Source organism: Ochotona curzoniae, unplaced genomic scaffold (assembly GCF_017591425.1).
Source record: "Ochotona curzoniae isolate NIBS_2020 unplaced genomic scaffold, NIBS_Ocur_1.0 scaffold_4701, whole genome shotgun sequence".
Lineage (NCBI taxonomy): Eukaryota > Metazoa > Chordata > Mammalia > Lagomorpha > Ochotonidae > Ochotona > Ochotona curzoniae.
In genome coordinates, this window is record NW_024467122.1 from 6,110,369 (window position 1) to 6,232,264 (window position 121,896).

General features: G+C 51.9%; 2 protein-coding genes across 2 annotated transcripts; one reads left to right on the forward strand and one right to left on the reverse strand.

The window, feature by feature from the left end:
* Positions 1-46,959: 46,959 nt before the first annotated feature.
* LOC121149329 (protein FAM169B-like) lies at positions 46,960-103,607 on the reverse strand. The gene is made up of 10 exons (XM_040969869.1): positions 103,577-103,607; positions 90,510-90,640; positions 88,613-88,712; positions 74,453-74,538; positions 68,567-68,741; positions 56,947-57,129; positions 54,655-54,786; positions 53,134-53,189; positions 49,106-49,275; positions 46,960-47,152 (listed from the first exon to the last, which is right to left on the reverse strand). The coding sequence occupies exons 1-10, from the start codon at positions 103,605-103,607 to the stop codon at positions 46,960-46,962; spliced, it is 1,257 nt and encodes a 418-aa protein (XP_040825803.1).
* Positions 103,608-111,465: 7,858 nt separating this feature from the next.
* PGPEP1L (pyroglutamyl-peptidase I like) lies at positions 111,466-117,050 on the forward strand. The gene is made up of 6 exons (XM_040969870.1): positions 111,466-111,499; positions 113,462-113,514; positions 114,797-114,919; positions 116,136-116,362; positions 116,476-116,699; positions 117,001-117,050. The coding sequence occupies exons 1-6, from the start codon at positions 111,466-111,468 to the stop codon at positions 117,048-117,050; spliced, it is 711 nt and encodes a 236-aa protein (XP_040825804.1).
* The last annotated feature ends 4,846 nt before the right edge of the window (positions 117,051-121,896 follow it).

Here is a 121,896-nt window from a genome sequence, read left to right on the forward strand (position 1 = left end):
GGGAACTAAGCACTCGGGCCGTCCTCTGCTGCTTGCCCAGGGAACTGGATCCAAAGTGGAGCAGCCAAGATTCCAACCAGAACCCGTATAGGATGCAGACATCACAGGCGACTGCTTAACTCACAAAGCCACAACACCAGCTCCCACAAAAATTGCTTTTGGGAGCAGTTTGTTGGCTGGGTGGCAGTCCATGCTGACAAGCTGGTTAAGGAGGCCACCCCCAGCTGAAGCATGTTGAAGGCTAGTGCACCAGGAACCGGCAGCTCATCTGAGTCTCCAGAACATCCGAAGGCTTTTCCTTTAGCAGGCATGAGTGACGTCCTCCTGCAGTCTCCCCATTTTACTTTATCAAGTCTCAGCCTTAATTACACTGGAGCTTTTCTACAGCTAGTCCATTCACAGGCCCCAGGAATTCAAACACAGACATCACTGGGAGCCAGTACTCTTCCAATTGGACACTCATTGTTTCTTACATTTTGTTGTGCTTGATCTTGCCAGGCCAGTCAAGTACACTAATGCTTACCGGTTAGCACTGTCACCAGCCAGGCTTTGGGAGTTGGCATCACCCAGAAGTTTGATGCCAGAGTCTTCCAGGGCAGACAGCTGGGTCCACGGTATAGGATCTAAAGTCGCCAAGGACTTGGCACTGGCCCAATTCCATGTTGGAATTCTAGTTAACTTATATTAAGAGGCCTTGCATTTTCATTTTGCTCTGAGCCCTACAAATTGAGGAGCCAACCTTGCCTGTGAGTGACAAAGGACCCAGCTCGGGGCATATAGAAGGCTTGAGCTGTGACAGTCACAGCAGAGCCTTAGCTGATCTAAGAAGAGTTCCAGCATGAGGCTCACAGACCAGTCCTTGAAAGCTGGCTACCTTAAGGGAGGGAGATAACCATCAGAAGAATAATCTCTATACCCAAAGGCTCAACTGAGAGCTACTGGAGCAACAGGAAGGGCCCTGTGTCTTGGAGGTGGTGTCTCAGTTGCACACACAGCATCTTACAAGGATGGAGAACACTGGCCAGCACGTTACAGAAGTCCCACAATTCAGTCTTCCCCAGCCAAGAAAACTTCAGGCAGCACTTGGCATTCAATAAATCAAGAGCTTGATAATCTTGTATGATCCACAAATAATGTGATCAATGCCCAAATGGTTCTTGGCAAGGAAAGCAAAAGGGTTTCCCACCCCCATACTAGTTCAATAATTACTAAAACACATCTCTATGTAATCATGGTCAAGTTTAAGGATGGACTATTCACAGCAGCCAAGCTTTTGTGGGCCTCTACCTGGCTCAGAACCATTCCCACTAGAGGAAACTAACATGGCTTCTATCACTGTGTCAGCTTTGTAACTCTTCATGTGAATGAGAAGATCCTTCCAGATTTACTTTCTTTTACTCATGGTTAATCCTCTCACGCTCTGGTGCACATCAGTAACACCTGTTTTTCTGTGTGGCACTATATTAATCCAATCTCCTGAGGATGGACCTTGGAGATGTGTCCCATTCTGGATGCTTATAAGGCAAGCAGCTGGGAACAACCTTGTTCCTTTCTGCCAGCCGTTTGTGTGTACACCTAGGAATGGGATTGTTGTATGATAGGCCAAGCATGTGTTAGTTTTCCTGCTCAGTCCCTAATTACTTTCCAGTTTACATTCCTGCATACATTCTATTTTAAGTAAATCCTAGCTGAATACAGAGACACCCAAGAGAAGAAATCACGAAGACAAAGGAGGAAATGCACCACAAATCCACAGACACAGCCATGACGTAGGCAACCCTAGCCACGGCAGCATAGCAGCTCTGACTATGGGGAGGAGGGACTGACTGGCATGACAGGCTTATTGCGTGGCATACATCAGCTATTTGCTGATTGGAGCAGGCCATCTGGCACACACAGGCCTCAAGCACCAACTTAGTAAGAAACTTCTGGTGAAAGCTCAGGAAAATCCCAGGCAAAACCAAAAGTTGAATTTTATGAAAGGTACCGTTAGTGAGTATGCTTGGATTGGAATGATCCCCCCAAGGGGACCTAGCAGAGAGGCTTCACTGTTCTCTGCAGATGGTAGGGAGCTGGAGTTCAGGCCACAGTGGGGAGCTGGAGTTCAGGGCACTGAGCCCTGAAACCAGTTTTCCTAAGATGTGACTTCGGTTTGCTCCTTTATAATACTGGGATAGGAGAAGCCCCTTCACATTGAATGTGAAGATTTAATGAGCTAGTGCTCATGATAGAGCTTATAAATGGTCAAGAGCCCCTGACCATGTCTTGCTGAACCTACAGCTTTGTCACTATGGACATGGAAAGTCCTGCTCAACAAGGCCCAAGGTGGTCCAGAGAACCCAGGAGGGAAACAGTAGGGCAGAAACAGCAGCAGAGAGAAAAGGAATGAACACCCTGATGATGCAGGAGAAGACGGCATGGGGACAAGAACGGGAATGTCTGAGTAGCTCCTGACAACATGGCAGGGCTCTGTAATTCTTGTGTATGGCCACTTTGAGTCATGACACAATGGTGACAACACATTCACATTATGAAACGCTTGGAAATGGGCCATTTTGCCATCTTCTCATACAACATACTTTGAATAAGGTTTATAGCAAGTTTTAAAAAACCAAACCCTCTACCCTAATCAAGGTGCTAGCATAACGGGACTAAATGCAGGGTCTTCACTGTATATTGGGCAACTGAGAAAGTCCATTGCTGGGAAATAATATTGAAACGTCCACAGAGAACAACGCTAAAGAAGAACAGTCCAGGAATGCAGCCTGGATGCGTAGGCCCCTAGGCACATTTTCTTTATCTTCCCCCAAATTGGCAAGGAGTAAGCTAATTAAGCATTTTTAGAGCATGAAAATATAGACAAAATTAATCTAAACATAGGCAGGCATTCATTACTTCCTGTGCTGCTCTGCTGAGGCATAAATTTACTGTGCATCTTTTGTGACTATCTGAACTCTTACGATTTAAAAAAAAAAAAAAACGTGAAACTCAGGAATATGGAGGAGACAGAAAAAAAAAAACACCATAACCATAAATCCTGCAGCACGTGGATAAATGGAATGTTGATGTGCTGACATAAAAAGGGACCTTAATGTGGTGTTAAAGCAAATCCACCCGCCTACATAATAGGAGAGGGGTCTCAAGGTCCCACTCATGTGAAAGGATCAGCAGATTTCTGCTCCCTGATAATAACCATTATTATTATTTATTAGATACCTATGGAATAGTGGATGCCTGAGGCACCATCCATAAATGAAAGAGAAAGAACTCAAGAAAAGAAAAAAGCAGTGCTTGAAGGCCTTATGAAATAAGAGGATTCTATAGCCAATAGAGCAAAGATAGTGGTGATAGCAATGTGCTTTTTCCAAACATGTTCAATTTTATGGTGCCAATCAATAGCCACGGTAACTTCTTGTCCTTCTGAACCGAGAAGAAATAATCAATTGTGAGTGCCCACAGGACACAGGATTACCGGAAAGCCATCAAGGGCCTGCTGGAGCTTTAAAGACATGTATAAGCTCTACCTTCATTCATCAAAGTACCAAATCATAACAACAGATATTAAGAATGATTCACATATCAAAATCAGAACGGGAAACAGCTTGCTCAACCTTTTTTTTTTTAAATTAGAAAAATGTGGTAATATTTTAGCTGGGTCTAACAAACTATAACAATGTATTGACTTAATTCCGCTGAACAATGAATCAAGGAAATACATAAATTAACTCCAGTTCACCTTGTGGATAAAAATGTTCTGACAGAGTTCAAACACAGTGGATAGATGGTGGGATATACAGATGGATACGAGATATGAGAAGCAGAGAGAAGGAGATAAAGCATTTATTGCAGATAAGCTGTTTCGAACACGCTCCTCGCTCATGGATCCAGATTGTGGCAGTCTTTAGTAGGTCTCCTACCGCACCCAACTGGGCCTAAATGCTGGTAAGCTGCATTGCATGACTCTAGCTCTCCAGATGGCAAGAGCTCCCTTCAGATTCTCCTTGGTTGCCTGCATCTCGCATTCTTCTAAAAAAAAAATTTATTTTGCTTTAACTCATAGATGCAGATTGCATGGATTTGTCAACTATTTGGAAGTTGGAAACAGTGTGATGGAGAAAGTATAGGACCCCCTAGAACTTTGGCATGGGAAATTCTGCCCATAGTTCCACCTGAGGAATATGCTGTTAGGTTGGCGATGTGTGGGTTTTCCTAACTCCTCGCAGGCCCAGGCTACCGGTCAATAGCTCCCACGGCCAGAGGTCAGCTATGGAAATTGGTAGAAGCTGTGACACTGTGTTAGTCAGCTTTGTGCTCCTAGGACGTAACACCTGAGGCAGCTGATTTATACAGATGGAAGGTGTATTTAGTGAAATTCAAGGTCTGACATCAGGCGAATGCTTGGACTGACCCTGGCGAGGGCAGCAGAGAGCAATGATGAGAACATGTGACAAAAGAACCAAAGATTGAGTCTTTAGCAAGGAGAATGGAGGCGGGGAGGGTGGTCCATAATCATCTTCACCGCGTGCTAAAGACCCCCCACAAGACTCCACCTCTTCAAGTGGAGTCAACCCACACCACAGCCAACATATCTACCGAGTACAAGAATACAGCATACCAGGCAGCTCACAACCTCCCAAAGGCTTGCATTGTAATCACTCCCACATCACAGCTGAAGGAAGTGAGACAAGAACACAGAGTCTAGTAAGAGGTGGAGACAACAACTGAAACAGAATCCAAACCCACACTGCAGCCTGAGCCCACACGGCTTCCTGCAACAAGGCGGCAGGACTAACAGACATCTCAACAGTCTGGCAGCAAAAAGCAGGGGCATTACACCGGGGCTTGGGCACAACCCACGCAGCACGACCCTGCTGGCACTCCCACCACCCTCTCTAGTCCCTTGTCCACTACAATCTGCCATGGGTGCTGTGCCCCAAGGCACTTCCTGTCTCCAGGACCTGTAAAGGAGCTCAGTACCAACAACGGATCCAGTTCACACATGCATTCCCAAAGCTCATGGCTATAGATACCACTTCCTCCCACTCGCCCAGCCTCATCCACTGCTGCCACCTGGGCTGGTCCCACATTCATTCCCTGTCCTGGCCCACAGAATATCTCATGGTCCCATCCATCTGGTCCACTGTAATTCCTATCATGTCCTTGAAAACCTACCCTTTTCAACCCCTCTTGACAGACTTTGGGGTTTCAATAGGTAGGTTCTCCTGTTCCATTCCAGTTGTTTCATTTGTGCCCTTGCATTTTTTTGTCTTGGTCCAGTTGGGCTGCTCTAACAAAACACCACACATCAGGTAAACATCAGAGATTTATCCCTCAGAAGCCTCAATAGACCAAGATTGAGGTGCAGCTGATCTGGTGCCAGCTGAGGGCTCACTTGCTCATGGATGGTTATGTCCTCACTCTAGAAGGATCAAGAAATCTCCCACTTCTTTGTTACAAGAGCGTAGATTAATACATGTAAGTATACATTCACATCCGCATCATATAGACACTAAATATAAAATGTCTAATGGTGCAACAAAAAGTAAACTGCATTTGCGGTAGGTGACAGAAATGACAGAAAGCATTCAGGGTGCTGTAGAATACAACTGGGGCACTTCCTGGTGGAGTGACAGCTGATGACATCAAGGAGCATCCTTCCAAGTGAGATCAGACAGATGAGTCCTTTCTGTGGGAGCGACTACTATGCCATCACCACTTACTGCCTGGTCACTTGCCAGGTTCCCTACCAGTGAAGAAGGCACAGCTGCAAGAATTAATGCCCTGAAAATCAAGCGGAAAGAATGTGTCAAGATCGCAATAAAGAACTCGGAGAAGGCACAAGATCTGAAAGTTGCACGGCTCCTTAGAATCATTGTCACTGCACCAGGAGCTGCTCCTGTCCTCCCTACTGGCGAAGTGACTCAAGGCTGGTTTGGAGCCCAATCCACTTCAGTCAGTTTTCATGTCTGGGGAGGTCTTTCTCACTAAGCTGAGGTCTGTCTTCTGACCACCAGTGCTGGTGAGAAACCTGGGGCAACCTGGATTCAGTCTGCTTATGACAGTCCCTGGCACACAGTGAAGACGCCCAGAGGATGCAGTGAACAAATGAGAGGGCAAGGGGGATTACATCTATCCAGAATAAGATGCAGACAGAGTTCCTGCATAAGTTCTTTTAACTTACAAATTAGGCCACTAATGCCAAAGAAGGAAATCCTCTGAATATTTACATTTTAACCTCATTTGGAGTTGACATGCCTGAAGGCAAAGGATAGTCCAAAGAACCTTCAGAGTGTCTCCATCAGCAGTCTCCTGAGTGGGTCAGCATTTCTTTGGTACAGCTTCGCAGGAGTGAGAGCTGGACCTACGCCAAAGGTGAGCAGGTGAAGTCACCCAGTGCAGACACCATGTGTGGAGAGCTCAAAGGCAGGGAACCACCCCATCTCTAAGCAGCCCCGTGTCTACCGCAAACATGGCTTCCAAATGCATCCTTCCTGTGCTTGGGTACCAAACACAACCAAGTAGAAACTGTTAAGTTTGGCAGAGCAGCATGCTAAGGCATCAGGCCTCAGTGGGAGTGAGTCCACAAGGGATAATCCAGGCCTTATCTCCTCAGGAATGTCTGGAATGCTCTACAGAAACCACTCCGGCCTGTCTCAGCCCACCAGCGTGAGTACCTTGCGCTACAGGTTACTTGCTACACATCACATGCATGTACAAACCCAGGAGCTGCTACCTTCTTCCATCCCTCACGCCTAAGATGTGGAAAGGCCCAGTCTTGGATACCTTGGGAGGCCATTTCCCTCATGTGGTCAACCCAGCACGTGGAAGTGGTACCAGGCCTTCTCCCACCACGAAGCAATCTGTCAGACTCTCCCCTAATAAAACTCTTTGCCTGAACTAAAAGCCTTTCTCTCTCCCTCCATATTGCCTCTTAACCTAACAGAAACAAATATGATGTAGAATTCTTCAATATTTATATAACACATACCACCTCTTTTCTCCACCACTTTAACTAAACAAGCCATGGCTGTAGATGGCACACTGGCCAGTAGACAAATGTAACACATTCATGGGAAGGGAAGACAGAGCAAGAGATAAAAGCGGGAAAGTATGAAGGAGAAAAAATAAATTTGAGTGAAGGAATGTAAGCAGAGCCAACTGCTTAGCAATGAATGGTCAATGTAATAAGTGAATGGTCAATGTAATAAGTGTCTCATTGGAGTCAGTGAGACAGTGGTCAGATGCTAAGCTACTTTGCCTGAAGTCTAGCCAGGGAAACAGAAGCCATACCAGATCTTTAACCAGAAAGAACTTGATCTAAGAAATTGATTAAACAGAAGCATGCAGAATAAAGATGTAAACTTTCAAGAAGACCAAACATGGACCCTACAAAGGCAAGAAAAACCAGGGTCACCCAAAACAAAATACTGCCCAAGAGTACCTGGGAAGGCCCCAAGGTTCTGAAAAGGCCAGGGACTAACAGGATCCAAAGGCAGCTAGATGAAAGGTTCAGTTCTCAGCTGGAGACTGCAAAGGGCAAGCTCAACCCACAGAGCACCCACATGACCCAACTGCTCTAGCTACAGTAGAGCCTACCATGTCCCACACTTGACCTGAAGGGACTGAAGGCAGGATGGAGGCAGGTGCAACAAGGAGAGGGAAGATCAGTCCACTGCTCAGTCATCTTCAACAACCCATGGCAGACCGGCGGCAGAGATTCAGGTGTTGGGAAGCATGCAAGCCTGACATTATATGACTGTCAGAATTAAATGAACTTCTCATGATCTACTAGGTCCCAGGCCAAGATTCACCCAGGAAGGAAAACAGACAAAAATCAAAGGAGCCCAAGAAGAGAACATAAGGGAGGGTACGAGGCGGCACCAAGGTGCTTTTTCAGTTGCCCCTTCTAAATCCAGTGGATTCAGTGAAGACAGATGTGACTCCTTCCATTCAATAATAACACTATTAAGAAATGCTACTGCACAAACTCAGTCATGGCACCAACTCGGAAGGCAGAGTAATAGGGAGACAGAGCCAGCTCAAGCTGGCGGCAGCTGTCCATGGAGTTCACACCAAGGTATGCGTGTGGCTGGGTGCACCCGCAGAGTAATCTCACGTTCTCCAGGAGAGGTGTGCTCACATGGGTTATTTGGGGGAACACATAGAGGGCTGAATGACACCTCCCTGCTCTCGCAAAGGATGCCACTTCCCTTCACTACAAGGAGCCACTACCACAAAGGACTTGTGCTCCCAGAGTTGCCAGTGTTTCTGACTTTTCAAGGAAAGCAGGAATTCTAGAAGATGCTGGAGATTCTCCCCATACCAAAGAATAACTAAAAAAAAAAAAACTTCATAACACCGTGAGAGGGTGGGGCAAGCAGAGCACAGTCTACAGGGAGCCTTGCTCTGGGAGTTGGGGATGACATTCCTGGTCCCAGTCATCTCACCTCGGCCAGATCAGAACAAAGAGAGCCGGATTCCAAGCGGTAGTCTTTAATTCTGTCCAAGTAAAACAGCCATTATGTTAAGAATCTAATTTGTGCTTTGGTGGGTCGGTGTCAATTTAAGGATTGATTTTCTTTTCCTTTTTTTTTGTGTGTGTGAAAAAGGGTAGTGGGATTTTGGAAGGAACTGCATTGAATCTGTAGATAACTTTGCACAGTATCCATTTTGTAACAATATGAATTATTCCAAACTGTGAAAATGGGGTATGCTAACCAGAAGTACAAGACCAAATGCAAAAGAAGAGACAGAGGCACAAGGAATGTTACTGAAGACTTGCCTAAAAAGTAGCAAAAGCCTTTGCCAACCCCAGAGTTCACAGAGGAAGACATCGAGAAAAAGGAGGATACAGAATTCAAAACACTTGTTATACAGCTTCTTATCAACAATCAGGCAGTTACTCCCCACTAGGGCTACAGGGATAAAAGAAGAGGTGGGGAATATTAAAGTTTCAGGAGCTTAAAAGAAGGGCCACACAGATGTGGAAATCTAACCTCCAGGGAAAAGCCACTAGCCCTGGTGGACTGAACGCCATGACAGCTGATATCAGACGTCAAACATAAACACTGAGCACTGGAATCAGCTGCACCTGCTACAATCTACAGGACCTGACCTGATGAAAAAACATGGCTGCTGCAAGGATGCTAAGAGTGAAAGCCCCACAAACCCTAGCTGCCCTCTCTCCCGCAGCCTTCCGGATTGTTTCTGCAGCTCCCATGGGCAGTACCTAAAAGCCATCCAGCCCTGCAACCTAAAAAGTATACAGAGGGTGAGTTTAGGGCACAGTCAAGAATCCAATAAATAGCAGACCATATTCAGAAAGAGACGTGAAAACCTCAGTGCTAACAATTACAGCCAACTCTGAGATTCCCTCAGTCACAGCCCTCACCTCAGCCCCTTACAAACAGGAACATTCACAACTTACAGTATCTGCTCTGTGGTTTCTTTATGTGCTTACTACCAGGGCATGTGTCCTTAACCACAGGCTTCACAGTCATGCACGGGTTAACAAGGGGGACACATTCTGAGAAATGCGCTAGGCAATTCTGTCATCATGTGATCATGGAGTACATGATACAACAAGGTCTTACAGTCTCATGGGAACACCATTGTAGGGACAACCCAGTAACGGGTTTCACCCATTTTTAAACCTACAATATGGGACCAGTGTAGCGGCAGAGTACCTAGGCTACCGCCTAATATGCCAGCATTGCATATGGTGGCACCTTGAGTTCTGGCTGCTCTGCTCCAGTCTGGCCCTGGTTGACACGCCTTGGAGAGTAGCAGAAAACGGCTCAAGTTCTTGGACTCCCATCACCTATATGGACGACTTGGATGCTGTTCCTGGCTTTGGTCTGTGCCAGCCTCAAGCTTTGCAACCATTTGGGAAGTCACCCAGAGGATACAGAACCTCACTTTTTCTGTCTCTCCCACTCTCTGTAACTCTGTCTTTTAAATAAATAATTTTTTTAAATCTGCAATATATATTCTTTTATGCTGTCTCTTTTATTCAATATATATATTAGGTGAAGTTAGAGTATCATTTTGGTTATTGTATCGTACTCTATTTATGGATTTATCATTATTTACTAGCATTATCTATTATCCATTAGAGTTAAACATCTTCCAGACAACCCTTTCTTTCTGTATTCTGAAGAGTTGTTTATTTATCTGAAAAACAGATACAGAGGGAGAGAGAGGAAAGACCTTCCATGTACTGGCTCAATCTCCAAATTTTCAAAGACCAGAGCTGTGCCAAGCCAAAGCCAGAACCCTGGAATTCCATCGGGATCTTTCTGGATGTGGTAGGGACCCAAGAACTCAGCTGCTTTCAGCTCTCTCCAGACTCCTTAGCCAGCGGCTGAATTGGAAGTGGTGCAGAAAGGAATCAAACCGTGTGAGACGCCAATGTCACAACGGTGGCTCAATCCATCGCACCACATTGCTGGTCCTACAATCACTGCCTTTAATACAAAAACACCTGCTGATGAACTGGGGGAGGGAACCAGGGTCTCAGGCCCTTTCCACACACAAGAAAGTTACAGAAAACTTCTAAGCAGGTTGTTAGGGTGTTTTTCTCTATTCACATTTTCTGAACTGGATGGAGGTTTATTATTTATTATTTTACTTTTAACATAGCAAATTAAATATTCACTATGCGTTGATACAAATAACATACTTTTATTAATACAACTATGCTGCTTAAAAAAGAGGAACATTATATTTTTTAGATCCCTTCAACATCTGGCTTGACAGAAGACAGCTGGTACTGGGTCTGTTTCTGCCATCTGTGGCGCTACACTGTTGGGTTGAAGTAATCACACATGGCTTAAAAATAGGACAGGTTCTAAGCAATGTGTTGTCAGTTGATCTCCTTGGTGGATGAACATCACGGAGTTCTTACACAAACCTGAACGGTATAGCCCACTACTTCCACAGATTACACCAGTGTATCCGACTTCCAAAAGAAGTCCATGGAAAGTGGAATTAAAAGATGAGTTTATTTTTGTGCAAAACATTCAAAATCCTACACACGTCTTCTAGAAGATCGTGGGAATGCACATCATGAAAAAAACCACACATCAAAATAAAGCATGCTTTAACATGTACGTATCCCGTGAACATTTTTTAACTATCCTCCCACGTGGACTCAGTGCAGTCTTGCTGGTGTGGTCATGATGAGCCAAACACCGTGAGAGCAAATCGAGCATGAGAGAAACCTGTGCAGTCAGAAAACCTTCTGAACGTGAAGTGTGGCCGACAGCTTCCAACTTTTCCCCTCAGGACAAGAAGGAACTTTAAGACAGCAATCCTAATCATGGTGCAGCAGGTGCATAACCCACCAAGTCACTGATTAGCGAGTCCCCTGTACCATGCGTAACTGGATGTGTCACACTTTTATACAGTGGGTCTGCTCACACCAGAATCAACACACAAGTCACAGCATGTCATCACACGATAGTTCCCCTGTCATTAAAGAATTGGACTCATTCAGCTTTTCATAGGACCTCTCATGGAACCTGTCACTGACCCAAATGTCACGATGCAGCACATGACTCCCCAGACACGGAACTGGAAAAGCCGGGCAGTATACTCAGACCCTCTGTAAAGGTGGGTCCCCAGGCAACCTTGCACCATCCTTGACCAATCACTGATGTAGAGAATGGCTGGAGAAGCAGGTGCAATTTTCAACCAGGATCCCATGAAAGAAGCCCAGGTGAGTTTGGCAGTTCCAGTGTCTAAGAATGATGAACAAACCTTTTCTCCCTTTGCAAGCCTCCACCTGGCTTCCTGCAAAGACAAACCTAACAGTCCCAGGACAGGACAGGTGGGCAGGGGTGAGGGAGCCCCATTCTCCGAGGTCCAGTTTAACTCTTGCTGGGACCTCTTAGAAGATTTGGCACAAATCTCTACTGGGGATACTTCACACTTGGAACAATTTTAAAAGTGAAGTCGTTTTCTAGAAGGAGAGGGGAAAGGAGGAAGCGGAGGAGAGAACATCTCCCACTTTCTGCCCTGACAATGGGAGCTCACAAGTCAGAGAGCCAGTCAGTGCTGGGAGTGGAGGGCCAAGCAGAAAGGAATGGGGGTGGGAGCAGCGGAGGAGCCAAGACCCTGCTCCCAGGCAAAACATTCAGACACGTATGACTTCCTGCTCCAAGAGGAAGAGGAGGGAGGTGTCCTGAGGTCACATTTCCCCATCTGTGGGACTGAACTGGAAACTGTGCCAATGGAAGCCCTGGAGAACTTCACAGAGAGCCCGGGCTGTGCCTGCCCGGCGCACAGTCCTCTGTGAGAGCAGTGTGAGTCCCACCTCGGGCCCCCAAAGCTACCCGCTAGCTGGAATAAAGAAAGCCATCTGCAAGGCAGAGCTGTATCACAGTACAGAAGATAGACCCGCGCCAGCCGACAGGAGCCTGGGTTGACAATCTGGGCTGCCCGCCAACTGTGTTTGCAGACTTTGTGTTTGCCAACTAAAGTTATTGAGAATGAATAGGTCCCCAAAATATTTCCTTGGATACTTGGTGTAGAAGCTGCCAACTCTGGCCATGTCTAGTGATGTTTAGAGGAAGCAACAAGGTGAAAACATGATGACGAGAGAGAGGCATGGGACCGTAAGGTGCACTCCAAGGGGAAGCCACAGCGGGCGGAGAGTGACGGCGGGTGCTGCCGTGGCCAGGAGGGACAGCCACTGAACACTCAGCTCCTGACCTCACACCAGCAGGCCGCTGCTGGGAGCAGAAGGGGGCTCTCCCACCTCCACCTGGATAACGAGATGCTCACATTCTCAGCTTTTCTCACTTAAAATCGTCCACATAGTAGCTATTAAAAATGCTAGAAAGTAAATCCAACTAAGCAGAAACTAAAGGTGAAGTAAAATGGAGGAAGACTCTGGATAAAATCTTAAATATGTTACTAAACTTAAGAAGATTCTGTTTAAAAGCAAACTGATGGGTATTTGGTTTCTCAATAGAAATGTCAGAAGCTAACAAGTGATAAGCTGAACAAATAAAAAAGAAAGAAAGAAAAATCAACTGTTTTAGATCCAGTAGAGAAATAAGGTCCCGGAGCCCCCAAAATTGGAAATAAAAGGTAGACATAGAACATCTCAACTCATCAGAGCTAAAACCTCCCTGGGAATCAGTGCCAGGGCAGACAAGCCCGGCTGCAGCCGACAAACTCCTAGTGGTGAGGACATACCTCAGTGTGAGAAGCTCCACCACCTCCCTTACCAGGGCTCCACGCCTCTGCCAATTCCAGCCCCAGGAGTTCAACCAAGTGCTCCCCAAGAAGATGAGAGCAGAAAGGAAACCTCAGAGGGGCACACCAGGTCCCTCTGTTCTTCACAAGCCATGTCTCCTGGCAGCGCCACCCCTGCTGGGCCATGATCTCAACCCAATCTACCCGAGGAAGGCACATCTCCAGCTGCAGCTCCCTGCAGCTGTCCGTCCCACCCCACCAAAGAGGAGAGCAAGGGACGTGGGCTCGCTACAAGACTCCTGGATGTTTTCACTCCTCTATACCTCACGGCCACACCACTAAAGGACCGCATACCACAGCTCCCTTCTGCAAGTCTGTCTTACCCATCCTTCCACACAAAACTGCAAGGCCTAGAGACAGTTTAAAGAGACTGGGCATGCATCATTCCCAACCTCAGAAAGGGCAGGACACAGGAACAACGAGACCAAACTTTCCAAAGCTATGAATAATGTGTTCCGGGCCTTAACGAAAAGGTGGATCGATGCAACAACAAAGGCATACCGTAAAAAGAAGGATGGAGAATCTAGAAGTATGCAGAAGGAAAATGCCAGAAAACAAAGACACTCTCATAGAGCCCCTGTGCCAGGGTGTGTGGTAATTAGATACAGCTGAGGAGAAAAGCTCTGACCATGACGACTGAAGCTTCCAAAACAGAACAGGAAAACCAAAGACTCAGCAAGGCACAGCATATCCAAGAACCGTGGGACACTGCATGTGAAGTACTATAGCAAGAAAGGGGCAGGAGCAACAGTTGAGGCCATGACGACCGAGCGTGTACCAAGACTAAAGTCAGAACTTGCAGCCCCAGGAATCTCAGTAACTAGACGGATCATACTCAAATTGCAGAAAGTCAAAGACAAAGAAATGATCTTGAAAGAACTGGGAGTCAGGGAAAACCCTTACCTACAAAGGAGCAAGAGAGATTTGTGTTTGACCTAGCAGCAGAACATATTTAAGCAAAACAGTGTCATCAAGCACTGGGTGTTGAGAGATAAAAACCCACCCACCACTGCAATTCTGGAACCTGTGAGACCACCTGTCTCGAAAGCAATGTGGCAAGGAGGTTTTTCAAAAAGAAGAAAAATAATGTTGGCCAGAAACTCCTGGTCATGTAAAGAGAGAGAGAGAAGCATGGAAGAACAAATAAGCGAAAGTAACATTACAAATTCTATACTTTCTTACTTTTGAGTGAATAGATAACAGCTTATTGAGGATAGCAATAGCAAAGCTATTTCATTCTGTGTGCATGTATACATGTATGCTTCCAGAAGGCTACATGGGAGTGAAACAGACAACACTAATGACACAAGGTTACAGGAGCTAGCAACACTGTTCTTACAAGGCATTTGCGTTACCTGTGAGAAGTGCTATAATGTCATTTCAAAGCAGCAGAGTGCAGAACCAGCTGGCCCTGACTCTACTTCTTTGGGGGAAAAAAACATAGCCCCGCCTAGCGGGCTCCTGTTTAAATTTCTTCATCCTGAATTGTGTCCCAGGGACACTCCTGTCTACCAGCTGGCCTGAGAAATTACGACTGGACTTCCATGGTCGCAACCCTGGTGGGTTGGAAATCAGTGGAAAAAAATAAGTGTCTTCGCTGACCACGGCTGGCCTTTTTCTTGTCATATTCCCTAAACCTCGCAACAGCCATACCCACAGCAGATACCCTGGGCTGGACATTAGAGGTGATTTAAAGTACTCGTAGGATGAAAGCAGGCTCAGTCCGCGCACCATCACACCACACCGCCTTCCGTTAGCCTCTCCGGATTGAGGTAATGGGATGGGGGAAGGGCAGCATGCTGAAACCCATCCCCCACGGAGACCAAGGGCACAGTTATACACTCCTTGGCCTGTACATTCAGCACTGGAGGTTCCAAGAAGCACCTGCCAATAAAGAGAATGGGGAATGGATTTTAGACAAGTGGAGGGCAGAACTGGCCACAGTGCCTGCAAAAGACCAGCAGGACTTGGCTCGGAAGGAAAACACGATGTCCAGGGCTGGGCCTGCGGTGGCCACCTCTCAGAACTCGACCTTGTCTTAAGTCCCCAGATACCTGCAACAAGCCTGGTGTCAGGACTCATCAGCAGGACTCAGCAGAGGGCGCAGCCGCGCACTTTGCCACATAATTACTGATTCCCTTGGCAGCCTTAACGACCAAGCGAATCCTCACTTTCATCCGATTTCATGCCTGGAGCACAGGAGTTTCAGCGCTGGGTCTTCCGGTATCATTAAATATCGTTACACAGGGAGTCCCCTCTCCCAACAAGCTGATTCTTAAACAGCAATCATTTGTCTCTCAGCAGGGTGATACTGGCTGAATTTCCAAAGGTTCGGATGGCTGCACTGGGGTCGGTGGCTTCATGGCGTGCGCCCCATGCCCACCTCCGTCGGGGGTAAATCCTTCCTCCTGGATGCCCAAGGCAGCCACCTGCAGCGGGGGGAGGCTGGCCCGGCCCTGCCTTCTGGGCCCTGGATCACGCTTCACGGTGGCTTCCGGCTCCAGGAAATCCCCTAACTCATTAAAAATAATAATAATAATGGATTAATTGACCGGTTCAGAAACGAATCGCTCCAGGACCCAATAAACTTGACAAAGAGGACACTGCTTGGTGGGGGCTTGGTGAGGGCCCAGCGTGTAGCTAGCATACCCTCACAGCCCCGCAGGAATGTTTACTAGTGGCACTCCACTGCCTCACCCTGGGCTTGGGCTGCACCTGCAGTCCCCCGCCAGGTGTGGCGCCTGGCCCATCCCCAGGGGACACCAATGCAGGTGCAAAAAGGAGCTGGACCTTCGACCTCAGGGCGAAACCCTCCATAGAAACTTCTGTAGCTTGTGGGGCTGGAAGTTGCAGTGCCCCCTGCAGCCCAAGAAGGCCAGCAGAAGCTGCAAACCCAGGGGGTCCAGGGAGCTGCTCACTGTGGCCACGGGGAAGCAGGGCTCCTGCAAGGACCAGGGTGTGAGACTTCGTAAGTCACAATCCACACCAGCTCAACCCAGGTCCTATAAGGACTTCCTAACAGGAGCTGGTAGAGATGGTAATCGTGTTACTGCAATAGGGGGTTCCTGGAAAGATGGAATTGAGAGATGAGTGCATTTTAGTGCAAAACCAGTTTTGAAGGCAGGCAGTTTTTGCATAACATGCATTTTTCGTCAACTTTTCAAAGATTCCTTGTACGTTTGGGCTTCAAACTTGCATCACAAAAAACAAACTTTGCATTCTGTTATCCACAAACTTTCTGAGGGATCTTCATATGTGTATAGCATAACACCGTGTTGTCCACCATAAGCATACATAATAAAATGTATTTTTAAAAAAGAGACAAAGGAGGATAAGGATGGAGAGGGGAGGGGAGGATGCCCCTTTGTCAGCTCTGACGCGGAACTCAACCTAAGCCAAGGCCCTTCCTCTCTCAATCCCTACTGACCATCTCTCCAAATTAAGTGTGATCCGGAAATAACTTGCCATCCTGCAGGAGTGTCCTAACCCAGCCCCTCCACACTTGGCCCTCGTCCCCTCCCAACACTGCTTTGCACGGCAGTCTCCCCTCTCTAGCCTCAGCTTTGTGCCAGCCACAAGAAGCGCTCTCCGCAGCCTTCTGGAAACCCTGAGATTGACAGTGGACTGCCGCCCTGCACCTCCATGCTGCTAACTCACTGACGGGGCAGTCCAGGCCCTGACCAGTGTTTGGCAGCATTTGTGGCCTCAGCCCAGCAGAAACCAGCAGCAGCTCCATTCAGAGTAGCCGCAGGCACCGAGCACAGTGCTGCCCGTGCAGGACAAAATGACCACTTGGTGTCCATGTGATGCTTCGAGTCCCAGTATCGTGTCCCTGGTTGGTTTAAGCTCCTCATCTCTGGGAAAGGAAGACCTTTGGGGTGGCCTGAAGTGAACTGTTCCCTCTGGGTGATAGGTCTCAGGGTATGCAACAGGCTTTGAGACACAGCTTGTGACATAGTCTCAGTGTCAGTGCCTCTGCCTGTGACCTGCTTATCAGGGCACAATGGAGTGTGTTACTTTCTGCCAGAAGGCCCCCTGGCTAAAGTTCATGGTTCTTAGCTCAACCTGCAAGTTCTTGTGTGATATCTACTACCTGGGTCCTCCTATCCTCACTTCAAATCACCTGCCGTGGCCCCTTCTCTGCCAAACAACTAGCCAAGCTCACAGTGCTGCCTCGTCCTAGTCCTGCCTGCTCCACTCCTGGCACATGGTGCTCCATCCCTGGCTCACAGTGCTCCTTACCTGTCCTGCCTCCTCCATCCCTGGTCATGATGCTCCTCACCTGCCCTGCTTCCTCCACTCCTGGCTCACGGTGCTCCTCACACCTGCCCTGCCTCCTCCATCCCTGGTCATGATGCTCCTCACACCTGTCCTGCTTCCTCCACTCCTGCCTCACGGTACTCCTCACCTGCCCTGCCTCCTCCATCCCTGGGTCATGGTGCTCCTCACACCTGCCCTGCCTCCTCCATCCCTGGTCATGATGCTCCTCACCTGTCCTGCCTCCTCCATCCCTGGTCATGATGCTCCTCACCTGTCCTGCTTCCTCCACTCCTGGCTCACGGTGCTCCTCACACCTGCCCTGCCTCCTCCATCCCTGGTCATGATGCTCCTCACCTGTCCTGCCTCCTCCATCCCTGGTCATGATGCTCCTCACCTGTCCTGCTTCCTCCATCCCTGACTCATGATGCTCCTCACCTGTCCTGTCTCCTCCATCCATGGCTCACGGTGCTCCTCACACCTGTCCTACCTCTGCGCAGCCACACCTGGCCCATCCCCAGAAAAGCCAGCATGGGCAACGGGGGCTGGGGGGTGAGGGAGCTCCACTCTGCTCTGCACGCCCCCATCCCAGGACTGCTGCTGGGCCCCAGGATGTCCACATCTCTGACTCTACACTAGGGTGGTCAGACCAAGTTGCCACAAAGGTCCTATCTGCCAAACAAGCCTCTTCACATCATTTGCAAACAAAGACCCACTGATAAGTCAGATTTAGCTTCCCTTCCTCCCACCATGGTTATTTGGGCATTGTGAATGCAATACGGTTTTGATTCTCACACTTCTATAATCACATTCTAAGCATGCTACAGATGCACAAAATTGCACACTTCAGTGGGAAGTGTTTTTTTAAATAGTAAAATTGGATTTACAGCACCATTAGTGATGGTTTAAAATATTAATGTGTGTTGGATGCCAAGTTGTTTTGAAGGTTCAGCCAGACTTGCATTTGGCAGGAAGAAGTTCATACAAGCACACGTGCAGATGTTCCTGCATTAATGGCCATGCACTCAAACACGGTGGTCCCTCCAGTAGCCACCTGGTCAGCAGAGCCAATCAAGGATTTGCCTATGTTACAACTAAATCCTCCCCACCCTTCTAGGTGTTTTGGAAATACAAGCCAACCTGGGAAATTGTCAGGAGTAAGAAGTAAGAAAAGTTGAACGATATTCTTGAACTGTAAGTGCTACATGGACACCAAAGGGCTGGAAACATGCCAGCTGCACACTGCTCTCCGTGTCACTCTCCAGGTCTCCAAAGAGACTGTGAATGGTTGAATCGGCAAAATATGTTCAAACTCATTCTGTTTAGGTAGAATATCCCCAGTTTTCACATTTCACATAAGACAGGAAGAGTTTCAAAACCATCGTATATGGAAGATCAGGCTTCATGCAATATATTCTGAAAGTGCTAATATATGTGGGAATATACACAGAGACACATGTACAGATGATAAGTATAGAAATTCCTAACAAAGCCCAGATTTTCTCACCTATGGCTTTGTCCTTTGTCCCAAACACAACTCATGAGCATGTGCAAGGGGTTGGGGGACCAGTCGGAAGAACCCAGCGTGGCTCTTTTGTGTGTGCTTGTTTGTGATCCTGTTGAACCTCAGCTTTCCCCAGGGGCAGGACAGAACAAATGAGTCTGTCTTACAAGGCTGGGCTGATCCAAATGTGCACATTCTTCCTCCGAGACAGAGGGAGGGTCGCAGCCCTCCCTCCCCCCAGCTGCCTGGACCCAGGCCCCCTGCCTTCTAGAAGGCTCTACCTTGCACTCAAAAGCTCCCTCCCGGTTTACTGCAGCTCTCCATTGAGAGTGCCTTTAAAAGGCACACGTGTCTCCTGAGATAGTTCTAAATTAAGATGACATTTTATTCCAAGTGAAACTAACAATAGATGAATGTTCTGACACAGCATGATATATGAGTACAATGAGACTGAACCCAGGAACATGAGTTACTATCATGTGAGCATGTCAGAACTGCGGCAATCCTGAGAACCAATGTGAGTTTCAGCAATGATACGCAGATTTCATGCTTCTGGTGCTTAAGCACACGAAGCCCTTCAGACTGTCTTCCCCAGGACCAGCTGAAGTATTTCTAGATCCTGACCTTCTTCCTCACGAAGCCCAGCATGACCTGGTACCTTGTCTCTAATTTAAATGCCATATGCTTTACCAAAAAATCAATTTCAGTGCCTGAACCCACTGTGGTCTTTTTAATCCCTGGCACAGGTCTTTTGGAAATAGCACGTTGGTCCTTGATAGTCTCAACACAGACACCTGTTGATCTCTTCCAGGTTAAAGTTCACTTTGCTTTGTTTCCTCGCCAACCATGGGTGGGCAAACCCTGCTCTGACTCCTTGGCAGCTTACTCTGTGTGGATGAAGATGCAGAGCCATCAAGTGAGTGACACTGCACAGCCACTAATCCCAAATGTGCCTCAAACATCTTGTCCATGAAGTGCACAATACTGCCTGTAACTCGGGATCATGCAGCCCCTCTCTGCACTGGGAGCCATGGTCCAGCACCTGTACAGGACACAGCACTAATTCCATCTGTGCGATATAACATCCAATGTAGTATGCTGGCCTCACCCCTGTACCCACAAGCCTCACCTTCACCCACAGTGAATGGGGACTCTGGAATTTTCCACTCAGGTAATCCTCAATGGTTTGAGGTAGCTGAGGAGCCTTGATGACTTTTTGCTGATATCCTAACTTGGGATCTCGCTGATGACACCCTTGTGGTAGCTGAGCTGGTTACTAGTTCCTCTTTAAGTGTGTACAACTCCTTAGTATATCAAACTCAGAAACATAAAGAAGAATGATGGATACCAGGCTCTGGAGAAGACAGAATGCAGCGTGAATTCAGAAACAGGGCCTCGGCTTGCAAAATGAGAAGATATGATTGGTGGACAGAAGCAACTGTCACACAGCCAGGGGAGGGGCTTCATGCCACAGAGCCAGGCACCTACGAATGGTCAAAATGGTCAGTCAGTCAACTATATACAAGTTGACTACAAAGGAATGGACCGAGTCAGGAAAGCTGAGTGTGCTCAGGCAGGCTGCGGGCACTGCAGGTGGGTGGACGCACCCACACGGCACCGGCCAGCCACACAGCAGGTCAGTGCCTCCATTTCCCCATCTGAAAACGGCAATAATTAGAGGACAGGCCTCAACGGGCTTCCGTGAAGATTAAATAAGGTGATGTTTGAAGAGGTGCTTGGCCTACGTTTCCCACTCGATGAGTCAAAGGCCTTGGTCGGTGAGGCCACCGCCTCCTCCTAGGCATCCCCAAACATCCCTACCAGATGAGATGAGGGGGACGCCGAAAGGGGCTGAGACATGAACACAAATCACCCAGCAGAACAGATCCCCTGTTCCCAGGTCAGCATCTTCCCGTGACCCGTGGACCCCAGTTCACCCCCGCGGGCGTCAACGATTCCCCCACCTCCTGCACTTCCATCACACTTCTACCGATTTTAAGTCAAGACAATGTGTGGGCCCTTTTTGTTTCATTCCTAAATCCCACTTGCCCTGCATTGGTAGCTTAAAAAATGTGAGAGGTCAAAGAAAATATAGGCCAATGAAAATAACATTGCAGCAAAAATTAATTGCAAAGTCTGTTTAATATGACAGGGGACTCCCTAAAATCCTATTATGCCGGTCCCTGCTTCCCATCACCGTGCACACAGATTCTGTGCACAAAGGCCAGGGCAGGCTCCCTGGTGCATTGCTGCATTAATTTGACATCTCTGGCTCCAATTAACCTTACATTTCTGCTATTTTCTACAGATTGTTCTTTCAATTTGTGAAAAGGCTCTGTGTGTGTGTTTCTGTTTGTGTTGAACAGGCGTGTGCATGAAAGCCTGTTGTGGACAGTCCATCCCAGTTTCTACAGGTTCCAAGGGACACTTGCCTGCTCACAAGCGGAAGAGTTGGAGAAGGGGAAGTGTCATGCCATGGACGGGAGCCGAGGCAGGGGACAAGCCCAGTAGGACTGCCCAGAGTGGCCTCAGCTTGATGCAACGGGACCCAGACTCTGAGCCGGTAACCTGGACTCTGAGGTAAGAATAAGAAAACTGAAGCGCAGAAAGAACGCTGGACTCTGACTCAGTAGATCTAAGCTCACATCCCACCTGTCCACTGACCAGCTATTTGCTGCCAGCGTGCCATGGGGCCAATGCTGTGGAGCCATTTTCCTCCATGAAGTATTAAAGATGAGACCAACAGGCAGTGTTCTTCTCAGAAGAGGCTGTAAACTCTGCTGTTTGCCTCGCCTGTTGGTGCACACAGTTGTAGATCAGCAGCCAGCAAACTGTAACCCAGTCCTGCCCACTTGGTTTTGTAAATAAAGCTTTATTGGCATGCAGCCAGGCTGACTTGTTGGTTGTCTAACCATGACTAAGACATTGTAGAGCACTCACACGTTCTCAACAAGAAAAGTATTTTCTATCTGCCCTTTATGAGGGGATTTGAAAAGTTTATGGGAAATGGAATTAAAAGATAATTTGGGTGCAAAAAAATGTTTTTAAATCCATACATGCTGGCTCCATAATGTGCATGTTCAGTGAGCTATCTGCAGACTCGGTATGCATCAGTTATATTCTGGAAAAATGACAGGAAGCAGAGAAGTCCAGCACCATGGCACCATGGCAACCCCTCCTGCACCCTGTCTCCTGGTGGCCAAGCTCCAAAGTGGGGAAAAGGCGTCTTCCTCCCAGCCCTATCCCATCACAGCCTCCTAACAAGGCTCAGCTGATTTGAGGGGCCACACTCCATGCCCAACTGGAGAACCTGAGATATACAACTCTAAGTTTTAAAATTTTTCTTTCTGAGCTACCCTAACCCTTAAAATGCTACCCTGGAGAGAAGGCCCATTCCAGAGCCAGACTTGATTTTGGCAATTGCAGAGTAGATTCATATAAGAGCACAGGGCCTCCCTCCAGGCACTGTCTACCAGCTGGTACCCTCAAGGCCCTTCCACAGCACAGAGAACGCTGGGAAGGCCACTGGAGGGGAAGCAAAAAAAGAATCCTCTTCTCTCCGATGTCCACATTCTGGTTGGAAACACACACATACAGTAAGACCTATGCAGCAAAGCTCCATGCAGCTGTCAAATGGATGGCTCAGTACTCAATGTGGGGTCCTGGGACCAGCCCAACAGGCCGTTCTGGGAACATTTTGGATATGGAGTCACAGGCCCACCGAGCAGCCACTGCCCAGAGGTCTGTGCTTCAGCAGGAGACCCAGGCAACTGATGAGCCCATATGGGAGCTGGGTGAGCCTGTATGGGAGCTGGGTGGGCCCATATGGGTGCTGGGTGATCCCGTATGGGTACTGGGTGAGCCCATATGGGAGCTGGGTGGGCCCATATGGGTGCTGGGTGATCCCATATGGGAGCTGGGTGAGCCCGTATGGGAGCTGGGTGAGCCCGTATGGGTGCTGGGTGATCCCGTATGGGTGCTGGGTGAGCCCGTATGGGAGCTGGGTGAGCCCGTATGGGTGCTGGGTGATCCCGTATGGGTGCTGGGTGATCCCGTATGGGTGCTGGGTGAGCCCGTATGGGTGCTGGGTGATCCCGTATGGGAGCTGGGTGAGCCCATATGGGTGCTGGGTGATCCCGTATGGGTGCTGGGTGAGCCCGTATGGGTGCTGGGTGATCCCGTATGGGAGCTGGGTGAGCCCATATGGGTGCTGGGTGATCCCGTATGGGTGCTGGGTGAGCCCGTATGGGAGCTAGGTGAGCCCGTATAGGTGCTGGGTGATCCCGTATGGGTGCTGGGTGATCCCGTATATGGAAGCTGGGTGAGCCCGTATGGGTGCTGGGTGAGCCTGTATGGGTGCCCTGGAAGCAGGTGCCCAGCTGCAGACAGAAGCACTCACGAGATTTGTAATGGACCAAGGGGACAGGAGCAAGGATGGGGCATTCAGATCATAAGGCAGATCGGAGCAGACGTGTGGGAAAGAGGAGGAGGGAGGGGAGAGAACAGGGTGGGAAGGTCTTCCCTGGGAGAGTCACAGCCTAGGCAGCAGAGGGCTCGAGGCACCTGCCACATGCAGCCGTCACTGCAGTGAGCTCGCCTGCCCCCGTCCAGATGCTCTTGCTTTCTTGCTCCCTAATTTCCTTAGGTGCACCTGGTAGTCTTTTTTATTTTTCTAGGCCTCAAAGCCTGTGTGTGGGAGTGAACGGGGTCTTCAAAATGTATGCAAAGTACAAATCCTGAACAACAAAAAAGGGGCAAGGATGTAATTTTTTTTTCAGCCGATATAAACTTAGCTTTTAGTCTCATTTCTCATGAAATGTTGAAGTATGCTCATAGATTATCTTTAATTCAAATCAGTCCATTTTTACAGATTGAATTTGGATATTTTTTTTCTCTACCAAAAATTATCCCTGCCACTGACTATTTAAACATTTTTTTAACAAAACAAAACAAAAAAACTTTAGTGAAACGGTTCTATGTTGAGATGTCATGGATCACTTCCAAGGGCTTCCAGTAATGGCAGACACCATCTTTTGTCCCCAGTTAATTAAAAAAAAAAAAAACCCTCCCCAGACTTTAGGACCCATAAAAAGAAATTTTAAAGATGTGGGTTTTTTTTCACACTCCAGGCATCAGATGCTGGGTTTTAAAATACCCTGCATGGTGTGAACTTGGTTTTCAACATTGAACACAGCTTTTCCAAGTCTAAAAATCAAGTGGCTGAGGGATAAAGATGTTGGGCAGTAAAATGCACATGCGCGGAGCCTCATGTTGGCAAACCACCATACGTGTGGGCCTGTGCGGCTCTCAACGGCCAGAGGGCGCACGGGAGCCCTTCCGCGGTGACGAACCCCACCCCTGGTGGACATGCAGGCTGCAGAACATACATGGTGCACAAACACAAAATGCCAGCCGCAGTGCTGCGCGTCCTTTGTACAGCACGCATCCATCCACTCAAGCACGGGCACTGGACATCTGCACCAGAGAATCCTACAGAAGTGTGTAACAAAACAGATGTTCTTCCTGTTTTAAAGAAAATCGTCCTGAGGGGTTGGTGCTGTGGCACAGTAGGTAAAGCTGCCTCCTATAATAACCTGATACTTCCAATGGGTGCCTGTTCCGATTCTGGCTGCTCCACTTCCCATCCATATCCATGCTGATATGCCTGGAAAAGCAGTGGGAGATGTCCCACGTGCTTGAGCCCCCGCACCCATGAGGGAGACCTGGAAGAAGCTCCTGGTTCCTAGAGAGGGTTCTTTCTCTCTGTATTTCTCCCTCTCTCTCTCTCCTACTTCCAAATAAAACTTTTTAAAGTCCTGAACACCTTTAAAATCACTGATTTCAGACGATCTCAGCTGTTGCATATGAGCCACCACGAACACCTGAGAATGATTTCAATAAAAACTCCACCAAGGCCCCAGTGTGCATCTCAACCTGATGAGGAGCAAAAACACGCAAACGATTGTATGCACGCTGAACACAGGCAAACCTTTTCCCATGGCACTATCCTCTGTACAATACCACTCATGACCAAAAGGTTTCCACCGTGTTAGGTACCATAAACCATCTAGAGGTAACACTACATTTACAGGGGAATGTGTAAAGATTCTGGAAAAAAAAAAGTAAATAAATTTTGTTTACTTTCCTTGGAAAGGCAGGTTTACAGAGAGGAGAGACAGACAGAAAAATCTTCCATCTGTTGATTCATGCCCGAAATAGCCACAGTGACTGGAGTTGGGTTAGTCTGAAGACAGGAGCTTCTTCTGTGTCTCCCACACGGGTGCAGGGTCCCCAGGCTTTGGGCTGTCCTCAGCTGCTTTCCCAGGCCACAAGCAGGGAGCTGAGTTGGAAATGGAGCAGCTGGGACACAAACCAGGGCCCAAATGGGATGCTGATTCTTGCAGGCAGATTAACCAGTTGAACTATCATTCTGGCCCCTGCAAAATCTCACAAACAGGACTTGAGTGGCTGCAGTTGTTGGCATCAGCCCGGACCCCTGGACGCCATCCCCAGCAGGATTCCTGAGCACCTGCAGGACCAGAGACTGCTAGCCACCGCGAGGGGCACCCACAGGTGGCCCACATGCTGATGTCCCCTGACTCGGCTCCACACCTCCATTCATTAACCTTCCCAATGAGGCCTGTCCTTGGGGCTGTTCTGATGCTGCCACACGTAAGACTAAAAACAAGAGTTGGATGATGCGGCAGAAAGGAACCCAGGTTCACAATGGCACCAGTCCTGGACCTGCCCTGGGCTCCTCTGTGTCCTAACACTCAACCTGCCCATCACAAGATGGATGCACACAAGGAACACACTCCATCAGTTGCCTGGGGGAACAAGAGCAAGGGTCTCCATCCTTCCTGTGGCCATTCCACGCTCTCTGGCTGCAGCCAAGAAAAAGGCAGGCCAGGGCCTGACACAACTAGGGAGCCTCAGGGGGCAGACATTTCACTACAGCTCACCCTGACTCACACTCCACAGTACTCCTTCCCAGGGAGAAACAGTTTTGGCCTTTACAAACTATGAGACTCCAGGGCTTCCTTCTGGTGTTCCCAGGCACCTGCAGAGCCCAGTGTCTGTAGAAGTCAGACTCCATGTTTGTGCTTCTTGAGCTACTGAAGTTCATCATTCTCCAGCATCTAAGTATAATAGGATAGCTGTAGTTACATGAGCCTTCATCATGCTACAAAGCACTGAATGCTTTAGAATGTTCTTGAACGTCCATGTCAATCTCCTCTCTATAGATGAGGAAAACACAGGTTGATGGGGAAAACGAACTTGACCTAGGTTACAAGACTTAAGGAGGAGATGGCACTGAGTTACAAAAAGGAGACCCTGGCATGTCCCTACGTGTCCCAATTGTCCAGCCCATGAGCTGCACAAACCCAGCAAAATCATTCAATCCAGCCCAGCCAGGAGGGAACACAGGTAGAACTCGAAATTCAATAAATCTAAATCTCTAATAGCCGAATGTTCATTTTTGTGGCTCATAGATATGAAATAGCTAAGTGGTCCTCGGGAGATATAAGGCTTCTGACTCCTGCTGACCACTGAGACTACCTGCCCCCAAGAGCCTCCTATAGTACCAGCCATCCTTGCCCTGCTGTTGCCCACACTTCACACCCCGAGGATACCTGAGGCAGATGCCAGGACAGCGAACACAGCAGCGGACGAAGCAGAGGCCACGAGGACACTGTGCTCTGGCTGACTCTCTGAAAGCCCAGGTGTCCTCTGTCATCCCAGATTAACTATTACTAGCTTCCTTGTAAAAAGTGGCCAGCCTGGGGACAATAAGCTGGAATGGTCGTCTTGGGCTTAAATCCTTCGCAAGGATATTAAATATAAAATTAATAATAAAAGGAATTCCCAGAGATGATCTTGGTGAAAATCAACCATTGAATGCTATGTGATAGTTAATAGATGCATCGTGTGTTTCGGGACAACAAAGAGAGAAAAGGGGTTGCACATACTCACCATCAAAAGATGCGGTAGCAGATGTGCTAATCGTCCTGATCTATCATTTCTCAATCTGTATACAGATCAAGACATCACATTGTAACACAAAGATATCTATAATTAGGGCATGTCAGCTTTGCACACTGATGGCAGGGCCTGGCGGTTGGCACGGTAGCTAAGACTTCACCTGGGGCAGATGCAGTCTCTGCCCCGCTTCTGAATTCTACATCCAGGAGGGAGCAGGTGAAGGCTGGGTGCATGGGCCCTGCAGTACGATCCCCAGGAAGCAGCAGGTGTAGGCTCATGTGTGTGGCTCCCTGCCGCCCACATGGGAGACCCATGATGAGTTCTGGCCTCCTGGCTTTGACCTGAACCAGCCCTGGCTGTCACTACCTCTTGGGTTATGAAACAGCTAACAAAGTTCTCACTCACTGGCTCGCTCACTCTCATTCTCGCGTGCTCTCTCCATTTCTCTTTCAAATAACATGAAAATTAAAATGTTTCCTTAAATCTTTGGCAGTTTTAATTTCAAATTTAAAAATCCTTTGCACCAAGTCGGTAAACTTCCTCAGATGAGAAATCAATAACCTCTCCTGTGGTTCAAACACCCAACATTTTACCACCACACCTGCAGACACAGGGTCCTGGGGCATGGAGCTGATTCCCAAAGATCCATTTTAAAGCTTGAGTTGGCACATTTGGTTCTGTTTTAAGTTATATTCTGGTTTCAGTTGCCTATTTCTAACTTGTTCTGTGAGCATAGCTAATAAAGGAGATAATGACTTCAGTTTTACTCTAATTGCACAGTTCTTTTTAACGATGCTTACACTGCAACTGATTAACGTGTGTGCTTGCATCCATAAACAGTTGTGCATTGCAGATTTATTTCCAGTTGCCTCTGAACACTACGATAGGGAAACTTGAACCTGAAAGAGTCCTGCTGGTCTTACCATGCAGATATGGCGTTCAGGTTAGCCGCAGTGGAGCCATTAACAACTCCTCCGTGTGAGGACAATCAATGTCTGGGGACAGGGAGACTACTGCGAGCCCCCTCCCCAAAGTCCTGCACCGGGGTGCACAACACCAGCCCCTCGCCACTGGGACCATGGAGGAGAGGAGCTTCTGGGTGGAAGCTCACCATGCAAAGAACCAGAACCCCCACAGACCGGAATCCTCTCCAGGGACCACAGGTTCCCTTCCTGGCCCTGGAAGCCACCCCGTGCCCACACCCTCCCCGCAGTTAGCCCAGGTCACCTACCGACAGACAAAAGGATGCCTGGACAAGCTCCAACTTAATCAACCTTAAAGAAATCACGGATTTCCAGGAGAACAAGGATTCTCCTAAGCTGCCCTGACATCAAGAAATGGCCCACATTTCAGAGGCTTCCTCAGAGTCCCAGCACTGGAATGCCAGCTCCCTGCAAAACACGGACCGCTCACCCCTTCCGCAGGCGCACAGCCCAAGTTAGAGCTACTGACTATCTCCAATCTATCTGTGCTGCCTTCACCCAAAGGACAATGCCTCCAAGATGTGAGCCCTTGACCCTCTAGAAAATATTCAACATCTGAATTACAGCGACAGGTGCCACTAGACATTCTCCTCGGATTTTGTGTCTGTGTCTCCCCCCACCCACCCCGCCAACCTTTAATCATTAGAACATAAGCGGATAAAAACAACACTGATGAATCGTGCTCCCCAGGTCAGACGTATAGAAAAGTCTTCATTTCCCTTTGTCACGGCGAGTGTTACGAAGCACTGTACCCTGTGCATTCATTCCCACCAGATTGAATCGTCCTGGAATTAAACATGATTGTTGAGAATGAAGATCCAGGAACTATTAGCGTGATCTAACAGCTGTACAAGGGGTGAACTCAGGAGCAATGAGGCAGGGACATGGACAAAGGCAGAGACACCTGCTTGGATGGAGAATTGGAGACAATAAAATTTTACAGCCATCTTCCTTTACTGCCCTTTTGGGATTAATGCCACAGCAACTGACTGCCAAAGGGAATAGTGGGGCTCCCTGGGCGTGTCTAGAAGGCATGTCTAAGCCACCTTTTTCCCATCAGCAGTATCTATCAAGCACCTCCTTCACACAGAGCATGCTGCAGGGTTGCTGCAAGGAAGAAGAAAGGCAAGAAACCGTGGTGCCATGCTACAAAAAGGGGTGTTCTTCCCACGGCCTGGCTGAGTCCCTGCTACATGCAAAGTCACAAGCTAGACACCAAGGCCGTAGGAGAAATGAAGTCTTGCCCCAGCCCACACAGCAGGTCATGTCCTGAGGCCGAGGGAGGGGAATGCTGCAGGCAGGGATGACAGGCACGTCCTGGGCCACTATGACTTCAGTGGCCATGCCTGGGCTGGCTGTGTCTATGGCCTGGCCCCAACTGGCCCAGGTTAGTCTTCAGGCTCCCTGGGTTGAAAGTGAGCCCTGCGAGTTGAGGCAATGGTCCTCTTTCCTAAGAAGCTGAGAAGCAAGTCAAGGCAGACGTGGCAACCTACACAGCAGTCACAAGCCTAAGGGACAGAAGTCTCGTTGTACAATGTGCATGGCCACAGGGGGACGTCCAGGCCCTGAGAGATAGGGCAGGACCTCTGCTACTGCCCTGAGTCTGCATGGTTCTCCCTCAACGTAGGACTTGGAGCACACGCTCAGGGTATCCTTGAGCTTCAGCATGCAGTGGATCGCACCTGCTCCCCATCTGAGAATCTAAAGAGAAACAGGGCCCGGCAGTGTGGCCTAGCGGCTAAAGTCCTCGCCATGAATGCACCAGGATCCCATATGGGCACTGGTTCTAATCCCGGCAGCTCCACTTCCCATCCAGCTCCCTGCTAGTGGCCTGGGAAAGCAGTCGAAGACAGCCCAAGGCTTTGGGACCCTGCACTAATGTGGGAGACCCAGAAGAGGTTCCTGGTTCCCGGCTTCAGATCAGCCTAGCATTGGACGTTGCGCTCACTTGGGGAGTGAATCATCGGACAGAAGATCTTCCTCTCTGTCTCTCCTCCTCTCTGGATATCTGCCTTTCGAATAAAAAAATAAATAAGTAAATAAATCTTTAAAAAATAAATAAAGAGAAACAGACTGGAGGCCAGCAAAGGGCTAGAACCCAGAGAGGGAGCCACAAGCTGCAGCTTGTCCCAAGGACCTTATACAAGGCCACTCCACTTGGGAATATGACAGAAACATGTGGCTGCAACGCGGCATGATGTAAGCTAGGAAATGGCATAAAAGGGAGTGAAGAGACCCACTGAGCAGCTTCCAGACTCTTTAGCCCGGAAGTTCCCAAGGCCTGGATGACAGCACAGAGCATCTATCGGTGGCAGAGGCCTGCAGATGCCGGTTTGGGCTGGGGGTGAAGGGAAACAGGGGATGGCACTGAGAGCAGCCAGGAGCTTTCCCGCCATGCAACAGAGGAGATGGAAGAGGTCCAGACAGGGAAGAGCAGATGTGGGGAACACCTACATTCCTCAGAGAACTGCAGACAGTGACCCAGCTCATGTAAGCATGTGTGGACAGAGAGCGGGCCTGAGGAATGCCGGGAGCTGACAGTGCACACCTGGCAAGGGCTGCCGGGGGCAGGCAGAGTGTGGGGGTCACCCACTGCGGTACCACCACTCCTGCAGAAGCCAGGCTTTTAAAGCATGGATGCAACACCCCCACACACTGGGGAGCACAGGCTACTGCACCCCAAAGGTTCACCCGCCTAAATGGCAATCTAGCCAAAGACACCAACACAGCGATGCCTCAGAGTGACCATGGCACATGGCAAAGACCATCAAGACTCACAGCTGGGGCAGGAAACTGCCCCCAGGCCTGGCAAACGGAGCCGGCTCTGCCCAGGGTGGGGACATCCGGTGTCTGAGTCAACACCTGTCCCTGGAGAGCCACCCAAAGACCTCAGCCAACACCAGCAGCAACAGCAGCTTGGAGCCCGAGCATGCTGCACGCAAGTCCCACACTGACAACACACAGTGCTTTTGCCAGCATGAGCTCGCCCAAGAATGCTAAGGAGACCCCAAACGTCCCTCTCCCTAGGAAACACACATCCTCCAGGACATTCAGATCCAGCTCTAGTCTGGCTGCTAGGCACTTGGCAGCCGCATCCTTGAGCCAGCCACAGGATGAGGGGATTTTACAGGTGTAGTTATAGTTCCTAATCAGGCAAGCCTAAGAGAGGGAGCTGACCTTGTGTGAGCCTGGCCTGGTGGAGCCCGGGAAGCCACTGCGCTCTTGCTGGCACAAGAGTTTCGAAGCATGCAAGGAACTCAGTGTCAAAGTTCTCCGGGGCTGGTTTCCCAGGCTGAGGCAGCCAGGCAGCAAAGAGAGCTCCAGAAACGGAGAGCACCTGGCACAAAGTAGGGTTGCAACCTGGAAGGCGACCCTCCCCCAGGCGCAGGAAGGCAGCCGGGCCCACAGTGGGCTGTGCCAGGCTGTAAACAGTGACTTCTTAGAGAGCAACAGAAAGTAGTAACCAAAGACACCACCACACTTCCTCAGGGCTGTCCTGGGGGCAGGCAGCCATAGGTACGGCTCAGCCGACAGCAGCCATTCTCTGCTCTTCCCCGCTCACCACAGAGCCCCGACCACTGCTTCGTTCCAACACTGGACCAGCACTGCCGTCCAGAGACAGCCTCCCACCCTCCCACAGAGCTCACTTGCTCTGCCAGCACCGCCTCCCCACCCCACCCCCCGCCACCTTGCTGCCAGTGGTTAGTCTTGAGGTGTGCCTGTCCCAGCCTGACCCCTGCAAGGTCCACAAAGCAGGATACCAGAGCTGCCGCACAAAATACTGTAGGCAGGGCACCGACCAACCAACGCTTTCTCACACCTGCACAGACTGGAAGGCCAAGGCCACAGTCCGGGTGAAGTGAGATTCTATCTTCCCCCAGCAGTCTCTCCTCCCCATAACTCATGATCCTGCCCCAGCGTGTGCCTGTGTCCAAATACACTGTCTTTTTAGGACACACGTCATGCTAGATTGGGAAGGCTGGCCGTGTGACACCATGGACATCCGATTGCCTTGCAAAAGCCATATCTTTAAGTGCAGTCACATTCTGAACTACAAAGGGTTAGGACTTCAACTCACAAATTTTATGGGTTTCATGATCCAGTCCATAATAGGCACCATGTTCAAAGCCAAGGTGTGAGCAAACTCATCGGAGCCCCGTAAGACGTCCCCTCAAAGTTCCTGCCAGCAATTCAGGGACCAACACTCAGTAGAGCCACCGGCTCCCCATTTCCAGCTCCTGAATACCCAGACTGCACCCCCATATCATCGTCTCTTGCTGCTGGCACTCCGACGTGAGACACTACCGGTGCCCTCACCATGTACCACACAGTGATCAGCTGGTCCAGGCAGAACTCCAAAGGAGAGCAGATTCCGCCCTTCAGGCAAGGCTGGGGGCAGACATTAAGCAAATTTCAAGGGTTATTTGAAGTTAATTGAGTTTAATCAGATAATGGCTTTATAATTAGTCAGAGTGCTCTTGTTTTTACATGTGCAGACCCAAGCTTTACAGCAAAGGTCTGTGTCAGGCAAGATAGGTGCCCAGACAGCAGCCAGGGGGGACCCCGGAGGCAGGAAAGAGGCAGTGGGGTACAGGAAACACAAAGAACTCTCCTCATGCAGTCTGTGAGCTGATCCCACTGGGATTCCTGCTCAACCTCTGTAACTCTGCCCTGCTCACACTGGGTGTGCCCCAGCTGTGCTGAGATGGGGGAGGGGCACATCACCCTTGTGCCAGGAAAGTGTCTATGACCCCCAGACCCATTGTAAACACCATTAGCACTGCATCGGAAGCAACCTTGAGGCTGGAAGGGCTGTCTCTCTGCGTTGCTGTGACTTCTGTCCAAGGGCTGGTAATGCCAGTCTTGGAGGAAGGCACAGTGGGGTGGGGGTAGGGGGACAGGTGTAGTCCTCAGAGCCCACCAGAACTCTGGGTTGTAGAATTCCAATGATACAGCAACTAGCCACTCGGGGCCTCCTTGTATGCCTGAGCAGTGAGAGGAACAGGGACTCACAGGAGTCCAATGGATGCCTGGAGAGGCTGCACCGCCCACAGAGTTCACCTCCTCCCTGGGAGGGGAGGAAGGACAGGCCAAACAATGGCTGTGACGTTGTCGGATGGCATCTAAAATGTTGACATGTGTGCATCCCAAAACATCGGGTACTGTTCTGGACTGCAAAGCAGGTGCTTAGAGGAGGAAGAGCCACCCATCTATTACACACTTTCTATTGGCAGGCACTGTGCTGGCCCACTGAGTTCTCACGGCTCGTCCAGGGATCACAGCAAACAGAGGCGCTGAGAAGTCAACACGCCTGTCCAAGGTCACACACCCAGCGCCAGCAGGTGGGAACAGCTGCCTGTCCCAGCCTCGCTGGTGTGTATCACGAGGGCATAGCAATCAGCAAGGTCAAGACACTGGCAAGGACACCTGCGTCCCACTCCAACTTCCTGTTCATGCTGACCCTGAGCACTGGCAGCTGACGGACCACAGGCACCAACATGAGATACCGACTGGAAGCCTCAGACTGGTTGAGGGCCAGCCACTGCAGGCACTTGGAAAGTGGCAGATGGTAGCTCTCTATCATTGATATAGTTCTCAATAGATACACCTCAACTCCATAATGAGGAAACACGGCAGCATAGCAGAAAAGCTCAGTGGTTAGTGAAGACAACCCCTGGGCAGGTGCCTGAGCTCTCCACTCACTGTGCTCCCAAAGGGATGCCCTGTAACCAAACACCCAGAGAGGCCAAGGACCATGTCAGCTGATTCTCTTTCCTTCCCAAACCGTTTCCTGACAGAGGTTCAGTGCAACGTATGAACAGTGTTCCAGAAAAATTACTCAGAGAAACAAAAGTGTTGAGAAATATGAGAGCCTGTTACTTTACTCCAAACTCTGGAAACACTGTAAAGGCACTATACAACCCAAGTGCCCATCAACAGGTGATTGGATAGACCAAGTGTGGTACAGAGCACAGTGGAGCAGCATTCACTCTTTACCAGGAAGGAGTTTCTGCACGCTCTGGCACATGCATGCTCCTTGAAGATGGATATGGACCAGAATACAGCAGTGCCACACGGACACAGTAGTGTGGTTCCACTCAGATGGGGCACCAGGAGTGGACAGATACATGGGCAGAAAGACGAGTGGAAATGAGGACATCGTGGTTGCCAGAATCCATGTTTCAGTTTCACAAGACGCAGAGTCATCAGGGTGGAGGCCATTGGTGAGGGTGGACGATGCTAGAACCTGCCTGACGCCATGGGATGCACACTTTAAAGGACTATAGCAGCAAGTTTTACATGACTGGATTTCACTATGACAAAAAAAAATGGAGAAAAGTAGGCAGCATGCTAGCCAAGACGGCACTGCCCTTGGCACCCCAAGCAGCCACTCTGGGAGAACATCCCTTTTTACAACAAGCACGGTGAGGCTGCCAACCCCAAGGCCAACCGGTCAGCACACCCCAGCCTGCCTGAGCCCCTTACTGGCCTGTGTGAGTCCCTCCCAGTTGGGTTCCTCTGGGTAGGCTGATGCCGCACAAGGTCAAGGGCTAAGGGGCAGATAGATCCTCTCTGCCAATGCCCCTGCTGTAGCAGCTGCCCTTGGCTGTTCCTGGCCAGGCTCCACTGCGGCTGCTCACGAGTCCTCCCACTGCCCTCATGGGCAGCCCTGTGGCTGACGGACTAGGACATATTGGAGCCCTGACTCCAGGATGCATCCAGAGCCCTCGTCCCCACTCAGTGAGGGCCTCTGCAGAACCAAGAACAGGCCCTGGCTCTGCCCCAAGGATCACAAGGCCCAGGGGAAGGCGTGCAACCCGGGTGAAGCTCCCAAGCCCCTGTGTACACAGGGCTCCAACCTGCACCTGGGAAATGGGCTGGAGCCTTCAGGGACAGACACCCAGGAGACCAGAGTGAAGGTGAGGCAGGGCAGGTGGGAAGAAGCAGTGGAGAAACACCATCTCCCGTTCCCACTTCCTGAGACCCCCTTCCCTCCTGCTCCTCACTCACAGGCTGGGCGGTGCTCCCCAGAACCCTAGGAACTTCCCCTGTCCTCACAGAGGCAGGAGGCCACGACTGACCTGCCAGGAAGATGTCAGGAGGCCCAGCGCATGGGGCTGCGAGGCCCCTCCCTGTGCAAGACTTTCTGTGGCCACTCCATCCCCACCTACCCACCTGCCACTCCTCCCCGCTCAGCAGGTGCGGTGTGCCTGGCTGCTGCTTCCAACCCTCAGATGCTGTAGCTTTTCAGCCTTCCTGGACGCTAAGTCATTCCCACACACATGCATGCACACACACACACACACATCCACACACTTACGGTCACAAACATACATGTACACTCACACAGAGACACACAGACATGCACACACATCATACATGCATGTACTCATATCTCAGCCACATGCACATACCTGTGTGCTCACCCACACATGCACTCCTACATCAACATGCACACACACAGTTAGCATCTCAGTTTGATTACAAACGGCCCTCACTACTCCTGATGTTGTTCCCAGTGGTTCCAGGACCCACCACAGACACCAAAATCTGCAGATGCCCCAGGCCCTGGCATCAACTGCCATCGCACTCCCATGGAATCCATCTGGATCCTATCATGGTTTCAACCATCTCTAGATGACTTACGCAAGCACTAGTTGAGCAGTTCCTTTTACTAAGGAGTAGTGACCAGGAAATGACTGTGTGCGTTCATGCAGACACAGTTTTTCAACAGCTTCATCCTTAGTTGGTTGACTGAGGGTGCAGAGGCCACGGATAGCAGAAGGGTCTACTGCTCTTCCTCGACAGATCCTGTTACCTCCCCCACTGCTCCCACCAGTGCTGCATGCTCAAAGCAAGGAGTCCAAAGGCTTTAGCTTACAGCAACCCTACTGGAACTTGCTTAAGATACAGAACCCTCGGGCAGGTGTATGGTGTGGCAGTTAAGACACCACGTGGAACCCCACTTATCAGAGTGTTAGGATCCAAGTGCCCAAGCTCTGGCTCTACTTCCGCTGGACCAGCCCACCAAGGCCTCCATCAAGGGGCAGAGGCCCCACTGTGGACAGCAGTATGTGGTGTCTCTCTCTCAGACAATCCACAACTCAATGCCTTTCTCACACCTGGCATGCCCAGAGGCAGGACCCACAACCTGAGAGCCAGCATCATTTGGCCACACTTGAGGACCACAGCTCACACCCACAATGTCTTCCATCTCCCAATTTGGATGTTTCTGCCTCCAGCCCCCCTCACCAGCAGAGGATGCATCCCCAGACTCCTGGTGGCCAATCGCCCTAAACCACGAGACTATTGAACTCTGTCTGGACAGATACAGTTAGCATAAGGTCTCATTCATAAATTAGAAACAGTGAGATTAGCAACAGCAACTAATAAGAGATGGAACCACTCGAATACACAGCAGTAAAAGTCACCAAACCTTAGGAATTATTTCTGGAACTTTCCATATAATGCTTTCAGTTCATGGTTGACAGTGGAAAATGAAGCAGAGTGCAAAGGAGGACAGACCCACCTGGACCAAACTGGGCTTAACTATGGATACTGATCCATCCGTAACAGGATGCCCAGGACACCCCCTCACTGTTTTCAAGGCTCGTACTTTGCTGTCCACAGTCTCCACTCACCTTAACTCTTGCCCGCTGAAGAGTACAAAGATGGATGCCAGGAGCCGCTAACCATCAAACAAGTAGGTGTCATCCAGGGGCGGGGAGGGGGCAGGCAGTAGGTAGACTGAGAGATCCCCAGAACCAGCGGAAGAGCAGGGCAGCACTAAACCCTTCCCTGTAGTGACAATCTAAAAATATCTCCAAAAATAGTATGAAAGAAAGAAGGAAAGTAAGAAGGAGAGAGGGAGGGAGGAAGGCAAAGCCAGCCTCCCCCATTGCCAGCGTCCCCACTGTGGCCTCGTGGTGCTACAGGATTCTTTGAAAGTTTTGTGTTCCGAGCATCCAGTCAGTCAAACACCAACAGCAACTCAGGTCCACAGTCCGGGGGCCTGCTGATAAAACCGCTCTGCAACTATCACCTGGGGAACTTCTAACACCCGTGCCCATGGTCCTTCCTCCCTGCCCCTCATCGCACCCTGGGCCAGCCCCACGCCTGCTTCAGGGCTAGGAGAACAAGCACACAACCCGCTCTTTGGTTCCTTCAAGGGGTGGGCACTTCAGAAGTCTCAGCTTGCAGGGGCGCTGGTAGGACTTGGGGTGCTTGAGGCTGGTTTCGGGAGCACTTGTGGACCCAAGGAAAGCCACAGTGCACAAGCTGGGATTTCCACATGCAAGGCTGCCTTCCCTGTAGCTTAGTGTTACTGATTGCACACACCTCCAGGCCTGACAGGGAATCAATGGACCTGTGACCCGGATATGTGACTTGGCCTGTCGGGGCTTTAAAAACAAGAAGCGAGTGTGGCCACGCTGGCTCACACTCTTTGTACACGGGAATTACATTTCTCCCCCAGAGCAGCGAGGCTGTTTCCGCTCAGATTACCCAGTCTTCTTTGGAATCTAATCAGAGGGTTGTTTTTTTTATTTATTTCATCTTTTCCTGTTCGTTAGCTCTGCAACCAACTCCCAACCATTAAGAGCAAGGGATGGGCCAGACACAGGGCAGATCTGCTTATGCCTTAAAGTGGCATAACTGTGTCCCAGTGTTCCTGAGGCGAGGCCCTTCACCTTATAAGTGATACATGGCAAATGACAAGTGCAGGCAGGGAGAGGGAGTGGGCACCTGCCAGGGGAAAGCTGTGCACACAGAGTCCTTTGAACATGAGAGTCACAGCTGGGTAATGACATTGGCCCTTGGATAGTGGAGCCAATGAAAGAGGGGCAGGGGTTACAAATGACCCCCAGAGAAAACCTTCTCAAATTCTCTCTGCTGATTGCTGAAATCCAGCCCTGAGTGGCTACTCCCCGTCTGCACCAGGAACCACCTCCTTCGGCCCACACTTCGCTGGCCATGCTGTAATCCTCTGTGTGTGAGCTCTCTAAAGTTCATGCAGATAACACAACACAGAAAAAATACAGCAATCTGAACTAATTTTCACCAAAATAAACTTTTGTTCCATTGTCCCTTGAATTTCTGGTACCCTTGTAACATGCAGATGTCGGCCTATAGCAGACCGCTGGCTGTGTTGCTGTCCTTGAGGCTCCGGCTCAACGGGCTGGAAGCCAAGAATTGCAAGCAGTGCGAGTCGAGTCTGCACCCCAGCCCCAAAGAGACCAGCAGTCAACAGTTTCCATAAGGCCTACTGAAGGGGTGGATGGGCACATGAACTTAAACCTGAGCAACTGAATGAGTGAATTTATGAATGTTTGAATGAACACATGAAGCTGCACCATGTCAAGGTGCTGAGCGCCTCAACGCCAATTCTCATCCCCAAAGATGTTAGTCTCCTATTCATGGGATAAAGAACTATCTGATGACTAACTTCAGAGAGAGAGGAGGCTTATTTAGTTCACAGGTTCCAGGGCATCATGTGGTTGAAGGTCCTGTGGCAGGTAGCAGAGCTGGTGCACATGGCAGGCTGCACAGTGAACCAAGAAGCAGAGAAAGGGAGAGACAAACTCAGGCTAACTGGCCTTGCCACAGCTTTCTCCTCCCAGCATACCCCCAGTGACATCCAGCCTGCTGTCAGGCCTTGCCACCTGCGTCCCACAACCAGGCGAAGCTTTGGCCCTCTTAGCTCCACTGTCTTGTGCGCTTAGGGCTAGCAGTGTTTTGTGAGTGCAGCGGGCCCTCAGATTCGAACCATGGAAGACATCTCTCATCCTTTCCTTGACACCTGCAAAGAACTGGTCAGTTGAGTGGTACAAGAACAAGCTTTAACACACAGGGTGGGATCTACATTGGCTCCACTGGCAAGGTGAGTGTGGGCAGGTCCTTTAAACCTTCTGTCCCTCAGTTGTTACATCTGAGCAATGGGAATAATACGTGGCCTGCCTCGTGGAGCTACAATCCCATTTAGAGGTAGGGATGCCCAGTACCTGCCAGAAAGGATAGTTACCAATATTAACCAAGCCCTCAGTGGATGCTACAGCACCTGTTTTCAAACCAGGAAGGGTTAACTTTACAAAGTATGCCAAGGTCCTGCTGACAGATGAGGCAAGTTGCCAAGAAAGATTAGACTGTGTATTTCCTCTTTCCAACCCTGAAAAAGATGATCAACTCTGGAGTTTTCATTGAACAACCAGGAAAAATTGCCTCAAGGAATATGAACTGACAGGCAGGAAAGCTGCAGGAATTCATGGTAAGCCGGAACCTGCCCCAGCGCCAGCCCTGTGTGTCAGTCAGGACCAACAACCCCAAATCCCCAAACTCGCAAATGCTGTGGCATTGCCGACCAGCAAGGGACTCTGCTGAGCAGGAGTTCAGCAGATGCCTTCCATCTCTCTGCGCTGATCAGCAGGAGGGCGAGGCCTGTGGAGGGTCTTGTGCTGGCCACAGGGCATCCGAGGTCCTGGGGGTACATTCTGTGAGCAGTTGTGGCCTGAGCCCATTGTGTGGTAAGGAGTGCCAACCCCAGCACATGGCCAGAACAGAAAGAAGAAAAGACGATGGTTGGTAGATAGCACAGCCCAGCAGCTCACAGCACCAACGGCAGAGTCCAGAACAGCCTCAGATGGTGGCATGCGTGACCCACGGCAGTGCTAAAGGCTCCGAGTGGAAGAGACACTGGTGTAGAAGACAGCTTTCTCCTGCTCTCCGCAGACTTTGAGAAGTTTCGGATGCTCCTCAGGGCTCTCCTTACCAGCCCACTGAGTTCATGTTACAGCCGACCTCTGTGTCTGTGGGGTCCTCTTCGCAAGGGAGGCGGGCTGGCACTGTGCTGCAGAGCCAGCTGGGATATGACCGTGCCACACGGCAGCGCCAATTCAAGTCCTGGCTGCCCGCTTCAGATCCAGCTCCCTGCTAACGTACCTGGGAAAGCAGTGAGGATGGTCCAGCCTGCTTGGGTCCCTGTACCCCACGCCCCCCAAGACTTGGACTCCTGGCTCCTGGCTGCAGCCTAGGTGGTGAATCAACAGGTGAAAAACCTCTCTCTCTCTCTCTCTCTCTCTCTCTCTGTCACTATGTTTTTCAAATACATGTTTTTTAAAAAAATTAAAGATTTGGGGAATTGAACATGCAGGGGGTGAGGAGGATCAGAGGGGGCGGGACTCCGAGAACTCCCAAGGACAGGGATGCACAGGACGTGTCCAGGGGAGAGCCAGTCAGCAGGTGGAGGAGGAGGTACACTCTCCTGTGGGGAGCAGGAGATGTGTCCAGGAAGGTGAGGGGCTTGAGGACTGGGAGCGGCTACAGGGCCCCCCAGGCAAGGGGCAGTCCCTGTCCATGGTGCTGATGGTGTATGTCTACACGGGAGAACACCCACACGAGAGCCAAGGCCTAACTTCCCTGGCAACAGACAGCAACATCTACGTTAGAGGGGCCATGACTTTAAAATAGGCCAGTGCTCCCCTCAAAGGGTGGAACCCCACTCAAACACCAATGTGAACTGGCTTTCTCATGACGGGACTACACAGAAGAAATGGCGGGCGGGGGCCAAGAGTGAGCCAGGCTCTCCCTCCTCATCCCCGCCTCAGCGTCACCTGCCATGGGAGAGACCAGCAGCAACGCTACAAGGATGCTCAAGCAGCAGCACAGAGAAGCTTGTGTGATGCGAAACCAAGCTCCCCTGTCCAAGCTAAAGAACTGAGGCTTCCTACCCGTGGCCGCACAGAAGAGCCATCATGGACAGGGACCGGCCAGCCCCTGTTAGACTGCGGCCATTGCAGACTCAGCCAACACCTTCAGAGAGTTAGAGAGAGAGAGAGGCACCTCCCATCCCAGACGGCCAGGATAGCCAGAGCTGGCCAGAATCCTTCACTACTGCCTGAGTCTCCCATGTGGGTGCCAGGGGCCCAAGCGTTAGGACTACCTCTCGCTGGTTTTTCTGGATGCAGTCAGGAAAGTGGAGCAGCCAGGACTCACACAGCGTGTCTGTGTATTTGCACAAGCTATACCACAACAGCAGCCTTAAGCCGGCATCCTGACCAAACCTGCCAGAGCCTGAGGCAGAACCACACCCCTAAGAGGTCCTCAAATTCCCAGCCCCCAGAAACCAGGAGACATAACCAGCCTTTGGTGCTTATAGCCGATACACTGTGGGCCAATTGGTTCCTAAGCAACAGGTCGCGTAAAGGGACGCCCGGGAAGCAGGTAGAGGAGGAACAGAAACGAGGAAGGATGCAGGCTGTCAGGTGTCCTTGGCAATGGCTAGGGAAGGGTGCTGGTGACACAGGAAGGGGACACTCGTGTCCGAGGGACCAGGACAGCCCTGGCAGTGCAGGCCACGGCTGACCATGAGACAGGAGCCTGTGTGAAAGAGCAGGACCTGATCACTTTTGGAGACAGAAGCCCTGTGGCTCTGTCAGTGTCCTCAACAAACACTGTCCCTGTCACCTAACTCATTAGCCTTGGTATTTTAAAAACATTTTCCTTTCAAAAAATATTTCTCAAACATGGCCTGATCTCACTTGGTGGGGAAGGGCAAGGCTCTTTCAGTCTTCACTTCTGTCGCTGAAATGGCCACAGTACATCTCGGGAGACACGGAGTCTCCTTCTGTGTGGTTTTCTAGAACATGGTGATGACTACTGGGTATTTGAGACACTGGAGTGCTGAGCCCTTTTCAGTGGTCCATTCCACAAGATGCATTCCCTCCCAGCACTGTCCTGTGGTACTCCCGGGTGTGTGTTGGCCAAGCACTCAGCTTCGTTCTCTCTCTCTCTCACACACACACACACACTCACACACACAGGCAGGCACTCAGGTGCCCCCATCAGAATCCCAGCTGAGACCCACCTGCAGGAGCCATAGCAATCGACCCAGCAATGCTTGAGTTGGGCACAAGCCAAGCCTGCAGAGGGCCTGGTACAAAAGGCCAGGCTGGGAGGGGGCAGGACCAGCAGTGGGGGTGGGGGAAATACTGCGCTGTGGCAGCCCGGGGGCTCACGCCTTAACCATCACCACCACCATCACTGAAAGATTCACGCACAGACAAGCTTCAGCCACATTCATGAGAGACGGGGACCAGCGTCTGCACGCGAGCCTTGAGCGCCGTGCAGGTCCTTGGGAAGTGGAGCGAAGCAGCCACACCTGCACCCTGACGAGGCACCTCAACAAGCACCCTAGGAAGAAGCACAGCGCCCAAGCCGTATAGCAGCCACGCCACAAAGTCGCGTGTGCCAGTAAAAGGTGACACGTGCACGTAACTGCTAAAGCAGGGCAAGGTGCTGTGCGCTCCCAAAACAGCCACGTCACCACAGACAAGCCCGCGATGGCACTGCAAAGGACAGGAATGGCAGACGCGTCAGCAAGTCGCCGTGCCCAGCCTGCACCCTGAGCGGGGATTCTATGGGGCCACCACCACCCCTAGGCACTCACTGAGACCCTGGGCAGTGGAGGGAGCAGCACTGTGCCCATGCCAAGTGGCACCCGCCTGACCGCAGGCTGATGCCACTCTCGGGAAGCACACACTGAGCATCCAGGACTGAGGACCACCACAGCACGAGCAGTCGGAAAGACGCAGAAAAAAAGGAGGAGAAACCCACTCTGGGAAGGGTTTATGCTAGCTGCATTCTTCCAAAGGTGTAACTTTAAATGAATTCTACATATATTTAGATTTTCTTTCTAAATCTGGTCTTTGGGTAACCACCCTCAAAGCACCAGCTGGCGCCAGGCAGGCGTGGGACCAGATGGGACCCAAAAGCAGTCTATTCCACGGGGGGTCGGGAAACCTCTGCGGAGCCCAGGACCAGGACCAGAGCAAGCAAAGCTGGCCTACAGCTTGGAGATTGGAGGAGGTGGATGAGGCAGCCCACACCTGACCACCGACTCTCATGGCTGTTGGCAGCTGCAAAGTTGTTCTAAAAACATTCAATCAAGAAAATGAAGGAGGAGTTTAAGAGGAAGTTAAAATGCTCTCAGCTTGACTGATTGATTGATTGATTGATTGATTGATTGGTTGATTTGAGAAGCAGCAAAACAGAACAGGTCCTCCATTAAAGGGTCTACTCCCTGGACAACAGAGATGGCCAAGGTGGTCCAGACAGAAGCTAAGAACCCAAACATCCCCGTGGCTCCCCCACATGGACAGCAGGTGCCCAGGCCCTGGGGCCATGTTCTGCTGCTCTCCCAGGTGCATCAGCAGGAAGCTGGGCAGGAAGCAGAGGGCAGGCTTCCCATGCCCTCATGCAGGACCCCTATGCTGCCGCCCGCTGGCTACATGCTGCCCCCTTTCGCTGATTTTGCAAAGGTGGATTAGTTCAAGATTCAGAAAAACTACTGCAGGAGTTGGAGGGCGCTAGACCAGGAGAGCTGCAGGTCCGGTCCCAGGGCACACGTGCGGCTGGCCCCGCATCCACGTGAGAGCCGGGGATCCTCTGACCCGGCAGATGGACCCTACAGCTCCTATACCAATGCCTGGCGTGTTCCCTTCTGCTCCCTGCCAGGCCACACTGAGTCTCCGGCAAGGGGATGCCCCCACGGCTGCCTCCCCGCCAGGCGCGCGGGGTCCTGCAGGGCTCCCCAGCTGCAAGCATCGGCATGTCAGAGGTTCCGGCCGCAGGCAGGCCGTTCCCAGGACACCGGGTGGAACAGGTGCATCATCATTCCACAGGGAGCTGGCACGAGGCAGAGCGCAGGACAGTGCAACATCGCCATCTAGTGGCTGCAGCGGGCAGCGCAGGCGCCACCCTGTGCGTGACCGCTGTCCACGCGGCCTTTGGGGCTTCTTCACAGAACAGGTCGCCGCCACCGCTAGTGACATGGACCGATCTGGGGCGCTGTCCGCAGGGCCGACCCCTGTCCAGAGCCACGTGGGGATCCCCGTGCTGTGCACACCTCCTGCCCTGGGCCACACAAAGGCTCAAGACCAGGACATCAGGGCACTGTCTCCTTCATACCCTGTCCCCACATAGTGGCAGAGCATGCTTTTCCATCATTGCTGTTCAGGGAGGGTCCCCAGAGGTCGGGCACCGGCTGGAGGGCAGCTTGAGGCCCTCCCTCTTCCGAGGCTTTGTGGGGGTCAGGTTCTCCTGTGGTTCCTGGGACCTGTCGGAAGACGGAATGCATCCGTGTGGACTCCAGGCCAACTAAAGCCAAAGGGGTTCTGGCCATGGCCACAGCTGGAGCAAAGGCAACAACCCCCAGGAGTTCCCCAAGTCTGCCAGTCATCCCTCCTCTGCAGCCACTGCAGCCCCTCTGAACAGGAACAAGACAACCAGCACCCTTGGGTGCGGGGAGAAAGGGGTCCTATTCCCCGGGGACTCTGCGCTCTCACAATGAGGCCTGGATTGCCTGCCCTGCCCAGACCACAATGCAGAGGAGAGCCTGGGGGTGAGGGGAATTCAGGAAAAACGAAAGGAGCTGTGAGCAGACAACACACAGGCCGAACCAGGGCATGCATGCAGCTGGGCCCACGGTCACCATGTCCAGCTCAGCTGTCCGTGGCTGGCCAGGGTCCAACTGCCAGCTGCATGAGAGGGCGGGTCCCCAGCCTCCGGGGGAAGCCCTTCACAGGAGAAACAGCTTTCCGCCTTACCCCATGAGTGGGGCAGCACAGGCTGTCAAGGTCCCCTGACTCCATCGGAAATGCTCCCCACCCCAAATTTAGTTCATTAAAGCCACAGCCCCAGGAATGCGGCTCCGGGTTCCCTCTCTGCCCCGCCCTCTGTCACCCACAGGACTGGCCCCCAGGGACAGCCTTGTCTCCTGTGAGGTCCTCTCTCTGCCCCCTCCCAGAGACCCCTACTGACGTCCCAGCTGGTAGTCATAACAGGATGAGCCGCGGGTCCAGCCCGGTGCTGCGGCTGCTTCTTCAGGACACCGCCCGGAGGTTGTGTCCTGCCTGTGGCTCGGCTCAGGGGTCTGGACAGGAAGGGCTGGAGAGTAGGGCTGCCGTCTTTCCGCAAATGCACCTGCAGCTGCTATTGAAGACGCGCATGCGAGCTGCGTTTGCGCAGGGCGGGCCTGGGTCTGGGCAAGGCTGCCATCGTGTGGCCGCCGTGGCCCTGCTTTCCCCCCAAAACCTCGCCGGTCCAGTGGAGATGCAGCCAGCGCCGGAGCGGGAGCTCGCCAAGCCGGGTAGGATCAAGGGACTACCCGGTTCTCATGCCACCGTGCAGGGAGCAGGTGCAGGACGCATCGCGGGCCGTGCTGGCAGCTCGCGGCTGCAGGACTGTCCTCTGGCGGCAGGGAGGTCCAGGGGAGAGGCACACCCAGCCCGAGCTGCCCCAGTGTCACCTCCGGGAGGACCTCGGCCTCGCAGGGAAGGTACCCCCAGTGCACCTGCCCAGGTCCCTCGTGGACTGCACGCCCCTGCTGCCCCTGAAGCCACCGACTGGCTGAAGCCTGGCTGGCTGAGAGCTGTGGCCTGGGCAGCTGAGCCAGAGCAGCTCTCCGTGGGAGTCGCCGCTGGACCCCTGGCCTCTGCCCACGCGATCCCCCAGCCTCTGATGCTTCTCACAGCCTTCGGCTGCTCAGGAGATGTCATGACAACATGTGACAGGTTAGCCAGTCCGGCTCAGGGCACCCTGCAGGTATGGAGGGGTGTCCCACTGATGCCGAGACAAATGCACACAGATCCAGTGTCTCCGTGGGTTACTTAGCACATGCGGCACACAGCTCATGAGCTAAACTCCCCGGGTGAGCCCATCTCCTCGCTGTCCCAGCTCCAGGGGCCAGCTACATCCCTGGGATGCACAGGTCCATCCCCCGTCCTCACGGGCAGCTGACCATATCACAGCCGTGGAATATCACCTCTCTCTGCCTCCCTCCTGGAAGACCCGTGTCCCTGGTCCCCAGCCAGCTGTCCAGGAGGTCCTCCCCATCTTCAGGTGCTCAGGGTCACAGGGGATCTGGGAGGAGTGAATGCGGCTGTGGGCTGAATGGGCACCTGTAGGCATCCAGCGGGGTTCCCTCCCCAGCACAAGCCAGCTTGCTCTTCCTCCGCGACCCTCCCCGTGGGTCACCCTTACCTGGTGCCACCCTTCTTGGCCCTCAGACCCCTGAGCCCCAAGACACACCTCCCGTTTCCTTATCGCCACCCCAGTCTTGGGGATTCAGAAAATGCAGACCGACCGTGGCGGCTGGGGTCACCTCTGGGGGCAGTTAACAAACCAAGTCCAAGGGCGGCAGTGACCATGACTGACATGGCCAGCAAGCAGCAGGGACACACCCTGGCTGAAAGCCACAGCAGCCTCTGGGTCCCTAAGTCTCAGTGTCTCTAGCACTCCCCTCCACCAGCCATCTGGACCCACTGATTTGCAGCCCGGCTCAGCCATATCTCCCATGGGCCAAGGCCTCACCAGGTGGGAGGGATGGGAGCTCCCGGTCCCAGCTCTGAGCCCACCCAGGCCTCACCCACAGCCCCTCCTCTGGCCTGGCCCCACTAGATCCTGACCTGGAATTCCTCCTAATTCTGGATGTACATACCATTGCCCACTCACTGCCAACAGGACTCCAAGCCAAACAGCAGGCCAGAGAGAGACATGGAGCCCCACTCTGTACCCCAAACACCCGACAGGAGGCCCAGGCTGCGGCAATCAGCCAGGAAGCCTGGCTTCCACGGGTTTCAACTCAAGGCTGGCAGGAAGTTTCCAGGGGTTGCTCCCACTGAGCTGTGCAAGCGGTGTGAGATGGGGTAGCATTCAGGACCGTGACGTCAAGAGTCACGCTCGCTCAGGCAGGGAAGGACAGACACCCAAGTACCTCCATCAGCACAGGCCAACCACACGTGACCCTGGTGTCTGGGACGCAGAAGCCGGTCCCTTACCAGAACATGTGGCATTTGCGTGGAGCCATTCACGTCATCTCCACGTGACGCATTACAACGAACACCATGCAAACGGCTGGGAGACTTAAGGGTTAGGAAGCAGTAACAGGGAGTCTGTGGACTTGACTTCCCTGCAGGTTCACTGGATCTGTGGATCCAGCACAAAGAGGACAGGCCCGCAATAATGGCGGTGGACAGCATGCCCCTGTTCCTGCCCTGCCCTCATGGGGATCCACAGGACTGGGCTTTCTCGGTGCAAAGCAAAGGCCTCCAGGTTGGCAGCCGGGCACTTCCCGACCCAAAAGCCCTGGGCCAGCTCTTCAATCTCAAAGCTACCCCAAAGGAGAGAGTGGGACGGAGCTGTCACCCAGGGCCCACCTCCCATCAGCAGAGGCAGGGCCCCTGCATGTCAGGGTGCGCTCTGAAGGGCAGCCACCCGAAGCAGGCAACGAGAGCTCAGCCTGGGAGCAGGCTGATGCATAACCCAGGTCTGTAAGAGAAGGCGATGGCCACGCCCAAGCCACCAGACCTCCAGTGTGGGCTGGGATAGGATCCGGGAACTCTGTCCGCTTCTTGGATCTCAAGTGTCCAGGAAGGGAGCAGGCGGCAGTGTCCTACAGGAAATAGCCACACCTGGGTCCTCTGACAAGGAAAGGGTCACAGAGCAGGGCCCCACCGGGGGCGGGGAGCCACGGCCAGCACAGCCCCTCACTTCTGTTCCTGGTTCCTTCATGGGAGGCCTCCCATGGCGCCATGCTCCAGCTCCAGGCGCACCCCAGGGAAAAGTAAAGGCTTCGGGAAAAGGGCACACACTGCTTCTCAAACTTCCTAAAGCATTTGGAGTTTTTACAGAATTCCATTTTCTAATAGAAACACAGACGTATTGTATTCACTTGGGTTTTAAGGTTTATTTTTTGTTGGAAAAGCAGATTTGCTGCAGAAAGGAGAGACAGAATTTCCTCCATCCTCAGGCTCACTTTCTTAAATGCGATGGCTGGAGCTGAGCAAACCCAAAGCCAGGAGCCAGGAACCTCTTCCGGGTCTCCCATGTGGGTGCGGGGTCCCAAGGCCTTGGGCTGTCCTGTGTTCCCAGGCCACAGGCAGGGAGCTGGATGGGAAGTGGAGCAGCTGGAACACGAACCAGCTCCCAAATAGGATGCCGACAGTCACAGGTGGAGAATTAGCCAATTAAGCCTTAGCCCCATCCCTCACTTGGGTTTTTAAAGATGGCACTATGATATCAAGTATCTTGTTCTAAGCCCACAGGTATGCCACCCCTTCATCATCCCAAGGAGGCCTCAAGTGCCACCTGTGAGGCTCTGGGCAAGGCGCAGTGATGCCTGCAAGAACACAAGAGGATGGGGCCCTGGAGCTAGCAGGCCACAGAAAGGCCACCACGTCCACCTGCAGACACCACTGAAATGTGTTCCTTGTGTATTCCTCTATGCAGTGCACGTAAATTCAGGTTCCGCAGATGCACAGGAGGCGGTTCCATCAATGTTCATGTCTAGTTATTATCAGGCTAGCTGTTAGTGTTCCCAGAAAAACTCTGCATTCCCTTAAATCACGGCACCTCTACTATAACCCAGGAACCAGAGGAAAGTGCAAGCTGAGCGATTACTGTGTCAGAAGATCCCTCAGTCGGGGCCCTCCCAGCTTCCTGGAGCTCACTGCCCATCTCATGCGGCGTCTGGCAGCCAGGGTGTATCCCTCAAATCCTCGGTTGGGGCCCTCCCAGCTTCCTGGAGCTCGCAGAGCAGCCAAGCTCCCAGGATCCCGGAGCACCTGCTCACCGCCCATCCCATAGATGCCACTCCTGGCTGATGAACAGTCAGCAGCCCTACTCACAATGAAGACTGGAATCAACCCAAAGCCCACGGACCACCGTTTGCACAAACAACCAGCGCCTGCAATGGCCATCCCTCGGCAATCAGACGACAGGGGTCCTGCCGCGTCGGCAGCAGCCACGGGGCGGTGGGAATGCCATGCTGAAGGCGGCAGCAGTGATGCAGGTCTGCAGGCATGAAAACTCACTGCATTACGGCTCTGACTGCACTTCACGGCTTGCACATTACATCTCAGAACAACGGTTTAAAAAGAAAATAGGCAAGAACACAGAGAAACTGGATAATGAAAATGACCTCATAAACACCATGCCACATTCATGCCAGCAAGGGGCGTGGAGGGACAGGATGTCGCAGGGAGGCAAGGCAGGGCCCAGGGCCGGGCACAGGCGCACAGGCTCTCAGACCCCTCCAGGGCACCAGGCACAGCCCCTGCAGGACCTGGAGTGGGCTGTGTGGGCCTCCGGCAGCATGGTTCCACCATCCTCCCGGTGGCCGCCACCTCCTCCAGCTGGGCCGCGCAGGGTCTCCCCCGCGATTCTCTCAGCCTCCTCCATCTCTCCGCCATGTCGCTCCTTCCTTGCGTCATCCGGCTCTCCGTGGGTCCTCTCCTGAAATCACAAAGGTGCCCACGGGTCTTCCATCTGGACACTACAACATGGACGCCCCGGACAGTGTAAGCTAGACACTCCTGGCTCAGCCTTGAACTTCATGCTGAGACCTGGGCTTGAGAGCAGGTTCAGAGGCTCTGGCCGGCCAGAGGGAGCCACAGGCTTACAGAGTGGATGTGAGGGACAGCTCAGCCTCGAACCCAAGACACCGCCGGCTGGGCAGCCCCCCTGGCTGCCTCAGGGCCCCAAGCCCTGCCTTAGCAGCCTGTGGCCCAATGTTCAAGACACAGCCAGCCCTGCTGGTCCTGGACCGATCTCTCTCTCTCTCTCTCTCTCTCTCTCTCTCTCTCTCTCTCTCTCTCTCTCTCTTTTTAATAAAGGCATATCTACAGAAAGAAGAGACAGAAGGAAATCTTCCATCCAGTGGTTAACTCCCCAGATGGCCACAGTGGCCAGAGCTGAGCTAGTCTGAAGCCAGAAGCTTCCTCCCAGCTTTCCCTGTGGCTGCAAGGACCCAACAACGTGAGTCATTCTCCACCACATCCCAGGCCATAAGCAAAGAGCTGAATCAGAAGTGCAGCAGTTGGGACCTGAACTGGCACCCACAGGGGTTGTCAGTGCTTGCAGACAGAGATTAGCCCATTAAGCCACTGCGTAGGACTGCCCCTCAACGCTCCTCTTCTAGTTATTTCCCCACAACACAGTGTGACAGGTGTTCAAACAGGGTTTACCATGCATCAGCAACACCAGGGGTGGGTGCTCATCCACAGGTGGAGGGCACATCTCTTTGCAGGCAGACCCTGACCCCTCCTAGGCGCGCTGGCAGAGCGCGAGCATTTGGCATCCAGGGAGTGCCAGAACCAAGCAGATGCCATGGTTAGAAGCCAGTGCTCTGTGCCTGATTGCGAGGCTTTCCCAGGACACACTGTGGGCACTCTAACCCAGGAGCCTTTGCCACCTGCAGGAGATGGCAGCGTCTCCGTGGTGAGGAACCCCGTCCTGCCGGGGCCACCAGACATGCATGACAGCGTTCACCAGCCACACAGAGGGCTCAAGTCAAAAGCCAGCTGACCAGTGGGGCACTGGGCTGGCCAGACAGCCAGACAGGAAATCCTGAGCTGGCCGTGCAGGGAGGCCGGGGTTCCAGGGGAGCCCAGGGAAAGCCTGTTATGCTCAGGGACCATGAAGAGCCCTCAGGGGCCAGGCTCCCCACCTTTGGCAGGTGGCAGCAGCTCCTATATCCATGCCCTTCTATCCCCAGACAGCCCTCTTCCAACACAGGCTGCAGCCCCGCTAGGCGCGCTTGTGTAAGTGTGGGGAGGAAGGGCAGCCCTTGGACGCTGGAGACAAGGCCGCTGTCCCAGTGACCCGAGAGCACCACGTCCAGCTGGCCCTCAAGCAGCCCGCGTCTGGAAGACACCGCATGCCCACAGGACCCTGACACAGCCAGGAAGTGTCCTGGCCCCGAGCTCTGTGATCCTTTAGGGCAAAACACAGACCCAACTCCACAGCCACGTGCTGTGGGCCTCCTCTCTGCGGCAGCTACAGTCCTGCTGGGTCACTCAGAACCCAACGCCAGGCTCCATTTCCCAGCGGTCTAGGCCTGAGAGGCCACAGAGAGGAAACAGGATAAATTCCGTGCTGTCTGAAACATGCTGGCCCGTGGCAGAATTGGAAACCGTGACTTTTCAACTTTGGCTTAACACTACCAGACAGCGGCTGATTCCCAAGCAGACACACTGCTTTATTTCTGCTTAGCTACTGTACCATTCAGCTCAGAGCAGAGGCACAAGGACCACCGCCCCCAGCACGGGTACACCAGGCACAAAACTGCACCACCCCTAGGGAAACGAGAGGCTCAGAGAATGCCCCGCAGACCCACGTCACAGTGCCACGTGACCTCCAGCAGCGGGCTGGAGAAGGAGTCCTCTCAGACTCCCCGAGCGCACTGGCTTCCCCAGCCTGAAACCGTGAGGAGCACACAGGCATCCCCCATGGCAACAGGCCAACCGACAGCTCCTTAACCTTTGCTTCAATGCCCTCCAGGGCTCAGAAGGCCTGCCAGGTGTCAGCAGGGAGAGGGGTGACCCCACCGGGGTGTGTTTGAGCCAGAACTGGGACCTGTTCGCCCAGCATCTCGGGCAGACCTGGGTGCGTCTCCCATCCTGGCTTCAAATCCTGCTTGCTCACTGCTCCAGATTCACAAGGCAGGCCTCCCTCCCTCCTAGCAAGTCGGCCCCAGCTTGGAAAGGGGTGCAAAGGGGTGACTTCCGGCCCCACAGGGTGTCTTCTCCCACACCCCAAAACCACACGAGTGTGGCGTGCAGGCTCCTAGAAAAAATGGGCTTTGCATTTGAGCTCAAATAGGCATGTAACTTTTCCTTGCGGAAGAGTAAATATTATTCAGTTGTTATCTCTGTAAGCACAGTTTCAAGCATATTTACACAACTGAATAAATTAGCAAAATGCAGTTTGGCAAAATTCAATTGTAAAGTACTCAAAAATACCGCCATACTTTCATTCTCTCTGTCGTGGTAGCAACTGGCCGTGCAGCTAACTCATAAGGGATTGGAGTCTTGCAGAGCCTGACTCGACACTGCTTAACACACAGAGCCATGCCTGGCGGGGACAGACTCCCCTGGCAGCAACTGGGTACCGAGAGAAGAGATGCATGGAAACACAAATGAACAAATGGATGGGAGAATGAAGCCGAGAATCCACTGCCACTTCCCATCTTTCCTTGCATTTGTACGCATCATGGACTAAAAACATGCCAGGAGCTATTAGATGCTTTGTGAGCTTCATTCCTAGCCCATTAAGACTCAGCCAGAGGTTAGTACAGCAGCACCAGCGCCCCGAGCCAGCGAAGGATCTGCAGTAATGATCGTGGCCACTAGAGGGATCCACTCAACCCGTCAGAGCAGCCTTTGGCAGGTGCCCCAAGGGCTGGGGTTTCTGCACACTTCCCAGCACTTGGCTGTGTCACCAAACAGCACTCAATGTCACCCTGTCCAACAGGAAACTCATCAGAATACGCCTACGTGAGGCTGAAACTGAGAGCTAAGAAAGACCCCACCACCCCATCTCAAATCCTTCACATCTCTTTGTGAACAATCCTTTGGCTTTGAAAAACTCCTAAGGAAGTGGAAGAACACGCCCTATGGATGACAAATGGAGAGAGAACACAAAACCACGGTCTACGGAATGACGCAGCCGCTATAACAGGATGCAGAGACTCCCTGCCTCCTGCAGCATCTGTAACAGCCCACGTGGGCCATGCCATGCGTTCCTCCAATGCAGAGACTACGGGCACTGACAGTTGACCGGGACCAGCACGCTATGGGTCCCGTTTCAACGGTTCCTCGTGTGAGTGAGTGTGGGAGACAATTTCCCACCAACTCTTTCCCCCAAAGATGCTAAATAACCTGTCAGTGTTTCCAGGACCATTAAATGTCACAAATGTTATCAACCTCCAGGACTGAGCCAACTCAGTAAGTCCCCCTCCACAGATGAGGCTGCTTCAAAATGGATTTGAAAACATTTGCAAGGAGCAACTTTCCCTTTGAAATGTTACAAAATGCCTATGCCTTTTGGAGCAGGGGGCGCTTGGCAGGCCCCGGCCTCCAGCACAGGGCTCCATTTCCATGGCACAGGAGGCGGCAGGAACCCAGCAAGGAGCACCCCAGGACAGCCTGGAAAACAAGGCACTGGGCAACTCGAGAAGCCCTGCCCAATTAAAGACCAAGGCAGGGGGCCTGCCAAGGCACACGGAGCAGAGAAGGCTCTGGGAGCTGCCACTCATTTCCAAGACGCAGCCAGGAAACCGGGCCCTGGCAGCACTGACTGACAAGTGCTTACAGGATGAGGCCGGCTGCAGAAGCGCTCCTGGGCGAGGTACAGCCCGCCTGGGGTCCCTGGAGACAGGCAGAGCAGGTGGAATGAGGAACCTGCCAGGAGCCCCATGGGAAGGGACCAGATCCAAATTCAGAACAACTTTCCAAAAATTACCATCTCCACATCTAAGCACAACCTGCTCACAGTGACGACCCCTCTTCCTCCGAGGGACTTGAGTGTGCTTCCAGAACCTTCTCTGTCCAAGTCCACCTGTGCTGTTTTCAACTGAGAGTCGACTAGCCCCAAACTGAATGACAGTGGCTGCGTTGGCATCCCACGGCCAGCTCAGCATCTCCCGGCTCAGGACACGACCTCCAGGAACACTGCTGAGGACGCCACTCGGCCTCTCCCCAGCGGGTCCCACTCATCCTCCCTGCCCCCAGGAGCCCGCACTAGGCTGTGCAGTGCTCAGAGTCCCACATACGATCCTGTTCCAGCCAGGGAATGGCAAGGTCCAGGCACAAAGACGTGGCCTGTTTATAAAGGTTACCACACCCCAACCTGGCTCCCCTCATTCAGAGCTCAGAGGTGTCCGCTGCCTCGTTAGGATCCCAGCTGTGCCTCAGCCCTACCCCTTCACACCTGTGCTCACTCATTCTCATCTGTAAGACCCGACCAGCACACAAGGCAGCAAGCAGCGAGCAGAGCTCCACCGTCATCAGCAAGCTCCGAGGCGCTCTGGCCTGTCACGCTGGGAACATCAGTCACCATGCGGAGGGACAGCGGGCACCTACTGAGCCCCATGCAGCCACGGCAGGGCTCACCCTAGCGGAGTGAAAGAACAGCCAGTGCTGTAATTACCGGCAGTCGGGGAGGGGCCGCCACACCTGTAGCCCAGGTGGCTCTGCTGCCCCCGGCTGCGCCCCCAGGCACCCCTGCCCAGGCAGACCGTGGGAGGCTATGGGAGTCTGCATGGACAGCTCAAGTCGGAGTCCCGGATTGTGGCCCCCGACTGGCCTGGCCCAGTCCCAGCCATTGCAGATATGTGGCAATGGCCAGCTAATTGGAACTCCCATCTCTCTCAGATTCTCTCTCTCTCTCTCAGATTCTCTCTCTCTCTCTCTCTCTCTCTCTCTCTCTCTCTCTCTTTCGGGACCACTTTGCAGAATGCTATCTGGGCAATACTGCCTTTTACTAGGGGTCATCTGGAACCTTCCACAAAGGGCATAGGTGACCTACTCAAAAAAGCATCAGGCTTGCACCCAAGCATCAGCGAGATGAAGAGAATCCCTGCCAGGTGTCTCGACGACCCGCTCCGGCTGGACACGGGCTCTGGTCTCAGGAGCTCCAGGCACCAAGCTGAGGGTGACCATGCCCAGTGGGAGGGGTAGGCGGGAAAGTGGAAGTTGAGGTTGCCCCAGCAGGTAGGTCTCAGCCACAACGACAGCAGCCACACCAACCTGGGTCACACTCTGCTCCTGCGATGCCACCAGCACCTTCTGACTCAGGGCCACCCAACCCCCCAAAGGCTTCAGTCCCACTCACAGACTGGAAGTCTTGCCTGCTGAAGTTGAACTTTGAGCCAGATGTTGCTGCGCTGGCCCCAGGCCCCTGGCGCCTCCACCTCCCACAGGCGGCCTCTCTCCTCAGGACGGGCCAACAGGAACTGCCTGCAGACTGGAATAGAGGCAGGCACCAGTGAGCCAGGCCGGAAGCACCCCTGCCCCGGGGTGTTTCCCCCAGCACCAGCTCTCTGGTATCTTCAGAAAGGGTTCCTCCTGCAGCAGCGCCCCAGCTGTTTGCTCTGGCCCCGCCCCAGCCCAGCACCCTCCCCTGCTCACCTAGCACCCCCATCTTCATCTACCTGCCTGTATCAGGTATCCAGGAGACCGCTCCCCAGACACACACACACACACACACACACACCCAACCCAGGGCCGCTCTCCACACACACACACACACACACACACACACACCAGGCCACTCACCCAGACACACACACACACACCCACACCACACCACACACACACACACACACACACACACACACACACCCAACCCAGGGCCGCTCCCCAACACACACACACACACACACACACACACACCACAGGCGCACCCACACACACACACACACACACCCACAGGCCACTCCCACACACACACACACACACACACACCCAACCAGGCCGCACCCAGACACACACACACACACACACCCAACCCAGGGCCGCTCCCCAGATACACACACACCCTAACCCCAACCCAGGGCTGCTCTCCAGACACACACACACACACACACACACACACACACACACACCCAACCCAGGGCCGCTCCCCAGACACACACACACCCTAACCCCAACCCAGGGCCGCTCCCCAGATACACACACACACACACACACACACACACACACACCCAGGGCCGCTCCCCAGACACACACACACACACACACACCCAACCCAGGGCTGCTCCCCAGACACACACACACACAACCCCAACCCAGAGATGCTCCCCAGACACACACACACACACACACACACACACACACCCAGGGCCACTCCCCAGACACACACACACACACACACACACACACACACACACACACACCCAACCCAGGGCCGCTCCCCAGACACACACACACACACACACACACACACACACACACACCCAACCCAGGGCCGCTCTCCAGACACACACACACACACACACACACAACCCAGGGCCGCTCTCCAGACACACACACACACCCAACCCAGGGCTGCTCCCCAGACACAGATACACACACACCAACCCCAACCCAGAGCTGCTCCCCAGACACACACACACACACACACACACCCTAACCCCACTCCAGGGACGCCCCAGTCCCCATGTGTGGTGCATATGATCTCCCCTCCAGAGGCCTAAGGGTGTGTAGACTGGTGGCCTGGTCATGATCAGGAGCAAAGATCCAGGGGTGATGTCTATGTGGGCCCTGGGCGACCACTGATAGGAATTTGGGGTTCTGGTATCCTGAGCCAGTTTAGGAGGTGGGTGTAGGCCAGGGAACTGCCACAACAGCCCGAGGCTGAGAACTCATGGGAAAAATTCCACCACTGCAGGGCAAGCTCTGCCTCTCCGCCCAACTCGGGCTGATGCTGCTCCTGGCCACCCTGCACACTGTCCTCCTCCCTGGCACTGTCCCTGCCCTGAAGGCTCACACACACCTGAGCAACAGGTGGGCCCTGGTAGGGTGGAGGTGGGCCCAAGGCAGGGTGGGAGGGTGGGCCCAAGGCAGGGTGGGAGGGTGGGCCCAAGGTAGGGTGGGGAGAGTGGGCCCAGGAGAGACACACCAGCTCAGTACACACCTGGGGACCCCGAGCAGGCTGCTGAATGCCAGGCCACGGGCCTCTGGCAAAAGCGCAAAGAGGTCTCCAAGAAAGTGAGCCAGCCTGCGTGGTAGTGAGACCTGCACAGGACTGACTTCTCAGCACGTCCAGGGCACACCTGCACACCCGGCTCCACCCTCCACCACGCCCCTGGCTCTCACCTCCCCTTTGGCTCCTGGAGCCATCACGGGTGCCAAGAGCTGGCAGTAAAGGAGCAGTCGCTGGGAGGGTGGCCCACTCTGTCCCACTCATGACTCTGAGGTGATTAGTTGGTTTTCCATGATTTTTATTCACTTATTGTGGCCAAAGGGGAAGTCCCTGTGTTGTGTGGAAGCCTGGGACGTTTTCCCAAAAGAGTGAGATGCTGAGCCTGCGGCTGTCCTCCTGGACTCCTCAGCACAGCTGGCAGGCACAGCTGTCATCTGCCAGCTTCCCCAAATGGGTCTGCACAGCCTGAGGTGGCATTACCTTGGTACATGGCAGGAGAAATGGGGCAGCTGATGCCCAGCGCCTGCTCTTCTGGGAACGTCTCGCAGAAGTCCCGCAGCATGGCTGTCCCAAGGCCCTGGCGCCGGTGTTTCGTCCTGACGAACAGGGTGTCCAAGACCGGCAGCAGGTAGCACGTGCCGGTGCCATCGCCACACAGGCTGCCTGCAGGAAAGGCAATGCACTTGCAGTGTCCCCTGGGCTTGCTGCTAGCCTTCCAGGGAACGCCAAAGGAACCTCGCCATTGGTATCACCTGGATTCAAGGTGAGCTTTGCCCACTAAACAAACAACGCATGCACAGAAGATCACACTGGCAGCTGCTCAGATGGCTGAACAGCTTCCTTCAAGGCCCTGCCTGTAACTCCAGGCTACAGGAGAGCCCCCAGATCACCGTGCCCGAATGAGCTCAGTGGGCCTGGGGAGCAGCACGTGACCTTCTCAGGGACTCCTGGAACCATGGAGGAGCATCCAGTAACATGACAGTTCCCTCTGCCAAGGTGAGCCCTGAAGCCAGGTACATGAGCTGGGGGAAGAACCCAGCTCTTCTCTCGAGAATGGACCAGCTCACCATGTCTGATTACAGCAGAGTGCACGTGCCCCAGACCCAGCTACAGGCTGGGCTTCCTGGAACAGAGCAAAGCAGGAGAGGGCTGGCCCCGCCCATGTTCCACCGCAGCTCAGCATCACTGCAGCCCAGGTCGGCACCATCACTTCTGCAGCCACTCTCCTATTCCAGCACCTGCCCAGGAAGCCTGCATCGGCAGAGCCACTGACTGCCCTCCTCCTGTCCAAGACACATAGGAGCCCAGGCCCTGGGGCAGGAAGCAGGAAATACAGATCTTACTGGAAGAGGTGTGATCGTCCCCACCAAAGCTCAGAAAATGGGTTCTTTCCCCAAAGCAGGTGGGAGGCAGGGAGCAGTGGGGGAGAGGGAGTCCCATGAGCCAGTCCCACTATGGTGAAATGCCTGCAGAAACGGCCACAACCAGTCTCCTTCCCAGACTTGTGTCCCTTGGCCTGTGACGGTGAACCTCCTGCCATCCGGAGCTGGGGTCTCTCTCGACCCTCTTCCAACTCTGGCCTCATGACTTAGCTTGTGACGGCTGGTCAGTTCTGAGCCCAGCACCTCTGGGGCCTATTCTCCCTTAGGTCCCTGCCACCCACAGGGGCAAGCCCAGGCTGGCTGGCACCGTCCGGCTCCCCTGTAGTCCCTGCCAGGCCATGGCCACCCAGGAAGCACAGCCACCACAACTGACAGGAACGTGACCATGGACCCAGCAGACCCAACCCAGACGGCCACCCCAAGGAGCAGTGAGCAGAATGCTCAGTTATTACCTTATGCCAAAACCAGTGACTAAACAAGTAACCTGTGGTAAATGGGCAGTCTCTATTCCCTTGAGGCAAGGTCAAGTACTTAGGACTTCAACCTCCATGTAGAATTGTATAATATCTATGTAGAGATGGTAAGGACGATATCCCCCTAGTGGAGAATTCTTCTAAAAACAAGCTCTAGGGCCCAGCATGGTAGCCTAATGGCTAAAGTCCTTGCCTTGCACATGCTGGGATCCCATATGGGTGCCGGTTCACGTCCTGGCTGCCCCACTTCCCATCCAGTTCCCTGCCTGGGGCCTGAGAAAGTAATAGAGTATGGCCCAAAGCCTTGGGACCCTACACCCACGTGGGAAACCTGGAAGAAACTCCTGGCTCCTGGCTTTAGATTGGTACAGCTTCAGCCCTTGCGGCCACTTAGGAAGTGAATCAGCAGATGGAAGATCTTCCTCTCTGTCTCTCCTCCTCTTTGTATATCTGACTTTGCAAAATAATTAATAAACCTTTAAATTAAAAGAGAAAAAGAAGGTCTAAGTCAAGATGAAGATACAATTCTGTTCATCACGGCATTAAGAAGCAGCAGCTCTTCAGGAATCCATCGAACACAGGAGTTCAAAGCCTGGAGTGAGCAGAACTAAAGCATCCCACAGGGAAGTTCAGGAATCCCTGACTGAGGAAGCAATCCCACAGTCCCGGAGTGCAGGGCTCAGCACCAGCCATCCTTGGCAGGCTCACAGCAAGGTCAAGGCCGGGCCTAGCAAACTCCAAGTGGAGTTGTTGTTGTTGTTTTAAAAAACGGATAAACTGATACTAGAATTTGTATGAGAGAAACTTTTACACCATATTATATGAAAAGGATGTAAAATGACCAGGATTGCTTTGAAGAGTCTGCTCTGCAAGCCTTGTGTGGTCCAACTCCAACGCGCACTGGAAAGTCAGAGACATCGGGACAGGCTGATACCGCACAGAGGCCAACAAACCAACAGAGCTGAGTGAGACCCCAGGAAGAAGTTCTTTAAAAAAAAAAAAAATAGGGGCCGGCGTGGTGGCGCAAGTGGTTAGGTCCTCACCTTGCACGCCCGGGATCCCATATGGGTGCCGGTTCTGGTCCCGGCAGCCCCGCTTCCCTTCCAGCTCCCTGCCTGTGGCCCGGGAAGGCAGTTGAGGACGGCCCAGGGCTTTGGGACCCTGCACCCACGTGGAAGACCTGGAAGAGGCTCCTGGCTTCGGATCGGCATAGCATGGGCCGTTGCGCTCACTTGGGGAGTGAATCATCGGAGGGAAGATCTTCCTCTGTCTCTCCTCTCTGTATATCCGCCTTTCCAATGAAAAAATAATAAAAATAAATCTTTAAAAAAAAATAGAGATTTCTGTCTTTAAAAAAAAAAAAAAGACTTATTTATTTTTATTGGAAAGGCAGATATACAGAGAGGAGGAGAGACAGAGAGGAAGGTCTTCCGTCCAATGGTTCACTCCCCAAGCAGCCACAACAGCTAGACCTGAACCAATCCGAAGCCAGGAGCCAGGAGGTCTTCCAGGTATCCCACGTGGGTGCAGGCTCCCAAGGCCTTGGGCCATCCTTGACTGCTTTCCCAGGCCACAAGCAGGGAGCTGGATGGGAAGTGGAGCTGCCGGGATTAGAACCAGTGCCCATATGGGATCCCAGCGCATGCAAGGCGAGGACTTTACGCACTACACTATCATGCCAGGCCCAGAAGTTCTTAATCTAGTGTTTCCACAAAGCCGTCAAGACCATACCAGAGGGGAAAGCAGGAGGCTTTTTTCCAACAGATGCTGCTAGACACAGGCATTTAAACAAACAAGCAAAAAGAAAAAAATCAATGTAGACACAGCTCTCATACCTTTCACACACGTGAAAAATGCTTCTGCTTGGGTTAGTGCCTCAATGCAAGCAGGTAAGATGGGGTGAGATCTAGGCAGTCCTAGGTAGAATTCCAAAGCCACATTATGAAAGAAAAAAAATGGGTAACTTGAACTTCATTAGATATTTTCTGCTCTGTGAAAGCTAGATCAAAAGAATGAGGAAATAAGTCACAACCTGAGGGACAATATTTGCAGAAGACACATCCTTCAATTACTTTTTTGGTATTTAGCCCAAAGAGCTAGTCACTCAACATTAGGGGTGAAATGTGCTCTTGGGCCATGGAAATGCACTTAGGAACCCTGACGGCATCTTGCTGATTGGGAAAGCCCATCTCAACAAGCCACGTTTGAGTCTGACATCCTGGGAAAGGCAAGAGGATGGAGCGAGCTCAAAATCAGCATTACTGGGTGGGAACGGGGGAACGAACAGGCAGGACCACAGAGGAGGTTCCGGTTGGTGAGACAGTTGTGCATCATGCTACGGCAGTAGACAAATGTCACGACACACTTGTCTCCACCCCAGAACGCCCATTCCACGAGTGAGGCCTAGTGTACAGGGTGTGCTTGAGTTAACAGTGACGCGATCTGACAGCTGCACGTGTCTCCCCAGCCCCCCGGGGCTCAGCACCTACAAGAGGAACTGTATTTGGATGTAAGTTTTCAACAGAGACAGTGAAGGTAAAACTAGACTATCTAGATTGCCCCCGTGCAATGTGGCCGGTTTCCCACTAAAAAAAGGAAATTTCAGCATGCAGAGACACCAGGGATGCACAGGAAGAGAAAAAGCACAGAGGAAAGGTGGGGCGAAGGCCGCGCTGGGCAACCCAGACAGGACAGAGCGTGAAGGCAATGCCGGGCCACCCAGACAGGACAGAGCGTGAAGGCAACGCCAGGCCACCCAGCAGAGAGGCCCAGGAAGAAGCCACCCCTTCAACTCCACAGCCTTGGCCCTCCAGCCTGCAGCACCTCACGTAAATACACTAGTGCTGTTGAAGGCACCCAGTGGGTACACTTGGTCCTGGTTCTACAATGGTCCTCAGTGCATGACACCTGTAATATAGGAAATGGTGGGGCGACTGCTGGGGAGCTCTCTCCCTTCTCCTAAGTTCTGCTATAAATGTAAAATCATCCTGTGTTTTAGCAAATTTTAAGTATAGTAGTTATTTTGTAAAATGAGGTTGCATCCTTACCTCACACAACATACAAAAGTTAATTTGAGCTGGACTGCAGACATAAAACTGTAAGTATAAAACCCACAGGAGAACAATTTTTAAAAACAGAAAATAACCTCTACAACTCTGAATTAGACAAAGATTTCCTTCTATTCAACACCCAAAGCACAACTAAGAGAGAAAAAAAGATCAAGGTTCATCAAAATTCTACTTCTTTTTACTTCAAAAGATGCCATTAAGAGAAAGAAAATCCAAGACACAGACTTCAAGAAAATGTTTATTAAGTCCTATTACTAATAAAAGAGTTATTGCCAGAATAAGGAATCCTCGGAAATTGGTAAGAACAAAACTAACAACCTGAATGAAAATGGAGAGCAGACTATGACAGACATCTCTTCAAACATATTCAAATCGCTGAGAAAACAGTCAGCAATACAACAGGGGAATGCAAGGAAAACCCACAAAGAAATGCCACTTTGGGCTTTCTGGAATGACCAGACTCAAGAAAGACAGGCAAGTGTTGACAAGGAGATGGGAAAGTTGGAACTCTGCTGCTGCTAACAGAAATAAACTGGTATGTGTAATGGCAAGTGACTTTGTGAAGCAATTCGTTGGATTCTTCAAGTGTTGCACAGAAGCTTACCAATAACAATGAGCTTCTACTCCTGGGAATCTACCCAAAAGAAACGGAAGCATGGGCCCGGGCCCCTATTGGTTAAAGTCCTTGTCTTACACGCGTCATATGGGCACTGGCTCATGTCCCAGCCACCCCACTTCGCGTCCAGTTCCCTGCCTGGGGCCTGGGAAACCAGCAGAGGATGGTCCAAAGCTTTGGGACCCTGCAACTGCATGGGAGACCTGGAAGAGGCTCCAGGCTGCTGGCTTCGATGGGCTCAGCTCTGGCCATTATGGCCACTAGGGGAGTGAATCAATGGATGAAGGTCTTCCTCTCTGTCTCTCCTCCTCTTTGAATATCTGACTTTCCAATAAAAATAGATTTTTTTATAAAAAAAAAAAGAAATGGAAACATGTGTTCACATGAAACATGGAAGCAAATGTTTACAGCAGCAGCATTCACAGAAGCCAAAAGCTAGAAACCATTTATCAACTGATACACATCGAAGCAGAAAGTAGGATAATCATCCAATACAATACTACTCAACACTAAAGAAGAATGAACAATTCACATCTGTTACAACTTGTAGACCTCTCAGCACCCTGCATACTCTACAGACTCTGTCCTCACCTGCAGGGGCGATGGCCAGGACAGGCCATTTGACAGTCAGGACAGGGAAGCGGGTGGGAACAGAATGAGTGACAGGCAGACACCACTTCTCAAGGGGATGGTAAAGTTCTAAAAGTGCATCTGGCTGGTGGCTTTGCACTCTCCAAAGTGACGGAAAACCATCAAGTTCTATGCTCATTGTTGCCAACTCCTCAGAGAGCCACAGCTCCTCCTGCGGGAGCCAGTGTCAGCCTCACGGTGAGGACACGCACGTCCCACATGGGTGCAGACCCTGGGAGGCAATGAGTGATGCCCCCATCATCGGGCTCCTGTCACCCACCATGGGGACTGGAATTGACTCAGCTGGGTCCTGGCTTAGATCCCAGCCCAGCACAAGGCACTGAGTTGACTTGAAAAGATGCAATGAACTAATTTTAAAGAATATGGTAACAAATCAAGAATGGAAAGGATGACAAAGTAACTTTTCTGTGGAGAAATATCGCAGACACCTCCCTGAGTGACCAGGGTTCCCCCAGAAGCAATTAACCAGCTCACTCTGGTATTCCAACTCAACAGGGTGAGCAGAGAAGGTACTCCACTTTCCCCAGAAAAAGCACAAGCCCAGGCTAGGTAGGAGAAGGCAGCAAGCACATGTGTATCGGCATCTATGATGTCCGGGCAGTGAAAACCAAGGTGAAAAAATCAAGAAACGACAGGAAGCGGAGACCCCAGAGCCAGAAGGAAAGGTCACGTGGCACCCTGGGGAGAAAAAACCCTCCGTGAAGTGGCCACAACTACTTGCAAGGCTGACGCCAGGGAAAGACGGGCCTAGGATGTGCGGGAACTCGCTGCGCTGTCTCTACAACATACACAGAGGACGGGGGGAGCTGGAGGAAAACAACTCCTCAGCCAGCCTTCTAGAATCACACCTTCAGGCTGCTCAGATATGATCAATGCTGAAATAGCAACCACAGAACTGACACTAGCCATCAGTGACACGGGACAATTCCAGAACTTGGCACTAGTAAAAAGCTCCCACATTAAGTATCCAACTTGGAAACTGAAAAAAGAACAAAAGAAATGCAAAATAGAGGGAAGAAAAGAAATGTGGGATTCAACAAAATACAAAAACAAAGGTAGAACACAAATGATTTTGGAAAGTCCAAAGTTGCTATGGTAGGAAAGATAAAGTTTATTAGGAACTATAAAAGCAAAATTTAAAATATACTCCAAATTTTGAAAAAAAAAAAAAAAAGACACACTCCTAGACTAGCACAACTCACCAACACTGACTCAAGGGAAAACAAAACTGTTCTCTGAGCATGAATGCACACACACCGTAGCTGGAGACCCTCTCCCGTGGGCCACACCCGGCCCGAGAGCAGGCAGGGCGAATTCCGCCAAGTGCCTTCCTGAGAACAGCAGCAAGGCATGTGGCAGCAGCCTGCAGCCTGGCAAAGGCCACCAGGCCCCATAGACTCCAGAAGGTACGTGGGCAGTGACAGGTCGGCCAACCAGGTCGGCCAGGGTGGCCACTCAGGGAGCTGGACTCCGATCCCTAACGTGGCTCTTGTGCGGGAGACGTGGCTGGGGGAGCAAGGACCCTGCACACAATAGGGCCTGGCCTTCAGCATCCTGGCAAGACCGAAGCTGGACACAGAGAGAACACGGAAAAGCTACCAAGAGTAAAGCATGGAAACCAGCAGGCTGCACCTTAGCACATCCTGACACGCAGACAGGGCGGGGAGGCAGGCAGTGCCATGGTGCTGCATGTTAAGCTGCACCAGCTCCACTTCAGGCCCAGCTCCCCACTACTGTACCTGGGAAGGCAGCAGGGCACGGCCCAAGGGCCTGGGTCCCTGCCTTCTACATGGGAGACCTGGATGGAATTCCAGGCTCCTGGCTTCAGGCTGGACTAGCCCTACCCACTGCAACCATTTGGGGAGTAAACCAACATTACAGAAAATCTCCATCTCTCTCTCTCTCTGTCTCTCCCCCTCTCATTCTCTCCCTCTAACTGCCTTGTAAATAAAAAAGTGCACCCCAAGCAAAGCAAAGAAAAAGAGGAATACATGAATGAAAATATAACTGCATCCTTGGAATACCTAAGACCGCTCATACATGGTCCACAGGAGAAATGGTGCAGACAGCCAGAAAAGAATGGGACAGACTGTACCTGCTTCAAAAATGAGATTTGTCAGGATGGAAAAAGATTAGAAAGACAGTGGCGGGACAAATGCCAAGCAGTATCTGCCTCCTCAGCTGTTTTTGAGAACCAAGACTGGAAAGTTACATAAGGTGTGGGTGACAGAGCACAGAATAACCCAGTGCTGATCAAAGGTGCCCCGGCTCAGAATGAGCTGCTTTCTGCAATGTTCTGACTGTTGGTCTTGCCCTGACACTCCCAGGAGTCAGTGTGTGGAGGGAGACAGCAGTGGGTGTTGTCACAGCTCTGTTTAGGAAGGATTGCACTAGAAACCTGAATTCAGGCTCCGTAGACAAAGTGGCCAAAGAGAAGGCAGGCAGATATTTGGGACATACCTCAACCACAGGAGCTCAGTGCAGACATAGCTAGGGTGCAACCTGTGCTGTGGTGACCACTGTCTTTCAGACAGCACGCTCTCACATCTGCCCGGGGGCCACCTCCCAAAGCTAGCACCAGATGCCCTTGGCACCTGCAGCAGTGGAACACACCTGAGCATACCAGTCAACCATCTGTAGCTCAGCAGAGAAACTGCAGACACAAACACACAGATCATGGGTCAGACGCCTGTTGTTAAAACGCCCATACTACCGCAAGCAATCCTTAGGTAATCCAGGGACACTTTTTACAAAAGCACAGGAGCAAATTTTACATCTGTATGGAATCACAAAAGACCCCTGACAGTCACGGCCATCCTGAGCATCACAATACCTTGACTTCAAAATACTTGCCTGCCATGAAGCTAGAGTAATCAAAATAGTACAGGGCTAATGAACAGCAGACACAAAGGCCAAGGAAATGTTAGGGAGCCAGAAATGAACCCACACAAAGATCAACTCATATTGACAAAGATGCCCAAAACACATCATGGGAAAAGAATAGCCACTTGGATAAATGGTACTGGGAGAACTAGACCCATGAAAAGGCAGTTAATAACTATAATAGGCTCAGATATCAGCCGGCAAGAACTTCAGTTTTACAACGTGGCATCCTACAGATTCCACCAAGATAAGTCCGGGTAGCCCTCAGACTGATGGCCAGCAGATCAAGAAGTCCAGTAGTGGCATGTCAGGTGCTATTCTGTACAGTGTAGCAAAAGCTTTAACACTGCAGGGACAACAGTAAGCTGCGCATGTGCTGAGCTGGGAGCAAACTCATTGAGCTCAGTGCATTGCACTGGTCCCACATGGAAAATAATACTGATTTTGGCATCATATGGGTCAAAATAGGTCCGTGTGGCCCTCAGATCTAATGAATAACATGTTCCAGAAAGGTCAGCACCACCAACAATCTAGTTATATAGGACTTCTGGTGTCTCCCTAATCCTGGGAACTGCTCCAACCGGAAGTGGGAGAAAGGTTGTACAGACAACAGTGCAGCCTCAGCACAGTATCACAGGAGGTGGAGAGTGGTGAGCCAGGAGCTGGGGTTACGGAGACCATGGTGGAAATCTAACATAAAAACCCAGCCCTGGAGCTTGCTGAAGGAAGAGGCACAAGTGACTGCAAACAAAGAGCTGTGTACCAACCGCAATATAATAAAAAGAATTGTAGACCTGTGGGCAACACAACTTTAGAAACCTGCCCCGAGGAGAAGAATCTGATAACCAGAAATACAAGACCAAGAGCAAAAGAACAGACACAGGCACAATGAATGTTACTGAAGACTTCCCTGCAAAGTAACAAAAGCCTTTGCCAACCTCAGAGTTCACTGAGTAAGACATCAAGAGAGTGGGGGGTACAGAATTCAAAACACTTGTTATAAAGCTTCTTATCAACAACAAGAAACACATAATACAGGAGTTCAAGAAATTTAAGGAATATGTCACACAGGAAATGAATCAAATGAAAGTTGATATGTCAGAAATGAAGAACACAGTAGAGTAAATTGAAATTACAGTGGAGAGTCTCAATAATAGAATGAAGCAAGCAGAAGAAAGAATCTCAGAATTGGAAGATATTTCCTGTCATCAGGGGGAAACAAAAAACTGAAAGCAAAACTGAGTCAAGCTAAAAGAAAGTATTCAAGAACTGAAAGACACTATTAAAAAGCCAATTTAAGGAGTTATGGGAGTCCCAGGAGGTGCAGAAAGAGAAACTGGTTTCACAAATATATTTAATCAAATAATAATGCAAAGTTTCCCTAATCTGGAGAAATAATAGGGAAACAAGATCCAGGAGGGGCACAGAACTCCCAACAGGCATGACCAAAAGCCATCTTCACCATGACACATGATCATCAAGCTCTCTTCAATTGAACATAACGAAAAAAATCCCTAAATGTGCACGTGAAAAAAATCAATTGACATATAATGTGGAATAGCAATCAGACTCACAGGAGAGCTCTCACAGGAAACTGTACAGGCCAAAAGAGAATGGAGTGACATATTCCAGATTCTAAAAGAAAAAAAATTTTTGCCCAAGATAACAAACCCAATAAAGTTTTCCTTTGTCTTTGAAAACGAAATAAAATTCTTCCATGGTAAAGAAAAGTTAAAAGAATTTGCCTCTTTCAAACCTGCCCTACAAATGATACTTCAAGATGTTCTCTTGACAGAGAAGAGGAATAGCACCCAGCAAAACCAAAGGCAAATGTGAAGAACATCCCAGTAAAATGACAACAGAAGACTAAATCACTGAACAACCCATTGCTAAAAAGACAGAACCAAATTATTAACCCATTCATATTAACCCTGAATGTAAATGGCTTAAACTCATCAATCAAACATCATAGATCAGTAGACTGGATTAAAATAACAAAACCCATTTATTTATTGCCTCCAGTAGACATATTTCACCAACAAAGATCAGCGGAAACCGTATTTCACAGGTTTTGATTTTTTTTTTTAGTTTCATCTCTTCAAAACTCTTTCGCATAGATCATAGAGTAGCATCATTTTCTTCAAGAAGGTTCTTGGTTTTCTTTTTCATTTCTTCAATGATACATTAGCATGTTATTCATGTTGTTGTAAATTTTTATCTTTCTTCCTTTTGTTGATTTTGTATTGTGATTTTTCATTTAAGGGGATGTGTAGTAACTGTGCAGTGGAGATTATCATATCCAGATGTGAGGCTACAATACTGTATGCATCTCTACTTCCAGATCAAAGATGGATTCCCAATGAAACTGTTAATTATATCTTAACAATAGCATGCTGGACTCTGTCATTGTCCATGCCTGCAATGATGGATTCATGACGGTTTACGAACTATACTATAGAATATTATAGGGGAATTCAGTGGGGGTGACGGATCTCGAGGATGGGTTAAGGGGAATCTCAGGGCCTATTGAACTGTATCATAAAATGATAATAGTAATAAAAAAAGAGAAAAGATTCATGGAAAATAAATTTTAAAAATCAAAAAAAAAGGTTACAGAAACAACTTAAGAAAACATCTTTGTAAATCCTGGCAGCCACAGGGGCCCTCTGCTCCAGGTGCTGGCTACTAGTGATGGTATTTTCTGGACCATTAATTGGCTAACGCTAAAGAAAATAAACGGGGGAAAGACACGGTGTTGGCAAGTGCATTTGACATCCGTGACCACAGCAAGTGTTTGCAGCAGCACAAGACAGTGCATGGGGCTCAAAGGGACCTGCTGCCACACTGCCCGCCAGTGGGACCAGAATTGGGCGTGCAAATCAGGGCCCCAGTCGGATTTATTCACACTGTGGCTGAGCTGTGATCAGCCCTGTTGCAGAATACTCTCCAGGTGTAACTCCTGAACTGACAGGGTCCCCCACCCTGACCCCTGGCCCCCAGAGCCTGGACTGGCCATGAGTCCCTCACCTGTCCTTTTGATTGTATAAAACCCAACAGCTGCTCCGTCTCTCCACAGAATCTTCGCTCGCTCCTTTGCAGAGTGAGGCAGGAAAAACATGGCATCATCCAGCTTGCGCTCCAGTCCTCCAAAAATGACAACGTTGAGAACGAAGAGCACGAGCCTCTCCCCGAGTGCCTGAACCTTTGAAGGAAACAGAGAGAATAAAGCACCAAGCAAGATGGGGCAGGACAATTGGGCGCCATCAGCCCTGCCTTTGGAATCACCCCAAAGGGGAGCCAGGTGTGGACTGTGAAAATCTCACAAACACACCACTGCACCTCTAGTCTTGGGCACCTTGTGGCCTCTGGGAACCAAAGGCAAGACCAGAGGAGGTCCCCAGCACCACCAGCCGGGCACAGGGCTCAACATGCCCACTGTCCTCCACCTGCTCATGAAGCAGGAAGTGAGCACAGAGGGACGCAGCCAACCCAAGGTGGAAAATTCAATGCCTATGGCCCCAAATGAACCCAGTCTGCCACCTCTAGATCCTCTAGATTGCCATGCTGGGTTCCAGAATTCCAGGCCCCTGGGTGAGGAGGGGAAAAGTCTCGGAGCTCCACTGCAACGCCAGGTCAAGTGAACGCCGAGGGCTCAGGACAGATCTCCACCGGGGTTCTAGGCTTCTAAGGCTGCCGCCGGAAGTGTCATATGTTGCACCTGTCATTGCAAGTCCGGAGACCATGTGATCAAGGCTCTTCCCACTCACAGGGAGATACAGCCCTTATCTTCCCTACTCACAGCAGCTTCACAGCAGCTGCTAGAAGGTGAATTCGAGCACAAGCGGTCAGCTATTTACCCACCGACAGTGCCCTAGTACCGCCTCTCACCCTGACAGCACCGCGTGCATGGAGCCATCCCACCCACCAGCACCAGATCAGCCACACCACTGACTGCACTGTAACTTCCACCCACAGGTTTCCTGCTGATTCTCTCCACCTGCAGGGAGTCGCTGATTCAGAGGTGAAGAACCTGGAGCAGATGAAGGCAGAACGCACCGACACTCCTGCCTCCATCCAGAGAGGACTGGAGACAGCTGAGCAAGGGAGCAGGGTAGCCAGGGGCAGGCTGGACACAACTGTCGCAGGCTGGCAAAACTGCTCTAGCACCTGCCCTGGGGAGCCCTCCATGTCCCCAAATGTTAGCACTGAGATTTGTGCAGAGGGAGTGTTTCGCACAAATGTGAACGCGTGGCTTTGTAGGTGATATTTGACTCCGAAGCGATGGCTGGCAGCCTCCGTGGGCACGGGGTCTCAGCCTGCCTGCTGGGAGAACCTCAGCTCCGTTAGCTGGTCCAGAGAGAAGCTCCCCGAAGGAATGTCTAAAGGACTCGTGTATCTCTAAACACTGATGCTAAAAGTAAGGCAGCCACCACACCTAGCAAGCAGCACCGAGTGTTCAGTGCTGATAAACTCGTAAACCGGCCCACGATACAGAACACTTCACCTTTATCTGCAGCCAAAGCTTAGACAAGGAAGAGATTTGGGGGGGGGGGGAACACCCCTACTTGGCTCTTTGAAGCCACCACATCTTCTATCTCAGACAGCGGCAGCCAAATCTAGTTCAGGCTGTGAGAATTACCAGCAAGCTGCAGAACTGCATCCGTGCGATGTGGGAACGAAACCACAAAGTTCAGAGAGAAGCCAGAAGGGGGCAGCAGAGTGACCGGAGAGGAGGGGAATATCCATCGGAAACCGATGGGGAAAAGCAGAAAATACGCTTCATTTGTCCAATTCTATCACGGAGTGGAAAATCGTGACCCATGTGATTCTGACTTAGAAATGTTTTGGAAAACAAAACTAAGATCCGGTTCTAATCCCTCATCAGGACCACTAATTATGCTAACAGAAAGAACATTAGAAAAGTTTTGGGGGTAATTTGTGAAGAAGAGCTGGCAGAGAAACAAAATGCAATTAAGAGAGAGAAAAAAATGTCAAGACCCAAAGTGGCACAAAAAGGGGAAGATCCCCACTGGGAGGATACAGCTTCACCACCGGGTTCATTAAATGGAATTAACAACTGAGCTTCTTGCCATTCAAGGCCTGGGCCACAGGAACTTAGAAAAGATGAGAAATGAAGTAAACAACCACTCCTGTTCTGAAAAGTCACTAGGAACAAGTCAGATCCTCCCCAGGGTTCAGAACAGCCATCTGACAACACAGCTGGGGGAGCGACACGCCCTGGGCACGCGGGGGCCTTGGCAGAAGCCCAAGTCCTCATTAGCTACTGGAGGAAAAAAATCTCTTCCGTATTTAGCATCTACCCAGTCCATTAAAATCAGCACCCCTGTGACCAAAATGGGGGAAAAATGAAAATCACATATTTGCATCTAGAATACATGAAAAACTGGTATTTCAAGAGAGAAAAAAAATTAAACTAGCAAGTTTAAGAAGTGGGTCAAAGTGGCCACTGTGCTGCAGGCGCGTTAAGCCGCTGCCTGCTATGCTAGCACCCACATGGGTGTGGTTTGGAGCTCACCTGCTCCACTTTCACCCTAACTCCCTACTAATACACCTGTGAAGGCAGCAGAAGATGGGGACACAAGGATGGAGTCTCTGGCACCTGGATTCAGCATGATCCAACCCTGGCCACGAGGGCCCTTTGGGGAGTGAACCAGCTGATGGAAGCTCTGCCTCTGTAATTCTGCCTTTCAAATAAATAAATATATCCTTTACAGAAACTATCTTAGTGTTCACTTTGGCAGCACATATATTAAAATTGGAACGGGAAATGATTTTTTTAAAAAAATCAAAAGTGTGTCTAAGATCTTAATAAACAGCTTTTCAAAGAGGATAGACAAATGGTCAACCAACACACACACACACACACACACACACACACACACACACACACACACACACACACACACACAAGCCTCTCCTTTAGCCACCAGGGAGCTGCAGATCAGAACCTGGCAGCCACCACTTCACACCTGCCCGGATGGATCCTTAAGGAAGACACTACAAGTGCCGGGGATGGTCGAGACTTCAGCCTGCTGGAGAGAGCGTGAAATGGCGCAGCTGCTGGCCAAGGCAGCTTGGCACTGGCTGAACACGTTAAATATAGAGCTGGCATATGACCAGCAGTCCCCCTCGTAGGTGCGTATCCAAGAAAAGTGGAAACGTATGTCCCCTGAAAACTCACACACACTCTCTCTCTCTCACAGGATTATTCCTAACACTCAGGATGTGGGAAAATTCAAACGTCCCTCAACTGCCAGATGGGCACACAGCAGTGCACCCTCAAGGCGGCCTGTCTGATTGTATTACCCCACGGATGAACCCCGAGAATGGGCTGCTAAACGTAAGAGGCCAGGCCCCAGGTGCCAGCCCACCTAGTCGACACGTCTGCAATAGGCAGGTCCCAGGGCCAGAACAGAACTAAGCGGCAGGGAAAGGCAGGAAACGAGAGGTGACTGCTGATGCATACAGAGCTTCGTTTCAGAATGTTCTGGAATCAGCAGTGGTCAACACACAATGTACTGAAAATTATCCAATGGTACTTTTAAAAGAGCGAAATTTGAGGGCATTGCCATAGTATGGTACGCTAAGCCTCTGCCTGTGGTGCTAGCATTCCACGCAGGTGCCGGTTCAAGTCCTAGATACATCATTTCTATTCCAGCTACATGCTTACAGCCTGGAAAAGTCAAGGATGGCTCAAATCCTTGGGCCCTTCACCCACATGGGAGACGCAGAGGAATCTCCCCTGCCTCTGGCTTCAGATCGGCTCAGCTGCAGCCGTCACAACTTTTTGGAGAGTGAACCAGCAGATGAAAGCTCTCACTCTGTCTCTCCTTCTCTCAGCTTTTCCAATAAAATAAATCTTTCAAAGAAAGACTGGGGCCCGGCAGCGTGGCCTAGCAACTAAAGTCCTCGCCTTGAACATACCAGGATCCCATATGGGCACCAGTTCTAATCCTGGCAGCTCCACTTCCCATCCAGCTCCCTGCTTGTGGCCTAGGAAAGCAGTCGAGGACGGCCCAAAGCCTTGGGTTCCTGCACCCACGTGGGAGATCTGGAAGAGCTCCTGACTCCTGGCTTCGGATCAGCATAGCACCGCACCGGTCGTTGCGCTCACTTGGGGAGTGAGTCAACTGAAGGAAGATCTTCCTCTCTGTATATCTGACTTTCCAATAAAAATAAATCTTCAAAAAAAAAATAAAAGGAAGACTGAAATTTGTGATGTCGCATCTTAATTAAGCTGAACAGGAAAAGAAAACCACAAACGGGGTTATTGGCTTCTCTGCCGAACTGACCAGAGCAACAGTGACATCCCCTCAGTGTTTGCAGAATCCCGTAGAGGCACCGCGGAGCAGCCACAGCCACAGTCGGTAAGAGCATCCTCTCAGGGGTACAGGGGCCCACTGGGCTCTCTCCCCTAGGAGCAAACATGGTACACACCCTCCCAACTCTTGTTCAGGTACCACCTTCCTCCTTAGCCAAAGTTCAGTTGGGGTGCACCTGCTGGAGTGACTGCTGCCATCCTCACCCACGTACCAGATTTCTCAACATGTAGAACAAACATGGTAAAGATTATGAAATGGGAGGGTCACCATCCCAAGCCTGAGACAGTGCATAGAGAGGCATGGGCTTGGCCCTGGCCTGTGGTCAGTGCGCCGTCAGGTAGGAGAGGCCACTGAGGGAGGTGCAGCAGACTGGCCCCAGAGAGCCACTCGAGGTGGCTGTTTGTCACTCACTCCTTGCTGGCTGAAGTGAAGGGTTGACTTGTGTGTCCTGAAAGAAGCTGTAGGTCCTCAAAAGAAAGCAACCCCAGGGGCAAAGGTGGCACAGTGACCGCTGACACTCCATACCGGAGCAGCCGGTTCAAGTCCCAGTTACTAAGCTTCCAATCCAGCTCCCTGTTAACGTGCCTGGGAAAGCAGTCACGGATGACGCAGGTTCTTGGGTCCCTGCAGGCACACAGAGGACCCAGACGGAGCTCCTGGTTGTGGCCTGGCCCTGTTGGAAGTAGGGTGCTGAAGCCGCTCCCGGGAATAGGAAACCCGGAATAGGAAAGGCCATCACAGGATGGCAGCTGGCCCCGGGTCAGGAGGCGGGGTTGGTCTCGTCAGCAGGTAAACAGGAAGTCACAGCGATAGGCTCATGCCCTCGCTGCAATTATGTCATTGCTACTGGCCTATCAGGTAGCACCAAGTGGACCCACGGGGAGAAGTGATTGGTGGAGAGTGGTATAAAAGCAGCCGGTAAAAGCTAAAGGGGAGGGGGGGACAAGGAGGAGAAAGACGGAGAGAAGAACAAGGGATGGAACAGGAAGAGCGGCTAAGATCTTCGGGTGGAAAAACTAAGGCATATGGGGAGGAAAAGCAGCATAGAGGGGTACAAAAGCAGTACAGAGAGAAAAGTACGGGGACAAGAACAGAGAAGAGCAGAGGAGGAGGGAAGAAAAACAGGACTATAAAGGAGAAAGGGGTATAAACGCAGCTGCTTTTGGCAATAAAAGGGTCCGGTTGCGGTTCCGGCTTTTCCCAGACCCTCAAGAGTGTGCCTCGCAATTAGTGTCGCTGCGGTCAGCGACATGGCCCAGCCCCAACTGTTGTGGCTATCTGGGGGAGTGAGCCAGTAGATGTAAGATCTCTTTCTGTCTCCCCCATTGCCATTCAAATAAAGAAAATAAATCTCAAAAAAGAAGAAAAAATGAGAGCAGACTCAGTGACTCCTTAACCTGGCATTTCAGCCCCCGGAACTGTGGGACAGCGGGCATCTGCTGCTTAAGACACCTGGGTGGTGACCCCTCGGCCGGCCAGCCCAGGACATGCATCCACAGCAGGCTCACTGAGTGCCCTGGGGCGCAGTAGTGAGCACAGTGAAGGGTCATTTAAGACCACATCACCTCACCTCCATGAGACCTTCCCTGGCTGGATCAGAGGTTCGCAGGACATCTTCCGTGCACCACCAGGAGTCCTTCAGGTAGATGGCCACAACTGCAGGGGAAGCAGAGCCCACGGTCAGGTGCACGCAGCATGCCAGCTCCCACAGCAGCAGCTGCAGAGCTGAGAGCACTGGCAAGGACAATGAGCCCCCACTCGCTCCTGCACAGGACATCCCAAGCGGCTACAGTCCCCAAATCTACCCCCGTGTTGATGGGCCAAACCAAAATCACTCCAGCAGTGACAAATACAATGGGCAGAATTAGGGTTTCATGTTGCAAACAATTATCAGAGCCCAATTCACATGTCACAACTCAGCACTCCCCGAAGCCAGCATGATCTGACCTTGGTGAGGGCTGTGGACCCACCTGAGGCCTGCGTGAGGAACAGCACCTTGGCTGGTGTGGGAGACCAGCCCTGCATTTCTGCCTGCTTAGCCTAAGTGGGAGGTCATAGGCTCAAGGCCCATCATGCCCCAGGGGAACCCCCTGACAGTGGCTTCGGCTACCCGAGACCTCAACCTAACCTAATACTGGCTGTATAGGCAGGTGTGCTGGGCTGCACCCAGGTCTCTTTTCCGTCATTGGAGAGCTGCTCTAGGACTTCCTTGATCAGCAACTCCAAGAAGTCAAATGCAGCCCGTAGCCTACCTGCCAGCCACACAGGGTAAATGTGACCTGAGGCATACCTTCCAGCCTGGGTGCTGCATGTGACCTGCGACTGGATTGGAGGATCCAGAGAGACAGACATGCCTTCTAGCCAATTAGAGTGTCATTGCTGGGTGGGAGGACTGTCAGGAAACGCCCTTCTGCCTTCCTCTTTCCTAGTCTATATAAGCTTGTGCTTGTATTATAATAAACAGGCATGCTTGATCAGTCTCCGGTGGTTCCTGCTGACGAAGCATGCGGGGCTTCACCCTCTCGGTGGTTTCGGGGACCTGCTGGCATGACCGTCTTTCCTTCTCACTCATAACCTGTCACCCGTCCTACTCCTAGGAGGACACCACAGGAATGTGAAGGCCACATGCAGCTGAGGTGGGGTCCAGCCCAGGGACACTGGGCTTCAAGTTCACTGCTCTCTGAGAGGCTCAACTCGGAATGTGTGTTAGGCATGGGGTGAGCCAGGCAGGGGTGTGCCAGGCAGGGGTGTGCCAGGCAGGGGTGTGCCAGCAGGGGTGTCTAGGTCTAGGGGCAACGCTGTGGTGTGGCAGGTAAAGCTGCCAACTCGGGTGCCTGCATCCCAAGGGGACACCAGTTAGTGCCCCAGCTGCTCTGCTACGAATCCAGCTCCCTGCTAATGGCCTGGGGAAAGCAGCAGAAACAGACCCAAGTGTTTGTGCTTCTACCACTCATGTGGAAGGCCTAGACGGAACTCCTGGCCCCTGGCTTCCGGCTGGCCCAGTGCTGGCCATTCCAGCCACCCGGTAGGTAAACTGCCAGGTGGAAGATTACTCTCGATTTGTCTCTCCCTTTCTGTAACTCTTTCAAATTAAACAAAATCTTCTTGGTCTAGATGTACTCACACAGAAGTAAGGGACCTCAGTCTTTCTCCCATCTGTCTTCACCATCCCCCAGCCCGGAGCCCATCCCCCAGCCCAGAGTCCATCCCCCAGCCCGGAGCCCATCCCCCAGCCCAGAGTCCATCCCCCAGCCCGGAGCCCATCCCCCAGCCCGGAGTCCATCCCCCAGCCCAGACCCCTGGGCTGCTGGCTTTGCCTGGGACCCATCGCTTGAGGCATTCTCAATTTGGCCATGGTTCCTGCCAGCCTCACCAGGTTCTGGACTCTTCTGGTGCTGCCCGTCCGGCCTTCTAGGTGGCTGGCAAGCACAGGGGGGATGGAGTGTGAGGCTCCCAGCGTGGGCTGGCTTTAGGCAGGAGCTCAGCACCCATTGATCCTGCAGTCCCCACGTGCCCTCCAATTTTCCGGGCCAATCCCGTTCCCTGTGTCCACAGCTGCCTCCAGGCAGCCCCTCACTGGCCACCCAGGCTCCCCACCAGTGCAGCCCTGATGGCAAAGCCTCCCATGGCTGTTCCTTGCTTGGGACTTACATTTTGAATACCAAAGTGATTCTGTTTTCTGATATTTTCTATATTCTTTTTTTTTGTCATCATTCTTCTCCCTGCTTCTCTATTTTTTTTAATTAATTGGTTTGAAAGGAAGAGAGAGAGAGAGATCTCCCAGCTGCTGGTTTACTCCCCCAAGTGCCCACAGTCGCTGTGGCTGGGCCATGCCACAGCCGTGAGTTTTAGAACTCAAAGCCCGCCTCCCACAGAGTGGGAAGGACCGAGTGCCTGAGTCACCGCTGCCTCCCAGAGCAACAGTAGCAAGAAGCTGCCGAACGTGTGCCCGGCGCCAGCTTCTCGGGCTGCGGGAGCCCAAGCCTGAAGGACGACCGAGCATGAGCACATCTTCCTATTCCAATCCTTCTAGTGCAATACTAACCCAGAGTACAAAACCAAAGTCATCTGAACATGACATGGGGCAGCTGGGGTAGACAGGCAGAGCCCCGTCCCCTACTCCTCTCTGCTCTCGGTGCGGTCTCTTGTGCAGGACAGGCCACAAGAGCCTGAACCAGGTCAGATCCTTCCCTCTGCTCAGTGAGACTCCGGAGGGCCACGGTGTCCAGCCACCACGTCAGCCGGCCACCAGCGGGGAGTGAGATCCTGACAACGGCTGCGAAGAGGACGACGCAGCAGGCGGGAGGACGCGTCAGTTACAGGCCTGACACCTGCCTTCATTTACTCAACCGAACTCATTCCCGAATGCCCACCTCTGCCGCAGGGAGTGTTTTTCGTTTGCTTAACAAGGTGAGCCAATAAAACGAGCTCAACTTCGGAGTCCAGTGTGTTCCTATGGTAGATGTTCAACTGCTAGCACAGCTTCAAACAGAAAAAAAATACGATTTTGCAGCTGATGTCACATCTTGTAGTTTCTCAGTGCACTGCAGAGCAGTAATTAGCCACACACGTTGTCACCAAATAGATTGAAATGGGTGTTTCTTTTCCTTCTCAAAATTTATCATAAATTGCTAAGCACACATAATAATGAATGTGACATCCAATTAAATATAACCATCAGAAATTATTCTTGAGGCTCAAAACCCATCAGTGGGCGCAAGACACTCATCCAGGCCCCACATCGGGATGGGGGTTGGGAGGGCGATGGGGGGACGCTGTCCCCGGCCCAGTTAGGATAACTGACAGGTCCCAGGCCACTGACAGGTATGGCAAAGTCAGCCCTGGGAGCCAGCTAGCTCTGAGGGTTATAAGGTAGAAAGTATGACATCCGTGCTTTGATAAAGGAAATCTACCCTCCTGGTCTGCGTCCCCAGGTCCCAGCTCCCTGGGCCTAGGACAATAATGGACTCCCACGGGGGGAGTTACACTGTGGTGACATTTGTCAGCAGGGCACTGCCACGAGCCAGTCTCACCGGGCCACATGGGGGCTAGGCCACGGTGACATCTATCATGAGGGCGATGCCACGAGCCAGTCTCACTGGACCAATTTAGTTTCTCTCTCTCGCCCTGAGTGACAAGTGTCAAGGACCACCAAAGGATGTTGGCAATGAATTTCATTCTGTGACACTCCAAGATTTCCCAAGCTCTCCAGGGACTGGCTTCATCCCAGGTGCAGCCTGCATCGCTGAATTGGCTGAGTTCCCAACAGGAAGAGCTCGGGCCCAGCCCCCCAGGCTTGAGGACTGTGCCTTGGGCCTGGCCCCTGGGGCCTGCAGGCTGGGGGGAAAGCCAAGGCTAAACAAACCAGGGCCAGGTGTGACAGGTGCCAGAAGCCAGTGTCAGGAGGCCCCAGAGGAGAGCGCAGCTCTGCAGAGGGACTGAGGCACGTCCCCAGGGAACCCCCAATGCTCAGGACAGCTGGGTCAGGCAGAGAGGACGGCTTAGCAGAGCTGATCCGTGAGCAGAGGAAGCGGTGAGATGGCCAGACAAGGACCAGGGCAGCTCAGCAAAGCTGCAGCCGCGTTTGGTCTCTTGATTCCCTGTCAGAGCAGAACAGGATGACAAGTATGTCAAACACAGCCACACATGCCCGGGGCGAGAACAAACTGTGACTACAGAACCAGGCAGGCTCTGGCTCCTGGCTCCTCCGGGTACCAGCACTGAGGCCTGAGCCCTTCACCCCACCTGTTTCAATTCACTAGCCTGTCCAGTGGAGACCACAGCATCCCAGGTGAGAGGACAGAATTCACCTTACAAAGGTGTTGCTAACTTTCCAGTGCTTTCCCGAATCTTCCAGAAACAGTGCTCTAAGACTGCCAGGAAGGCTGACAGCCTTTGATACTTCCTCCCTTGGGGAGGCCAGGGAAAGCCTGTGTTGTTCCCCCTCCTCTCTCTGCAAACTGGCCTTCAGCCCAGTTTTCTCCCACACCTCTCTGTCTTTCACAGCTTGATGCCAGCTAGCCCGCCAGTGGGCACGGGCTGTCCCTCATTTCCTGGTGCTGTCCCTCTCCGTGTGGGGAGCATGGGCTGACCACGGCCTCCCTGGCTCACTCCCTCACTCACGGTGTGCACACAGGGCCAGCCAAGCACACTCACCCGCCTAGCATCTCCCCAGGAGGCTGCTCAGACTGGTACCTCGCCTAAGGATGTTTCAGGATGATAAGCCCCGCCCACTCCATCCGATTTTTCAAAACTCAATTGATAACAAAATGCTTGGGAGAAGGTAGCATGTTTTTTCCCATGGCACAGATCCAGGGCTATCAGTTGTCACCTGTCACCATAGATGGTGGGCTCTGACAATCAGAAACGCTACCCTGGGAAGGATGCTGAGGCCATCCAAACTCAGTGAGGAGCAGCATGGAGAAGACTCAGCCATGTCCACCAGAGCTCAGTGGCTTGTGGGACTGGCTGAAGTCAGAACCAGCACAGGGAGCAGCAGGAAGCCCAGGTGGCCCCCAGGACTCCAGGGGTCACAGTCACCTACGCAAGCCACATGGTGAGGAGCTGCAGTGTGCAAAGCCCATATCACATTCACTCAAAAGCCATATGGAAACTTCCAGCTAGGAGGAAGAGACAGGCTCTGGGATAGGATGCAGCAGGAGGTCCGTTCCCAAAACAGAGCACCTGTCCAGGGATCAGGAGGGGCCCAAATGGGGAAAAAACAACTGCAGGTGGAAGAGGCAACAGAGCCACAGGGGCACAACGTGCGACCTGCGGGAGACGAAGGTGTGGCACAGGAGCACGCTCAGGGGCGTGCCAAGGGCCTCGCTATGCGGCCAGCAGGCACCCAGGAGAGATGGACGGGAATGGCTACTGCTTCAGGCTCACCATGTGTCACACACCCAGGCAGGCGCAGCATCTCACTGCCTGCTTACCACAGCCAGTCCCAGCTTCGGGGAAGCCCCCACCTCCCGTGTCAGGGGCAGCAGCACTGGAGCTAGACAAGAATCCAGGTGGCTTTCAGGGACTGCAAAGCCACTGCTCAGTGCCGCTGGCCAGAGGGACCAGAGGGCCAGCAAGGTGTGACAGAGAGGGAGGAGGGGCCAGGCCCACAGGAGCGAGATGCAGAGGGATACCTGGCATTTACACTCTACGAGTGCAGTGGGCACCAGGCAGTGTGCCTGGTACTGACGATGGCCCAACCAGCATCATGATGGCCACATGGGCAGAAAGCAGCAAGCCGCTCCAAGGCTGCCTGGGAGGGCCAGCACAGAGAGCAGCCCACGGCCAGGTGGTTGGTGGTCAGCTGGGGCACTGGGCTCCAACAGGGGAGGACCTAAAGGTCAGGTCAGGGTAGCAGACTTCATGATCAGAATTGCGGGGAAGGAGGGCAGCACTGTGGCACAGTAGGTTAAGCTGTAGTCTGCAATTTGCCTGCATGCCATAACAGCACTGGTTCAAGTCCCAGCTTTCTGCTTCTGATCCAGCTCCCTGCTAATGTGCCTGGAAAAGCAGCAGAAGGTGGCCTGAGTACTTGGGCCCTGCTGCCCACGTGCAAGAGTTAGATGCAGCTCCAGGCTTCTGGTTTCTGAGAAGTGAACCAGCAGGCTGAAGATCTATTTCCCCCTCTCTCTGCCTCTATCACTCCATTTAAGATAATTTGTTTGTTTTTTTGAGAGAGGACAGCTGGTTTTGTCCAGTCGGAGGAATCAGAGCTTCTCTAAAAGAACAGGAGGATCATTGTATTAGTAGCTGTTTGTTACTACACTGAAATCCATGAGACAAGCTATTTAAGATGGAAAAAGAGGTTTGCTTTGGCTCATGATTTTGGAGGTCACATCTGAGTCGGAGATGGCCTGTGTCGGCTTGGGTCTGGTGAGGAAAGTGGCTGTCATGGTGAGGTGTGTGTAAAGGAGGGACAGAGAAGCCAGGCTTGAGAAGCCGGGAAAGAGAGGGAGAGATCAGCTAAGGTTAACTTGGCTTTCGTTACCAGCTGGGTTTTTTTTCCTTTTAAGATTTATTTTTATTGTAAAGGCAGATCAGGTTTATGGAAAGAAAGAGAAACAAAAAAAAAAAAGATCTCCTAACCGCTGGCTCACTCCCCAAATGGCACCAACGGCCAGAGCTGAGCTGACCCAAAGCCAGGAGCCAGGAGCTTCTTCCCAGTCTCCCTCTCCTTTCCCAGGCCACAAGCAGGGAGCTGGAAGGAAGTGGAGCATCACAGATATGAATCGGCACCCACAAGGGATCCTGGCACATGCAAGGCAAAGATATAGCAACTAGGCTACCACGCTGGGTCCCACTGTTCAATAATTTAAAGGGAGGTAAAAATACACTTGTTGACATAGCAACTATCCCATCAAAATCCCCAGGCCAGCATTTTCGCACAGATGTCTTCCTCATGGCTAACGCTTGCCCAGACACCCATGGACTCGGGCTCCACTCTGCTGTGGAGAGGACACGTCTGGTCTGAGCACACCTGCAGTGTTGCCCCACATCCGGGCCTCTCCAGGCTGCAGCCCTGCTGTTCACCTGAGCTAGAGCTCAACTCGTAAGAGATGGGGCAAGCACAAGGGCCCAGTTCACAGTGCAGGCTGATGCCTTGGCAAGTCTCTTGGGGCTGGCCAAGTCCACCCACTGTGGGGCAATGGGATTGCCCACACCAGCCGCACACCCCCTTGGCCCAGACAAGCGTGCCATCCTTGACATGGGAATATTTTCTTGCGTCATCCCTGTTTTTCAGATGTGGCCTGGCCACAGGTAAAAACCACAGGTGAGGTGTTGCTTCTCCTGTGTTTAAATGTAACTCATAGCAATCGCTATAAAGTAACAGGCAACCCAGAAGGCAATCCACGTCCCAGTCTAACATGTGTTCCTAAAACCCACAGGTGGCACTGCCAACTGCTTTTCCACCTGCACCTGCCATGGCCCAAGCAAAACAAACTTGTCCATTCCTTGCAGAGTCACCATTCAAGCCAGGGGACAACAGACCCTGGCCTAGCATCCTTAGCCACACAGGCACTCTAGCTGCCCAGAAAACCAAACATTCCAGTAGGGGCTGAGGGACAGTGGCTAACTCCTGTGGGACACCCACAGTCCCTACTGGAGTGGCTGGTTTGAGAGCCAGCTTCCTGTGTATTTTAGGTGTATCATGTGAATCATGGGCAAGAACAATCTACATATGGAATATACATCTAGGATGCAACGGTATATATAGTTTGCATATGAATGCATGTCGAAGAGTTTTTTTGGTTGTTGCTCATGCTCGTAATACAGAGCAGTAACACACGTATCTGCGCCAAGTGCAATGAGTCTAGGAAACGGTGGTGACGCTCTATTGCTTCCAGTTTCCTGCGAACACACACCATGGGAGGCCGCAGGTGATGGTTCAGGGAGCTGGGCGTCTTCCACCCCAGTGGGGAGATCTGAATGTGCGCAATGCATAGGGCAGAGGCTGCCCCTGGTGTTTTCTCGGTAAAAATGGTTAGAATAGCAGGCAGCTTTCTCCATGGGACCATGGAGACCACAGTCCATGCAACAGAGTGCCTGCTGCCAGATGTCCCTGCAGTGAGTTCAGGGACCCTCACTCCCCTGAGTCCATGGGGTCCGGCCACCCAGGCCAGCACAGCTGCCCCTGCAGACCACATGTGCCAGCTCCAGTGAGCTTGTCTTCTGTGCCCACCATGTAAGACCTACGAAGACACTGCAGAAATGCCAGTGGAGAACAGAACTGAAAGATCAGCTTATTCTGTGAAAAAGCTTCTATAAGAAAAATGCACGCCTATGACAAGCGTTCACAACATTTATGGAAAATGAGTTTTATGAAAAACTGCATGGATTTCAAAAAAAATCTGCACAAAAAAAAAAAGCTTCTCTTTTAACTGTGTTTCCGCAGTCTTTCTGTGGACACAGGGGACTGCGTTAGCTGCCACGAACCTGAAGGGCTGAGAACCCACCTAGCACATTGCACTGGAGACAGCAGGGTTGTGGGGCGGCAGGGGGGGCGGGTAACAACAGAGGAACAGGTGCAGAATGACATGCGCCACCTCCAGCTCCTCCCCATTTCCCAGCCATGCCTCCTAGCCCTGTCCACTGCCACCCTCTGGATTCCTGAACACAGCCCCCTCCTCACCCATCCTTCTGGCAGTGGGCAAGGCATGCTGCTGAGGACTGAAGACCCAACGCCTCCAGCCCCAGTCCTGAGCCTGGCATCCGGATACCCCGCCCTGCCCCAGCATCCTTGGCTCCAGTGCTCTCTCTAAACTCCCCCTCCAACCCAGATCTAGTGCAGACAGTGGCGGGGGGGAGGAAAATGGAGGAAGATCTGAGAAAACAAGCTTGGAAACATCCAGAAAGGGGCTCCCGCCCAGACTCGGCCAGGCGGCCACTGCTTCAGAACAAGACAGGACTGCTACTGCAGGGCACAGGAACTGGCTGACCCTGCAAGCCAGAAGCTTGGCACACCAGGACACGGGGCCACAACCAGGGTGGGCCCCAGGTCCCCGGCAGCACCAGGACAGAGGGTTCTTCCACAGCACACAGTGGCAATCTGCTATTTACTAGTCCTGCCCACTCACCATCTGACCTCTAGGTCTTATGTGGGAAAATTAAAGACAAACAGATGTTTCCAGAAAGAGAGCTGAAAAAAACAGAATCCGCCCAGACAACTATAAAGTATGCTGATGAGGACAACAGAGAGATTGATCAGAAACTTGCTGATTTACACACCGTGTGGCTTCATCAAGCCTAGATCACGCCGCTGGCCTCACTCCCTTTCCTGACAGTGTTTTCCAGGCGAGTGTCAGGACAGCGAGCAGACCCAAGTCCCCTACGTTCTGTAGCCACATTTCCCCCAGTTTCTCAATGCTCAAAATCTCCTGGAGATGAAATATAAATGTTTGCTAAATAATGGGTTGGGTGGGTTTGTAACAGTGTAATAACTGCATAAATGAATTCACCACATTTGCAGTTACTTGAATCACAAATAAAGCCCCACCCCCTTCACAACTTAAATGACTCTACAGTTTAGGAAGAGCTAGCTGGATAGAAGTGTAAGGAGTTACTCAAACATACCAGCCTGGGCCCGGCGCCATTTCCTCTTCCTCACAGCTCACGAAATTCGCGCCAATTCAGCCATCCACCAATCAGGCGTTTCACCTGAGACCCCACCCCACTCCCCCAAGCCCCGCCCCAGCTCCGCCCACTCACCAATCATTCTTGGGCAATCACCTGTGACAGTCTCACGCACCAATCCCCTGGGGCCTGCCCTCAGTCCCTCCCGCCCCCCACACCTTGCTCACCTGACTGACAAAAGGACCCCCAGGTGCGGCTCTCTCTCTCCTTCTGGCCTGCCACCCCTTCCTGCCCTTCCCCCTCGGCTCCCCCGTCCCGGTCCTGCCCCGTTCCTGCCCTGCTAAACCTCCTAAGATTCGTCGTTGCGTCTGGCGTTTTCAGCTCACAGTAAAGAACCAGGCTGCTGGAATTAACTGTGTGTAATAATATCATAATAATATTGTAGTAACTAGAACTCTAATGTTCTTCAAATAACTACCAAGAAGAACCTACTCTTCAAATACGATCAAATACCCTCAGACCCAATCAGCCGCAACAGGGAAGCACAGTTAGACATTTACGTGACGACGGATTGGGCTCTGATTCTTCAAATGGGACCCCAAAGGCACAAGTAACAAAAGATACATCAACTGGAAATCATAAAAGTTAGAAACTTTTGTTCTAAAGCCAACTCACAGGATAAGAGAAAATGTTTTACAAGTCATGTATCTCATTCTGGACTTGTACCTGTGGCTTCCATCATCAGCTGCCCCCATGGGCAGGCACCAGCCGTGTGCCCAGACAGGGCTGGTGCCCCCAGAGAACCGAGCTCTCAGCTCTGCCCTCTGTCTCCCAGCAGCACAGCCCTCTCTGCTGTACCTACTGTGCCCACTCGCACCCACAGGAGCACCTGTTTCCTATCCAGCCTGCCTAGCCTGCCTCTCGGCAGCGGCTGCTTTTCCACTGACTGCGTGGCGTTTAGCCAAGTGTAAGGGATGACTTCCTTCCACACGGGGCAGCTCAGAGGCAGACAAGGTCGCCCTGTGACGCTTGGCAAGTCCCCAGGCAGAGTGTGAGGACTCAAGGATGTGACCCAGCAACCAAAGGGTGGCCAGAAGTCACTCCGCAGCCCTGGCTTTCCTGAGACGATGGGCGCAAGTGGGGGCATGTGGGCCAGGACACGTGCAAGCCCATGGAGCCCAGCCCATCTCATGCTCCCCGGAAGGAAGCAGGGAGTGGTCACCGCACTGGGCAGTGGGTGAGAGTCCCTATTTTGCAAATAGCAAAACTGATATTCAGAGAGCCTTGGCTGGGTCTCCACTCGGCAGGGCCAGGGATCCAAACCTGTTATCCAGTGGAAGACAAGGGGAAAATGAGAGAAGGCCGAGGCCCTGCCTGCAAGGTTACCCTGAAGGCCAGGACAGGCCTGTCTGATTGAATTCAGGAGAACAAGGAAAGGCAGCGACTTTTTGAGGACAGCTCTGATCCTAGGAAGCCTTGCAAACACCTGAGGACAATTAGCCAGTAGCCAGCAAGCGGACTAACAGCCCGGGAGAAGAGCTGGAGGCACAGGAGGCCTGGGGAGACCAGGGCAGCCAGGGCCACAGCCCCCAGGGCACAGAGGCCATGCCAGCCCAGAGAAGCAGCCGGCAAGGACCAGGCACCTCCTCCACACCCCACCGCACACATCACAAAGCAGAGAGCTGGACACCCCACCACTCACGTCCTGGCAAACCTCGCCTTCTTGCTGGCCACAGGGCAGCGCGTGGTACCAGCAGGCTTGTTCTCTGCTCAGGGTTATGGGCAGTCACTGTGGTCGAGTCAACCCACTTGTCAACAATTAACCAGGCTTGGGGCCGGTGGTGTGGCCTAGTGGCTAAGGGCCTCGTCTTGAACATACCAGGATCCCATATGGGTGCCAGTTCTAATCCCGGCTGCTCCACTTCCCATCCAGCTCCCTGCTTGTGGCCTGGGAAAGCAGTCAAGCACGGCCCAAAGCCTTGGGTTCCTGCACCCACGTAGGATACCTGGAAGACTTCCTGGCTCCTGGCTTCGGATTGGTTCAGCTCTAGCTGTTGTGGCTGCTTGGGGAGTGAACCATTGGATAGAAGACCTTCCTCTCCATCTCTCCTCCTCTCTGTATGTCTGACTTGGTAATAATAAAAATAAATAAATCTTAAAAAAAAAATCAACCAGGCTTATCAAAAAGCTTCGGACTCCTTCAGCTGCCGCCCAGACACACATGGCCTAGACCACACTGCTGGGATAGTCACATCAGCGGGGGAGGTGGCGGTGGTCCCAGCTGTGCAGAGGGCCCCACTCCTGCCGGTTACCTGCTGCTCAGTGCCCCAGGGCTCCCTCCGGGAACACCTGAGTGCTTGTACGGAATCCTGTTGACATCTCCGCTAACTCAAGGGAGTCAGTAGCAGCAGGGAGACATTTGGAAGCTTTATTTTAAACCCTATTATATCAACAAGGGTCTGCCATGGAACTTGCGGAGTTTATGAATATTTATTATAGTATATTCACATAAACAGGAAACAGATTCACAAGAGCCGATCATGTGTTTACACAGGATATTACTGAACGCCCAAACGGGGCTGCTGGTAACTGGTGACTTCCTATTGCAGAGTTCTTGACCATCTGTGCACTTGGGGCTCCTGCAGGCACATCTCATTGCTCGCCCTAACCTGGCAGTGGCTCACACTCGAGGCAGTGTCCAAAGCCCATCACGAGCAGGACCTCTCTGTTCATGGAAGGCTGGGATCTGCTAGCAAGAAGCACAGACTATGCGGGACCTTGCCTGGAAAGCTCGCCTCAAACCTCAGCCCACTACAGCCATGGGGCAGTGTGGAGGGAAAAAAACACTTACACACCAGCCAGAAGAGGAAGACAGGCCCTCACGCCGGTGAGCCGCACAGCTCACCCCAAAGACAACTCTGTGACACCAACGGAAGACACGTCCCAGACACAAGTGACATGCATACATCTATGCATGTGTAAGTGGAGAGCCCAAACCCTCACCCCACGCCACACCACGCCACATGGTGGGAGCTAACTGCCTTGCCCTAATACTGCTGCTGTTCCTTACTGGGGAACAGTGCCTGGCCACAACAACACGTGTGTGAAGCACAGACTGAGTTAAAATCCACAGCCCCAGGCCTGGCATGGTGGCCCAGCAGCTAAAGTCCTCGCCTTGAACGAGCCAGGATCCCATATGGGCACCCGTTCTAATCCCAACAGTCCCTCTTCCCATCCAGCTCCCTGTTTATGGGAAAGCAGTACAGGATGACCCAAAGCCTTGAGATCCTGCACCTATGTGGGAGACCTGGAAGAGGCTCCTGGCTCCTGAGTTCAGATCGGCTCAGCTCCGGCCATTGTGGTCACTTGTGGGGAGTGAGTCAATGGATGGAAGATCTTGCTCCCTGTCTCTCTGTATATCTAACTTTGCATTAAAAATTTTTAAATAAATCTTTTTTTACTTCTTTATCAATATTATTACCATTTATGATACAATTCAATAGGCCCTGGGATTTCCCTTACCCCTTCCCAATCTTCTACCCACTCACTGAGTTCCCCTATATCATCACTATAGTATAGTTCTTCCCACACAGTCATATGTCCGTGATTGCGGCATGGACAATGGCAGAGAGTCCAGCATCCTATTGTCAAGATATAGTTAATAGTTTCATTGGGAGTCCATCTTTGTCTCGAAGTAGAGATGCATACTGCATTGTATCCTCACATCTGGATATGACACCCTCCATTACAGTTACAATACATCCCCTTAAATGAAAAGCCACAATACAAAATCAACAACAGGAAGAAAACAAAGGTATTAAAAATGACAAAGTTAAATAACATGCTACTATAGCTCATGGGTTTTGACTTTTTTTAGTTCCATCTCTTCAAAAACACTCTTTCTCATTAAATTCTTCACTGACTCATAGATCATACAGCAGCATCATTTTCTTCAAGAAGATTCTTGACTTTCTTTTTCACAAAAATTAAATTTAAAAAAACCCACAGCCCTACAGAGCAAAACTGAGCCCCTTCGCCAGTGAGTGCACTGAGGCCAGGGCTCAGGGCAGTCCCACTGGCTGCAGCCCTTAGCACTTGCCCACTGCCAGAGGCCCCGGAGCCCAGCCTAGGTGCAGCCAAGCATGGCTAAGCCTCCAGGGTCACAGTCTTAGGAACTAGAAACCAACACAAACTTTTTCTTCATGGAGAGAATAAGTGAATTATACAACTTTGCCCCAGAAACAAATTCCATTGTCGCCTTGTAAAAGTCGCCTCCCTTGCTAAGCTGCATGGCCATGGGAAAGTGACCCTCAGAGGCTGCAGGTGTGTGTCCACGTGTGTGGGCACTGACACCTGTTAGTGCTGGCTCAGCAGGGCCATGGCGACCAGCACAGCATCCACCCCAAGCGAGAAGCTCTGTGCACTGGTGGCAATGAAGGCAGCATGGGCACCTCAGCCTGGGGCACCACACAGTGGGCCTGACTTCAGAGCCATGCCTGAGTCAGTGCACAGACACAACCACCAGCTCCTGCGTGGTGGGAGCAGTGACAACCAGAGCTGCCCTGATGTCCACGGCACCAGCACCATGTGTAGCGGCTGACTATGCCAAAGACAATGTCAGGATCCCTGCCTCCGAGATCCCTTAGAGCCCACTAACCTGTCTTTGTGTCCCGAGGACTAACCAAGACCAGAAGTTTCTGTTGCGGGTCATCACGGTACACAGTGCGAAGGCAAATGGATGCAGCCTCAACCTTCACCTGCAAGGACAACGGGATAAGTGTTCACTTTCTCCTCGTGCTAGGGGCACAGGAAGCTGCGCATCAACACAGAACACGACTACACAGAGGTTAATCTGACAGGACGCAGGCAACATAAAAACAGAAACACCAGCAGAGCAGAGGAGCCACAAAAGCCCTGCCCGCGCTCGTCTGCCCTTCTAGGCACATGCTGGTTAAACATGGGTTCTGTCACCACAGGCACCTGGGGTCAGCTTCCTCTCCTAACAGCCATCTCTCCTACTCCTAAGGCCCCAGCCTACCAAAGCGAAGAGCCATCTGCAGCACACACTAGCTGGGGCAGCCTCCACGTCCACCCATGCTCAGGAATTCCTTTATGGAAACAGCAAGAGTGTGTCCACCCTTGCCCAGGGGCTACTCAGGCCGCCTGCTGCCCCAGCTTAGAGCCCTGCCAGGCATCACAAGAAATGGACAGTGGGGCCAATGTGTATGTGGTAGCCGCCTGCAAAGCCAGCATACTATAGGAATGCTTGCTGTTCAACTTCTAATCAGCTCCCTGCTAATATGGTCCGGGGAAGGGAGGAAAGAAAGGCGGGAGGGACGCAGGTGCAGATCCTCTTGGGTGACCTGTAGGCTCAGGGCTGGCATCTGGGCAGCTGGTGCGTAAGTGAGCCACGAACCAGGTGTCCTATGCTGGAACTGCCCAGTTCCAGCTGTCTTGCCTCCAGCACCCAGTCCAAACCCTCTTTGTGTCCACGATACCCTCAGCAGCCAGCTTCCCGAGCAGAGTGTGAGAAGATAAAAAGATGCCACATTTGAGCTAAGCAGGCATTTGGCTTGTGGACAGCCCTCGCGTGTTCAGAGAACTAACAAATGCAAAGCCCAGACCGAGCTGCTGCTCCTGAAGCGGGCATCCCCTGCTGGAGCACATCTGCTTCCAACCCAGCTCCCTGCCAATGTACCTGCAGGCAGCAGAAGATGGCCCATGTACCCAGGGCCTGCACCCACGGCCTGCACCCACGCCCGACGGAGCACTGGACCCTGGCCTCAGCACAGCTTAGCCCTGGCTGTTCAGGTCATTTGAGGAGTAAACCACCGAATGAAAGATTTCTCTCTTTTTCTTTGCATCTCCCTCTCTCTGATGTTTTGCCTTTCGAGTAAATAAAACTTTAAAAGCAATCCTGACATCCATGAGTGTCCTGGCACCCTCCCAACCCCAAGTCACCACAACGCAGAGACCTGGCCTGGGCTCCTACAGAAGTTGCGGGAGCGTGTCCATCCCTGACGTGATGGCTTAAGGCCAAGCATCAGCCCAACTCAGACACATGCCTATCAAAGCCCATGCCGGAGTCGCTCCATCATCGGAGCTGCTCCCATCCCAATACCACCTGCTCTCGGGGCAGAAGCCAAAGGAATTTTCTAGGAAACATTCCGTCTGTAGAAACGGAAGGTGGGAATGTTTCAATCACACTAACAAGCTTAACTTTAGCTCCATCTCACCATGTTTAACCACCGCTCACCTAGCACTCCATTCTCCGCCTACTGGTCTCTACAGCAAAAAGTCCATCAGCACGGGTGGCTGCACCTGAAGCTCTTCAGGGCTGTATCTAACCCACACTCCCACCAGCCCTGCAGTCCCATCCCCACCTTGACCTTGGCCTTCAGTGCTGAAAGGATGCTTGCTCTCTTTTCCAGCATCACAGTCAGTAGGGGACTCGTCTACTTCTCAAGGAGGGAGGAGTCCAGACTTCTCCTCCAACCTGTGGTGCTCTTGGAGCACTCCCTCCACCAGACCTCCCAGAGCTGTCCATCACCAACCTGCTCCCCAGTGGGAAGGCACAATACTGCAGGGGGCACTTCAGCACTGTCCCTGAGCGAGGCGTAGCATGCCAGGGCTGCTTCCCGATGGCCCTCAGGGTCATCTTCCAAGATGTCCACTGGGTATCCACCTGCTAGGGAAGGTAGGGGAAAGGACAGGATAAGACATTAGTTTAATTATCTAACTAAGGTAGACGCTTATTTTCTAAAGATTAAATACTGCATATTGAACTATTGCTTTGGAAATCAAAAATTGGGTCTGCTACAATGACTTAATTGGCCAATCCTTCCCCTTCAAGCACCAGGATCCCATATGGGCGCCAATTCATGCCCTAGCTGTTCCACTTCCCATCCAGCTCTGTTTGTGGCCCGAGAAAGCAGAGGAGGATGGCGCAAAGCCTTGGGACCCTGCACCCAAGTGGGAGACCCAGAAGAAGCTCCTGGCTCCTGGTTTTGGATCAGATCAGCTCTGACCATTGCAGCCATTTGGGGAGTAAACCAGTTGATAGAAGATCTTTGTCTCTCCTTCTCTCTGTAAATCTATCTTTCCAATAAAAATAAATCTTTTTCTTTAAAAAGAAAAGGAAATAAAAAATCATCAACTTTTGAAAAGGCAGAGAGACAGTGGGAGTCACGCTGAGGGCTATGGCAGCACGCGCTGCAGAGAGGCACTGCGAGAGAAGAGCACACGCCACCTCCCTCCCATCCACCGAATTCCCAGGCACTTCAGCAGGGTGGGCACAGGGGTCCCGGGGCCCAGACAGCTGAGGCCAGCCCTGGCACCCAGCTGGAGTGGTGCCCTATGCTGCTCTCTTCCACTTGGACTGGGCTATACGGCTGCCATGGACTACAGACTCATGGCCACACACACACACAGGCTGCTTTACACACTGATGACCGCACACTCCCCGGGGTCTCTCATCGCCACACTATGGAAGGAAAGATTAAAACCCTTGAGTCATCAAACAGCAACCAGTTCAGCCTGGAAGAGTAGCCAGCTCTCCCTCTGCGGTGACTGAAGACCGCTGCCAACCTCTGGCTGGAGTGTTCCTAGGAGGGCTGGGAGCCTGGTCCTGCTTTCCCCAAAGCCTGCCTCCACTTTGATTCTGCCTTGAACCACCCCCTCGGGTCCCTCCATGTTGGTACTGAATCTGCACTGCACACACAGAGTGGGACCCAGCAGAGCAAACACATTCTCCACTGTTCAGTCCTTCCAAAGCAGGTGAGCATGTATCCACACAAAAATCTCCTGGTGTGGGTTAAACCACCACTTGCAATGCTGCACCACATATCAGGGTGCTAACACGAGTCCAGGATGCTGCACTTCCGATCCAGTTCCCTGTCCATGACCTGAGAATGCCAGACTATAGCTCAAATGACTGGGCCCCTGCCGCCCACAGCAGAGCCTGGACAGAGATCCTGGACCTTGGCTGCCCCCTGCCCAGTTCCAGCTGTTATGGACATCCGGGGAGTGACCCAGCAGATGGAATATAAAGGCACTATGACAAATACACAAAAATCCCTGTTTCAGATAAAGGCATAAAGAATGAACCGCCTGTGTACTGCCAGAGGCATGTATGTGATGAACTTGGGCCAGACTGCTGGAACAGGGACAAGTTCAGCCACCAGCAGTGCAGTCACCAGCTGGGCAGTGACAACTCTTACCATGGACCCAGATGCTCCATTGGAGGGTCTGACGTGCTGGTACTGCAGCACGGGAGGCTGCAGGCAATGGCTCAAGCCCTGAGGTCCCAGCCACCCTAATAGGAGACCCCGATTTGGTCCCCACTTCCTGCACATGGTCTGGTTTTACTCTGGCTTTGGTCAGCTGTTCAGACAGTAAACCAGTGGGTAGAAAATTTCTCTGTATCTCTGCCTCCATGTGATTTTTAAAGACTTATTTACTCAAAAGGCAGAGCGGGAGAGAGCGAGCTCTCCCGTGCACTGCTTCCCTCCAGGGCAGGACCAGGCCAAGGCCAGGTGCTTTCTCCAGGTCACTGATGTGGGCACCCGGGCCATCCTCCACTGCTTTCCCAGGTGCATTAGCAGGGAGCTGGAGCTAAAGTGGGGTCTCAGTGGAGCCCACACGGCATGCCGGCACTGTAGACCAGGGCATAACCCGCTGTTAAAAGCACCAGCCCTTCTGTCTTTTGAATAAAATTAAATAAATAAAATTCTAACTATAAATAAACAAATAAAAGACTGAGCCTCTATGCAGTCAAGACATTGTGCTGTAGAAGACACAGCATAGGGGTGTGTGTGGCTGTGTATGCGTCCGGCTGCCCACACTCCCTCACAAGGAGATGCTGACTCCTCCCGGATAACGACCATGCCCTCCACCCCTACCTGCTGCTCCCTCAACCAACAGTGGCATCATGCCCTACCAGGGCTCACTTCACATCTGCCCTGGAGCCCAGCTCAGAGGCATCCACTCTTTCTGGCCATCACAGGAAAGTTCACTGTCAGGGACCCTGGCACCTTCTTACAGCCTCTGGCCACACTCTCCCGTGCACCCAGCGCCCCACAGTCACCGGTTCAAGCCATGGCAGCAGCAGCTGGGCTCCACAGGCCCCTCCTCTCATTGATCCTACCTAACCTACTCGACAGAGAAGGAAACGGAGGCCCCCAACGACATGTGGTGGCAGGCATGCACCACGGTCCAAATCCAGCGGGGAGCCACCCGTTGTCCGGGGCTCACCCAGGCAGAGCCCTCTCCATCCGCACAGCCTGCCCTAGAGCGCCTAGTGGGCTCCTGTTTCCCTGCTGCAGGCTCATCCCCCAGCCTCTGTGCTCGCAGCCACGTAGCTGCAGTCAGCTCTCATGGAAGCCATTCAGGGCCCGTTGGGTCCTGCGTTCAGATCCCAACTCACCCTAGGACAGAGCTCATTAACATGCGGTCCCCACACCACGTGGGTCACACCAAATCCAAGCATAGTAACAGCCCTGGGCCCCGCTGCCGAGCCACTGAGTGGTCAGTAAGCTGGGGAAAGGTGGTTCGCAGGGGTTGCCTAGCGACAGGGCTGCTCCTACAGGCGGGGAAGAGCCTGGGTGTTGCTGAGAGCAGACAGCTGGAGTGCTCCACCCTGGGCACCTGCTCCTGCCAACACTGTGGAGCAGCTGACGCTTGTGACCTCTCCCTCCGTCTCTAAGGCCAGTGGTTCAAGCAGCAGGTAGAGGCCCCACCTGGACTCCCACTCCGGTGCTAGAAGATGCTGCTGCTCAGCTCCAGGCAAGGCTGGCTAGAGAGAACCCCCACCAGGAGGCTCTACCGGCAGAGCAGCTCTCCACGACAGCAGAGCAGAAGGTGGGGCAAGCACTAGGGTATTTTTTTTGTTTGTTTTTCGAACAGCATCTGATTGCCAAATCTAAGAAAAGAGTTGTTGGTTGTTTTTTTTTTTCTAAAAGGTTGGAAGGCAACATATAGAATATGTTGGAATCTTGCCAAACTGCCAGGGAAGGAGGGGGCGCTGGCTGGAGGCCTGCAGGTGGTGGTGGTGAGCGCAGCCTCTCTAACTGACAGCCACTGCTCTGTTGTCGCATACTTAGCACTGGCCAACTCTCAACTTGTCACAGCCGTGGCTGAGAATAGAACACTTGTCCTAAATTGAAGAAGGTAAAATGTGCAGATGACTTGATGCGTCACCCACACAGAGGTTTACGCATTAACACGAAGGCCATGTCGTCGGAACATGCGTGCCTCGACGCTTTCAGGCAAACTGCTTCCTCCTAATGAACCTTTCCAAGGGACACAAGCAGGGACTCTCACCCACAGTCCCTTCTGCATTGAAGGAGGTGTCGCAGGGTAGGGACAAATTTGTGTTGCATGGGAGGCAAACAGGAGAATCTCAGACACCTCAGGTATCCGCTTCCTTCTGTGGAAAGTTCATGCTATCCCCAGCTCGACCTCAAGCCATCCCAGGCCACGTGGTCACTGTCTCAGTTCTGGGCTAGCCTGGGCCTCTATGTGGAAGAAGGGGACACTGGCACACACAGCACAACACTGCTTGACTTCTGAACTGACCAAGAACGCGGGAAAACATCAGGCTCCAGTGTCAGTTGGGCATACGTGCTGCAGCCAGAAGCAGGGGGAGAACCCTGTGCGGAGCGTTGTCCACTGAGCCACGTCCAGCAGAGGGAGGAGGAGAAAGCCAAGCCCTCCTCACCGTGACACTGCCACTCATTAGTTCCCAGACTGACCTTTCTCCCAACGGGAGAACCGTAAAACCCTCCACCTACAAGTCACATCCCCATGGGTGCCTCGACTTCTAACAAAACCAAAGAGGAAACCACCACAGGTTTCTGCTCTGCAAGCCAGACTCTGTGCAAAGCCAGGAGGAACACCTAAAGCACACAGGTCCTCCTCCACAGCCCAGTTCCTGGTCAAGTTGGAGCCCATGAAGTACAAGAAGAACTCGAATGTTTGTGAGAACCGTCTTTGCAGCAGCGGGTCAAGCTGCCACGTGAGGCCGACATTGCACGTGGATGGTATTCAAAGGTCCCAGCTGCTCCACATCCCATCCAGCTCCAGCCAATGGCTTGGGAAAAGCACCAGAAGATGGCCCAAGTGTATGGTCCCTGCCACCTCCTGGGAAAACCTGGATTAAGCGCCTGCCTCCTTGCTTTGGTGTGACTCAGCCTTGTCTGCTGTGGCCACATGGTGTGAGTGAACCAATGGATGGAAGGTCTCTCTCTCTCTTTCTCTCTATATAATTCTGACTTTCAAATAAATAAAATGTGTTTAAAGTTTGGGAAATGGGGTCCAGAGCAAAGCCTTACACGCGCCCGGCAGTGGTTCATGTCCTGGCCGTTCCATACCCTTCCAGCTCCCAGCTTGTGGCCTGGGAAAGCGGTAGAGAATGACCCACAGCCTTGGATCCTGCACCTGCCTGGGAGACCTGGAAAAAAACCGCTGGCTCCAGGTCAGCTCAGCTGTGGCTGTTGCAGCCCCTGGGGGAGTGAATCAGCAGACAGGAGAGCTTTCTATCTCTCCTTCTCTGTATATTTGCCTTTCCAATTTAAAAAAAAAACTTTTCTAAAAAACGTTTGGGAAGTAGAATTAAAATCTGTTTGATTTTTTTCACATTTATGCATAATTTTATACCCCATTCATTTTTCCTCAACTCTTTGCAGACCTCTTGTATGCATGGGTTATGATTTCTTTTGCACAAAATAAGCCCATCTTTTTATTTCATTTTCTATGAACATTCTGAAGTACCCTCCTGCTTAGACTCAGCCAGAAGCACCGCACTCAGAGGATGGATGGAATTGAATGAGTTTCTCTTCAACCTGGATGACTGACTCAGGGAAAAGGCAGTTGCTTCTAGGTCATCGGAAACGTGCTGCTGTAACTTCATTTACGAAGGGCACTGCACTCATCTGGGGGACACATAGGAAATGAGCGAAGGGCCTGCAGAATATTAACATTTACATCAAGATGAGCCCTGGCTTGGTCGTGAACTGAAGAACAAGACGCCTGGAACCTTGTGCCTTCCACCAGGGACATTTCTGAGGTGCCCAATGACAGACCAAGTTTCAGGAATAAACAGCAGGGGTCCTTGTTTTGTTTTTTTATGATTTATTTATTTATTTATTGGAAAGTCAGATATACAGAGAGGAGGAGAGACAGAGAGGAAGATCTTCCGTCGGTTGACTCACTCCCAAAGTGAGCGCCACAGCCGATGCTACGTCGATCCGAAGCCAGGAGCCAGGAACTTCTTCCAGGTCTCCCACATGGGTACAGGATCCCAAGGCTTTGGGCCATCCTTGACTGCTTTCCCAGGCCACAAGCAGGGAGCTGGATGGGAAGTGGAGCAGCTGGGATTAGAACCAGCGCCCATATGGGATCCTGGTATGTTCAAGGCGAGGACTTTAGTTGCTAGGCCACGCTGCTGGGCCTGGTCCTTGTTTTAAAGGTACATCTGACAGCTGCATGGAGCTCTCTGGTTCACAAATGGCTTTCATGACTCCTAGCCTTGCCTGGGACACGGACACCCACCGTCTGAATGCCATCAAGCAGAGGGAATCGGCACCATTCCTCAGCTGTGGGTTCAGGCTCAAAGCTGGGAAGGGGCTGAGTTTCACCCCCAGATCCTGCCGTTTGCAGGAAAGCCTTGTCGTGATGCATGCCCTGACAGCACATGCTGGGCAAGTGGCAGGGCAGGATGGAAAGAGAACCGCTGATGATGTCACTGAGCTCGTCAGCCCACCTTTATGGCAGCACCTGCTCACCAAAGTCCAAAGCACCTGAGTGTCAGTGACAGATGAATCAAAGGTGATGGGAGGGGACTCTGCCACCTACCACAGCATGGCGGCCTCTTGGGAACACCACACTAAGTGAAACAAGCCAGCCTTGAAAAGGCAAACACAGCATGACTCCACTCATGTGAGGCACCTACAACAGCCAAGTTCACGGAGGATAAAAGTACAGAGATACGACCAGGAGCAGGGGAAGAGGAGTGGAGAGTTTTGGTGAATGGCACAGTTTCAGTTCAGCAGCGTGCCAAAGTCCTGGAGCTGAACAGTGACAACACATTTGAACGGCGATGATGTTTAATTTCATGTTTGACATAACTTTACAAGGCAAGTAGATTAATTCTTAAAACACTATCTGGTCCCTGCCTTAAAAAGATTTTCATTTTTCTGATTTTAGGGAAAAAACCTGTTATTTAGTTGAAAGGCAGAGTTAAAGGCAGGTGGGCTGGCGGGTGGGGAGAGAGACAGAGAAAGCTCGCACCTACAAGCTCATTTCCTGCTGACTGCAACCCCCAGGGCTGGGTCAGGTCGAAGCCAGAAGCCTGCAGCCTCGTCTAGGCCCCCACACGGGTGGCAGAGCCCAACATTTGGGCCACCTTCTGCTGCTTTCCCAGGATATTGTCATGAAGCTGGATCGGAATTGGAGCAGCCGTTTCTGGAGCAGGACCCCACGAGGTGCTGATGCTGGCACTGCATGCGCAAGTTTAAACTTGTTGCACAAAGTTTTTGGTTTGGGAATTCTATCTTTCATAAGGAGCATGTGGTACATCTCCGGGATTTCCTTGACTGACCTAAGTGTGGTAAAACATATGTAACATTTACTCTTTTCAAATTTCTTATTTATTTTTCATTTGAAAGATGAATACAGATGGAGAAAAATCTTCTATTGCTGGTTCACTCCCCCCCCCAAATGCCTGCTACAGCCATATCTGGGCCAGGCAGAAGTCAAGAGCCTGGAATTCAATCCAAGCTTCCCATGTGGCTGGCAGGACCCCAAGCCCCTGAGCCATCATCCTCTGCCCCCATGGTACCCATGAACAGGGACTTGGATTGGAAACCCAGGAACTGGGTCTCTAGCCTGCTGTTCTGGCACCGGACGCAGCTTCCCAAGCAACAACTGAACTGCTGCACAGTATGTTCACCCCAGCTGACACTTTTACGGCACTGAACTACAGTCACACTGCTGTTCAACCATGCCAGCGCCACCTCCAGAACGTTCTCATGTCTGTCCAGCAATTATTCTTTCCAGCCACTAGCTTCCAGGGCCCTGGCCACCACCATTCCACTCTCTGTCAATCTGATGACTATCTGGATACTTTGTACAAGTGGACTCAGACAACATTCACCCTCACTTGACTGGTTTATTTCACACAGATAACGTGTTCTAGATCCATATGTGTTGTAGCGTGTGTCAGAATTTCCTCTCCTTTTAAGGTTATCCCACTATTGGTATACGACGCCTGGGGTTGGACACTTGGCTTGTTTCCATTGTGACAAATGCTGCGACAAGCACAGGCGTATACACTCCTGTTCAGAGCCCCACCTTCTGACCCTGTGGGTGAGCATCCAGAAGCAAGGGCACCGGGTCACAGGGCAACCCCACGCTTCACTTCCAGAGGACCCTTCATATCCTCTGCATGGCAGCTCCACCACTGGGCTTTCCTGGCAGCAATTCACAAGGACTCCCTGTTCTCCGGATCGTCGGCAACACCTGTCACCTCCCAGGCTTTCGTATGTAACAGCCATCCTAACGCGGGGAAAACGGGATCTCACAGTAGCTGATTTCCATTTTCCCACTGGCACATGATGCTGAGCCTCTTCCCACATGCTTCTCTTCTACAGAGATGTCCACCCAAGTCCTTTCTGGAAAGCTTGCAGGAACTGGCAAACTAGCCCCTGGAAGAGCTTTGTGTGTGCAGAACCCCTCCTTCCTACCCAGCACAAAGTTATAAGAAACCCATCAGAGGTGGTTCCAAGGGTTGGAGCAACCAATGACAACAGCCTGGATTGGAGATACAGTGACAACGTAGAGAGATGCAGACTTGAGCCAGGTTTTGGCCATGGTTGCAACAGGACTGGCTGCTCACTAGGTGTCCAGGAGAGGCCAGGCGGCCTTCTGCTATCACTGCCCATCCCAGTTGGTGTCAGTGAGCTCAGATTGTGACAGATTTCAAAACTAATGCTGGAAAGAGCCTGTCAGCCTCTTAGCATTCCCAGAGGATTCAACTGATGACCCTGCCAACAGAGGAACGCAATCACACCCCTCCAAAGTGCCTGAGTCCTGTGTCGGCCCGGCTCCTGACCCCTCTTGCCCATCAGTGCAGATCAAGGGAGAAAACACCGATGGTTAGAGTTAACTGGGTCCTTGTCACTCAGGTGGGAAGCCTGGATCGGATGCCCAGCTCCTGGCTGCGGCCCCAGCCTGGCCAGGTGGTTGCAGGCACTTGGGGCGGGAACCAGCAAATGGGAGTTCAATCGATCGGTCTATCTAGCTGTCTCTACCTCTCAAATGGATAAAAAATAATACTTAACTTTTAAACATGAAATCTTTTTTCTTAAGGTATTATAAACTAGGCAAGTCTGAAAAGGCAGACACAACTCCCACACAAGTGTGGCTTTTGTATGCTGGACAAGAACGTGGCGAGACCCAGTGCACGGTGCCATGACGCTCCTCAGCATGAGTTCACAGTGGGTTCTGGCTGTGCAGGGAGCAGTTACCGCCTCCAGAGTCGCTCAGCCCTGACCTCAGATGAAGACACCACACAAACGACAGGCTCAGACCCACCAGGACCACAGACAGTGAGATGATCTGCAGTGTTAAAATGATATTCAATACATTAAAAAGAAATTTAAGAATATTAAGAACCAGCCGATGCAGTAACCTAGAGGCTAAAGTCCTCACCTTGCATGCACCAGGATCCCATATGGGCGCCCGTTCTAATCCCGGCAGCCCTGCATCCCATCCAGCTCCCTGCTTGTGGCCTGGGAAAGTAGTCAAACACTGCCTAGAGCTTTGGGACCCTGCACCCGCGTGGCAGACCTGGAAGAGGCTCCAGGCTCCTGGATTCAGATCAGCTCAGCTCTGGATGTTGCAACCACTTGGGAGTGAATCAGTTGGCAGAATATCTTTCTTTCCTCTTCTTTGTATATCTGACTTCACAATAAAAAATAAATAAATCTTTAAAAAAAAGAATTTCGAAAACCAAGATTTTTCTAACTGACCAATAAAATCCTAAAGGGAATAAAAATGAAACTTCTAGAAATAAACATTTCAAACAACTGATGAGCTGGGAAATGCATCTGAAGGAGCTACGCAGCACAGAAGGCACAGACGGAGGCCGTGAAGGGTGGGGCAAAGCCAGGTGGACGTAGAGACGAGGCCCAAGGACAGTAATACCGAACATCGTGCAGGGGGGAAGAAAAGGAGGAAGCAGAGCCAAGATCGGAAGAAACAACGGTGGAAAGTTTCCCCAGATGTCAGATTTGGAAACTCCTTCAGATTCTGGAATCCCAACCCATCCCCAAAAGCAGGGAAAAGAACAAGAAACGTGCCTTACAAACCCACTGCAGCCCAGGCACAACACACACGCAATGACGGCCACGGTGGCAGCTGGAAAGAAAGGGCAGGGCCTTCGCACGAAGCAGGCGGTGGGCTGGAACTGCCGCCTCGGGAGCAGCCAGGAGGCAATGGAAAGCCGCTTCCCATGTGACAGCCTAGCAAAAGTGACTTCCAAGAATGTGAGTAAAATGCAGGAATATTCAGCAAAGCAAAATCTAGATGGGAGGGGGTTGTTCCTAAAGGGTATACAGAGTGGAAGGCGCATGACCCCAGGGAGAGGCAGGGGTAGTCCGGAGGAGTGGCACCAAGGAAAACCCACAGCTGCCACCTCAGCACGGCCACGGGGAGTGTCGGGAGCAGCAGTTAAGCCATCTGGGACACTGGCACCTGCGTCACAGTCCCTGGATGTAAGCCCCAGTCTGCTCTCTGATAACGCAGGCCTGAGTGGCCCCGGGGCATGGCTCATGTAGGGACATGCTGCCACCATTTGGGAGGTTGACCTTGGCTCCTCCTGGCTTCTGACCTGACCCAGTCCTGGAGGCAATGGGCATTTGGGGAAAGGCCACCAAATGGACATTCTTTCTCCTCTCTTTTTCTCACACTCTCTCTCCTTCTAAAATAAATACAATTTACAAAGCATAGCCATTGCTGCCCATACAAAATAAAACAAGTAAGAAAGTGCCTTGCAAAGCTAAGGAACTACCATGGGGCTGTGGCGCAGCGTGCAGGGCGCCCACGGCTGGCCAGGAAGACCTGGAGGACAAGTTAGAGTTCAGTAAGCACATGGACATGTCCAACCCGGAAAGGAACAGAACACAGATACTAAGTTCCAAAAGACAGCAGAGAAAAACGGATCTGGGTTGAGGCGGGGAGAAATCTTGATTAATTCAGAAGCGCAAGGCAGGAAGACAAATGAGAGGTGACTGCATCTAATCGTTACCACTGAAAGCAGACACCCCTAAAACATTCCTAGACAGAGCTTTCACCGAACAAAGTTTGTTTTCGTGTTTTCATGACATTGTAGTTTAGTAACATAATTTAATATTCGTGGGTTTGGGGACAAACACAAATAAAGCAATACTTGTACTACACAGCTCTAAGAGGCTTGTTTTCTAGGACGCTGCGGCAGCCCAATCCACGCGTGGACGGAGATGCACAATGCGCTGGCCACTTGCTGGGACACAGTTCCAAACCAGCACCTGCCTGTCCCCCACCGTTTGCTCGACCGCAAACACCCACAGGCCACTCTCGGCCAAGGCCAGCCTGCTGCTGTGTGCCACACGGGGAGGGGCGCCGCACGCCCACCTCCCAAGCACTACACCCCAAAGGCCAGACCTGAGGGCTCTGGTTGGGGTCAACTTCAACAACTGCACAGGAGAAATGGGTACACTTCTCTGTTCACAGAATTCATGGGTGGAGACTAGCAATCCGAGAAAAGCCCATTCAGCAAACGCTCTAGGCGGGCTGAGCAAAGGGAGCACCCCCACCACCACCACACAGCAAGGATCTCTCCTTTTGTCCTCACCATAGCTCAGCCTCAAGCCCCCCTCCACAGGGGTTCCTAGGAGCCCCCAGGCTGCCTGTCAGGTTCTGAAGGAGCAATGAACCTGGGGACAGGTGTCTGCTCCTGGATTGTCAACAGGCGTGGGGTGAGATAGGGAAAGGAGACCACATCCGGAGACAGAGATGCAAAGGCCTGGCCATAGCTGGGCTCCTGGTAGCCGGAGACGGGGAGCACCGTGGGTGAAAGGGGACACACCTGGATTCCAGCAGAGTGGCCTTCACCTGCACGCTGGCCTTCCAAGCCCCGCCCTCAGCTCACCGACCACTGGCCTGGGCAAAGCCAGGCCACAGTGAGAACAGGGCTTCTAGAAGGCATGGTGTCTCAGACTACAGCCTCCGCACCCCTAAAATCCTTGTCCAAGGCCCTTGACCTTCACCTGGTGCTGACAGTCACTACAGGCACAGGCAGCCCGAGCCCCACTCTGACCTAAGGTCCCAGGACCTCGGCGGCAGCCGCCTGGTGCTCGGACTCCTGCCTGAGGCTTGCTGCGGTGGCACCGAGCCCGTGAAACAGCTCCTGCACACTGACCTTGCAGCAAGCAAAGCCACCAGACCAGGGCTCCAAAGGTCAGGGAGAGAGCACGCATGCCCGCTGCCTTCACGCCATCGTCCCACGTCCTGGCCACCAGGGCACTGCCCTATCTCATGAGGCCACAGCAGGCCACTTGGACAGAGGCCCAGCTCAGTGCCAACGCAGAGCAATCCCGACTTCTGGAAACCGAGAGGACAAGGTCTCTCTCACGCAGATACCACCACACAGCAAGGAACACCACCCAGGCAAGGCACCCCCATCCTTCCAGGATCCCCATCCTGGCTGGCCAACTCCCCCGCAGGGCTCCTGCCCAGGCATCCAGCTGCTCGGCTCTCCACTCAGCGGGTCCCCAACAAAGCCCAGGGCAAGCAGCGCCCTTTCTGGAATTCTCTCCCTCAGCTCCTGCCACCCTGAAGCAGCTGGTGTTTCTGACCCTGGGCGGCAGCAGGCAAGCCCTGCAAGCTTTAGGATGGCTCTCCTTTTCCCGAGTGCACGGTCCTCAGGACCCGAAGCAGAGGTCTGGAGGAAGCCTTCTGCCCGGGGTGTCACGCCCGGGGTGTCACTCCCAGGTGAACGGGAGGAAGCGCGCACCTCCTGGGCGGTAAGGTGGCATTGGAGGTGTGCGCGGGCAAGTCCCAATCTTGCTCCCGCAGGCTCCAGCTCTCTATGGTGGGCCCAAAAGCTCGGCAGGGGCCTACTCCTCCTCCGGAGGCCAAGAGCAGGCTCTCTCCGCCTCTCCCCTGGTTGAAAGGTGGAGTTACACAGAGAGGAGAGGCTCTTCCGCCTCCAGGGCTGCCCCAATTCCATCCATCCGGGTCTCCCAGACGGAGCCGCTGGGCATGGGGGACCGGAGGACCCCTTTGTGGACTCTGGACCTTCCATGCTGGCATCGTCTGGGGTGCGGGGTGGTCACCGTTCCTATGCCCAGGCAAGGTTCCGGGATGCTGGTTCACGCCGGCCGGTATCCCGGTCCCGACGGCGGAGAGAAGCCCGACCTCGGCTGGGCTCCCGGCCGCCCTCGACCCTCTCCTTCCCTTCGCCCGGGACAAAGGCTCCGGGTCTGCGGGGTGGCCGCCCGCCAGCCCGCTCCTGGTGAGCGCCACGCGGAGCCTTGGCACCCGCACGGCCGTCGGAACCGGAGCCGGGCAGCGCTCCCCTTACCTGCCGCTCCGCCGACGGCCTGCACCTCCATGTTCCGCTCTCCGCGCGGCGCTGGGCGCTTGCCTCTGCCTCCGGGCGTCCCCCTCCCCGCCCCGTCGCCTCGGCGTCCAGCCCCCCAGGGTGCCGCTCCACCTGGCGCTGTTCCTGCCTCTGCCTTATTCCCCCTGCTTCCAGCCCCCAGGGCCCCGCCGCTCCTGCTTCAGGCACTGTTGAACTTCCAGTCCCTGGCCACCTCCTCCACGCAGTCCCCTGGGCCTGCCCGCGTCACCATCTCATGCAGGCTACTTGGTCCTGTCTTTCTTTTCTGTGCAGGGCAGGCATTCTTTCAGGACCTGGCCCAAGGACCGTTAAAAGCCCCGGATCTTCTCTCCCAGTGTTCCATGGAACGCTGAAGATGGCGGCCAGCATGGCACTGCTGTCTCCAACACACCGGATCCCTGTTTCAAGGCAGTTTTACGTGGTTGTTTCAGAATGCTGCAGAGTCCCAGGTGTTTTGAGTTTTCTACAGAGAACTACCACCCAAAAGGTGCGCCTCAGAGGAAGTGTGGCAACACAAATGGTCAATTGCCCACCTGCGGGAAGATAACCTGGGCCTCTCCCTACATACCAGCAGGAGCCGCACCCCACCTCCAACCCCGCACAGCTGCACACCCAGGTCAGCAGGAGTTGGGGTGGGAAAGGGTGATGCTACTATTTACATTTGTCAAATGAGAAAAAAGAAAAAAAAAATACAGGCATTTGCTTCCATTAGCCGGTGCCTGGTAAAATCATAAATGCTACAATTTAGAAAAAGAGTTGGCCACAACACTGTGGCTCAACAGGCTAATCCTCCACCTTCCAGCACCAAGATCCCATGTGGGCGTGGGTTCATGTCCCGGCTGCTCCATTCCCATCTAGCTTCATGCTTATGGCCTGGGGAAGCAACAGAGAACAGTCCAAGTGCTTGAGACCCTATAGCCACCTAGGAGACCTGGAGGAGGCTCCTGGCTCTTGGCTTCGGATGGGTTCAGCTCTGACCATTGCAGCCATCTGGGGCATGAATCACTGGATGGAAGATCTTTCTCTGTCTTTCCTTCTCTCTGTAAATCTGCCGTTCTAATCAAAATAATAAATCTTTTAAAAATATGTATTTGACAGGCAGAGTTTCAGACAAAAAGAAAGAGCTCTCCCATCCTCTGGTTCACATCCGGATAGGCCATAAACCCGGCCAAACCCAGGAGCTAAAATCCCATCCCTGTCCTTCATGCTGGTGGCAGGGCCCAAGCCCGTAGGAAACTAGTTCTTCATACAGAGTCATATGTCCATCATTGCGGGCATGGACAATGGCAGAGAGTCCAGCATCCTGTTGTCAAGATAGAGTAAACAGTTTCATTGTAAGTCCATCTTTGTCTGGAAGTAGAAATGCATGCTACATTGCATCCTCACATCTGGATGTTAGTCTCCATTTCACAGCTATTGTACATCCCCTTAAATGAAAAGCCATAATACAAAATCAACAATAGAAAGAAAAGAAGAAATTTACAATGCCATGAAGTTAAATAACATGTTACTAGCTATGACAGTCTTATTACACAGCTACTATACATCCCCTTAAATGAAAAGCCACATAACAAAATCAACATCAGGGAGAAAAAAGAAATTAATAACACCATGAAGTTAAATAACATGCTCCATAATGACTAACGTGTAGCTGAAGAAATGAAAATCAAGAACCTTCTTGCAGAAAATAATGCTACTGTGTGATCTATGAGTCACTGAAGAAGTTAATCAGAAGAAAGTGTTTTGAAGAGATGAAACTAACAGAAAACATCCAAACCCATGCGATATATATTCCGCTAATTATTGTTGGTAAAATGTGTCCCTTCTAGACAACAAATAGATGGGTTCTGTTTTTTAATCCAGTCTACTAATCTATGACATTTGATTGAGCTTAAGCCATTTACATTCAGAATTTAATATGTATGGATGGTTCTTTGGTCCTGTCATTTTAGCAATGGGTTGTTCATTGGTTTAGTCTTCTGTTGTCATTTTACTGGGATGTTCTTCACATTTGCCTTTGGTTTTGGTAGGTGCTATTCCTCTTCTCTGTCAAGAGAACATCTTGAAGTATCATTTGTAGGGCAGGTTTGAAAGAGGCAAATTCTTTTAACTTTTCTTTACCGTGGAAGAATTTTATTTCATTTTCAAAGACAAAAGAAAGCTTTGCTGGATATGTTATCCTAGGCCGACAATTATTTTCTTTCAGGATTTGGAATATGTCACTACATTCTCTTCTGGCCTGTAGAGTTTCCTGTGAGAGATCTCCTGTGAGTTTAATTGGCATTCCTTTATATGTCAATTGATTTTTTTCACGTGCACATTTAGGGATCTTTTCCTTATGTTCAATTGAAAAGAGCTTGATGATCATGTGTCTTGGTGAAGATCACTTTTAGTCAAGCCTGTTGGGAGTTCTGTGCCCCTCCTGGATGTGTTTTTCCAATTATTTCTCCAGATTAGGGAAGCTTTGCATTATTATTTGATTAAATATATTTGTGAAACCAGCTTCTCTTTCTGCACCTTCTGGGACTCCCATAACTCTTATATTAGGCCTCTTATAGTGTCTTTCAATTCTCGAATACTTTTTTTGGCCTGATCCAGCTCTGCTTTCAGCTTTTGTTTGTTTCCCCCTGATGACAGGAAATATCTTCTAATTCTGAGATTCTTTCTTCTGCTTGCTTCATTCTATTATTGAGACTCTCCACTGTACTTTTAATTTGTTCTACTGTGTTCTTAATTTCTGATATATCAGCCTTGATTTGCTTTATTGCTGCTATTGCTGGTATAAAATATTCCTTAAATTCTTTAAACTGCTTCTCATTGTTGATCAGAAGCTTTAAAATACGTTTTCTGAATTTTGTGCCCCCCATTTTCTCCTTGTCTTCCTCAGTTAACGCTGAGGTTGGCATAGGGGTTTGCTCTTTTGCAGGGTAGTTTTCAGTAATATTCATTGTGCCTTTGTCTCTTCTTTTGTTCTTGGTCATTGTACTTCTGGTTAGCAGAGTCTTCTCCTTTGGACAGGTTTCTAAGCTGTGTCACCCCCAGGTATACAGTTTGATTTTACTTATTGCAGTTGTTACACGGCTGTTTGTTTGCAGTCAATTGTGCCACTCCCTCCAGCAAGTTCCAGGTCTGGGTTCTTATGTTAGATTTCCACAAAGAACTCCGTAGCCCCAACTCCTGGCTCACTAATCTCCACCTCCTGTGATACCGTGCTGAGGCTGCACTGTTGTCTGTACAACCTTTCTCCCACTTCCGGTTGGAGCAGGTGCCAGGATTAGGGAGACACTAGGTGTCCTATATAATTAGGTTGTTGGTGGCACTGATCTTGCCTGAACCTGTTGGATGTTAGGTCTGGGTGCCACACGAACCTATTTTGGCCCATACGATGCCACAGTTGGTATTATTTTCCTGCGGGACCAGTGCAATCCATGAAGCTCAGTGAGTTCTTGTGAGCTCAGCACATGCACAGTTCACTGTTGTGCCCTGCAGTCCTAAAGCTTTTGCCACAGTGTACAAAATGGTGCCTGACATTCCTCTACTAGAGTTCTTGATGTGCTGTCTGTCAGGTCTGAGGGCTGCCCAGACCTGTCTTGGGTGGAACCTGTAGAATGTCAAGTTGCTGCAGTTCACTGAGTCAAAAATTAATTCACTCCCAGCTTAGCTATGCTCATTCCTTACCCTTGCCTTTGCCTCCTTAGGCAAAATGGCACCCAGTTTGGCTCTAGGGGGCTGACTGGGCTGTAAAATCCACCCTGTTCTCGCACTGCCCATCTGGGATCTGCAGCTCGGTCTCTGCTCCTGGTCAAATCAAACGGACCAGCAGGACAGATTCATCTCCTAAGCTCCCAGTGAAAGTCCCTTCCCACCTTTTTGCTGGTGGAGTTCTGGCTGCTGGTGGAGTTCAGATCACCATACTGGAGCATCAGTCACTGCAACACCACACTGCTGTGCCCGCTGCTTTCCTGTGTCTGTCAGTCTCCAGGTACTGCTCTGCTGTTGTTCTGTCCTCTGCTATTTCCTGGGATGTGTCCTCTCTGCTTCATCCTGATGAAATGTTTCTCTGTCCGTTTAAATGTGTCTTTACCCTATTCTGCCATCTTGATTCTGTTGTTCTAGAACCTTTCCAAAAAAATTCCAGAAATAAGCAATGCATAAGCTTTAATGAGTGCACTGTTCTAGAATCCTGCTCCTTCCCACTGCATCCTGCCCTGTGCCCAGTGTTTCCTGGCTATATGCTGTACCTGCCCGATGCTTACTTAGCGGCCATCTCGGGCTCCAGAGGGACTGTAGTGGTATTGCAGTGCTTGGGTTTGTTGCCATGTGGGATTTCAGGCCTCCCCAGGGCCAGTAGAGCCCCTTGCCCTCTGCACACACAGGTAAGGGTAGACTACACCAGGGTGTCCATCTATCAGCAGCCAGATCACATTTCCTCCTAAAGAAACCTGGAGTTCTCATGCAGGGGTTTGCACACAGTAGCCACAGGCCCAGGCCAGCCCACTGCCTATGCTGACACAGCTTGAAAGCTAAAGAGTTTCTACACCGATAAATAGGTGTGTGTGTGTTGCGGGGGGGGGGGGGGGGGGGCGCGGATCAAAGGCTGTTTCACGATACATCAACTTGATATGAAATTGAAAATTCAGTGTCCATAAATAATTATGGATGTGTGGTGACACCCATGCATTTGCATGGTCTCTATGGCTGCTCTGGTACTACCATGGCAGAGCTGAAGGGTGCAGCAGGGACCACCACAGCCCATCAGGTCTAACGTACAGTTTGGGACCTTTTGTAGGAAGTATGCACTGGCTGGGCCGACAGGGCATAAAGTGGAGAGGGAGAGACGTGGCAAGGCTGAATTCTAAGCACTGCTTTGGTGGAGAAATGTTTCTGAGAATTAATTTTGCTTAAAGAAATGGTCTTTAGAACATTCATGTAAAATGCATATTATGATACCACTCTGCATGGGTTTCAAAATGTTTTGGACCAGAATAATCTCATCTTTAAAAAAACAGTAGGGGCAGAGGCACCAGAGACGTTAAGACAGAGTTCCCGTCCACTGGTTCACTCCTCAACAGTTGCAGTCAAGGCCAGAGCTAGGAGCTCAATGCAGGTCTCCCAGGTGGCCGTCGGGGACCTAATGACCCGAGCCGTCAGCTGGCGCCGTCCTGGCCCTGCACGTGTAGGAAGCTAGAGTCAGAAACCGGAGCCAGGAACTGAACACAGTTACTCCAACACGGGATGAGGAAATCTAATTCATTTTTTAGTTAATATATTTTTTTTCAAGAGGCAGAGACATGGAGAAAAAAAGCTCTTCACTCCCCTGGCTCACTTCCCAATGGCCTGCAACAACTGGGCCTGGGCCCGGGCCAGAGCTAGAACCAGGAACCAGGAGCTGAATCCAGGTCAACCCCCTGGATGGCAGGAAGAAAGGCGCTTGAGCCATGACCTGCTGCCTCCCCGGCTGTGCACTACCAAGAACCGGAAACAGAAACCAAGCTGAGACGTGAACCAGGGTGCAGATGCATGTAGGGTTTTCCCTGCTGTGTCAAACACCAGCCAGGAGGTGGACATCTTCCAGCCTACACACCCACTCCAAGACAGACAATGCCAACATTTCCCACAAGCTTTTCGAAGCGCTGCGTAGGCCTCACAGCAGTGATCACACCAGCTTATGCTCATTATTGTTTTTGAGATCTCAAAGTGCATCCCGATGACCGACTTACTTTCCCCATCGCCCAAAGGAATCCAACTAGTTTGGTGAAATTTCATTTTCATCAAGCATACCAAAAATGTGTCATGTAGTCAGAGCTGTGTGTGTCGGAGGCAGTAAACAAGCCCTTGTAATCCTTTCCTCTTGCTTAACCAGAAAATCAACACTTGCCAAGGAAAAATTGAAAACAATCCCACAAAGTTTTATGTTCGGCTCAAAGCATGGAATGCTCTCAGGCCTCGGGATCATGTAATCCTGCCAACCCAGCATGGCTGCTGTGACGTTGTGGGTGGGAACACGCGTGTGCTGCCGCTGCTTTCCCTCCAGTCCACTCAGAGGGTCACAGCTCACCCTCTGAATTCCAGACTCAGACAAGGTCGCAAATGTTTTCCTCTCAGAAAGCAGACTCATCGGAGCGATCACTGTGCTTTCTGTTAAACAAAGCATCTCCCCGCAGGTGCCCTCTTGGTTCTCGGGCTACTGTCTGTCATTGGCCGAGAGATTGTGTTGGCTATGGCAACCGTGATGGACCCATTTGTTTGGCCAATGAGAAAGGAACAAAAGCAAAAATGTCAGACCTCAAAATCCATACTTCTCTAAACTGCTTTCATTTTGCAAAGTGGGTGTGTGTGCGGAATGAACTCAACAGGCATGCCACATGGCTAAGTGGAAAAAATGTCTTGATTCTCTTGTACTATTTTTTTTTCTTTCATAACAAAATTAGAGAAAACTTTAGGGTAGAAGAGTGGAAACTTCAGAGCACATTTTGTTTCAGTTAAAATAAGAAAGACTCATATCAGATTCCTGAAATATAGCAATAAAATTGTGGCTTTGTTAATTGGGGAAAAATCCATCTTGTTCCAAACTGGTGTTCCAGTGCACAGGGCGTGAGCTGACATCAGGAGACAGCAGTGAGCATACCTGACCTGCTTGCTTAGGACTAAGAGCAGAGTTCAGCTCGGGTGGCAAATACATGCCAAGTGTGGGCCTGATCTCCCGGATGAGTGGCAGAGACCGGGATGGCAGGAGGCAACTTTTGCAAGCATGTGAAGGGAACATGAGAAATGGAAATTGCCTTCAAATTTGATTTTTTTTTTTTTGCATTGTTTTCACTCTCCAACTAAGGTGCGCCCTGTGCATCACCTTTCTTGCAGGGCAGCCAGGGTAGGCAAGTGGGGACAAATACCATTTTCCACCTGTTCTTGGCTTCCAGGTAGCCTCTGGCCCCACTAGGGACCAATTAAATAGAAGTGTGTTTGACTAGGAGTCCCAAGAGAGACCCAATGAAAGAGGTGCACTTAAAAACACAGGAGTTAGAGGAGTCATTAAATAGATGGAGCCCTGCGGTCTGATTCTCTCCTATGGGGCACAAGGAACTTTCTGGAAGCAGCAGAATACTGCTGACTGTCTCCCTAAGTGGAATTTGTCTTGCTCAAAGGTGGGTCAGGGAAAGAAGGTTGTGTTTTTGTTCTTATTGTATAACTAATGAAAAACGGTACTTTCAGGAAAAAAAAAAAAGGTAGTGTTGTCTGAAACATCAAGCCTTGGGTTGCTTGGCATGGGGGCTGCACTGCCTCTCTGTGTGGAGGGTCAGTGGCTCTGGGGACAGGGCCTGGTACCGGGACAACCATGCTTGGGGGCTGCTGTGGCGCCCAGGCCAAGGCTCTGCGGCTGAAGCTTTCAAACGCAGGACCATAAGTTTCACCTGCAGGCAGGAGAAAGGTTGATTTTATTTTCCATGTTTTGTAAAATTCATTGAAAAGCCTCCAGATGTCCAAAACCTTAAAACCTTAAAAGCTAAACACAAGAGGGGGAGGGGAGGGAGAGCTGTTAAACAGGAAATAAAAACCAAGGTGGAAGCCTACATGGATGCTATGAGCCACACTCCGGGCTGGCCCTGGATTGAGTCCTTGGTCCTTCCCGGGAACGTTTGCCGGGCGCTAAATCTGAGGTACCCCTTTGCTCCATTCAGAGCCAAAAATTGTCCCAGATGCACCTGTTCAGAAAGGCCCCCGGGTGCCCTAGCCCTCCGCAGGGCTGTGGCCAGCAGCATTCTGCCCTGGCCGCACCAGCACGCAGTGGCATCATCTTACCACAGCAGCAGTGACCCTGGGGACGTAGGCGCACTGCCCACGTCACTGTCATGGATCCCCAGCCCGGCTGCGTGGTGGTCACGGGTAACAGTTTCTTTCTCTTGTTCTTGCTTTGTTTTCCCTGGAATGTGCGCTTGCCGGGTCCTGGGGAGAAGGGCTCCGGGAGGGGACAGAGTGGCAGCTGGCGGAGTTATGGGCACTAGTGCAAGCTCCAAGCTTGCTTCCTGCTCTGCCTTGTGAGCCCCTTAGCTAGCCTCCGGGGTTTTCCTGCTTCTGCCCACACTGACTCCAGGTGATTCCTGGGCGGCTTGGGCTCCAAGTATAGTTCAACACCACCAGCCAGGGCTTGTTCTCCCAGGGTCCAGGGCAGGATGGGTACAGCTGGCATTGTTGGGGTTCAGTTTCATAGCAAGGAATGGGGACAGGAGCCCTGTGGTGGACACCCCAGAGAAGCACAGGACTTGAAGCAAGCACAGCTGTCCCCAGGTGCCACCCTAGCCGCCTGCATCTTGCCTGTGCCACAGCTGTCTCTCAAGGACTGGATCTTCACATAGCTTCTGCTGTAGACACACCTGGCACACTTTCCCTTCCTGAAAATTGGGTTAAAAGAAGGAAAGCTGGACAGCGTTTGTTGCGGGTGAAGCACAGGTCTGGCAGTGCCATTGTGCCTCACAAGATGGCATGGGTCTCTGTCTCAGCCTTCCCAGGCCCCTGGGCTGCTGGCAGATGCTGCCCCACCTGGCAATGCCACATGCCCCCCAACTGTAGCCTCCCTTCCCTAGACTTGCTCAGAGCTCCTGGGAGCAGCCTCTGGGTGTAACTGGAATTGGTGGTGGACAGATAGGGGAGCAAGGACTCTGACAATCTTCTACGGTGACTGGTACCAGTGATGAGAGAGAGAGAGAGAGAGAGCAAAAGCTTGCACTGTGTCCTGGGCATCCAGGGATCCCAGGAGATGGACTTCCCCAGCTCCACTCAAGGTTGGCCTCTTGAGGTCCCAAAGCAGGAAGCTTTGGCTCCTGCAAATCAGGCATGGCATACCTGTACCTGCTGGGCCCAGCACGATGGCTCAGTGGCTAAATCCTCATCTTGCAAGCGCCAGGATCCCATGTGTGTGCTAGTTCATGTCCCAGCAACTCTACTTCCCATCCAGCTTGTGGCCTGGGAAAGTAGGGATGGCCCAAAGCCTTAGGACACTGTACCCGCTTGAGAGGCCAAAATCAGCTCAGCTCCAGCCATTGCAGCTACTCAAGGAGTAAACCAGTGAATGGTCTTTTTTTCTGCCTCTCCTTTTCTCTGCAGATCTGCCTTTCCAATAAAAATAAATAAATATTTCTTAAAATCCTGCTGACAGGTGCTTTTCCTGATCTGAAACAGAGAGGAAAGAGAGAGCTCTCATCTACTGGGTCACACTCCCAAATGCCCACAGTGGCCAGGGCTGGGGGCAAAGCCGAGAGCCAGAAACTTAACCCAAGTCTCCAACATGAGTGCCAAGAGCCCAACTCCATGAGCCATCTTCTGCCACCTGCCAAGGTACACACGAGCAGGAAGCTGAAACCAAGTGCAGGCATGGGAGGAGATGCTCTGATGTGGGCTGGGCACACCAGCAAGTGGCTTCTTAATCACACACCTGACACCTGCCCTATGGTTTTCATTTTAATGTTTAAACCCACACTCCATTTTACTCACTTTCCAGTAGATTGTCTTAGGTGTGTGGGGGGGGGGTGCCTATGGGTGTGTGCGCCTGCCCCAGCACCTTTGCAGGGAAGGCTCTCACTGTCTCCTCCACTGCGTGGCTTTTGCACATCTGTCAACGAACAACAGAGCACGTTCCTCCCATGGGAGCAGTGCTGGTTCTGACACCTGCCTTCCAGTCCGACCTGTGTGCACACGTTTCTCTGCCCCTCCCGAGAAGCCGCTCGCATCACTCCCAGCCTGGGGACCTTGCAGGAATTGCCTGCCTTGATGATCAGGGTAGCTGCAAGGGATCTAGGCAGAGGCATAGCACAGCTTGGTTTGAGCCACCTTTGTTGACTTTGGTTTCAGGTTTTGGGCCCTTCCGGCAGCACCTGGTGAATGCCAGCTGGGAAGCGGTGAAGGTAAGTAAGTCTTTAACCCTGACTTGGAGAGCCACTTGAAGGCATTCGGGCATCCTCAAAGCCGACGAGCCTCCCACATCCACTGCATCTTATGCCGTGTTATGGTTGGACAGTGCTTTCCTGCTTCTTTGGACAGTCTGTTTTTGTTGCTAAAAAGAGATTTATTGGGCCCGGCATGATAACGTAGCAGTCAAAACCCTCATCTTGAACACACCAGGATCCCATATGTGCGCTGGTTCTAATCCCGGCAGCTCCACTTCCCATCCAGCTCCCTGCTTGTGGCCTGGGAAAGCAGTCCAGGTTGACCAAAGCCTTGGGACCCTGCACCCACGTGGGAGACCCAGAAGAGGCTCCTGGATTCGGATTGGCTCAGCTCCAGTCATTGCGGCTGCTTGGAGAGTGAACCATCAGACAGAAGATCTTCCTCTCTGTCTCTACTCCTCTTTGTATATCTTCCTTTCCAATAAAAATAAATAAAAGAGGCTTATTTTTATTTATTTTTATTGGAAAGGCAGATTTATGGAAAGAAGGAGAGATAGAGAAAAAGATCTTCCATCTGCTGATTTATTTCCCAAATGGCTGCAATGGTTGGAACTCAGTCAATCTGAAGCCAGGAACCAGGAGCTTCTTCTGAGTCTCCCACTTGGGTGCAGGTTCCCAAGGCTTTGGGCCATCCTCTACTGCTTTCCCAGGAAGAAGCTCACTTTGGGCAGGTTGGGCATTGATCCCATGGTGTCTCAGCCCACCCCACTCCTCTGCCCCCTCCTGCACCCACTTTTGGGCAGCTCCGACTCTTCAGCTCCTTGTCTCAAAGATAAAGCCCAAACCTGGCTAACCACATGATCCAAAGATTCCTCCAACTCCTGCTCCCATCTGCCCATGTGCAGGGCTCCTGTGGTACTGTCAGTGTGTGGGGGGTTCTCACTGGAATACCTGGGGGCACCCTAGCCAGCCAGAATGCAGCGAGGAGCCCGGCATGCTTAATGTCCTGTCACACCAAGTTCCCAATGGCTTCAGGCTCCACCCTCTCCCCCACCTCCCAGCTTCGTCCTAGCTCAACCCATCCTTCTGTCGAACCCACCCATGCCCCTCTGCAGACACGCCCTTCCTGAGGCCACCACTTCCCCACCTTCTGGAGACAGGTGCAGCTGCATGTGTGGGCACCTGGCCCTCTAGATGGCCTCTTACCAGCCGGTGAACTCAGCAAAGGCAGGGGTCCAGCCTGCAGAAGACACCTTGGAGAGGACCCCCAGAGCGGCAAGGTGTCTGCTTCTTTCCACAGGAGCTCTCCAAGCTGGGCCTGGGTGGTGACTTGGGAGTGGAGCTGCGGACTCTTGAGCTGCCCGTGGACTACAGGGAGGTCAGGAAGAGGGTCGCTGGGATCTGGGAAGACCTACGACCGCAAGTGAGTAATGGCTGCAGAGGCGGTGGGGCCAGATGAAAGCGCAGGCGGGGCTGGTGCTGGGGTGGATGGCCACAGTGTACCCTGCGCACACTGAGAGGTCTCCACGGATGGCGAGTGGCTCTGGGTCTGTCTGTAAAAGTTGAAGCTGAAATGTGGAATAGCTCTTAAGAGAAACTATGGGGAGAGAGGAAGAAAACGAAAGTGCTATTTTCAGCCAGGAGAGATAGGCCCCATCCACGTCCATATGACAGGTGGCTGGGGAGGTACAACACAGGGCAAGGACGTCCCAGGTCCAGGGAATAACTGGGAGTGTGGCCCAGTGGGCATGGAGGGAGCCCATCATCCCCAGCCAAATCATTCCTTTTTTTTTTTTTTTAAGATATATTTATTTTCATTTGAAAGGCAGATTTTACAGAGATAGAAAGAGATGACCCTCCATCCATTGATTCACTCCCCAAATGACCACAATCGCCAGAGCTGAGCTGATCTGAAGCCAGGAGCCACGTACTTCCTTCATGTCTCCCATGTGAATGCAGGGCACAAGAACTAGAGCCATCCTCTGTTGCTTTTCAAGGCCACAAGCAGAGTTGGAACAGAGGTGAAGCAACCAGCACATGAGCCAGTGCCCACATGGGACGCCAGCACCACAGGCTGCAGGATTAGCCACCACACCGGCTCCACTGAGATCTGATTACTAAAATACACTAATCCAGCAAAACCAAAATGAAACAAAAATCAAAACAATCACCAATTAACAGCACGAACAAAACAAACCCGGCCAGACTGTTAAAAGAGGATGCCCCAAGGGTTTGGGTAAAATAGCAGTTGTTTTTGAAAAAAAGGAACAGTAGTCGGCTCAGCTAGATTTCAACCAGATTTTTCTTGGACTATTATCAACTTCCTTTATGACAATTTTCTACAAAAGATTGCCCTGATGCACTAGGCTTCTCTTAGGAGCGCCTCAGGGGCCAGCCTGCCAGTCCCTCACCTTCTGGAAAGCAGACTGCCCTGGCCCTTGGGAGGTTTTGAAAGGCTGACATGGAAACAATGTCAGCGCAGTGTGGGTCTCCTGGTTGCTGAGATGCCCCACTGCTTCCTGCCACTAGGGGACCGTCACGTACTTTGCACCCCCTACACCTTGGCCCTCCTACGCACCTGGGGGACACAGCGGCCTGGGTGTCCTGCAATCTCCAAACGGTCGTGTGTGTCCACACAGCTCGCTGTGCACGTGGGCATGGATGCCTCCACCAAGGTGATCATTCTGGAACAGTGCGGCAAGAATCGCGGCTACTGGGATGCGGACGTGCGGGGCTTCCGGCCGGAGGATGGCATGTGCCTCCCAGGTGGTCCGGAGGTGATGGAGTCTGTGGTCAGCATGAAGGCGGCCTGCAAACACATCGCCCTGGAGGGTGTCGACGTGGCCTTTTCCCGAGATGCGGGCAGGTGCAGCGTGAGGCTGCTGGGGTCGGGTGGACACTGCACTGCCCCTTATGCTGACATGTCCTGGAGATGGGAGGGGGCTCTGAGAAGTGACACGAAGTTCCTTGTGGTTGCAGGTACATCTGTGACTACGCCTACTATCTGTCCCTGTATCTGGGAAACCGCTGCGCGGTGTTGGTCCACGTGCCACCCTTGTCGCGCTGTCTCTCTGCCCACCTGCTGGGAGAAGCCTTACAGGTTATTGCCCGGGCACTGTTGGAGCAGAGCTCCACAGCCCGTGCCCAGGGCCTGGCTGGCAGAACACACGGCCACATGGATTCTGACCATGGAGAATGGCCGGGTGAGTCTTCTTTAGACAAAACGCAGCCCTTCAGCCCTGGGGGAGTTCGCCCGTGGTTTGCTAGAGGGAGAGGAGTACTTGGTGATAGTTTTCAGGATGATAGAGTAAAAGAAATCTCATTCATTTTTTTCCTTCTAAACAGCTGTGTAATGGGTCCGTGTGGTCTGTCCTGGCAGAGGCCATGAACACACGGGTGTGGCCATGCCATGTGGCACGGTGCCAGCCTCCGGGTTTGCAGCTCCAGCTCTGGAGCCAGTGTCGCCAGCATCTGCCCTTTTCTACTCCTTTAACCCATTCTTAGGTGTGTTGTTTAGTATGTTGCGGGCAATGACCATCACCACCCATCCCTAGAATTTTCTTACTATCCCAAACCGAAGTGCTGGGTTGGTTACGCAGCATATAGCATCCCATACAGGCGCCGGTTTGTGTCCCGGCTGCTCTGCTTCCCATCCAGCTCCCTGCTTGTGGCCTGGGGAAGCAGTGGAGGGTGACCCAAAGCCTTGGGACCCTGTATCCATGGGGGAGACCCGGAAGAGGCTTGGATCATCTCAGTTCCACTGTTGTGGCCATTTGGGGTGTGAACCAGCAGAGAGCTCTTTCTTTTGCTGTCTCTTCTCTCCATACATCTGCCTTTTCAATCAAAATAATTTTTTTTTTTTTAAGGTTTAGGTATTTAGCTACAGACAGTAGGAGAGACAGATCTTTTATCAATTGGTTTACTCCCTAAATGGCTACATTGGCCAAAGCCAGCAGGTTTTTGTTGCTTTTGGGGGGGGGGTTTCCCATGTGGTACAGGAGCCCACATACTTGGGCCATCTTCCACTTCTTAGGTGCATTAGCAAGGAGCTAGATCGGAAGTGGGACTCAAACTGGAGTCCACCTGCTGGCATTGCAGGTGGTGTGAGTCACTATGCCACACTGGGCCTGATCTCTAATAAAAACCAGACTCTCCTTGCTTCCTCTTTGTTCCATCTTCGACACTGTACTGGGTATTGGGCCAAGCTGCTCTTAGCAAAGCCCTATGCATCCAGTGTGTTCTGGTGTGTATATGTGCAAACACCTCTGCAAGACCTCCTGGAGACATAATTTTTATGAGAAAGTGAAGGCAGTGAACTCTGGGAAATGTCTTCTGACGTCGCAGTGCTCACAATGGCCACTTACAGCATCATCGCATCGGACACCCCGTAGCTACTGTGACTCAACCCCTACAAGGGAAGCCTTTGCAACTCATGGCCAAGGAGGCAGGCGGGCCCCGCTGGCTTCCTCGCTAGACCTCTGCACACGTGGGCACTTGGAAGGGACTGTGCAAGATTTCCTTGGATCCTTTGACATTGAATCAAAGTCACGGTGACAGGGTAACGTGTGGTTGTGAGCGCGCCTTGGGACAGGCAGCTGTTGCCCAGAGCTCCCCAGCCTCCCAATTCCAACTCAGCATCCACAGCACAGGCATGCAGCCACCTCCTCAGGCCTGGCACCACGCACACAGCAGGTGCATCGCCGCCTTCCTCTCTGGATCAACTCTCCCTGACTCCCCTTTCTGGGGCCCAGTCACACTCCGGTGCCTGGAGGCCGGTCCCTGCCCTCCATGTCACAGGGCTGGGGGCAGACAGATGACACCTCTCAGAATGTTTGAAAATCACAGCTTCAGGCGTGTGTGACCAATTTGCTCATCTTTCTCGCAGACATAAGGAGCCCTTCCTTTGCAGGATGGGTGCAAACACCCAAGGAGACATTGGACAGGAGGCCTCTGGCAACATCAGAACATGACAGAGGCCACACCTCTTGGTGGGGACTCTGACATAAACAAACGCAGCCCAGGGGACCTAACACCCAGGGGAGAGGTCCCCAGCAGAAGACGCAAGCAGCCTGAGGCCTGGCCAGGGCCATGTTGCACTTGGTGGTCTCAGAAATGGTGCTTCCATTTATCTTGTACCCTAGGAAGGTCTCCTCCCCGCCAGGCACTTAGTGACAACAAAGACTAAAAACCCTGGGGCCACACCCAGCTGGGGGAGGGGGGGTCTTAAAAGGCTGCAGAGGCAGAGAGCTTCCTTTTGCTGGTTTACTCCCCTTTAATCTCTACAGGAAGCCTGGAGCAGCGGGCCATCCAGGGATCCCACATGGATGGGAGCAACAGTTCCTCCAACTGTCAAGGCTGCTTCTCCGGGTCTGCTTGCTTAATTAAGAGGAGGCTGGGAACCTCCCCCCACCCGAGTGCACAGCCCCACGGGAGGTGAACAGTTGCCTGGGACATTTCTCATGCCCAGGCCTTCTGCCTCCAGGGCTCCAATGGTCCAGAGCCTGACTTGGCTTAGGAGTATAATCTTCCAGGGGTAAAATTCAGGCAGACGTGGGGGCTGGGCATCTTCCAGCCATGTGTAGTTCTCTCCCCGCCCTGCCCCCTCCCTAGGGAATGCTGTGTGGGTGGCAGGGTCCTTGAGCCCCACAGGAGAGGCGGCAGCACAGTGCACAGCCTGCAGTATGTGTCACCCTGGGGTGCTTGGCTCAGTGCCCTGCGGGGTGCGTGTTAGCTGGGACTCTCTCTCCCTGCAGATGTGAAGAGCTGATGTCCTCTGCATGGGCAACCCAGACCAAGTTGTGTTGGCCCGGCTTGTCAGTTGAAGACATAGGAAGGCCGACAAGCATCAGTTTTTCTGTCTTGCTCTTCCAGCTGATGCAAGGAGATGACACGACTTAGTTTCTCTATCTTGGCACGGGGACATGGTTCAGCTCAGAAATAGAAGTGCTTTCCCCAGGGCACATGATGGAGCAAGGGGCCAGAGGCACAGGTGCAGGGGAAGCTTCCAGAAAATGGCGGGACAAAACCAACAGACAGAAGATGCATACAGAATTCCTTTATTTAACTTAAACCATGTAATATTTTTTAACTACTAGAAAAAAGCAGAGTAAGAGAAACTAAAGTTGCCTTAGCTTCAGCCATTCAAAATAGACAAAAGTTTTTTTTTATTGTTTTTGTTTTTTTTCTGTAATGTAAAGAATTCAGAGTATATTGTGATAACAGGAGTAAATTCTTATAATAACAGAACATACAAAAACATTTTGAAATTTTTTTTCCCTCTACTTATTTCATATAAAGAGAGTTTTTTTTTTTTTAAAGGAATAACATACACAGAAATTCATGTTATAAATTGGCCAGGTTATTACCTTTTTTTAATTTTTTTTAAACTTTTTCTAAAAAACCTTTTTGTAACAAGAAAACTCAGAAAATGCATTATTTGTGATGCATCCATTCCATCGTGCCTTCTAGTTTGATTATTTATTTTTTTAGCCCAGAGGTAGACAAACTCTGGCGAACCTCTCCCCTCCAGCGTACTGGCTTACACAGCAGACAGGTGACCAGGCACCTGGTCCACCGGGCACGTGTCCATGCAATGCCAAACAGCCACACGAAAAAGTGAAAATAAACAAAACAAAAAACAAAAATGCTTTCTGGACCTATCTTCTGGGTAGTGCAAAAAATATATATATATGATAATAAAAAATAAGAAATAAAAAAAAAATTCAAGCGTCTCCACCAACGAGGGAGACTCAGCCAGCCATGCACTGGCGCCAGAGGCAATGGAGTTGGACGTTTCTGTAGTGTGTTGGAGTTTCAAGCCCAGCTGACGGCATTGGCGTACCTTCGGTGTTCCAGCTTAGCACACAGAGCTCGCCCTCGCCACAACAGGGTGTTCACAGTGGTCTGAGGCGCGTGTGCCAGGAGCACCCGTCCTTCCCGCGACCCGTGTGTGTGTGTGTGTGTGTGTGTGTATGTGTATTTGTGTGTGTTTGTGTGTGTGCGTGCGTGCGTGCACTGAGATGGCTGTGAAAGCCACGGCCATGGCCCAGCAACCTGCCCCTAGGCTGCGCAGTGCCATGGCTGGGTGGCGACACCTCTGCTGTCCCATGGCCCGTGAGGTTCCTCCCAGAGGAAGCAGCTACAATCCAAACGGGAGTGGCCAGGAAAAGATGACAGAGATCCTGAAAACACACGGCTGTTTTTTAAAATCACCATCATTTCTTTGTTCTCAAATAGGGCACAAAGCATGAGGGGAAGGAGGTGGGACTGTGGCTCGGGTCGGGGACTAATCCTCTTTTTGGCATGTCATAAAGCTAGCTAGCCAACAGGTGTCCTAAAAAATGGATCACGAACACGTCTTTGCACACACGGAGAAAAAAAAAGTGTCTTTAAATTATTCTCGGCAATTACAAACTACGAACTTTTTTTTTATAAAATTATTCTATGTTCTTACAAAAATGCAATGAAAACATTTAATTAGTTCTTGTAAACCAGATCTTCGTCAACTGACTACCCGTAATCTACTGGACTTCAGAGTCCTATTGAAGACGCTAATGAGTGACTAATGGAGACGGCGTTTACCAGGAAGATGGGACACACACACACTGGACATTAACACGCGAGTGCTCGAAATACAACAAAACCCTAACCTAATGGCACGCCCCAAGAACCGACACCCCCACTGACAGGTGTGATGAACTTGAGTTCTTGAATGACTTGAACCTGACGCGACTGCGTGCTAAGGTTCCAGAACAGAGCTTTGCTGTGGAAACCAAACAGCCACAGAGGGCTGTGGAGCCTCAAAGTGGGCAGACACCTTCATGTCCGAGACGTCACATGACTTCTTCCAAGCCCTGGTCCTTCACTTGTTGATGGCCTCACGGGTGGCTCCCGCTGTCCGGTCCTCCGGCATCAGGGAGCAGCCATGTCTGTGTCCGACTAGGGACCCTTGCGGCCCGTTCAAGGCCTGTAACTTCAGCATCTCTGGCAGCAGAGGTTCGGCAACACCACATCCTCTCTCCAAGCTCTCCTTCGTGCCACCTTCTGCTTCTGGGCAGAGTAAAAAGTCTGACTTTGATCACTGGGACTTCAGGAGTGGGTCTTGGGTCCACGCCTCCCAAGGCTGCTTAGCCCAGGAAAAGACACACAAATGGAGCATCTGCCAAGGACCCACACCCAATTCCTGGCGGTTCTGAGCATCCCCTGGAGCCTCCTGTCAGCTGCAGGGGGGCAGGCTAGCAAGGGAGTTGCCTCCCGCACCCAGCCCCCTCAGAGGACCCAAGGGAGCAATGGGCTCTGGGTGACCTCACCACCCAGAGAGGCATCAAATTAGCCTAGAATCTGGTGCCAGGCGTGGCTCGTCCATCCGATACCCCAAGTAAAACAGGGCACGGTGCACCA

Bases quoted from the DNA above. Each gene is read 5' to 3' on its own strand.
- LOC121149329 (XM_040969869.1), bottom strand. From the start codon at position 103,607: ATGGAGGTGCAGGCCGTCGGCGGAGCGGCAG. The intron at 54,787-56,946 runs GTAATGCCACCT...CCTCTATTCCAG, and splicing joins TTCTCCTGCCATGTACCAAG to TCTGCAGGCAGTTCCTGTTG. The intron at 53,190-54,654 runs GTGAGTGGGACT...GCCTGTCTCCAG, and splicing joins GCAGGCAAGACTTCCAGTCT to GGACCCCAGGCGGGCTGTAC.
- PGPEP1L (XM_040969870.1), top strand. From the start codon at position 111,466: ATGGATCCCCAGCCCGGCTGCGTGGTGGTCACGG. The intron at 114,920-116,135 runs GTGAGTAATGGC...GTGTCCACACAG, and splicing joins GGGAAGACCTACGACCGCAA to CTCGCTGTGCACGTGGGCAT. The intron at 116,700-117,000 runs GTGAGTCTTCTT...ACCCATTCTTAG, and splicing joins TGACCATGGAGAATGGCCGG to GTGTGTTGTTTAGTATGTTG.